This window comes from Lissotriton vulgaris, chromosome 12 (genome assembly GCF_964263255.1).
Source record: "Lissotriton vulgaris chromosome 12, aLisVul1.2, whole genome shotgun sequence".
NCBI classification, from domain to species: domain Eukaryota; kingdom Metazoa; phylum Chordata; class Amphibia; order Caudata; family Salamandridae; genus Lissotriton; species Lissotriton vulgaris.
Genome location: NC_141700.1, coordinates 641,923,892 through 642,068,070, shown reverse-complemented (window position 1 = coordinate 642,068,070; position 144,179 = coordinate 641,923,892). Strand labels below are relative to the sequence as shown.

At 44.1% G+C, this 144,179-nt stretch overlaps 1 protein-coding gene across 1 annotated transcript; it reads right to left on the bottom strand.

The window, feature by feature from the left end:
- Positions 1-39,450: 39,450 nt before the first annotated feature.
- APRT (adenine phosphoribosyltransferase) lies at positions 39,451-99,611 on the bottom strand. Its single transcript, XM_086945807.1, has 6 exons — positions 99,240-99,611; positions 61,388-61,497; positions 56,190-56,293; positions 52,217-52,350; positions 44,262-44,340; positions 39,451-40,147 (listed from the first exon to the last, which is right to left on the bottom strand). The coding sequence occupies exons 2-6, from the start codon at positions 61,477-61,479 to the stop codon at positions 40,005-40,007; spliced, it is 552 nt and encodes a 183-aa protein (XP_086801933.1). The 5' UTR covers positions 61,480-61,497; positions 99,240-99,611; the 3' UTR covers positions 39,451-40,004.
- Between the last annotated feature and the right edge of the window lie 44,568 nt (positions 99,612-144,179).

Genomic DNA, 144,179 nt, shown 5'->3' with positions numbered 1-144,179 from the left:
TTTGAGCAAAACATTGAATATCTATACTCATTCCTGGCCACCAGTACTCTGATTGTAATTCTTTCAGAGAGGCTCTGATTGTTTGGTGTCTCAGACCCAACCCCATGTGTGCCTCCAGTAAGAGGAAGCCCCTCCTGCTCCTGTTTGGAATTACTCTGTCCCCCACTCCAGGGATTCGAGCAAAAGGAACGGAGTTTGCATCGATTATGTATGCATAATTGAGTGGATAGTTTACGGGTAGTGCTGCACAGTCGCCTTTTATGGTCGTTTTTACTGCCAGCATGGTTTCCCCGTCTATGTACTTATCTGTACGCTTTTTTGTGGCTACGGAAGCCGGTTTAGTTGCTTCCGCTATGGCTGTATTAGCCAATGAATTCCCTGCAACGTGAACGCCATCACGTTGAAGACTCTGTGCGTGAATCACGTGAGTCTTTTGTAGTTCTTTGTGTAAAAGAGCTACCTCGTTCCAGAGCAATTTATGCTTTATTGTGGCACCTGTGTCATCTTTGTAGTCGTTTTCGATCCAACTCTGCAGTTTATTGTTGTAAGAGTTGACGCAAAAATGAGAATCGCACACTATAAGTGTGGGGAATTCGCGTTCTGCATTTTCGAGCGCCATCTTTAAACATCTGATTTCAGTTCTTTGAACCGAACAGTACTTTACTGATTCAGTTTTTGTTATTTTCGGTTTGATTTTACCACACAGCCAACGACATTTAATAATCGCACATGCTGCATCGTAGGATTTTCTCTCTACGTTGAAATGCTGTACAAAGCTATCTGTATAGATTATACAGGCATATTGTGGGAGAGGCAGAATTTCGATTGGCAGAGGATATTCTTCTTCATATTCTAAATCATTCAGTTCTTCAAATTGCGGGGCGAAATAGTATTTCACGTCTTCCACTCCTAGAGAATCTATGCACTGTATCCATTTCGGATCCAGTGACACTGTAGGCAGGTTTACTGGGCTGAATAGCGCCTCGAAGGCGGATTCCGCTGTAAGGATATTAATCCGTTTGCCGTGTGCTAGTTCTCGTTCATTTGCTAATGCGATTTGCACTGCGTTCACAGTTCTTTCTGTGCGACTGAATGTTTTTTCTGCTTGTGTGTACAAGTGGGATTTAATTGAAATAGGTACCTTTTCTCCCTCATTAGAGGTCAGGTACGTGAATCCGCATCTTCCTGGGATGACTCGGATTACAAGATCGATCGTGTTGTCACGTGTATCTAATTTTGTTTTTGCTAACATGTCTGTTTGCAGTGATCTCAAAATTTCTGTGTGTTTTTGAGTCCAATTGATTTGTTTTAAATCAGGTTTAATTAGTTCGTAGAGAGGTTTAACCCTTTCTGCATAATTTAGTATGTAAGTTCTTCCGAAATTCAGAAAACCTAGTATTGATTGTAAATTCTTCAGCGTTTTTGGAGCTTGGAGTACAGCGCACTTCTCTAAGAAGTTGTCCGCTAGGCTTTTCCCTTCACTTGATAATTCGTACCCTAAGAACAGTACTGTCAGATGGGCAATTCGGGACTTTTTAAAGTTGAATTTGTAACCCTCTGCTGCGAACCCAAGTATAATGGTGTTCACTCTTTTCAAGTGAGTATCCAAGTCGTCGTCTGTGAGATAAATATCATCTACGTAAGATAATGCTTCATCATCATAGATTTGTAGTAACTCTGTTACCCTAGCTGAGAATAGTCCTGGGCTGTTCTTGAACCCCTGTGGGAGTCGACAGAATTTTCTGTGACCCAAATGCGGAGAAAGCGGTCAAATATCTGCTTTCTGGTGCAATGTTTTGACAAAAGAAACCATTAGAAATGTCTAATGTCGTTTTATATTTTTTCCTAACTATGTTATTCATTAGGGCTGCACTATGCGAGTTTTGTACTGCAAAAGTTTTGCAACATGTATTAAGGTGTCTGTAGTCCAAAACTAGACGATATGAATTGTCTGGCTTGGAGACAGGAAACAAAGGATTGTTCATTTGAGAGGTGCATGTTTCAATCACCCCCTGGTACTCAAGTTGATCTAAGATCTCCCTGACTTGTTTTTTAGCTTCTTGCTTTATGGGATACTGCCGTTGGGCAGTTGGTTCACTTTTTAGTTGGATTTTGTGAGGAGGAGAATCCTCATCCCATCCTACATGATTTTTATATAATGCAGGTGCCTGGGCTACTGCCCATTTCCTTGCATATGTATATTTTTTATGAATCGGAATGTGATTCGAGAAGGCAGGCATAATCACTTCTTCGCCACGAGGGCACTCCCTGACAAACTCTGGGGGCCAATCTTTTTCAGCTAACAGAATATCATAGCCTTTTGAGAGCTTATCCCAAAATAGACCCTTAATTTTCCTAGTCTTATCACCCTCTATACGCAATGTTATTTCGTATATTTTATGGGGCTCGCTAAGTCTGGCGTCAGCAGTTTCAACCTGAATGAATTCATTCGTGTCCACTGTCTCCAGATGACTCATCAAGATCTTGCGCGCTATACTGATCTCTGCTGCACTGTCCAACATTGTCAATGCCCACTCCCCGTTTTTCAACTGTGTCCTCAGTATTCTCGGCATGGTTGATTACTCTAATACTGGCTACCTTCTTTTTCTGAAATTGAGATTTCTTATTTTGAGCAGGTTCCTTGTCTTTGGACTTGGTGTGCTCTCCTGGGTCTGACCGTCCTCTTCTTTCCGAATTCTGTGGAGAAGATCGAGAGGGACGTGTATCAATACTTTGATATCTATCAGGTTTTTTTATATTATCCCTATTTCTAAGGTTATATCTTTTTCTCAGAGGGCTCCCGTTGGGGAGACTGGCGTTCTCGAGTCGGAGTTCTCTCCCTCCGTCGAGGAGACCTTCCTCTGGACTGGAAAACTTTTTCCTTGGGAGTGGATTGTTTATTTCCATCCCAGCTCTTTTTAGGAGTGTTTAAATTATTTTTAATAAATAATTTTTCAGGATTTTCAAGCAGTTGGGGCTTAACTGGTTTCCCACCCAAGCTGTCTCTACCTAATTCTTCATAGCACTTTTCTATGATTTTTGCAAGCTCAACAGGATCTTTTATATCTGTTTCCCTCAACTTCTGGCGGATCGCCACAGATGCTGCTTCTCCCTTTATGTTGGCTAATAATATAGCCGTGACCTGCTTGAAGTCTTTCAGTAATTTCATACCTAGATTTAAAGCGGGCTCTGGACCGAATTCATTTTGAATCTGTTTTAGCACTTCTGGTATTACCGCCATAGACGGAACACCGTGTGTTTTTGTGTAAATGGAAGCAAAGACTGTACCCCAAGTGTCGCAGTCCTCCACGTGTGGTGCGATTCCCATAGGAAGGCAGATGGTCAAGATTCTGTGTTTCTCTATAGGGGTAGTATCAGGAAATACTGCCTCTATTTGAGTGATTTTCTGGGCTAACCAGAAAGGAATTTGTTCCCGTTTTGCGGGTGTTTTACCAAGACATGACTGTATGTTCTGTGGTGTAATTTTATTTGTGTTCCCCTGGTGAGGGGTCAGCTGGTGTGAATTAACAGCTGGCTGGACTGTTGCAGTCCGCATTACATATTGGACTAATTGCCTATGTATTTTTATTAATGTGTTTAGCTGTGCTAACAGCTCTTCCTTAGACATTCTTGCAATGTCAGGATGTGGTGTGTAGCTGGCTAGAACCGGCCACGTGGCTCCTGGTCTACCTAGTGGACCGAGCCTGGTTATGTGATCATTGTGTTTTAGGGCGCCATTAAACCAGAGCAGGTGCTCTTGAAATTTAAGTGGGATTTCAATCTCCTCGAAAGGAGCGTACTCTCCCGGAGGTTCCTCTATTTTGTAATAGTGAAACTCTTTTGTTCTAGCGTTTACCGCTGGAAAGTTTATCCATGAATAGAATACCTCTGTCTGCCGATACTCGTGAGCCTCTATCACGAAAATTACTGTACCACCTTGTGGTGTCAGTCCGTTCTCTATAAGTTTTAAAGTTATAGATCTTCTTAAGTGGACCGGGATGATAATAGCATCCGGGTCTGCCTGTTCGGGACCTTGCTGAGTCGCATCTACTGCGGCCCCAGTGGTTCCGTTATTTTCTCCTGGCATTGTTAAAATGCAAGGTTTGCAGAGTAGGTCTCCAAGGAGACAAAGATTAGATGCACAATATTTTGGAACACTGTATCCTTCAACGTTGAATAAACCAGAGCTTTACATAGGAATCTCTTCCTACTAAGGTCGGGCGGATTTTAACCTTTCACCCACTCCAGACGTCTATTGGAGTATTTACGGGAGAAAGGGGTCTGTGAAATATGCACGACTGAGTTACTCTATAAGTCTTGCGTTAGTTTATCGCCTTACCAAACGTTGGGCGCCATGTAGTGTAGTTCCTAGTTTCCCACTAGGCCCTGCGCATTGGAATAACATAAACAGTAGTATCGACGTGGAACTGCGGATATTCCAGGCCTCCACTGACTATGCTAAACTTAATTGGGTTGTGTTACCAACTAGCTCAGAGGTCACTGGAAACTTTCTTCTCTGCATAGGAAGTGATCAGCTTCCTTGGCACAGACAAGAAGGGATTCAGTTTTCCAACAACCGTGCAACATGACAACTTTGCTCCTCAGATCAAGAGTCGATCTCTAGGGTCGTGTGAAACAATAGACATGTATTTCACTCAGTCAGTCTAGTGCAGTTTATTTTCACGAGATGTAGAGAATAGAGAGACGGGCGTTAGTCAATAAAGGGTTAACATTTATTGAACAGTCTTTCTTCTCGTACAAGAGAAATGTATTGCCACAATTGCAATAATTGTTATTATAAAAAGTACGTACAGTAAGATAAGTATTGCGAAATAGAACTGTAAAAGCATTGATATGGTTTCTTAGCCATACAATGGTTTAAAAGTAATAAAACATATATACAGTCATATATACATTTGGCTAACGTACTCAACTGGTGCTTCTAACTAAGCCTACCCCAGTGTGCCTGACCTAAGCCTAACACGTGAGAAGGGGAGTAAGTAAGTAGCTTTAAGTTAAGTTGGTTTTGCCAAGGTTTGTTTCAAGAATTCTCGTCTAAGGGTTTAGTCAACACCATACCTCTGAATAGAATGATGGAGGATTGGTATCTCCTTCAGGGGTCTCTCTCGATATCCCAGTCACCTGCGAGGGTAAACCGGAAGCGCCGGGACTGGATTTCTCTGCACGAGAAATGCAGCGGCTTCTCTCAGCGCGTCGAGGAAGGAGGGGTGACAGCGTCCGCGGGCTGCTGGAATCTGCTGGATGTCTTCGCAGAGGACGGCTGCTCGGCTCCTCAAGCGTACTGCACCATAGTTCGCGCTGTAGCGGCGATAATGGTAATCAGCAGCTTCACCACCACAGGATAGCAGGCTGCAGCGACAGAGTGCTAGATTTACCAACACGGGGTCGTGCAGGCAGCTGGCTTCAGTAGCTCGTACAACAGGCATTGCTTAAGGCAACGTTGGTAATATTTATACCTGACAGGTGCCGGGTTTGACGCAAGTTTGCTGGACATAAGACGTCAATTAAAGATGTCACTAGGAAGTGACAGTTATCAGTTGCTCATTAGAGTTCCATTACTAATCAAAACATAGCAAGCGGGGATTTCCAGGTTTGCTAAGTTTTTATCTTGTTGAAGAACTCGGAGTGTTATCTAGGAATATCAGATAGTGACTGCTGCTCTGTCATTGCACTAATTGGTCGCAAAGGAAGTAGCAGAGAGTCATGCTGGAATGTGGCTCTGTTCGTGTGAGGCCAGAGATGACTTTTCAGAAAATCGCACTCGAACGGTTATGCCAATATAGGGAACAAACGGATTTATAGCCGAATAGGGGCATAAGGTCACAGTATCGATCAGGAACCTAAATAAACACGCAACAGTTGAAGAGCTTTCTGTGAGTCCCAGTCCTAATTTCGGGGGGGCTTAAGTCTCCAGCCTTTACTCCTCCCTCTTCATCATCTGCGTTAACTACGCAAGTTGCCCATGCTATGTCCCCTACCATTCCTTTGGCCCCTCCAGAAAGATTTCAAGGAGATCCTCACAAGGCTCAAATCTTTTTGACACAGTGTTCCCTGCATTTCCTTTGTAAGCCCATTTTATTTAAGGAGGATCAGTCTAAAGTGGTGTTTGTGCTGTCCTATCTTAGTGGTGACGCTGCTGCGTGGTCCATGCCTCTGGTCTCCTCTAATGATCCGGTGTTGTATAAATTTGAAGATTTCAAGGCAGAGTTTCTCCAAATCTTTGATCGTCGCACAATCTCTCAGACTACAGATAACGAGTTATTGGACCTGAAACAGGGTAACAGAGAACTTGTGGCGTATCTGGCACAGTACAATAAGTTAATTGTTGAAACCAATTGGCCTGCAGCGAAGAGAGCGGCAGTTTTTTACAGAGGCTTAAGGGATGAGTTGAAGGATGGTTTGTCTCAAATTCCTAGAAGACCAACTGATGTCTCTGAATTAATTGACTTAGTCCTTCAATTTGATCAAAGGCAAGCGGAACGTCGAAGTGAGAAACGAAGGGACGTTAAACCCCTCCCACCACGATTTGATAGAGTACGTTCTGAGTCACTTAAGAACAGTGAAGTTAATACTAGTGAGGAACCCATGCAGATCGGCGCTGTTCGTGGCCCTCTGTCTCAGGAGGAGAGAGAAAAGCGACGTTTAGGGAAATTATGCATGTATTGTGGTCAGTCAGGCCATTTTGTCAAAGAATGCCCAAAGAAACCAAAGACCAATTCGTGGGTAAAAGACAAGCTCCACCAGTAGACGGAGTTGCACTGGTGGGAGCAGCCCCGGAGACAACTCCCAAGACTCAGCTACTTGCAAATGAATGGCAGGCAGTGGCTCCACATTTGATCTTGTCATGTACAGTTTGGTTCGGTAAAGGTCGGAAGGAAAAGGTGTCTGTGATGTTGGATTCCGGAGCAACTAGAAACTTTTGTGACCTACAGTTTGCTAAAATGGTGGGGATCCAGTTTGAAAAGAAACTGAAGCCAGAACCGGTGCGAGCAGTGGATGGTACTGAGTTATAATCCGGTCCAATAGTTTTTGATACTGGGGTCATTACAGTCATTGGTCCAGAAGAACATAGGAGTTTTATCAGTTTTAACCTAATCGATGCTCCGCAGTTCCAAATGATTTTGGGGCTGCCTTGGCTCACTGAGCATAACCCAAAGATCGATTGGGCCAAACGTACTGTTGAGATGACTTCAAAATTTTGTACTGAGCACTGTTTTCATGCACCTTCGGATCTTCCTCTGACGTCTATGTCTTCCAATTTGGCAAATCAAATGCCTATGATCTGTGCTGTGGAAGTTCCGGAGATTCCAGAAGTCTATCTCGATTTAAAGGAGGTCTTCAACGAAAAAGAAGCAAAAAGATTACCTCCTCATCGGGAATATGATTGCTGCATTGAGTTGGAGCCCGGAGCTACTTTACCGTGTAGTCGCATTTATGCGATATCTGAACCAGAGAACCAACATCTTAAAGAATACATTGAGCAGAATTTAGAGAGTGGTTTCATTCGACCCTCTCAGTCGCCAGTATCTTCCCCCCTCTTTTTTTATTCCAAAAAAGGACAGAACCCTGAGAACTTGCATAGACTATCGCGCTTTAAACCTGGTCACCAAGAAGAACCGCTATCCGTTGTCTCTCATTTCTGAGCTCCTTGATCAAGTTAAGAGTGTGAGTATTTACACAAAATTGGATTTGAGGGGAGCGTATCATTTGGTGCGAATGGCAGAGGGTGAGGAATGGAAGACGGCGTTTCGCACACGACTGGGTCTGTTCGAGTATCAAGTCATGCCTTTTGGTTTATGCAACGCTCCAGCCGCATTCCAGCACTTTGTAAATGACATCTTACGGGAGTTTTTGGATCTCATTCCCTCTTGCGCTACAGACGTTAGTTTATCGTCTGTGTGCGCGTCATTTATCAGCTCCGAATTTAGTCCTGAGTTTCTGCGCAGCTTACCTCTCCTCATTCAAGTACCAGGTAGGACGAAACCTTCATTCTGAGGCACTTGTCTGCTAGAGGGCGGTAAGAATTAAGTTCTACTTTGTGCCTGGTCCAGTATCCTGTGAATATACTCGAGACAATACAGTCAGTGGAAATACTAAGGCACTCCGTATTTGCTTCAGTTTTCAGTAAACGTCTGTGGCAGAGAATAGACTGCGTTTGTGATATATATATATATATATATATATATATATATATACATTCCTGAGCAAGAGACTCATTTTCAGTGTTTGGTCAAGCAGCATCGTTCTACACCCTACCTGAGTCTAGAAGACATCAAGTATAGTAGTGTATTATTTGATATGCATATTAGTTATACAATATTATACCACCTGTAATTCTTCAGCAGTTTTGGATATTCCTCGAACTGTGTAAAATTCGACTGCTTTTCTGGATACAGTTATTCCTTCCTGGAATTCAAAATCTTTAGACAATATTACAGAGAGGGGCAAATGTCCACACACATTCAGGTACCTGATATATGATAAATAAATAGAGAGTTGGGTGAATTGAGCCAGAGTGGAGTGGGGAACAGTAGTAATGTTTTGCTTACTTTTACAGGAGATGATCTCCCTGAAAGAAGAGTAGTTGAAGAAAACTTGTGTGGCAGTCTCTCTTTGTTATCCACTTCCTCTTTCCCTTTCATTCCTGGGCTTAGAGTTCTCTGGGTCCAGGGGTGTGGGGGAGTTGGGAAATTCTCATCTAGCGAGAACCTTCTAGCCGCCTGCTCCCACGGAATTCAGGTACGCTCTCTGACACTGTGACTTTTCATAACCTTGTCTAAGGCCATTTAGCGGATACAGCATGTAAATTTAAGTCTATATCAAAACCCAAAAATAACAAAAGGAGGGAGTGAAGAGGTTTTTAGATAGAATCTACCTCCTGTACACGTATTTATAAACAATGTGATTCTACCCTATATTCTATTTGTTTTGTTTTTTCGTGATGCAAAATTTGGTGAGTGTTGCTGATCCCAGAAATGTCAAGGAAAAGCACTAAGTGTTTTTAAAATACCCCCCACCCACTAAGAATCCCATAGTGTCATGCTTCATCATAGGGGTCTTCCCGTCTCTCTAAGGGGTGTGGCATGCTTCGACCTACGAAATACGCAGGAGCACTTGATTTTATGAAAATAGGCTATGTGTGGTGTGGGTAGTGAGAGTGGTAGGGTCTGTGAAAGATACATAAAATTAAAAAATTCCCTGGCTAGTGGAAAAAACTAATATTATTCACTTCCCTAGCTGGGAATATTAAAAACGGGGATTATGTAGGGGGTTGAGTATTACGACCTACTGGGTCGACATGTTTCGTAAGCAGTCCCGACTGCTTTACTCATCAGGACCTAATATGATCCCTACTGCACTCAAAAACAATATATATTTTTTTTATATGTAATATGTCTATCTTCCAAAATAACAGACTGCAAAAATATGCTAGTCTGGTATAGGGGGTCGAATTGGCCCCTTAATAGTAAAAATAACCAATTTGGTATCTGAAATGAGAAAAACACAAAATAAACAACCTGTCTGGTTGTCTTTACAACACATCACCATAACGTGGACTAACGTTTGTTTAGTAGAGATTTTGTGATATATTGTTCTCATTGGGCAATGCACTGTTACCCTTTCATTCCTTGCGAAAGTTCTACCTAATCTCAGGTGACTTCGCAATTGTTCCTTGGAACTTTTACACTTAGACTAGACAATACATTAACAAAACCATCACATGAATCACATACACACATACATGAATTTTCACACTATGCGGTATTTTGGTATTGATGGTGATTGACATATCCTGAAATGTAGAAAATGCGAGACAAAGGCTGTTATTAAATTACAAATGGAAACATATATAATGCCACTAGAGAGGAATACATACACTATTTGTAATGGTGATCAGGCCCCATGAGCTTCAACCGAAGGGGAGGATTCCTCAATTATAGTCACTGTTGGTAAAACGAGAGATCGGGTAAAGAATTAAATGATCTCTCCGTGAAGTATTAAGTATAAGTTAAATGGAGTCAGAGAGCCAGGATTTAAAGACTTGGCTCAAGTCTTACTTACATGAAACAGGATATTCCCTCTCGTGTAAATACCTCCATGCTGCTCCGTGGGTTGCTGAGGGAGAGTTTGGACTTGGTATTTATCTCGTGTTTAATTGAAGAAAAAGCCGCGAGCCGGCTTATGTGAATGCACTAGAGCGTACGCTGTTGCTAAAATGGCTGCTTACTTTGTGGAAAATCGGAAGTAAGAACATGGTCCACTTCCTGTGTCTGAGTATTCCATTCGAGCTATCTATGCCATGTACTAATAAGCGGTGAAAAATAGCAACTTCTTTGTTTGTAATGGAAAGTGAGAACAATTGTTATCCCGTAGCTCTGAGAAAATCGAAATAATGAACGAGTTTGTCTACGCCAGCTGCGCGTTGGCGTGCCGGTTTTGGTAAAGACTAGAGCGTATACGTGATCTCAAAATGGCCGCTCTAATTGTGCTGAAAGTTGTGCTCAGAAAGCCCTACTTCTTGTATGCGGTAAGCCGCTTGTCAGAACTCTTCAGATGAGCGAAAATAGCCCGCACTGCACATTTTACCAATGTTTCAGAAAACATTTGGGTTTCCTTAGTAAATCATCCATTAAAAAAATGTGAATTCTTCAAAACTCTGCAGATGCTCACCCCCCCCACGCCCCCCCCAAAAAAAGGGGGATATTTGTACCTGATTGTAAAAAGCAGGGTGCTATTAAAGTGTGAATGTATCTCGGATTCCGTCTTAATTTTAGGCTAATATACTTCTGGATACTTGATTCCAAAAGGTGTATGGTCAGATTCTTTAACAAGGGAATTTTTTTAAGAGGTTCGTAGTAGATAGATGTATAGGGAAGATAGCGAGCCCATTCCTTGATTACTTGGTACTTGCAGGTTTTGGCCCATAGTTCCCAGATGTTAGTCCGGGACTTGCGTCATGTAGGGATCCACAGATCTTGATACCTCATTTGTTTTGGCAAAATGGTGACAACAGGATGGTGACTCTGGTTATCTATGATACTATATCTTTGCAGACCTCGTAGCATCATATGTGTGGGTTATAGTTATAATTGACCCCATGGGATTTAATTGTTCAGACCTTTTTAATTTGTCTTCAGACGGAATACCCATCTCTGCTCTTTTTCAAATAGATACCTCTCATTGGGGACCTGTTTGATTAAAGTCCAAGACAGTGGTTTTCAACCTGCGGCTCCCTTGACATAATTGGCCTTTGGCCGCGGCTCCCACCATGTCCATTTTTTAGGTGGGGTGATGTAAGCCTGCCCACAGGCACTGGAATGTACAGTGATAAAGAAGGAGATGTAATAAATGAGAAAATGTTATGTCACCTACCTACATTTGGTATGGAGGCTTACTGGTGTTGTGGGCAAACACATACCATTGACATGAATTGTAAGGTAAACTAATGTGTAATCGGGGGAAGAAAAGATAAGTAAAATGAAAAAAAATCAGCCCAGTCGTTTCTGCAGTGCTGATCTCAGGGTAATTATTCTGAGCTAATTGCGTGGCATCAGTGGAGACTTGCAGCTTTCTTCAGTAAACCTTTCAGTGCGCGAGTCAAGGTTAGAAGACCTACTCACTCTTTCCTTTACTGCTGAGGTCTCTGTGTAGCTCAAGGTTTTGTCTCTACTAGTACTTTTTAGGTTTTTTTTTTTTTTTAGGAAGATGGCAATCTATTTTCGCTTACACAGCACAGTTCTGTCCAACTAAGGAAATGTTGTGTCCAAATTTGCAAAATTATTTATTTTAACCTGTGGTTTCTGTTTCATTACCAGCAGCAGGGAATCTATGCCAATGTTGCTGGGTAAAACCTGACGTTTCTTTTCGGGGCATTACACAATATTCCTGGATATGTTGTCAATACAAGTTTTAAAAGCATAGTAGTGCTGCCTAATGCCAAAGAGTACCCAATTTCCCTCATACCCCGCATATTTTTTGCTCATTTTGTTTAAACACTGAAAGCACTGTAATGGTAAACCCACGGTGACTACTACCTCGTTCAGGATGCCCAACAAACCTCCTGACTGACCTATAACAACCTTCTTTACCATGAGCTGCAGTAGTAGGGTAATGGTATTAGAACTGAGCGTGGTTAGATAAGAGGCATACTATTGCTACTTAGAGCTTTCCTATTCATTTCCTCCGCAGGTAGCTCAGTGGGTAAATTGGACTGCAGCAGGAGAGGTTTGTGTTCTCACTTAATTAACATGCAGCCAGTTGCACGTAATGCTCAAGACATCACTGCATACACCTGCCGTTCAATTCAAATAAAGCACTGTATGTGTATAACAGTGGCACCGGGCTGTAATAAACAAAATTCAATTATAATAGCCACAGGCCGTCATGCAATACTTTTTTAGCTACTCCAAAATTACATTGAAAAACCCATGTGCTTAGAGAAGCCCATTTCAATGGATGTCTGGGTGTTTTCAAGCATGCGTGTGCCACTGCATTGCTGTGCTTCTTTTTACAGTACACACAGCATGGTGAACATTTTGAATAAATAGAGCATAAGCAGTTTGGATTTTTAACTTTGAAAAATAAGGAAAGCCAACTGAGAATATGGTATTTTCAGTGGCAGGAAAGCATACAACGCACATAGCACAGTTGACCAGAAATCTCAAACACCCATCCAAAACTCCAGAAACACTTGCAGCTGATCGTAATTTGACTCCTTCGCTTCATATGATCATGTTTACCCGATTTTCAAATTACAACAGTGGCCGACGGCAGAAATAACACTTGCTCTGCATCACTGTCCTGATTTGCCTGGCCCCGCCTAAGCCCACACGCTTTTTGTCACACATCACACCTCATTTAAACCAATCCACACGCTGACCAGTGCGGCTTCCGTAACTCCCCCACCTGGCATTCACACAGTTTACACGGGGCCTGCAAATGCACATTACAAAAAAGGTAAGTGCATGACTCTATAATGGGGCTAAAGTATGAAAAAGAATGAATCGCAGGGAAAACAAATGCAAGGCAGTCTGCATTACCAATGAAAGAAAAGCGTTAGGTTAGTTAACCGCATCATTGCTGCAGCAATTCCGGTGCTGTGCTGCAATTTTAAAAATCCCACGTTATGTGACAAGGTCAACTCGTCACACGCACAGCGCAGGTAACGCCCATGACTAGCTGACCTTGTCACACGCATCGAAGGGGTTAAAGTGACAGTACTAGAGAAGAACCTTTCCCACATTCCCAAGAAGTGCCTGGCGCCTCTGGTGACTTCTGATGGCGCACCGAGGTGCCGCGGCGCATAGTTTGGGAACTACTGGTCCAAGAGATGTCATCAGGGGTATGCCCTTTTTCCAAAGAGTGAGATGTCATTTTGGTGGTGCTTTTCTTGCATTTGATATTGCTTTTATGTTCCCCTCTTCTTGTTTTCCCTGTTCGTGTTGTCATGCCAACATATTTTCTCTGTTCCCATTTGGTGCCATTGTGGAAAGTTATTTCTTTGCTTTTTCTTGTGAGATGGCAAACCTTGCATTTCCCGCAAGGGTGGTGTCCTTGTATGTTTGCTATTGCTGATGATTGGCCAGACGGTTCATGTCTGGGTGCCGAATTCTCAGTCATCTCCAGATGATGGACATAGAGACCAGCTATGCTGGGAGCAAAAGTGCTACCCATGCTTCTGGAGATACAGGGTATTGTCATATTCAAAGAAATTCTCTTTCAGTGCAAGGTTGCAGCATTCCATTATAACATTTCTGGGTGTTTGGTATTCCCAGTCAGTGTTGAAAAAAACATCTTCAATGATATCCAAAGTTTCATTGTGGGGGAGACTGGTATACAGGCTCTCAACATCACAACTAATCAAAAGTTGGTGTTGAGGGTCAAATGAGAGATGTTCTAATAGTACCAAGACGTCTTTTGTGTCTCTTAGATAGGTGGATTTTTTTTGCACCATTGGTCTTAGGTATGCAGCCGCAAATTTAGAGACTGGCTCTAGAATGGATCCTATTCCGGACACAATCGGCCTGGAGGGTTTTCCAGACTTTTTTTTTGTTTTAATAGTATATAGGTAAGGTGTTATGGGGGCATCCTGGATCAAAAAATCACCTTCTTTTTTAGTCATCCATCCATGAGCAATAGCTTCTTCCACCATGCTCATTATTCTTATTTTGTCAGTGCAGGAGTCACCTACATTCACAGTCATATTGGTCAGCCAATGACTAGCGCCCCTCCTTTATCTGCGGTTTTATTACCAGTTTGGGGTTGTTGCTTAGTTCTCGTATTGCTTTTCTTTATTCATTTGTAATATTTTGAAACACATGTTTGTTATGGGGATCAAGGTCCTCAAGGTCCTTCCTAACTGCCTTCTCAAAAGTGAGCAGTTCTATGGGAAGGGTTCAATCTAGAGGTGTAAACTTGGACTTTGGGTTAAGACCAGTGTCCCCTTACTGTTTCTCGTTTTTTTCTTTGTCTTGGAAAAAAGACCTGTAATTTCAGTCTCCTCACGATTTCATGTACTTCTTTGCATAGTAGAAATGTGTCCATGTTGCATGTTGGCACGTAACCCAGTCCTTTCTCCAAAACTGAGATCTGGGCAGGTGAGAGATTCTCATCAGTCAGGTTCACTACCAAGTTCATTTTCTGCTTGTTGATGCCCTGGTCATGCTCCTGGTGGATACCCTAGTTTGTTCTTCTTCTCTTGGTGTCCAGTGAACATTGTACCCTCCCCGGTTCCTGCCTTTGTTTCTTCCTTGGCGTGATCCTAAAAAATTGGTCTGGTCATAATAGGGGTACTCTTGAGGGGAATAGGCCCAGGGTGGATATGACCCTTGGGGATGTTGGAACGGAGGTGGCCCACAATGCTGTGGAGGATACATTGGTGGTCCTTGAAAATTACCCCATCCTCTGGGTCCCTGATGGTATGGGCGTCTATTATTGCTCCATACTTCCTGGTATCTCGGGCTTCTGCCCCGGCTAGAGCCTGAACTATTGGATCATGTGTCAGAGGAATCATCATCTGTTGTTTCTTCTCGGTTGGTTCTGTAATCATCCTTGGTGTATGGATATACTTCGTCATGACTGAACCTGCTGGTGTCCTTTTTTAGTTTGTTGTATTTACTTTGTTTCAATGTGGCTTCAAAGACATTTAATGTTTTATTCAGTTCAAGGTGTTTTTTCATGGTGCTCGGTGAGTCGTACTTCTATTGCCTGGATTACTACTTTCAATTCCTGTGCTAATCTGCTTGCTGTTTTTATTATTAGCACAATCCAGTCTCTCGTGCAATGCCACGATATTTGTGACCAATCTTTTTTGAAGCTGTATCGCGTTGGAAGATATATGGTTCATTTGGAACTCTCAATCCTTGTGGTGCTGAGTTTGCTTTCAGATATTCTGACATCAGTAAGCCATGTAGGGCAGGTTTTATTTGAGTGCGTCTAAGTTCTTCAATTTCATCCCAGTCATTGTTACTGACAGAAGGTTCCGCTGTATTTAGTCCTTCAAAAGTGCTTAGTGAGGACATAATATTCTCTATTTCTTCTTTAGTGAAGGTCAATCCTGTGTTCTCTGCCATTGTGTATGTGTATGATGTATTTGTTTGTCTACCTTAAAGTGATAGGTGTTATTTATCTAAAGAATGAAGTTAATTAGGAGGGACTCCCACAGCTGCGCACTGTCAATAATATCAAAAATAACAACACTCCCTCCTTTAAGGTAGACAAACAAATACAACATACACAATGGCAGAGAACACAGGATTGACCTGCACTGAAGAAGAAATAGAGAATATTATGTCATTACTAGGCACTAAGCACACAAGACCTAGAAAGAATAAACCGTCAGGCCAATCATCAGCCATGGCAAACATACAAGGACACCACCCTTGCGGGAAATGCAAGGTTTGCCATCTCACAAGAAAAAGAAATAACTTTTCACAATGGCACCAAATGGGAACAGAGAAAATTCACTACGTGCAATAGCAACAACGTGGTATACCTAATCACCTGCCCGTGCCTACTAGAATATGTCAGCATGACAACACGAACAGTGAAAACAAGAATAGGGGAACATAAAAGCACTATCAAATGCAAGAAAAGCACCACCAAAATGGCATCTCATTTTTTGGAAAAAGGCTATACCCCTGATGACATCTCTTGGACTGTAATCGAACAGGTCCCCAACGAGAGGTACCTATTTGAAAAAGAGCAGAGATGGGTATTCCATCTTAAGACAAATGAAAAAGGTCTGACCGATGAAATTCCATGGGGTCAATTATAACTATAACCCACACATATGATGCTACGAGGTCTGCAAAGATATAGGATCATAGATAACCAGTCACCATCCTGCTGTCACCATTTTGCCAAAACAAATGAGGTGTCAAGATCTGTGGATCCCTACATGACGCAAGTCCCGGACTAACATCTGGGAACAATGGGGCCAAAACCTGCAAGTACCAAGTAATCAAAGAATGGGCTTGCTATCTTCCCTATACATCTATCTACAACAAACCTATTAAACAAATCCCCTTGTTAAAGAATTTGACCATATACCTTTTGGAATCAAGTATCCAGAAGTGTATTAGCCTAAAATTAAGACAGAATCTGAGAAACATTTAGACTTTATTAGCACCCTGCTTTTTACAATCGTGTACAAGTAACCCCCTTTCAACAAAAAAAAATTGGAGTGAGCATCTGCAGAGTTTTGAAGAATTCACATTTTCTTATGGATAATTTACTTAGGAAACCCGAATGTTTTCTAAAACATTGGTAAAATGTGCAGTGCAGGCTATTTTCGTTCATATGAAATGTTCTGACGAGCGGCTTACCGCATACAGGAAGTAGGGCTTTCTGAGCACAACTTTCAGCACAATTAGAGCAGCCATTTTGAGATCACGTATAAGCTCTAGTCTTTAACAAAACCAGCACGCCAACGCGCAACTGGCACAGACAAACTCCTTCATTATTTCGATTTTCCCAGAGCCACGAGATAACTATTGTTCTCACTTTCCATTACAAACAAAGAAGTTGCTATTTTTCACCGCTTGTTTATACATGGCATAGATAACTCGTATGGCGTACTCGGACACAGGAAGTGGAGCATGTTCTCACTTCCGATTTTGCACAAAGCAGCCATTTTAGCAACAGCGTACGCTCTAGTGCATTCACATAAGCCGGCTCGTGACTTTTTCTTCAATTAAACACAAGATAAATACCAAGTCCAAACTCTCCCTCTGCAAGCCACAGAGCAGCACAGAGGTATTCACAGGAGAGGGAATATACGGTTTCATGTAAGTAAGACTTGAGCCAAGTCTTTAAATCCCGGCTCTCTAACTCCATTTAACTTATACTTAATACTTCACGGAGAGATCATTTAATTCTTTACCCGATCTCTCGTTTTACCAACAGTGACTATAATTGAGGAAGCCTCCCCTTCGGTGGAAGCTCATAGGGCCTGATCACCATTCCAAATAGTGTATGTATTCCTCTCTAGTGGCATTATATATGTTTCCATTTGTAATTTAATAACAGCCTCTGTTTCGCATTTTCTACATTTCAGGATATGTCAGTCACCATCAATACCACAATACCGCATTGTGTGATAACTCATGTATGTGTGTTTGTCAGTCACCATCAATACCGCAATACTGCATAGTGTGAGAATTCATGTATGTGTGTATGTGATTCATGTGGTGGTTTTGTTAATGTATTGTCTACTCTAAGTGTAAAAGTTCCAAGGAACAATTGCGAAGTCACCTGAGATTAGGTAGAACTTTCACAAGGAATTAAAGGGCAACAGTGCATTGCCCAATGAGAAAAATATATCACAAAATCTCTACTAAACAAAAGTTAGTCCACGATATGGTAATGTGTTGTAAAGACAATCAGGCAGGTTGTTTATTTTGTGTTTTTCTCATTTCAGATACCAAATTGGTTATTTTTACTATTAAGTGGCCAATTCGACCCCCTATAAACAGACTAGCCTATTTTTGCAGTCTGTTATTTTGGAAGATAGGCAGATTACATATAAAAACATATATATTGTTTTTGAGTGCAGTAGGGATCATATTAGGGCCTGATGAGTAAAGCAGTGGGGACTGCTAACGAAACATGTCAACCAGGTAGGGCATAATTCACATCCCCTACATAATCCCTTTTTTAAAATTTCCAGCTAGGGAAGTGAATAAAATTTGTTTTTTTCCCACTAGCCAGGGAATTTTTAAATTTTTCATATCTTTCAGACACCCTACCACTCTCACGACCCACTCCACACATAGCCTATTTTCATAAAATCAAGTGCTCCCACGTATTTCGTAGGTCGAAGCACGTCCCGCCCCGTAGAGGGACGGGAAGACCCCTATGATGAAGCATGACACTATGGGATACTAAGTGTGTGAGCGGTATTTTAAAAACACTTAGTGGTTTTCCTTGACAGTTCCGGGTTCAGCAACACTCACCAAATTTTGCATCATGAAAAAAAAAAACATAAATAGAATATAGGGTAGAATCATATTGTTTAGAAATAAATCAAAACCCATCCTGTAAAAAGCCTCCATAACCTTAAATATTTGCTCCGGTACATTACTCGTGGGAGAAAACAAAACTTCTCTCTATAAACCTGACCATTTATGGACTTAGAGGAAATTTGAACTCAAACAATATCACTTGAGGAAATAAGTCTGTTTGTAAATATTATAAAACTATTTTTTTATATATACTGACGGTTCAGAAAGCTTTCATCCTAATAAATAAAGAAAAGGTCTGAAATAATAGAAATGTTGAACGATTAGCCTGGGATGTAATTCATAATTGAAGGCCTGGTGTCTGCCAAGTCCAAAATCCTTTGTTTATATGGAGAGGACGAAGGAAAAGGCTTAGCTACAGGTTTCAAAACACTTTTATCAATTTTTGGAAAATAATTCAAGGATAATTTCTGATCTTGCAACACTCCTGAATAACCCCTAGTGAGATGAGAAATAAGTTTCTTTACCTGCACACTCCTCTGGCATGATAACTAGTTGGTCTATCTTCTCAGTTTGACAGACAACTCACTGCTTCTTGGAATGTAATTTTCATTGCTTTTTTTCTTTTTTATTCTCCCTAAATTTATATTCCCTTTTGGTTTTTGGTTGTTGAGTTCCCTTCTTTGCATCCATTCTTATATGTCAAGGAGAACTTTGAGTCAGAGATTTCAATTATCTGAGAATTGCTTTCCTTCCCCCAACAAAATACTTCCACTCGCTCATTCACTGGATCCTTAGTCTTTTAAATCAAATCCAACACAGTTTCCTTTAGGGGAACGTGGCTTTCAGCCTGGTCCTGTTTATCATTTCTGCTAAGCACCGAGTAAAAATGCCCCCAACCAAATGTATTTTTGGGACTTGCGTGCTCCGCCATCCAACGTGAGAGCCTTCAGAAAAAGTGCGATTGATTTGCTCCTGAACCTGGTGTTATTTCTTAATTTTAAAATTGAGGATACAAATGAATGCATGAATGCATGCATCATTGCAGAAATAGGGACCTCAGAAATATGAGGCTGAGAAATACTTTCACATACATCTACTGTATGCAAAAAGAGCTCTACGTTCCATTTTGGAGGCATACTTTAAAAATAATTGCCCCGTAGTCTCTGTATATCCCTACATAAGAATAGCAAATTTCTCATTCAAACATCTGACCAACGAGTCCCGGGGTCCCTAATAGATGCAAACTTTAAACGAATGTTCAAAACGGGAAATGTGTCTGACACAATTGTTCAGTTTGCCAGAAAATTAAAACTAAAACTGATAATTGTTTTAATGACCTAATATAAAGCCACATGTATTTCTGTGGGCACCTATGGGGCGGGCGTGTGGGGAATGCCAATTCTACCCGCCTACAAATGGTAGAAAAAGATTTCTTTGTAGGTTATTATCAGTCCGAACAAGCACCTCAAAATGTATTACAAATTCTGGGGTAAATTTGCTGTATATTGAGGAAAATAATCAAATTAGCCCAACTTTTACTTTGGGTAAAAATCTGGAGCTCATCTTTTACCAATTTCTCCTCTCAGATTGTATGGCCCTAGATTCCGGCCACAATATTCCTTGGCTTGCATACATCAGGAAATCTTTTACACACTTGGGGGGTACCACCATTTTTTACTCCCCTGACAAGATCAATGGTAAATGGCAACAGTGAGTTACCACAAGGAGATTGCCCTTCCGGTCAGATCTGGATCTTATTAGGAATGGGTACCTAATTCAGAGCATAGTTTTTACTTAACTCGTTTTAGGTTAAAACTTCTTCATTTTTTGGTACCTTAACCTTTACAGGGTAGTTGGTTTGCATCCTCACCGTGTTGTCTATGTAACAAGATCAGCAAGTAATCCTGTTTACATTCCATGTTCTTTTGTAGCTTTTATTCTGGTTGTAGAAAAAAAATGATGTCCTATTGTATGCTCTTTTGGCTAGCAATCGGCGAAATAGAGTCTTATATCTCTACAGTTTTTATCGTCTGAACTTGTTTACCACTCTATCATTAGTTTAATTTGTGCTTCCATTAGGATCAGGAAAGATGTGTTCTAATTGATCCATGATTGATTGATTCATTTTCTGTATTGTTTATTTTAATATATCTTGAAAGAATTACGTACTGTGCCTTTCTTAAGTGTTTATTTCTTAGCAGTTGTAATCTTTTTTTATTTGGTATTTTGTAATGCATTGCATTTTTTGTCCCCCTAGAAATCGCTCTAGTATGGAGATGCTTTGTGCGTTTTTTCGTTTTAATGTACCCTGATAAAGTCAGGTTTTAATCACATCACTTAAATTCATTTGTATTAGCATACTACAATGTGTTTTTTACGGACATCTGCACATTGCTTGTCTTTTATTTTTGAAGTCTTGTTATTGTGTACCATTTATGTTTTTTTTAAAAACTGAAATAAAGTTGTAGTTGACTTGAGTCGACTAAGGTGTATAAGTCATGAAATAAATACAAAAAAATGTTAGGGAACCTGTTACCCGGGTTATATGCCTCTTAACGTTTTCCTGAGGGTTAGTTATATTCAAAATCTGTCTTTCCAGCAAAGAAGACCTCAGACAGTGAACAGTTCCAGAAACAGGAATTGAAGAGTGGGTAGGTGAAGATGTAGCACCCATTTTGGATTTACTTATCCTAGTACCTCCAGTTGATCCCTCCAGGGAAGGAAAGTAATCCAGGATGCTTCGGTTTTTACAGTGTAAATCACGTTGGTTATTTGTTAATGCCTGCTCCTTAAAACCTACCTGGATTATTAGCTGTCAAGATCTTATAAATGACCTTTCGACTGCCAAGTTCCTTTTTTAAATATACACATCTGAGGGAGGAAAACAGAAAACAACCATGTAGCAATTATAAGTCCAAAGCAAATGCTATATTGTGCTCGAAGTTCTTCTCTGGGGTGGCCCCTCTCCCAGGGATGCTTTTTAAGTACATAAACCCCAAACATGCAACCAACCGATATGCATAAATGAATGTCAATGTGCCCTACGAAATTAACTCCTGTCTGCCCAGAGTAGTAGAAGTAGTAATATAGGCCGACTAAAAGGCTGGCTGGAAGGGCAAAGTTAGGCAAGCACAGGCTGAAGACCCACCACTTATAGGGCACAAACACTCCCAATACTCATAAATCAGGGGTCTACAACCTTGTCAGTAAGAAGAGCTACTTATGTTTCCTGAACCACCTTAACCGACTATTTTCAGTGTTTTAAACATCAAACAAGATTATATTAGTGATTGCCTTATGTAAGAGGCCTGGGCGGAGTAACTCAGTGAGGTGACAAAAAAAAATCCTGCCGCGCTATTGCCCGCAGCTCTCGACATTCGGCATATGCATGGGTTGAATCCCGCTGCATTTGTGTAAATAGCCTTGAGAAAGCCCCGGCGCAATTCGCCATTAGGGGGCGAAACACGTGTCGGCTGTCCATGTCTCACAATACAACAATAAAGATGTCACACCGCAACTCAAAGTAGTCGTGTCTTCTATATGAAAATCTGAAAGAACGGGTATTTATCCCAAAAAGCACAATACTGACTTTCAAGGAGTACACACTCTCCCCTTCTCAAACTCTCTAATGCATTACGTACAACTGCCCGGGCCAACCAAGTGCAATGGCAAGAATACTTGACATTAGTAGAGGCTAAGTTGTCCACAGCCCACCCGACTCCGTCATAGATTACCCTCCTCCTGCCAAACACTTCTGCTAGACCATACTCTTAAACACATGCAAGCAAAGCACATCCATATGGCGCGTATGGCTATGCCCTGAGTGTTCCGGGCTGGGCTGTGAGTGTAGTCAGGCGTGGTTCCCCTCTTACCTCATCCCCTCCACCTCCCCCTACATCCACCCATGTACATATGAGGTTGCATACGCTACTCACCAGTGCCTGAAATTAAGCACGAGCTGGACAGACGAGATCGAACATATTTGTATAGCTAGCACTTTAGTTGTTGTGTATTGTAATTAAAAATTAAAATTTATTTTTATTTTCCTGCAAAACCAAAGGCGTATAATTTCATCACTGCATTATCATTGAAAGTGTCATACCGGACACCCTGCCTACGCTAATCACGCTATTGTTATTGTAATGCAACACATAAGATTACTGCCACAAGAAAATCACTTGTATAACTTGTTGAGAATCAATAAAGAATGTTTAAAAAAAAAAGGTATAGGGACTTGTTTATTTATATTGCCACAACATCAGAGCCTGTGACTGAAAGCAATGTGAACATGCCTTTATTTTAAAATTGCATTACACAGTATGAAATATGCTGCTGCAAAATGTAGTGATTAACGTAAAACAAGTGATTTAAAAATAAACACAGGAACTTTAAAAATAACTTACAAAATAAGTTATCATACTGTATCTATTACAAGTTTCCATTTAAAGGACACATGCATGAACTCCACTGACATCGCCTTTAGATTACCTCTCAAAAAGAATAAATATTTGTCACTATGAAGCTTCAAGTGATTCCATCAATTAAAGTTAGTACTGGTTCCAAAGAAGTCTTTATATTTGGTGCATGCTTTTACATTTCTTTAAGGTAGTGGGCGCCCGATGAAAAGGAATGTTTCTTAGCTCTCTGTCCCTCTCTCTGCTTCACAGCACAGGAACCCACTGCCCCCACCCCTTCCCAACTATAAACAAACATTTGCAATGCAATAGGTCGCGCATTTATGCGAGTTTAAGTTATTGGCATTGTAAATGACAAAACCTTTTATTTATGTTTTAAAAACCAAAATATGAATAAAAGACATTGTCATTTACAATACCATTAGCTCAAACTCGCATAAATGCGAGACCTATTGCATTGCAAATGCTTGTTTTTTTTTTAAAGTCCATTAAAAAGCAAGCATATGTCTGGCCATGTGATAATGCAGGTAAAGAAAGGCATGCCCACAGCCTATATGCATGCGTTAGCACATTCTGGTCTGAGATATGAATATATAGGCAGGACTCGAGTCGGGGTACCACGCGGGTGGATGGCGTCCCCCCACTTATTTTACCGGATGCTCGATGCCTGGGCAAATGGAGACAAACATTCACTCTTTGGCCTCTCTGGGGCGAGATCGGAGCTCATTCAGGACGCTGCGCACGTGCTGGCTTCTCTGATGCAATCGCATCTAAGGGATGGGCGAGGGGAGGCAATGAGTCTGATGGTGCAAGCCACCCTTCGTGACGTCACTTCCTGTTGCGACGTCAGCATCCCCCCACCTCTGTTTTTTAGGACTCGTGCCCTCTATATCGGTCCCTAGTTTGACACACGAATAATAGCACAAAGTAAAAGCATTAAAAACAAGCTGTATGGTGCGGGAGAGCTCCAAAAGGTGCACATTTTTGCGGCAGTGAGGGGGGGGGGCGCAGGAGGAGGGGGGGTGGGAGGGAGTTTCACGCAAACTCCAATTTGTTTGCGGCATCCGCTTCTGCACAAATTGAAAGAGAAGGTCCCTTTTGCAGTCTGCTAGGAGACTGGGGGAGCGAGGAAGCTGCTGAATGCAAGTCACCCCAGCCAGTGCAGCAGTACGAGTGACAAAGGTCCGAGGCAGACTTACCTCCGATCACAGGCCGCAGCTGCACTTGTGAAAGGCAAGCGCAAAAGAAGCCTCTTAGAAAATACTTCAGGTGAGATTAGATAGGTTGCTCATCTTTAACATTATACTCTCGTGAATAATTTGAATCTGAATATGGGGTATATACTTTTGTTCTATTTACCTTACAGGATTGGTGATAATTATGCACTGATGCCTTAGAGCGTTGAAATATTCTTTTGTTACTGACTTAATGATACAAGTGAGCAGGATAACAAGTCTTTGGACAGTATTTAAAACCCTAATATGGGTGGTATATTGACTTTTTGTTTATATTGTAGGATGCTTTTGGATTAATTAATATTACTGACAAGCTTCGGGGATTTTTGTTGTTAATAATTACCGTGCTGGCTGAAGAACTCAGGTGAGCAGCATACAACTAGAAGGTTATTTAGTTTAATATACAATTCTTATTTTAAATATAGTTCTCTTTAGTGATTTTGGTTAATTTGGATTTTAGCTTGAGTGCCATGTAGAGCCGTATATTATTCATGTTGGGTTGCGGGCAAACCGTGCAATACTTTGTGTTTATTTAGAACGTTATTGGCATATATAGTCATCTGAATGACAGCACCAAGGATGTCAATTCTTGAAGAGGAATGCTTATTTTTAGTTTGATGTCTAGTTGGTGTAGGCAAGACTTTTTGTAATTTGTATCTCCCTTACAGTGGTTAGTGCTACATTATCTCAGGACGCTTAATACTGGGAACTTTGGAATTTTTGTTCATGAGGTGAAATATATTTTCATTCCGTACATTTCATATCTTGGTGGAGTTGTGCACTATGGTGAATCTCAATTCTTGGTGACTTGCTGTAAATTCTTGTACGATTATCTTGACACCTTTTCGGTGATGTTCTGGACTCACTTTTTCTATTCCTTTAATTAGCTCAATCTGATCCATAAATTATTTGTATCATATTGATATGTATATTGTTTCTTTTGGGTTGCAGGCCTGATGAAGTCAATTGGCACAGATTAGTGCATGACAAAACTCGTGTTGGCTGCTTTTGTACAATGAGGATGAAATTGGCTTTACTTTTGGAACTGCTGACATTTGATTGGAAATAAAATACATTGGATGTTTACATTGTTGGATCATTTGTACAAGAATAAATTGGAGGAATCTAGATCATGGACAATACAAAGGACTGATAGGTGAAGCAAGATACTCTTTTGAATCTACGAACTGTGATAGACATTGTCTTTCTTGGCTGTATCTATTTTGAAATAATTTGCTTTCAAAGTTTACTACAATTAATATTATTATTTATTTCAGATAGTGCTCAGGGAGGAATTGTTTGTTTATTAGTTGAATACCGACTACGTGGGTGCTGTGGAGTTGTCTGGTAGCCAACCTCTTTTCCACCCTTTTTGAAGCACGAAAGTACATGTGAAATTGTTACTATACCTTGACTTACGGTAGTGCGCCCTTTCTAAGCCTGGTTACCAGGGGTGTTTGTTTAGAAAATACTTCACATGCTTTCAATCCAAAGCACACAAAAAGGCGTGGCTCTATATTTCTGAACTAACCAACACTGTTCAGCAGCTCAGCACGGCGGAGTAGTCTCCAGGCTCTCTGCAAGTGAGTGGCCCGCAGACATGAGGAGGCAGCAGCCACAACACAGAGGGGTGATCGGCTAGGCTAGTGGTTCCGAAACTGTGCGCCGCAGCACCCCGGTGTGCCGTCATGAGTAGCCAGGGGCGCCACGCTCACATTAGGAAAATCAAGCTTATTGCAGCTGATTTCTTTAACGAGCTCTGTGGAGCCTGCTTTTTTACACTAAAATGAATGCAGGTGATAATGGGTGTAAAACGGAGGTTGGGAAGAAGATCTGCATGACATTTGATTATCATTAATTATTAATCAAATGCCATGCCAATCTTCTGCCCAACCTCCGTTTTACACCTGTATCACCTGCATTATTTTTAGAGTAAAAAAAGCATGATCCACGGAGCTCGTTAAAGACTCAGAAAGCGGGCATGATGCACCGCCGCCCCACCCACCCCCCACCAGATCCTACCAGCTTACAGATGCACATTTGGCTCCCCTAGCATTTATTGGAAATGACCTGGTAGAAGAAGTTTTGGATGTTATGGTTGAGCAGCACGTATTGTAATCCTATTCTAACATGTTTGTTACTTGACATATTGTGCCAAATATTTTTCAGACTCAGCTTGTGCGAGGCTGTTAGAGCCCACTCTTGACTCCCCTCTAGCTCAGCCCTCCCTGTTAATTTGTTGTCTCACTCTCCTCTACTCTGAAGACACACTGTCATCTGAATGCAGCCTCAGGTCTGAGAACCCACTGACCTCTGCCTGAGGACTCCTCGATATTCATTATATTTCCACGAGGCTCTGCTGCTTCAGCTCTGAGGACACACTGTCCTCTTTTTAACTGCAGCCTCAAGTCTGAGGCCTCCTCTCCACATGTCTTGCTTCCACAAGGCCCTGCTGCCTCAACTCTGAGATCCCACTGACCTTTGTCTGTGGCCTCCTCGGTACTTGTCATACTCCCACAAAGCCCTGAGTCTCAATTTTGAGGACACACTGTCCTCTGTTTGACTGCTAACTCAGGTCTGAGAAGACACTGACCTCTGTCTGAGGCCAACTGAGGCCTACTCGGAGCATGTCATGCTTCCATGTGGCCCTGCTGCCTCATCATTGAGGACATGCTGTCCTCGGTCTCGTGCACCTAAAGAGCTTCAAATGGTTGCCTCAGAACACCAGACGGACCTTCATACAATCACTCATCACCAGCACGCTGGACCACTGCAGCACTCTGTGCCGGAATCTCTAAAAAACTCCTTCACAGACTCCAGACCATCCATAACACTGCTGCAAGACTCAAACTCAACTTCCCACGCCACACCCACATCACACTGCACTGCACCTCAAGAAGCTTCACTGGCTCCCTATTTACAAAGACAGCCAATTCAAACATTTTACAAACACATACAAACACATTAACAGAATATGTATTGTTTCTCAATTAACAAGTTTTTATTAAACAACTGTTATATTTTTGTTTTGTTACACATATGATTATAATACCTTCATTCTTCGTTGCATCCCAATTAATTTACAAAAAACAACAGGAATTACTACAGAGGTCGAGCTTACATCCCCTCCCACCCGCTCACCGGTAAGAAAATGGTGGGGAGCCACAGCCAACTGCCAATTAGGTCAAGGGAGCCACATGTCAAAAAAGTTTGAACCACTTGGCTAGGCGTTAATAGACGCCAGCAGCATGACAGGGTGCTCAAAATGTGAAAAGAGTGGGCCGTTGAGAGCGAGAGGGTGGCAGCAACATGGAAGAGAAGGGCAGAAAAACAGATCTTCGCCTGGTGGCACCACACACGGAGCTCAACACTTCGCCTCAGCAGGAAAAGAACTGAACATTTTATCAACACATTTTTAAAGCCTTCGTATGCAGACTGCTAGCCAATCACGGATTTTGAATCCTGCTTTTCCTAATTCGTATCATCTGTTCATATTCAGAATCCAAAGGCTACTAAACCAGTATTTGTATTTCAAGAGGCAGCTTATTTTTACAGAAAGATTTAAATAGACTCATTCTGAACGGCAGCCACAGAAAAAGAAAAAGGTACTACACTACAGTGTTACATTTATTGAAACTTTCAAACGCAGATATTTCAGTAATCGAGAAGGAAAGTAAAACTCAATTTTGCACCACTCTTCCTACGCACAGGGACCCCCAAAACCTTGTCTGAAAAGAATACTTTCTCTGTTCCGAAACAGGTGCCTGTGTGGCTTAAACATGTCTATTGTCACTTCCAGTGACCCTTCCTGCCTGGGATCCAGATGCAAGCCAGCAGGAGCAAGGGATCCCTCTCACCCCAGCCTGAGAGAGGAGACTGCATCCGATGCTGGGAGGAGAGTCCCAGGGCAACACTTACATAACAAATTGTCACATTCCATTTGCGTCACACACTCGCCTCACTGCCTCTTCTCTAAGCCCTGTGCAAGCTCCCAAGGCATGAATATCCCACATCAAACACAGAAGGAAGATGTTACACAAAACCGAGGCAGCCAGCAGAGAAGCGAATCCGCGCAGGAAGTTAACAAGGTATTAATCGCGCAATAACTACACTCCACGCTGTTACTTGAAGCGTAAAAGGCCATTTTATTAGGACACGGTTGCAATCATTTAAACTTTCTTAACAGTACATACCTGCAAGAAAATACTTTTCCCATCCCATACCGACACATTCTCCGTTCAGCCTTCTCAAAACCATCTCACCTGTTTGACTCTTCCCCATTCACTCAGTGACCTCCTTCCTCTCGCCATTCTCACCTTCCCTTGCCCTTCAAGCATCCACTGTGGACTTTCCTTCATTGCCTCCCGCGCCCCGCTATCAGTCACCCGTGTACCGTTCTACCCCCACGAGTGGTGGATCTGCCTGTATGTGACTCACCACCCCTCCAAAGTACCGTAACGTCGCTACTCTGCAACCTGCCCTAAACTGGCACGCTAAGACCGATCCAATCCCAAGCCCTCCACGTAACCTGTAGGGTGGGTGGGTGGGTGGGTGGACAAACTTTTTCCCTCTAATCCCCCCGGTTGTGCTAAGGTGTCCGGAAGAGTCCGGATCCTTCTCTCCAGACACCTTATATGCGTTCCTAACCCGCACCCCTTCCCCAATCATCTAAACCCTCCCACACCTTGTCCTTCCGGCCATTGCGAGAATAGCCCCGGGGGAAGACTGGTCTGCGACCTTCACTTTCCAAGGGGGCCGTCATTGCGCAATAACTACACTCCACACTGTTACTTGAAGTGTAAAAAGCCATTTTATTAGGACAAGGTTGCAATCATTTAAACTTGATTAACAATACATAACTGCAAGAAAACCCTTTTTCCATCCCATACCGACACATTCTCTGTTCAACCATCTCACCTGTTTGAATCTTCCCCATTTACTCCGTGACCTCCTTCCTCTCCCCATTCTCACCTTCACTTGCCCTCCAAATCCTCTGTTGACTTTCCTTCATTGCCTCCTGCGCCCCGCTATCAGTCACTCGTGTACCGTTCTCCCCCCGAGGGGTGGATCCACCCATATGTGACTCACCACCCCTCCAAAGTACCGCCAACCAGGGAACCCCTGTAGGGCGGTTCCCTGCCCCACCCCCCGTTCCTGGGCACCTTTCGTCTCCAGTCAGCCGACCCTGCATCACCCTGTGGACGACCAATCCTCCACCTAAACTGGTGTCCTGTGGAAAAATACTGTTGATGGGACCGCCGGTGATCGCGAAATGGGCCTACCCTATGCAGGGCCACTAGCTTCTCCAGTTCCTGTGCACTGAACGCTTCCCCACCCTGCGGTTCCCAGTGAACGACCATCCACCACCTAACATGTCCAGGCCAAACCTCGTCCATAAAATTTGCGCCCCCATCGCAGTGAATGACCATCCACCACCTGTACCTGCCTTCCGTGGAACCAGTAACATTGTCGTTCCAATCCTTGTCCGTGCAAGGTGCCCCCCCCATCACGGTGAACGACCATTCCCCACCTACCTGTGACCCATGTACATAAAGAACATCCTGGCCCTTCCTCATTCATAAAAGGTGCTCCCTTTGTGAAAAAAACACCTGTTGTCCCTTGAAAACAATCTCATCACCAGCAGGCCATTACCTGGCAATGCCGCTCAATAGCACCCGCTCCACCGTCTGCAATGCACAATTCATTGACGGGACAAGAATTGCCCCCACATTCCAGTTCGGTGCAACAAATCCCCTTCCATGTCTCATGGTGTAAAGCCAAACCAGACATATCCCAAAATACTCTAGCCTCCCACCGGTATCCACATATTGTGGCAACTTCTTGTTTCCTGTGACCTATTGTCAGCCGCACTAGCCACCGTCCGTTCCCCCCCCCCCCATTTCCACTCAACTGTGCACGGATGACCATCCACCACCTGTACCCGCATCCTGTGTAACAAGTAACATTGTCAGGCCAATTCCTGTCCGTGAAAAGTACCCCTCCATCGAGGTGAAGGACCATCCATCACCGAAACCTGCGACCCTTGTAAATAAAGAACATCCGGGCCAACCCTTGTCCGTTAGAGGCGTCCCCTTTATAAACAATACCACCTGTTTCTCCTCAAATCAGTCATTACCAGCGGGCCATTACCTGGCAAGTCCGTTCGCTAGCAACCCTCTCCCCATATCCGCAAGGTTTCAGTCATTCCCTTGACCAAAAGTGCCCCACATACCATTTCAATGATCCAAAACCCCTTCCTTGTCCCAATAATGTAGAGTCAAACCAGACATATCCCAGAATACTCATTTCCCCCGCATGGACCCTCATATCGTGGCAACTTCTTGGTTGAACCAAATCCCCTTAAATGTCCCAATAGTGCAGAGCCAAACCAACATATCCCAGAATCCTCTTTTCCCCCGGATGTATCCTCCTATCGTGGCAACGTCTTGTTCGAACCAGATCCCCTGCAATGTCCCAATAGTGCAGAGCCAAACCAGACATCTCCCAGCATACTCTTTTCTCCCACATGTATGTTCTATCATGGCAACTCTGTGTTCCTTGTGACACAACGTCCGCTGTACTGGCCAAAACTTCCCCCTCCATTTTTATTCAACTGCTTCCCCCATCCTTTCACAGCCCGATGACTGTGTTCCCCGCCCGGTGGCGTCCGTACACCTGTTAGTTCTCCTCATGTGCCGTCCAATGCCCGGGTAACTGGCCCCCCATCCAGGCGACTGCCACGGAACCAGATCTGCCTCATTCCCTGTAGTAGAAAAAAGAATGATTAGTCCTGCATGAAGTACACCCCCATTCCCTCAGTCCTTTCCTTGCGACCCTGCTCATTATGACCCCATGCTCCAATGCACCCGCCTACGCTTTGCCCGCACCATTGTGTCCCGTCACCAGGGTTCCTTCCCCAAAACACTCCAATCCTACCTGGCCTCCAGAAAAAATTACCACCACCCCTGCGCCTTCAAAAAACATCCTCGAACCGTCCTCGCCCGCTGCACAGGATCCCGTTGAGTACACCCACGTTGCAGCCGACAAACAAACATCCTCCTTTGCCACATTCCAGGCCACTGTGCACTTCGTCTCAATGTACCACCCCATACCCAGTCTCCCCGGTCCAAATCCCCCCCTCCCCGCCCCCAACTAACCAACCAGAAACTGGTACGAACCAGAAAAGCCAGATAATTTTTGAGAGCACCAGCCCCCTTCCACTCATCCGCCGAAACGGACATAAAAGCCTGAACCAATGCCGATCCTCCTATGGTACTGCTCCCCAGGTTGCGGAACGCCCTTCCCATTGACCAAGGAGGCAATCCCTCCTTCTCCTGCTTCACCAATGACCGCAAAAACACGCTCCGCACACAATACGTTAACTACCAAGTCAACCAACTTCTGCGTCAGCCTCCCCATGGACTCCTCTCTCGCTTTGGCCCTCAAGGATGCATCAAAGAGAACCCAATGCCTGCCCCGCCCCCAGGCAAGTCCTTTCTCCCATGTCAAATAAACTTGACCAAGTACACCGGTACAGTGGCCGATCAACCAGACCATCCACCAGACATTGCCTCGTTCCCCCGTAACCAGTCATCCCTCGTCGTAGTTCCCCGATTGCCGATCACTGCCTCTCTCACCCCTCATGAACCCATCGTCACCCCCCCAACCCACAACTAAGAACCTCCCAGTTCCAGGTTGTAGCACCGGCTTCCTACACCTATACACGATTACCTCGCCCACGGAAAATCTATGATGTCACTCATATACACTCAATTTGTCAGAGAGGCTAAGCTATGAGTAGACGCCCCTACCGTCAGCTGCACCCGTGGCATATCCACAGGGCAATTGCCCAACAGTGGAGACAGATGTCCGCTTTCATGTCAACTTGCACCCCTGCGACACTCCCCTTCAGCCCGCCGACCACACGTTTTGGCCCATTGGTTGCACCTCTTTGCATGTGGTACCACATTGTCCATCTGGACCCATCCCCATCAATTCGCCAGGCTCCCAGTTCCCCCGCAGCATGACACCACTGCACCTGCCTCCGTACCAAATCCCGCACAGCCCAGGGTGAGGTCCCTTCTACCCATGCCCCTTGCCTTAGTGAGTTACCTGAGAGTCCGTCCGGGACCTCCACATCCTAAGCGGCGCTGCTGCACCCTTCTGCTTCTTGTCCATCGTTCTGTTCGAGGCTGTACAGGCCTCCTGGAAAACTAAAACAATCTGGTTACCTCCACTTTCCCCCAATACCCAAAAATCCCATTCAGCCGCATTCGTCCACTCATCGATCAACCAATAAGTCCATCCCGTCACATCACGCCACACACCCTGTTCAGCATCTTCTCATCATACAACCGCCTGACACCAATTTATCAATCACTGCGTAGTGTGCGCTGCGCGATCCCTTGTTGGAGGGAAGGCCGCCTCAGACCCCCTACTGCTTCTGGCCAGCCCCCTTTGGCCGTCATGCGCCCCACTAGCGACACCCGTTCTGCCGGTAACAGTTACCGGTCCTGGTTCCCCTCCCCCCAGGCCGCTCCAGCCTGGAGGGTCCCAAGCACCACCGTGCCTCATGCCGGGCTGGCAGTCCCTCACCCCTACCCATGGGGGCCGTGCACAAGCTGGGGCCCCCACCTCCCCCAACCCCCACCAAGCCGAACCGGCTGTGGGGGGTGGAGGGTTTGTCGCACCTCCGCCTGCTGTACACCCTTCATAGAGGGCCCCCTACCTTCGCAGAAACATTCCCAGGACCTGGCCCAACTTCGCCCTCTCAAGCATAGTCAGCCCCAAATATAGGTGGACCAGCATTTTAAAGCCAAAACCGCAGCATTTCACGAAAAGAAAAGAACTATGGTTTTTAGGTCTCGCTGAGCCAACGCGCATCCGTTGCTCTGCAAGAGTTAAGTAAGGGGCTTTCAAAAGTGCTCCCAAAGGCTGCAGGCGGATGAGATACAGTGCATGTGCGTCGGGCGTGCGCACCATTTGTCAGCCTGCAGCCTTTGGGAGCACTTTTTTTTCTGTTACTTTAGTTTGTTTGTTTTTACCCCTTTTGGCCATTCTCCTTTTATTTTTCTCTTTCTGTTAATCATAGACTTCTATGGACTTTCTTTTTCCTTTGTATTAAATATTTCCATTGTGTCCCATTCCCGGTCCGTCTTTCTGTTCCCTCCAACCTCTCCCCTATCCTTTGCTTCCCCATTTTTATTTCATTACTTCTCTTTTCCTTTCAGTTTTTCTCCGATTGTCACCTCCATGCTTGTCTTTTATTTCCCTTTTCTCTGAATCCCTCTGTATTGATAGGCCAGTCTGTCACCGTTTTATTTATGCCATCTCACACTCTCTCCATGCCCGTCACTCCTATTTACACTGCCTCCTGCCCATGCTTTACTTTCTTCCCCACAGCCCATCCTTCGGACGTGAAGTCTCCGACCAGCTTATTCCTGCCCTCGATTTCCCGCCCAAATTTTCTCCTTATCCCTGTACCGGGCATCAAACTAGTCTGTGTCAGACACCAGGGCCCAGTGGGCCCCCAGCTTTATATTTGCTGGCTTGGAGCTGCTTCTCCGCCCCTTCTCTCAGTTCTTTCTAGAAGATGGGCTTTTGCTCTCCGTGAAGCTGGTATTACAACTCGTTGGGTAAATGCACCTGTTGCACAAATATCGTCAATTTGTAGTTCACGTTTTCTAATCTCAGGAGGTCAGATTTAGCCTTCTAGCCATAAGGGGATGGGGAATGTGAAATGAGTACCTCAAATATAGGTAGCAATGTCACCCAAATTACTAAGACCCAGGATTTTGAAAAAAAACCACCCGGAGACCTTTATTACTCAGCTCTGCCAGTGTGCTTTTCCCTTTTATAACCCCGTTATTCCCTGCCCTGTTACCTGTCTTTGAGTTGACCTTTTGCTCTCTCCTCTTTTCCTCTTGCTGATTTCTTTCATATTATTTACCCCCTTCCTTTAGTACCTCTTAAATTGTTTTTACGACTTTCTTCCCTCTCTACAAACACATTTCCTCTTTTCCTTTGTTTTTCCTCTTCTTCTCCGCCCTCATTTCTACATCATTATTTTTTCTTTCTATTTATTCTTCTTTCCTTTCACCTTCTTTCTCCCCTTCCTTCCATAGTTTATTTTTTACTTTCACGTTTCCTTCACTGAGGGGAGCCTGCGGAATCTGCGCCGATAATGACCTGTATTCTTTCAGGTAGCGCGAACTTGAGCCCAAGGTATTGGAACGCTTTACAAAAGCATCTGTTGCATTACAGACAGATTTTAGGCACGGAGAGATTAAGTGATTTGCCCAGAATCACAGGATGCTTCAGCTTCCCGCCAGACTCGAACCTGGTCCCCTAGCTTCAGGGTCTGCCGCTCTAGCCATTAAGCCACATGATGACCGCGTTAAGCTGTTTGGCACTGAACATGCAAACTTATCTATCCATCCATAGCCCTCACTCCCTCTATCGCCCTCACTCCCTCTATCGCCCTCACTCAATCTATCTATCTATCTATCGCCCTCACTCAATCTATTTATCTATTGCCCTCACTCAATCTATCTATCTATCTATCTCCCTCACTCACTCTATCATCTATCTCCCTCACTCAATCTATCTATCTATCTCTCTCCCTCACTCAATCTATCTATCTATATCCCATCACAACCCTGCCCCTATCCCCAAGATGGTCACTAAACTGCACGACCCCACAACAATACCCTAAACCCTAAAACACTACCCTACACCAACACCACAACACTACCCTAAATTACTACACTAACACCACAACACTACCCTAAAACCTAACACTAACCCAGCACAACACTGCCCCTACCCCATTCCTGTCCCTACGCCCTAACACTACTCTTCAAGACCCCAGCCACTACCCTAAACACAAATAAACTACTGTGCGCTACACAAACACAACTACAATTCCCTTAAACCAAAAAGACCTCCCCTGCAGGACCCTCTCCCTACCCTAAACCCTTAAATACTACACAACTCCTCATACCTCTCTCTCCTCGGTTCCCGTGTTCTCCGGCTTCCTGCGTCGTCAGTGTTGCACGTTGTTGTGATGAAACAGAAGTGCGTCAGTTTCCACACAATGTGGATACCCTTTACTTCACAAGTGTTACAACACATGCGCTGTATCAACTTGCGTAATAAAGGCTATGCGTTGTAACATTGCATGCGTTGTAACGCTTGCGAAGTAATGGTATGCGTGTAAAAGCTTTGTACTAATGGATGTTTACCGGTGAAAGAAGAAGAGGAGGAGATGGCCTGCTTCTCAGGGTCAAAGTGATCATTAGGGCAGCAGGTGTAGTTGCACTGGGGCACAGGGGTGTAAGAGGCTCACAACATTCCAATTATGGAGAGTAATTCTTTTGATCAATTCTGTTCGATGCATTTGCTCTGCGAGGTGTCACTTTCGGTGTGGATTCTGAGCTACAGAAAAGCATACTTGAAATTCTCATAATTCCCACTCCCTGCGATCAGCCATCCCTCCCTCATTTTAAAATTTCTGGGGGGCGGGGGTGGTCAACTTCAAAATGTTTTGCTCAAGGGAGGCAGAGTGCAAAAAAGATTGAAGACCTCTGCTGTAAAGATATCTGAAACCAGATTGGGCAGTATCAAGAGGCCTTTATACCAAAATAAGGCTCATTTAGATAGAACGAAAGAGTAATTTAACTGAATAGGATATCTGAAACTATCCGTTGCAGACAAGCTTGATTTCAGCATCTTCTAAGGCAGTGATATACACGCCTCCTCCCTTATTCATGGAATCAATTTGCATGATAATATTTAGCCTGCTGACACTTGAATAAAGCCATGACCCAGAAAGGCAAAGAATATAGTCTAATGTACCTTTCAGGGTGTTAGACCTGGTATCATTGGCGCGAGCCTCCCTTCCACTTTTTACTGATTGCCTCCTTAGTTTTTAGATGCTTTGCTGGTTAGATGCTTTGGGCACCGTGCCACTGCTATTCAGTGCCACAATGCAAGTGCTGCCTATGTTAAATTGATGTATTGATTAGTGTCTCCATGATTGGGTTATTTGATTTACTTTTCAGACCCTAGTACAGTGCACCATGTGTGCCCAGAACTTGTAAATCAAACGCTGCTGGTGGGCTTGCAGCACTGGTTGTGCCACCCACAGTAGCAACATGTAAATTGTGTCTCAGGCCTGCCATTGCAGAGCCTGTGGGCAGTCTAGGATTGCCATGTCGACTTGGCAAGTGTACCCACTTGCCATTCTCTACACCTTCCCTTATCTTCATATCAGACACCCCTAAGGTAGGCCCAAGGGCAGTACATTGTAAGTATAAGATAAGCCATGCCCTGGTGTGTGTAGCATGTCCTAATAGTGAATTACAGCTATTTTCGTTCCACTATTGCAAGGCTACCTGTTCCCCATAGGCCAGAATGGGCAGTTTGATTACTACATCTTATAATCCTAAGTGACTCAGGGAACATGGTGGAAATTCGAATTTAGTATGCCTGAACTCCGAATGATTAAATACATCTTTTAGTGAAGTTGGTTTTAACATTCTGGGTTTGAAAATACCACTTTTAGAAAGTAGGTATTTTCTTGCCTAACTTTCAAACCTGCCTCTGCTAGGTTGTGTATTCCTTGTCTGGAGTTTAAGTGACAGGGGCTGGGGGATTCCAGGAGACAGGGTGAGTCAGCGCAGGGCTGAATAGAGAGATCTGCATGCAGATGGGAGGGAGGATTTGTACCTGGGACCTGAGACCTGAATAGGGCTGTGCCTTCCCTCCACAATGCTGGCTCCACCTCCTGTGGTGTGTCTGATGTCACTGGATTACATTGTGAAAGGAGTCTTGTCAACAAAGTGCTCCAGGACGAACCAGAACTGGTTTGGACTATGCAGAGGCCTCTCTGCCTTCAGAGAACAAAGGATTTTGCAGTAAAAATATGGGGACCCAGTCCCCAAGACTTTAGATCACTTCTGGGAACAAGACAAACCTTTTGCCAAGGAGAAGAACCAAGGAAGCTGCAGGAGTTTGGACTGCCCCTCTGCCAGTGTGCTGTTTGCTGTGTTGGCCTGCAGTGGTTTCTTTATTGCCAAGGAAAGGAGAAGGAACTTTCAAAGAACGTCATCATCTTGCAGAATATTACTCCAAGGGCTTGAACTTGTTTGCGCCTCCTGCTGAAGACTCAGGGACAAAAGACTTCACCAATAGCTCCCCTCTAATTTCCTGGCTGGGAATTCTATTTGCAGAAACCTGTGTGTCGCTGGGAGCTGGAAGCGCGACGCATCGAGAAGAAGTGTGTCGCATTCGCAGCTGTTGCTGTCGCATTGCTGGAAAAGTGTGTCGCCGCCGCAGAGGTTGCTGCCGTATCTCCAGAGAAGCATGCCTTCGTCAAAGCTGTTACCCGACGCATCACCGGAGAAGCGTGTCGCCGCAGCAAGGTCAGTCCCATCACCTGAGAAGCATGTTGCAGGGCCTGTTGTGGCTCCAAAGCTAGAGTTCGCCGCACGGCCGCCAGGCGTGCACGCATCGTCTTCACATCATCGCATTAAGGGCGCTATCTTATCGCACCAGATCGTCGCATTGAGGCGCCATCTTGTTGCATCGCAACCTGAACACATCACGAGAATCTACGCATCACCTCCTCTCCGATAATGAACCAGACGCATCCCCCTACTCTGCGCAAGCATTGAGGTGCGACGCATAGTCTCCCCCGAAGCAAGGAACCGACGCATCTCCCTTCCTGCGAACCTTTTTTTTGTGTTGCATTATGCACCCAGGTCATTTTGTGAGAACTTTGTTGCATTCATCATCAACTTGGATTAAGTTACTTCTACCATCTTCAAGTCTATTTTTAGTACAGTATTGAGGATTTTTGTTGTTTGTGGTCTTGTGTTAAGACTAAAGAATACTTCTTTTTATAAAACCTGTGTTGTGTCCATCTGTAGTGTTTTCACTGTATTACTGTGTGTATTCACAAATGCTTAACACACTGCCTCTGAGATAAGCCTGTCTGCTCGTGCCAAGCTACCAAGGGGGTGAGCAGGGGTTATCCATTAGTGTAATCCCCTTTCCCGGACTTCGAAGCAAGGATCCCTATTTGGTCAAAGGTGTATACCATTGCCAACTAGAGACCCCTAGTTCTAGCACAGGATATTAAGATTATGAAAGCAGTTCAGAACTGTTACAATGTTCCTAATTGTATTAATAGGACTCCTCAACTGTTTACTTTTAACTCTCAATGGTTCTGCCGGTTTTCTTGTTATCCTTCCTTGTATGGTATGTTATCTCCAGAAAAAAGTACACTGTCATCTGGGCTGAACGGACCCTGTACGCTGATGATTCTTTGGGGAGGATTACTTTAACAGCTTCCATGACAGGGGGAACCTCATATTACTTACATTTTGGGAGAGCGTGGACAGACGCAGTGAATGAGGCAGCTCAACGTACCTCAAGGGTATGGCTCCATGAAGGAGTTTCAGTTTGGGTGCTCACTTTCAAGTTGTTCCCTCATATCCTTCCCCATATTTCTGTTACTCATTTAGACATAGGCCGTCTTTCCGCCCCACATCCTGCGGATTCACACTCGGACCCAGCCAACCCCCAGATCACTTTCTTCCTCGGGTCATTACTCTTCCATTAGGAACTGGTCTAGATGTCAGAATATTGTGCAATGCAGCAGAAAGTAGTGGCTCATGCATGGGCAAGTGGTCAACCAGAAGTGGGGACCAACAAGAACTGTCCTTGGGGTGGTGGTTGGGAGAGGAAGCAAACAACAGTTTGGGTTAGTGGCTCTAGGAAGGGTTCTAAGATAAGATGGCTTCTATGGGCAGGCTGGGGTACTGCAATAGTGTGGGAGTTCAAAGGGAGGGTCGAGAATGAGCTGTAATTCTCACATCAAGCTGGGGCCTGGCTAGTGGGGTTTCTGGTTGGGCAGCCCAAGAGTATAACCATACAGAGGAGAAAGAAAGGTAACATTTGAGAAGTCTATACAGGTAATTCATGCAGGCAGCTGAGTTGACTGGTTCATCTTTGACCGACAGCCCAGCTACAGCTACCTGAGGCAAGGCATCAGAGTTTTGCGATACATCTATAGAAAGAAATTGTCCAGGTCCAAATCTTTAGTACATTAGATTTGCAATCCACAATCAGATTTATAACATCATTTTACCCACATGTGGTCTTAAGAAACACCCAAATTAAGCATACAACATATCACCACACGCATTCTTCCTCCCTGATGTCCTTAGTTTCTCCTTTCACACAGACATAACTAGAAACTGGGCCCCACCAACTATGTAGAACTGAAAAATGTAAACATCCTAAATGGGATAAGAACAAAGACTTACTAAAGAAGGCCATTTTATTTAGGAAGAACACATGATTTAAAACTATACAGTACTAGCTGGCGTAAGAGTAGCAAATTTGCTCCTTTTTTGTTCGTTTTGTCTATACACTTCCCGTTCAGGAAAGCGCAAGAATTGTCCACTTTGGTTTAATACTGATTGAATATGTAATCAGAGGAGAAGTATAGGACATTCTCTTGGAAGAAAATTATGCTTCTGCAAACAAAGGATACAAAAACACAGGCAAGAAGAGGCCTGCTTACATTGTGGCACTCGTTTCTAATCACTTGTGAGCAGTGCCCATGTGATCCAGGGCTTTCTTTTTTTAGAGCTGTGATAGGTTTGCATGCACTTGTTGAATAGCTATACAAGGAAACATTTAGATTATGTGGTGAATCTGAGATTATGAGTATGGATTCATGCGTACAGAGGTCAATAGCGAATCCTCTAGGACCACAACTCCATCTCCAATGAAGCAGCAACACCCTTGGTGTGAGTGCACAAAAACAAAAGGCAAATGACTCGATCCAGAAGTTGGCCCTAATCATACTGCAGCAAGGAAAAAAGTGGGACAGATTTCAGTTTCTCTGCCCCCCGGAGGCTAGTCAACTCTATCAGAACCAAGCACTCAAGAATTTCAGCCTCTCGTTTCTTCATGAGCTGACAAGCTGCCCACAAGGTACCTACAAAGAAACAGAGACTTGAATAAGTAGGGTGCAAGGAGACAAAATATAAACAGAGCATGGGCACTTTACCACAGAGGAGAGTGGAAAAGCCTCATAGAAACAAACCATGGAAAGCAGAAAAAAAGCAGCTATTATCATTCCAAAGAGCTCTTCTATAACTTATCCGACTAAACGAGGTGCATGAGAAACTGAAATCAGGCTTGCAGCACAAATCTTCCAGTTTTTCAACAGCTAAGCATGGCTGGCCAACCACCACATTAGCTCTCTTGTAGGTATTTCTAGTTATATAGCCCAGGAGTTGCAAATTACGGGGAGAAGAATTGCGAGACAAGATTGTGGTGATTCTTATAATTGAACTATACAATTACATTTCACACATTTACAATTGCAATTCACCCATGTACATTTTTAGGAAAGGGGGGGGGGGTCTGATTTACCTAGAACCACAGGATTAAAAATCAAATTCTAACACTTCAGGATTCAAATCCAAGGCTAGAGGTTCCAAAAATCAGTGTCTTAACCACTAGACCTGGGCGCCTCTTCTAGTTATCTTCATCTCCGATGAAATGTGCGAGAAGACTCAGAAGAAAACTACACACTTGTTCAAGATTGTGGGTACAAGAATGGATGGTGCCAAAGAAAGCAGTGGAGTGGCACATAACACTTTTCCTAGATGTGGTCGGATGTAGGTATACAGAGGTAATTAGGAAACACCAAAACTGTTAGGCAGGGTCCAGGAAAACCAGAGTGACCCAATAGGTAAATATTGGCATTTCTCAGATTCTTATTACCTTGGGCCGTGGGGGGAAATACAGCACTATCAAACTCACAAATAAGTATGGAATCTCAACAGAAAATCATCTGGTATATTATGCGGTGTGACTTCCTGATCACGACGGTCACCTCATAGGCTAAAAACGAAGCGATTTTACATTAGAATTGATTTTGATCTTCACGAAATCTGCCTTCTGCGTGGTCACCCCAAATTTTTCACTTTTTGCTGGATCCCATATTTTTTCTGGCTTTAAACTGTCCCCTTTACCCCTGCTAGCAAGTAGTGAAGTGCTTGTGCCCCCCTTTAAAAGGACCATTTAATTGGAATATTAATTGACATATTTAACTTGCCGTAGTGATCAAAGAGGGGGAGAAGAAAAATCCGTGATCCCACCAAGTTCCTTGGCTTCAGTTACTGTTAATCAAAAGGGGGAGGGGGGATCACTTGTCCTGTGTAACCTGGGTACAGTTCTAACTAGAATGACCCTTGTTTAAAAGACCCTCATACACGTGCAATCATGGTGGTATGGGCGGTGTATCTTGATTCTCCGCCTTCGTTTACACGTCTGTGCAGAATCACGGGGTCAGTTGGTATGCACCCTCCACCCGGAGGAGAACACCCTAGGTTAAAACAGTAGTGATCAGTGATTTTTGGTGAGGTGACAGTGCTCTACTTAAAAGCCATCCAATCTTGCCGGAAAAGAGATAATTTTATTAGTCGGGATTGAATTGGCAATGGAGGATACGGTTGAATACGTGTAAGAAGAATTATTAGGATTCATACATATTCAATCCTCCTGTGTACAAAGATGGTCGACATGTTTCAGCCTTTGTCGCCCCAAGGGTCGGTGCGGCTTTCTTCAGGACCAGGTGAGTTCGGTGAAGGAGGTGGCTTAGGCCTACTCTCTATTGTCGGTCGAAAATGGACCTTCCATTGGTTTTTTTGTAACTTTCCTCGGGTACCCAGAGGCTTGAAAGAGGGGCTCCTTGTAGCTCCACTCGAAAAACCTGCAGCTTGTGCTGTCTCTGCCTCTCGCGGTCCCAGCATAGGCTAAAAACTAAGCGATTTTACATTAGAATTGATTTTGATCTTCACGAAATCTGCCTTCTGCGTGGTCACCCCAAATTTTTCACTTTTTGCTGGATCCCATATTTTTTCTGGCTTTAAACTCTGTCCCCTTTACCCCTGCTAGCAAGTAGTGAAGTGCTTGTGCCCCCCTTTAAAAGGACCATTTAATTGGAATATTAATTGACATATTTAACTTGCCTACAAGTCCCTAGTATATGGTACAAAGAATACCCGGGACCTTGATGTTAAAGGCCATCAGAGCACTGCAGCACCTCTGATGGCATTTAACATCAAGGCCCCGGGTATTCTTTGTACCATATACTACAGACTTGTAGGCAAGTTAAATATGTCAATATTTGGCACCTATTGGGCCATATAGTGGCAGTGCAAACATGGCTTGAGGCCTACTCTGTGTAGCCCGATTGTGGCACTGTAAAAACTGCAATTCAACCTGTCAAAATAAACCATTTTGACAAGTCAAAACCTCCTTTTTAAATATTAATCAGTCCCCAGTACATATGCCTTGTAGTCCACAAGGCAAAATATTTAAAAGTACGACATGTAGAAATTAAATGTTAATGTCTCATTACAGTGACTAGTATCCGAAAGCTATTTTTCACGGTGGCAGGCCAAACTACCTTATGGCAAAAAAACAGAGTAGGACTTCCAATCCTAAAACTGTATCTCAGGAATGCGGCTCGCTTGTAGAATAATTAAACAACTATTTTAAATAAATATTAAAATCCAATTCAATGGTGAAGTTGGATTTAAAAAATATATTAGGCAAAAATAACTTTTGGAAAGTTGATTGAAGTTCCTGGAGGTTAATTTCCATTTGCTCTGCAGTGCCTCCCAGTCAGTGGTTAGCATTTGTATAGGTGTGAAACACTTCCCAGAAGCAAATAGACCGACCTGAGTGGACAGAGAGGACTCCTCTGAACCTTACCAAATATGTAACTTGGGTTTCTGGGCATCCATTTTGACACTACAGTGTTAAGTCCTGCTGCAGTGTCAAATCCTGTTTTTCTGGGTTGCTGTGTGTACATATAACACCAGTGGCGCACTTCAAAGGTGAAGAACAGGATGCCAAGACAATTCTTGTGCATCCGCCGACTGGTTGTTGGAGGACCTGGCCTTTGTCCTACCAGACATTTGTTTCTCTGAGATTAGTGTGGGTACAGTGGCTTCTTTAAACTGGATTTCAGTGTTAGATGATGGAAAACACAAAGATTACCATAGCACACTCCCCACACCCCCCAGAGGTCAAGTTTAGAATGGGTGACAACTTGTGCTATCTTGAAAATGCCCAAAGTGGGTAGGGTTGGCCCTGGGCACATTTACTTCATTGGTTAGAATGTGCCCAGGAGTCATTCCCCCCACTCAATAGTGCCAGACATGAATGTTGCACTTCTGGGCAGCCCCTTCAGAACACTTACTGGATTTTCGGGAGAACAGAAAGGGAGTGTACCTGCTGTGTGTGACCTGAGAAGAGCCCTGAAGGACTGGATTCTCCCTTTTGTACCCAAAACAAATAAATGGACTTCAAGCATCATAAGGCTGACCACCTATTCAAGCTACACCGATACAATAAGCTACAAGAGTCATTTCCCTCAACTGCCCAACTTGACGAGTGGCAACTGGACCTAGAATAAATACTGCTTTCGGCTTCTGCCCAACACCCTGAGAGTCTCTAAATGCCTCCAGTAAGGTTGGGGGGCGGGGGGCTTTAGAAGTGTACTACTGTGGTGGAAAGTCAGAGGGTATATTCTTTGACCAAGACAAATTTAGTTGGTGTATTCAACTTGCCTTCCATCACAGTCAGCTTAAACTGTGCCAAGCTCCCATTCTACCTCAACCATTTACTTATCATTAACAAGTTATCCCTCGTGGCGCTTACTACTTAAAACGTTAAAAAAATTCCCCAACCTCAATTACCCTTATTGGATTCTTATCATTTAAGTTTATTAATTTAAGAGTTTTATTATTTTGCCTGTATTGTTGCTTTGGTCCAGCGTAAATACTTTACACATTACCCCAAGTTAAGCCTATTTTCACTATTCCATAGCTACCAAGGTGTTTAGCTTGCGCTAATTTCGTAACTTTGAGAGGTCATCCTTACAAGGGTTGTGATTATTTCTTAAAGTGGGTAGCCACTCATCCCAAATAATAATCTAATTTCTTGGTGTGCGTTTACAGATTACCACCACAGTTGTTTCATGGAATTCATCCACAGCCAGTTTATTCCCAACTAACCAGACCTTAACTTACCTCCAGTGGCAAGCAGGTCATCAATAATAATAACTTTCTGTCCGGCATCTACTGCATCCGTCTGGATTTCTAATTCAGCCTGCAACAATAAAAATTAGGCATTTCAGCATTTAACAGTTTTGCTATTAACCACAAAGTACTTTTTCCAGGAGAGACTCCAATTGAGCCTCTAATGTATCAATATGATCTTGAGATTCACAGGTATACTCTCTCCTTTACCAAAAACCAAATTAGATTTACTTACATCAAGCCAACAAAAAAAAAGGATTGGCAAATAAAAGGTTTCTTTCCTGTAACAATGGTCTACCTCTTATTACAATTTTAGATTCCAAAGCGCAACATCATTCCAGTTGGACTAGAGAAGCATCTTCTATACATCAATACAGTAGTTTTGGGCATCATAAGCAGATTCAGTGTGATTCACACGAACGCCAACCGTAGCACATAGAACTTAGGCACAACATTTAGACAGTATTTTCCACATCATCTTCATGCACTCTGTTATTGGGAGCATAAGTAACCTTGGGATCGCCCATCTTGTTCAAGGTGCAGGGTGGGTGCCATGTGACAATAGTCTCAAGCTGCAAACAGATTGTTAAAGTTAAGTAACCTTTTCCTTTAGCACTTTGAAGCTACTCTAGATCCACATGCTGTGCATAGATTGTAAAGAAGTGTTTCACACCTTATGGGGGCACAAGTGAAGAGGGAGTAGTGTCAAACTGATTCTTCAATTTTGCCTGCCCATTGTAGCCACTTGCCTTTTCTGATCATCAAAACAATTAAGACAGGAAAGAAGCAGTAGTTTAGCAGCTACAGAGAAGATAAGACAGTTTCACCTGTAAGAGGGTTACCTGGCTTCTATTTACATTAAATGGCAAACTTCGATTGGTGGCAGAAGTGCAGTTAGAAAACAGATCAAAGCCTGTTCAATCTCCATGTATGAAGGGGTAAATAGTGGAGGGCCAGGTGCAGCACCCTGCCTTGCTGCTGGGACGGCAAGTTCTCCCAGAGATGAAGCAGAATTGGAGGGCAGATTTCCAGGATCAGCAGTTCGAACACCAGACCCTCCTGACTTAATCTGAGCCGGCCAGAATCAGTTGTGCTAGGTGCTGCCAGACTTTCTTCTGAAACTGTGGGATCAGCATCAAAGAGGGAAACGCAAACAAGAGGCCGGAGCCTCACCGAAGGTGGAACATCTTTCCTATAAAACACAGGAGGAGAAACCACCATAGTGCCAAAAAGATAATGACAATGAGTATTTTCAAAAGTAGCAAACAGGTCTACCCTGAGCCACCACCAGGTGCAGAACCCACTTGTGACTGGCACAATGTTGCCAGCTGAGATTGTCTGCACCGATGTTAAAGGATCCCTCCAGATGACTGACCTTCTGGAAACTCTTGGGAAGAGTCTGCCATCGCCAAAGCCTCAAGACAGATGGCACAAGACCCCACTCCGTCCTGCCTGTTGTAAGACAATGTGACAATAGTGTGGTCTATCAGCACCTGGATTGACCTAGCCTTGTTGGACAGCAGAATGGCCTAGAGAGCCAGTCGAATGGCACCCACCGTCAGGAGACTTTGGTGACAAAATTGTTCCATCCCAGACCAACAGCCACCAATATCCACATCATCCAGGGGACCTCATCCAGCTGATGGATGACGTAATCATCTCTACTGTAGGCTCTGAAGGTGGAAAAGAAAATGGCATGCTGCACGGTAGACTGGTGCAGGTCATCCACCAATAAACGTCCTGAGAAGTCCATTGGAAAAGTACATTCTATCAGAAAGACTTCCCCATGGCTGAGCCCCGGCAGGAGAATTTTCCATTAAGGGGCCCACCTATGCCAGAGGGTGCGAGTCACCAGTAGAATGCATGCTACCTACACCCACGCACCCTCCGAACCATCAAGGCTGGAACAGAGAAGCTCCCGTCTAAAACACTGGGATTTCCCTGGCTTGTTGCTGGGCGAGAGGGTCTTCAAGACAGCAGTGTCCAGAATGACTCAATAAATGCAAACATCTAATGGGCTAAAGAGATTTGAGCTCATTAACAGAGATCCCCAGCGTACCGAGCAATGATACAGAGGTCTGTTGGTGATCTGAAAAAAGGTGCAGCAAGCCTGTCTTCAGCTGCGAGTCATAGAGAAGTTCAATACAAAGAAGACTTACAACTGCTCCTTTTCTGGTCCTGCCTCAAGAATATGGAATGCACTGCCCCCAGAAATTAGGACAAATCCCTCCTATGCATTCTTCAAAATGAAGTAAGCAGTCTTCTGGTTAATGGTCTCCTCCACTTGGAATACTTAATTACTAGTGATTCTTTATCAATATGCTTGTACCACTAGTCCTCTGCTCACCAAATGGGTGATTGAACTGGTATCAATGTCATCGCTTCTTTTGACAGAATCAAGACAAAATTCTCGGATGTCTGAGAGTAAAACCGGGGGAACATGAGAGGTGCATCCAGAAATGGAAGGACCTAAACAATTTGATTATTTTGAAGTGTCCATTATTCAATGTGAAGAAGAGTCACTAAGGCAGGCAGCTGACCACCAGTCTCAAGACTGCACAGCAAACTAAAATGTTTTTTCAATGGTGCCTGGTGAGGAGGCAGTCTCCGACACTTTTCTGTGAACTATTAAGACTGGCCGAAGTTCTGGGAACAATAGGGGTAAAGATGAACAAAGGATTAAGAATGTACTGGAGTAGGCACAATCCATCGCATGGCTCCTAATCCCTGTTCGTAGTATGCATCCCAGCTGTACTGTGAAATATGCATACTACCATGGACAATGCTTTTCTAGCTGATCTATTTGTAGAAAGAAAAACTAAAAATTACACCAACTTTTCAATCAAAGAGTACACGGCAATGGTTCACCTAAAAAACATAAAAGAATGCTAAATAAAGGGAATTTAGATTGACCAGACACTAAAGACCCAAAATGATTGATCTTGAAATGAAAACCGAAATCTGTGCCTGTTGCTTAGTGCTAGAATCATCAGGGTGGAATTAATTTCCTAAAGAAAGCGCCAACCAGTTTCCAAATGCCTACATTTTGTCTTTAGATTGGAGTTCTCGCTTCCTGGTTTTAATTTAAATTTCAGTGGCACGCCTGTGGGAGTGAGGCCTCTAGAAGCCTTAATAATGGTCATTCTGGATTTGTCCCACTTCTGATGCTCTGCAACCACCACTGCTTAATTTTCCTCAAAATAATTCTTCCTACCGGCTAATGTTCACTCCTCTATGTCTGCACCTACTTTTTAACTTCGCACTTAAAGCCAATGCTTAAATCATCATGCGCGGTTAGTAAAGTTCCGTTGAGAAACATATAAATTATGGGGAGAGGAGTTGGCCTAATGGCTAGGGCGGTCGACCACAAATCTGGGGAACTGGGTTAGAGTCTCTGCAATGACACTGAACATTCTGCGATTTTGGGCAAATAATTTAATCTCCCTGTTCCAAACAACAACAAAAGAAAATGTGTCCTCATGTAATGCAACTGGTGCTATGTAAAGTGCTCTGATACCGGATTCAGGTCTAGTTTGCGCTATATAAAACTGTAAAATTAAATAAATGATACAAATCAACACTAATTTGAAGAAGGCGCGTAATGACTCAATGTCTTGAGCAGGTGGGAGAACAATAGGAAAGAAAGATACAAGCTGCTTGATTTGATGTTATTAGTAATTACCAGTGGAACAAAAACACTCTTCGAGCACTAACAATGAACATAAAAGACTCCATGATAGAATGGTGATCTATAGTTATCTTCAACAAGTGAAAAACATTCCTTATTTAGATTTTAAGAAAGGCAAAAGTGAGAAATGAATAGTCACAACCTTCAAGTCACCCAGTGCCCCTCACAATCCTACACAGACTTGCATAAGTGGTTACAAAAAAAAGAAAAGTACACAAAGTCTAAATTAAAAAGTACCCCAAATTAAGAGCAACAAGAAAGTTAACAAAAATACAACTTCCATAACAGTAGATGTTAGAGGTAGGTTGGCAGAATGCACAAGGTTATGAACGAAAAATAACTATACAGAGTTCACTAGACACATTTTTCAATATTAGACATTTAGGGACTCGTTTTTTCTGTAGGTTTTGAGTGGTCGACTATTAAAAGGTTTATTGAACTCCCTGTTTTTGGAAGAAGGTGGTTATAAACTGGAGCATTTGTTTTAATTGCATTTATAGTTATTCAATTTCCCAAGCATATCTATAAGAAATATTATACTGCATAATTGAGAGGGCATACGAGTAAGTCATGACGAGGCAGCCTATTATGGCACAGGACCAGCTAAAAATCAATTTGGAAAATAGATATAGCAGGGAAAAGGTGAACACAAGCTCCGGAGTACATAAAAATAACTGACCCTCAAGTCTGTATGCAAGGAATACAATGGTTTTCTTCTGAAGCATATCTATTTTTTTTTTAAACAAACTTTATTCATTTTCTTCATTCAGCATAGCTACAACATTCAGGTGACCTTATAGACCACAATATATGCTCGCGAATCAACAGTCAATTGTGCCCGTATCAAAACATAACCCTGTATCATAGTTGCACATCCAGCTCGTCACCCTCCAATGAGAGGACAACAGTCCAGCAATTCGCGAGCCGTCCCTTGCCCGACCTGTACCATTGCCCGAGGGACTAAATCGAGTGACCCCTAGAAGAAGTAAGCACTGCCGACATTTGGTCATCCCAACAGATAACAGAGAACGTAAACCCCCTCCCTCCTCAACCCCCACCCCTTCCCCTAACCCTCTCCCGGAAACCCCACCTCCCACCAGACATGTCGCTCTCTCCCTAACAGCGTACTTAGTGCACAGTATCTATTCCTCTCAGTTCGGTGGAATCCATGTGGCAGTGGTCCGTGTTCCACCTATGTGTATGCACCTATACTATCCATCTCCCCACCTATCATCCCACCCTGTGGTCTACGGTGGCGTTCACGTGTAAAAAAGGGTGACCCCCACTCCCGGAAGGCTCAGTCATCAGTCGGGTTTTTGAGAAGATCCACCATCGCCACCCAGGCTCTCGCCGTGTCCCATACTCTGTCATTGTCAGTTCTCTGAGCTAGCTGGAGTCGGAGTGTCCCCTCACACTCCGCCCATTTTATAAATTCTCGCAACCAGTGTGTCACGCTGGGGGCCCGAGATTGCCTTCCAATGGCTAGTGATTTCTCGTTTGATTAGAACTAACCCCAGGTCAAGGAACTTACTGGTGGTTTTGTTGCGGGCAGTGTGAGGGAACCAGTGGAGCAGGTACACCCCTGGAGTGAGCTTCAGCTCCCTTTCGGTCACCTCTGTCAGCTTGGAGAGGACCTCTCCCCAGTACTCATGGAGCAAAGGACAGTCCCAAAACATGTGCATAAATGCTGTGTCTTCCAGTCTGCAGCGCGGGCAGGCCGTGTGGGAGCCGAAGAACACATTGATTTTGTGAGGAGTGAGGTACGCCAAATGAAATACATAGAAATGTATAAACTGGAATCTCGCATTTCGAGAGCATTTCCATGCCCGTTCCTGTAGCATCTCCCAGGGTCTCGCCTCTATAGGTGTTCCCAGGTCAGTCTCCCATTTAATGCTCAGTTCCTCTAAAGGAGCCCTTATGCTCTGTGTCAGCCTCCTGTGTAGACATGTAACCGCCTTTATTTTATCCACGGAGGTGACCACGTATTGAGAAGGGAGGAAGATCTGTGGTTCCTCCATCCCTTACCTCCGTCACTGCCGCATGTAGGAGGAAGTCTTGAGGGGGCAGTTCGTGTCGTTCCATAAGATCCAGGAATGGTAAGTGTACCATCTTCGTATAGGTCCCCAATGGAGGAGATCCCCCAGCTCCCCCAGTCCTGCAGTCATTGCCAGTCTCCTCCGTGAGGTAACTTCACAGAACCACATCGGAATCTCAGGCGCATACGCAGGGCTCATTTTATTGCGCTGCAGAGCCCTATTCCAACACTACCGCAGCACCCAGAGATCTTTGGGCACCTGCCTTTCGCGCACCGGGAGCCGGAGCAGTATCCGAATCAAGTGACGAAGCCCCGGGTCCCTACCTCTCTGATCCAAGTCATCTCTTAATTTCCCCGCCATCCGCCGTGCGAACCATTGGAACTGGGCCGCATGATAGTAAGCCTCAAAATCAGGCACTGAAAAAAACCCTGGTCTTGCCTGGGTCGCATCATAGTGTTCAACGCCACTCTACGCCTCCCTGTCCCCCATAGAAATCCAGAAACCATTGAATTTAGTTGGGCAAAGCACTTCCCAGGGACCCATAACGGCAGGGTAACAAAGTAATAAAGTAAGCGGGGCAAGATTATCATTTTTAGTAACGCCACTCGCCCCGCGACCGACAGAGGTAGCGACCCCCAGAAGCCAAGATTGCTCTTGGTAGTTTGCAGGGCCCGCCCTATATTACCCTCACATAAGTCAGCAGGCTTGTGATAGATCTAATGCATATCTATTGATTGGCTCCATGTAACGAGCGAATCAGTCAGCTTTTGTTTTTCAGCGAAACTATTTTTCATTCGGGGTGTATGTCGCTTTTACCATTAGATCTAAAAATCGCAACTAGTTAAGCACGAATGGCCAAAAAGTCAGGGCCGGATGAAGGTGTTGCACATGCATTGAGCTGCTTGTCAACTTTGCCCATATCGGAGATGTACTACACCTAATACTGTGCTGGACCTTCTTTAAAGCACTAAATTGAATTTTTATCCAATGTTTTTCATGGTTGTGTGTGTGCTGTATTTCAATACATATAAATAATCTGATCAAAAAATTAGTCACAGATAAGAAAATCATGGAGGAAATGATCACTTACTAAAACAAATACTGCATAATATTTTCTAAACTACGGTCTCTTTCTAGATGTGATATTGTAACAAAGATATACCAATGAACAATTGAAAAACAAGAAGGCACATATTTTGAACAATAAAAACATTTCAGAGGTCAAAACACTTTAAGGACTGAACACCTATGATCGGTTAACAATGCTTTTCATGGATCTCTCCCCTATCAACAATTACCATTTTCATCACAGCTAGCCAAGCAAATTAAAAAGGATTTTATGATGCGATTTTATGATGTGATGTTACAGGCATATAACTGTCTTGTTCTTACTCATACAACAGAAAAGACCTACAACTGGGGCATTAGGAAAGAGCGTGTCATTTAAGCTCATATTCAGAAGTAAAAACCTCAAATAGTCTGCAAATAACCTTTGCTTTACTGCTTCTTATGCTGCAACATTTGTTGCTCTATACCCTGTAAGGTTTTAATTTTACGTAGTTTGCTCAGCTAATTTCTTTAGAACATAGACATAAATCTAAGTGCTCCCTTCAATGCCTCTGCCTGTTCCAGCTTTGTTAAAGGTTAATCCGCGTCCAGCATTGTCCAGAATGCTCCATCGAGAATGGCTAGACAAAAAAATAACATAACTTCTGTGCAACAAAAATCAATGTAGTTTTCTTTCCTCCATTTCCAAGTTCTTCTTGTACATGCTGTCCTTTGATATTTTTTTTAACATGCCTTCATGAAGAATAGAGTGGGTAAAGGCATCTATTCAGGGTGTGATTCATACCTACATGGGAGGGGGGGTAGGGTTGATGTTTCACTCTTTTCGATAACATACGCAGTGTGTGCTCGTGACGGAACGGTTCCGTCATGAGCCTCGGGTGGGCTGTGTTGGTGACGGAACGGTTCCGTCACGGCCCGCTCGCCGCGCCTGTGCAGCACGAATTCCACGCCTGCGCTGACGTTCTACAGAGCGGGCGGGGCCGTGGCGGAGCGGTTCCGTCATTAGTACGGGAGCGCCGCGCGGCCCCGCCTCCCCCTTAGCGCTGCAGCGGAATAGCCGCCGCAGCTAAGGGGTTAAAGCTTGAAAAAGCCCCAAGTGGAGAGCACGAAAAACTACAAAATTGCAGTTAAGTAAAGGATGATCCCAGACGTACCTTTCCATACTCAAGAGAGTAGGACACACTCTCTGTGGGACCCGGCAGCTTACCCTTTTTTCTTATCAAAACAAACCCAATGCCAAGTCTTTGGGCTAGAACCGGGCCGAACAAGAAACCTCTGGAGTCCAGACCTGCAGGAAATGGAAAAAGGTTAGTAGCTGGCAAGTTAATAAACCCAAGTACCAGACCAGTATAAAAGGGAAGTTTTGCTTCCAGGGGATTAGCTTAGAAGGGAATCATCACTCCTAGTATAGGAAATAATGATCCCCTTCACTGAATGGGTAAGAGCCCCGTAAAAAGAGAAATGGATAAAATGGCGCACAGCTTAAAGAAAAAAGAGAAAGAAGATAAAATAGATGGATGCACGGTACTAATACAAAAAGGAATCTACAATATTAATCCCAAACAATTTGTTTGAATTACAACTATTGAGAAGAGTTTGAACATTTGTTACTTTTGTTTTTATTGTGAAAAGATTATTTCTACTCCAACAACTTAATTTCTTCTATTTTTACTTTTCTCTGGTTCTCGTCTTTATACTTACATTCCCCGTTTTCCATTTGCTCTAGATACAAACCCTATTGCCTTGTATTCCCACGAACATGCCAACACCAGTCTTTTACCATCTGTTTTCTGTTCCCTCACTTCCCCTCCTCAACAAAATTCAATCTAATTGTCTCAAAATAAATGCAACACAAACCAATTTTTAAAATAATTTCACTAGATACCATTAACAATTTTTACTGTCGGCGGGCATCCATTACCTGCCTCTGCATATCTAAAGAGGAACCACAATAAAACGAGAATGGCATGCAACTTGGCATGCAACTTCGCATGCAAACTATCAGGGAGTCCATGTCCTTTTTGGACCAATGATTTGAACTAGAGTCTGAAGGCAGTTTGATTCCCAGCGCGTCTAAAGGAAAGAAAGCGTATGCATACTTAGCCACTTTGCAGAGCTCTTCAGTTAGTTCACCTGCAATACAGATGCAGCAATGGTATGAATCTTTCACAACTTTTAATAAGTGTAGAATCCATTTTAACATCTCTACGGACATATTGCCCCATCTACCTGGGGTATAACCCAACTCCCTTATTCACAGGTGGCTTCCTCCGGTCTTCTCCATTTTTCTGATCCACACCGGCCCTGGCTCCATTGTCCATTTGCCCTCAACATTCTTCACTTGACCAATCGCTTTAGTCACACAATTCCCCGTACAATCATCTAGCAGCATGAACCTGGTGCAGACTCACATGATGCACAGAGATTTTGTTTTAATTAACTTAAGAGGTGCCCGTCCACATGTCTCTTCTAACGTCGACGTAAATAAAATAATGTTGATTGAAAGTATGCGTGGAGTAGCTGTAACTCCAACTTCCACAGCACACTGCAGACACTAGGGGTCTACTAGCTAGAATAACACATGCTTCCTGCCACAGTAATATTGCTTATTCTAGTACAGAACACTCCCAATTCGGATATGGCTATGCACACCTCTATGAGAAGTTAAACACCACCAAGCTCCAAAGACTTGGAAAGCAGCAGAAACAGTCAATAAATGCAGGTTAGGTTGTTCGCATTTATATAGCGGACATTCCGACTTTGGGCCTTGCAATGCTACTGGTAATACTGTGACTTTCCAACTGATTCGGAGATTACCATATCTTAGTCTGGTCTGAATCAATTTGTGACGATGCATTATGGGTGCTGTGTACTGTTCTTATTCAGAATTAGGTGGTTGTTGCCTTTTTTCTTTTACAGTGGGTGTATGATTTTGGTATTGATGGTTAGGGCTGTAAAGCTTTGCTACTTGCTAGCCCGCCTTTGACTAGACTGGACAGATCAACTGCCTGAAGGAAAGCAGGTGGATGCATGAAGGTAAGTGTTTTTGGGTACCACATAGTGAACTTATTTGGCTTAGCTGGGTCTTGTAACATGCATTTTACAATTTTGCTCTAGTGCGCATCATGTCAGATGTTAGTCGGTGTTACTGGTGAGGAACAAGATCAGTTCGGCCCAGGGTGTTCCAGTAAAATAGTATATCTCGATTAGGAATCTGCCAAATAAAACAACTGGCAAGCAGATAATAACTAAACATCCTTTGCACTTTTTCATTATCTCACAATTTCGAGCCAACACCGCAGTCCACCCATCACTGTGCAGCTTAGCTTGCACAGAAGAATGAAAGCCTAGTTCTACACTGCCCAAAAGTGTTATATCAGGGTGCCCAGCAACAAAAACCTCTTTCGTGCAAACATTATGGGCTCCACCGACCTCCTTTTGAGTAGATTTGTGCACCCGTTGTGCCACAATAACTGCTGTTGTACGATTTCTATTCAGGTGGCAGTGGGAAGGATTAATTAACGTGTAAAGGAAAGACTATCACTTCACACTACTTTTCATCAGAATTTCTTGCACCAAGAAATATCTGAAACAAATATTCAGAGTTCAGTTTCTTTCAAAACCGGACCTGGGCAACAGCTGGATAATTTCAATGAAGGAGAGCAGCTCCACCGATAGGTATGAACCTCATACTTATACTTATGAACCTCATACTTATGAACCTCATACTTATGAACCTCATACTTATGAACCTTGTCAATTTTTACAGTGAAAGTCCCACATTTTTTTAGAACTTGAATGAAAGATGTTGCTCAAAATGAATTATGAGGGGCATACATAATTTTGTAGAACACAAAGCACTACTGTAAAGTGAAATATCTATGCATCAATCCCAGATTAAATTCTCACATTTTTATTAGGCCTTGGCAGTAAATTCTGTTCGCTCGTGAAATTTGGGTAATTTTGCTTTACTCCAAGAACGTGGAATTGGCAAAAATTCCACAAACCGCCGCTTAGCGGAATTTTTTGCTTTTTCGCGCATTCAAAATGCGTGTTGCGAGATATTTCTCCCTGAGCATGCAAACAGCGTTCGTGGACAAGAAAAAAGCATTGTGAACAGGCGGAACAAGCGATTCCATATGTTCGCTGAACTTTTGCGTGCTCGCAGAGATTTTTTACCATTTCGCTCAGCTTTTCGTAGCGCGAGTACGCGAATTCCGACCACCTCTAATTTTTATCTCCTGAATGGGTTCAGTAAGTCCAAGGCTACTAACTTTCCCAAAAATCATAACAATAATGCCTCAACTTAGAAAATGTTGTGTAGTTCTCAACTGTGTCAAGGCATTTATATAGTGCTTTCCTAGCCTGAAACAGGCCTGGAATCAATTTCTGGGTGGTGAAATAAGTCGCTGCCCAGTTTGTTGTGGATAGATGGTGCAGCTTGTGTTTTCTCTGGCATGCTCTAAATTGGTAGTGCGTTTTGTATGATGTTTGAAGGTGTTCGCAAATAATGTTGCTGCAATCTACTAGCTAAGATTGCCCATGGAATGAAGGCGAGATGTAGGAGAGTCTCTTTCACATATAATTAGCATCTTATATCATTAGCGATGGAAGCTATACCTTGGATTGTGTCTGAAGAGTAGGAGTAGGCTTGTAGCCTCATCTAAAGGAAGGTTCAATGAGAGTGGGAAGCTCAAGAATATTAACCAGGGAGTGGTGATGAGCAGCCAAATGAGTGACCAGATTCCATCCAAGGTTGGAAAGGTTTTAGAGGGTCACTCACGAGTGGGCAAAGTACTAACTTTGCAAAAGAGTATGAAGAGGATAGGTTTCGGGGAGTAGGAGCGAAAGATCAGACAATGCTTTAATGATACCATTAGCCATGGTTTAAAAAAAATACAGCAAAGCCTTGTTGCTTGAACTACATAACTTGTCCCATCAGTTTGGTTTACTTCCACGTTGAAACACAGGAGCCAGTGTGTGCCCTACTTGAGTTACTCAAGACTCTACCATGGTTCCACCTAGATAAATAGCAGGAGGGAAGTCATTTTCTGTTCAATCCGGGTCCTCTGTACTGATCACGCAGACTCAACAGCAATTCCTACACAGTAAGACTCAATATCTTACCTGCAATCACATCAACCTGCGGAAAACATTTTCTCACATGTGCCTCGATCAGATCCATTGCAGTGCGGAAGGCAGATGGGTCTTTCAGCAAGGGGGTGATGTCTCTAGAAAAAAACCACACATACATTTTGGAATGAGAAAACAGTAAGCAGCACCTGGGACTTGAAAACAACAAATTACTTCTCAGCGTTTGCAGGTCAAGCTTTCCTCTAATGTGCTTTAAGTTTTCTTAATGAATCTTCAGAGTTTGGTAATTTCTCTGCAGACTTTGGTTCAACTTCTCGAAGGGACTTCAGAAGCAAAAAATAAACTTCCTTCTTCTGAGGTGAACGATGTTCCAAAGTTGGTATCGGCAACGCCTCTCTTGCGATCAACGCTGGAGGAATCAACAAGTTTTCAGAAATTCAGGACGTAAACAGGTATAGTTTTCAAGAACAATCCAACTAGTTAAATCGTTTTCCATGACAAGTCTCTTGACAGAGGAGCAGGCATGGGAGTGCAGAAATAGACAGAGGGAGAAAACAGAGCCTTATGTTTTAAATGCAACATCTCACATTAGCCATGGAATGTTACATTCATCTAATAAAAAAAAACAGTGAGCCCCAATTGCTCAGGGAAGGGGGCAAATATAGATAATCCTTTGTAAGTGAGATAAAAAAATTGAAGAGCTACCGAATCACGTTAGTGGATGCAGCCATGAAATTCTGCCCAGTTGACTGCAACAAATTCAGGACTGGGTTGAAACTGTAAATTTCCAGCTCACACGTCAAGGTCCACCACTAGCAGCCTGTGTTCTTGGTTAATGTCTACCCCAAATATAAACCTGCAACAGAGTAAATTCAAGTGCCCAAATATATTTATCTCAAAAGAGACCGCCATAAGATCATTTTACATTCCCATCAATTTTGCTTCAAGTAGCAATACAACAAAATGAGGCCCATGTAATAAAACCTAAAGTACCTAGTAGATTGTTCTATGGAGAGATTTTCCCCAGGTATAAAGACACAATGTAAATACCAACTATAAGCTTCATTACTTTGATGCACAGCCACCTATGGTGTCTAGGCTCAGCCCGCCAATGTATCTTCATTTTATTTTTACGATACACTTCTTTCAAAAACAGCCATAGACTTACCTCACCACTATTTCATCTGACCTACTTCGGCTCGTCGCTGCAGACGAAATAGCAAGTTTTTTTGTTGTTTAAAAAAAAAAAATTTTTTTTACTTATCCTGCACAATATATCGCTTGTCCCTGTGTCTCACCCATCTAGCATTCCCTCGTTACACTCTGGTCTTGCCCTATTAAGTTTATGCATTGTTCCTTCAGAGTGAGAAATCAAGGGAAATGGTAACTTCAATAACTCAAGTCCAGCACTCTCAGTCACTGCAAATTACTTTATGTTCCTTCCTTCTCACTAATGTGAGGCAGGCTGGTTAGGGAATCACTTCCTAGTCATCTGCCCATACCAACCTCCTCAGTTTTACAAGAATCTTCTTCTGCACCAGGAGACCCCTTCATTGCTCATGCCTCAAAAAGAGAGATGTCTAGAAGGACACTCAGGTTATGAAACTGGTATTTAAGTTGGGCATCCACATCAGTCTTTCGCTCTCCTTTACTGGGATCCTCAGAGGTGGCACTTAGGTTCTCAAGTTTTATGTTCTACTTCTGACCCCCCCCCCCTTCCACAACAAATAGATGCTACGTTGTGATCACAACATGTCTGTAGCCTATATATCGGTTTCATTTCCTGCATTCTGTCTTTATGCTTTTCTATATTCCTTTCAAACTCCGATGAGCCAAAAGGCTCTGTTCATCACTACCATCGATTCCTTCTTGCTTTAGATGACAACGTGTTCTCCTCATCGCTGATGAGGAAACTTTTTCCCTCTATAGTATTCTCTCCAGTTGGGGGGGGGGGGGTACCTTTGCAACTCTGCCAGCTTTTCTTGCCAATTCCTCCATCCATGCACTATCACATCTGGCTATTTCTAGTGATCCAGTTTGTTAACTTGCTGGAACAATAATACTTAAGGGTCAGGACTACTATTGTCCGGGCCTATTGGAATATATCTGTGAAAAGATTTTCTCCCTGATGCTCTGCAGTACAAAATGCGGTCTGCTCCCATTTCCTCAATGTCCACTTATTTGTCTACCTTAAGGCACATATTACTCTTCTCTATGTCCAATATATAAAGCTAACTCATAATGAATGTCTTTAGGAACAGCTCACTGACAAAGGCATGGAGGCTGCAGAGATGGCCAAACTATACAACATTGCAGATGGCTGGAACTAACAACTGTTTTATGTCTCAGTACTTTCAGCATGTCAGACAACTTATGTTGCGCATCGTGCACTGCGCATGAGCCATGTAGAGAGCAAACAGTAATCAGTATAACAAAGCACTATTCTTGAAGAATTATCCCCGCCAAAAGCAATGACGATCCCAAACGTGTACAGACTAAGGAAAGATTATAGCATTTCAGAAGACCTCTTTTGGACACATTCTAGAGGCAAAATGCATCGCTTTAGACAGAATATTATAATAATGTATTTTATGCAGTGTTTTTAATACATCAGTTTTAAAGATTTTATAGTCTCACAAAGCAGCTCAATGTCACTGATTCTATAAAGCACAAAACAACCTACGTCTTCCTGTATACCACAAAAATATGCTGAACACCTTGACCGCGGCATGAATTCCGCTGCGGTGCTGGGGAATTAATGAGTGGGCGGGGTTCGGACGGACCCCGGTCGTCTTCCGCACACGTGGAGTGGTGTGGCCCACTGGTTAGAGGCGGCAGACCCGGGAGCAGAGGACGGCCCGGGACCAGGGTTCAATTCCCGACGCGGCAGGGTCGTGGACCAGGGTCAGCGGACTCGATAATTCTCACCTCGGTGCCTACTCTAACCAGGGATCACACTCGGCAACTCTGGGCATTAGCTTGCCTCATCTCTACAACGGCCCCCCACATACGCCGGGGATGCCTGGTTTCACCTTGGAGATACCCAGTAGGGACCATCTCACAGGGAAAGCCAGGATGGGTTCCCCAGCGGTCTATTGCGCAGAGATACTCCTTCGGGAGTCGATTCTAGCGAGTTAGAAACCCACAATTAATAATTAATTAATTGTAACGTCGGACGGCATGGAACGGGTTAAAAAAGTAAACAAACAAAAACGTTGCTATAATTTTTTGTCTTGGGTGGTGGACCACAGAAACTAGTTAAATCGTTATTATTGATATAAAATATTTTTATATGAGGTGTGAGCATTTGGTGATTTTTTATGAATTTTAAATTGCATGCATTTTAGTAATATCTTATACATATTTGTAATTTAGTATTAAGTGAAATAAAAAATATTAACGATTTACATTAAAAAATTGCAACTTTTTTCAGGGTATTAAAGCATATTTACGTGATACATAGGAAGGATATTATCAAACACAAAGAAAAATTATATACGAGTTTTGTCACAAAGGGGAAAACTTCTTTTGTTTTGTGGGGAAAAAAACCCTGTTCCCTTGGTCAGTGAGGGGTTGCTCCTTGTTGGAAGTTTTTAAATTATATTGAGCTCCAGAGGGATGAAAGAAACAGTTGTCAATGACAAATTTTAAACCTACGAGCAGCAGGTTACAATCAGATATCAACTGCTAATGGTGAAGTAAGGCAAAAGACTGCATGTAAGAAGAGCACTTTGGGGACACTACCCATTCTCAAAGGGAAAAGCAACTTGAAGAAAAACAGACTGGTAACACTGAACCTTACAGGGCAGATTCCTTTAGACATGCATGGCTGTTATGAACTGCCCAGAAAGATTCAACTGGCTGATAACAATAAGGTATGCCGGCATCTGAACCGTTAACCAAATACAGGCAGATGCATCAAAGAAAATACCGTGAGCAAACGGGCAGATTCTCAGCATCTGGCCGCTTGGTCCCGGTATTTTTGCATTTGGGATGCATCATCCCAAATGCAGAAATCGCAATTTAAGGAATCTCTAAATAGCGATTCCTTAAATTGCTCTTGCATTTAAGGAATCTCAAAATGAGATTCCTTAAATGCAATGCATGAAACCCAAAAAAATAGTGATTTCGCTAATAGGGGGAGCAAATTACCATGAAGTTGAACTTCGTGGTAATTTGCTAAAACTTTGAAAAATGCACTTTTGTGCATTTTTCAAAGTTACATTTTGCGCACACACATGCCCTTAGGGCATGTGTGTGTGTAACATCTGTGCACAGGTCCATTTCAGGGGTGCAACAGGGTGTCCTTTGGACACCCTGGCACCCTTGAAATAGCGGAACATTAGCGATTCGGTAATAGCTAATCGCTAATAAGGAATGGCTTTCCCATTCATTCCTCCTATGGGCCTTTAGGCCCATAGGAATGAATGGGAAAGCCATTCCTTATTAGCGATTAGCTATTACCGAATCGCTAATAAGGAATCTGTAGGAATCGCTAATAACATTGCGATTCCTACATGCATCCTGTTTTGCGAGTCTTTAATAGCGATTCCTTAAAATTCGCTATTAAGGACTCGCAAAACATAACTTTGATGCATCTGCCAGATAGCCTTCTCATTCACATTAGTAAGGTTCTAAATATTTATAACATCAACTAAGAGAATTTTCTGTGTGAGAATCAAAATACTATTTGAACTGAGATTGTAAAAGAAAACAACGAGTCTATACAAGCTGACCGACTGGGACATTTCAACTGGAAGTGTGTGTGAGATGGTGAGTGAGAATATATATCAGGTACCGTTGAGTAAATTAGGAACGGAGGTGAAAGTATATGGCTTCGAACCTGCAGGTGTGGCAAGAAAGAGCTTATTGCAATTTCTGCTTAGGTGCCCCAAATATAACGTCTTATGAAAAAAATGGTTTAAGTGTCCTTTGGAAGGTTCACAATGAAAAACAAGAAATGAGGCAAGGATACTTATTCTAATTGCAGAAAATTTGGAATCAAACCGTAAGATTGCCAAAAAAGTCAAGGGCTTCTATAGAAGGAAGATGGTGCATAAAATAAAGATGTAAACGTTAGAAGATACTTGGACATATATTTAAATTAATGGAATAGTAAAATTAGGTTTTTGAAATACAACTGTGCATGTGAGAAATAATGCAAAATCTGGGTAAAGTATGTTATTGCTATTTCTACTACAAACCACACCTGCCCCAACCCGATCTCTCACCGAAAGTTGATTCCAGGTGATGGGAAATCCGGGAAGGCCCTCACCTGCTGCCGAACACGCTCCAGTTTCTGCTCTTCACTTTCTGCACTCATGGCTGACTTTTCTTTAGCCTTGAAAGTAGAAATGTGAAACACACTGTAAGCAATTAATTTCATTTATTGGCTGGCTTATTTATAAAATTGGCAACATCCTGTAGTCTTAATTGCACTTGAAACAAGCATTTACAATGCAATGGTTTCGCCTTTGGAAAAGTTAGAGCTATTGGCATTGTAAATGACAAAATTTGTATTTATGTGTTGGTTTTGAAAACAGATAAATAAATGGCATTGTCATTTACATTGCCATTAGCTTAATCTCTCGTAAATGTGAGACCTATTGTACCCTACGGACGAGCTCAGCAGACAGCAATTACTACCACACACACACACACCCAGAGCCAGCCACACACACACCCAGAGCCACACACACACACACCCAGAGCCACACACACACACACACCCAGACCCACCCACACCCAGAGCCACACACACACACAGACCCAGAGCCACACACACACACACACACCCAGAGCCACACTCACACACACACCCAGAGCCACACACACACACCCACCCAGAGCCACACACACACACCCACCCAGAGCCACACACACACACCCAGAGCCACACACACACACACCCAGAGCCACACACACACACACCCAGAGCCACACACACACACCCAGAGTCACACACACATACACATACACCCAGAGCCACACACACACCCAGAGCCACACACACCCAGAGCCACAGGGATTCCTCGTCAGACTGCTCCTGCAGACGTGTTACTCCTGGTAAACCAAACAGTGTCGCAATTCATACAGAGGACATGTTCCCTATTAGCACTGATCAATTGAGGTAAGTGGCCAAAAAACCTATAGCCAACAGAAATAGAGTCAGAAAAATCTGGGGCAAAACAACAAATCCCATATGCTATTCATGGTAAACTAAATATGGTCACATTTCACACAGGGCAGATGCACTATTAGCACTGATCAGTAGTGGTAAAGTGGCCAAAAACCTATAACCAACAGAAAAAACGGGGTCAGACATATGGAGCAAACTAATGTGTCCTCATACCGGAGATAGAGCAGTGACATCCCCTAGACACAGCGCCTGTTTACACTATGGCAGTGGTTCCCAAACTTTTTTGACCCGTGGCTCCCTTGACCTAATTGGCAGTTCGCCGTGGCTCCCCACCATTTTTATACCCGCGCACCGGGCTGCTGCGGCGCACCCTTTGGGAACCACTGGTCTACATGAAGAATCAAGCCTAGACCTGATGAAGGATTCAGAGAGTAGCCATCACTGTCATTAAACTTTATTTGCAATCACAATGATCTTATAAAGTACATCTCAATGCATACATAGAGTAGTATAAAGCACTTCCACTGAAAGTATCCAGGCTAGAGAAAGGCTCACAGAGCTCTGTGGCGTTAAAAGAAGTTTACGTGGGGTGGTCTCTGATCATGGACGTCCGCAGAAATGTTTCCGGGGTGGGGGGGAACATTTTTATCTTCATCACCAACCCCCTTGCACCCTTCTCCCCTCTGCCTTGTACCCTTCTCCCCTCTGCCTTGCACCCTTCTCCCCTCTGCCTTGCACCCTTCTCCTCTCTGCCTTGCACCCTTCTCCTCTCTGCCTTGCACCCTTCTCCTCTCTGCCTTGCACCCTTCTCCTCTCTGCCTTGCACCCTTCTTTTCTCTAGCTTGCACCCTTCTCCACTCTGCCTTGCACCCTTCTCCACTCTGCCTTGCACCCTTCTCCACTCTGCCTTGCACCCTTCTCCACTCTGCCTTGCACCCTTCTCCACTCTGCCTTGCACCCTTCTCCACTCTGCCTTGCACCCTTCTCCACTCTGCCTTGCACCCTTCTCCACTCTGCCTTGCACCCTTCTCCACTCTGCCTTGCACCCTTCTCCACTCTGCCTTGCACCCTTCTCCACTCTGCCTTGCACCCTTCTCCACTCTGCCTTGCACCCTTCTCCACTCTGCCTTGCACCCTTCTCCACTCTGCCTTGCACCCTTCTCCACTCTGCCTTGCACCCTTCTCCACTCTGCCTTGCACCCTTCTCCACTCTGCCTTGCACCCTTCTCCCCTCTGCCTTGCACCCTTCTCCCCTCTGCCTTGCACCCTTCTCCCCTCTGCCTTGCACCCTTCTCCCCTCTGCCTTGCACCCTTCTCCCCTCTGCCTTGCACCCTTCTCCCCTCTGGATTGCACCCTTCTCCCCTCTGGATTGCACACTTCTCCACTCTGGATTGCACACTTCTGCCCTCTGCCTTGCACCCTTCTGCCCTCTGCCTTGCACCCTTCTGCCCTCTGTCTTGCTCTCTTCTCCCCTCTACTGTGCACACTTCTCCACTCTGCCTTGCACACTTCTCCACTCTGCCTTGCACACTTCTCCACTCTGCCTTGCACACTTCTCCACTCTGCCTTGCACACTTCTCCACTCTGCCTTGCACACTTCTCCACTCTGCCTTGCACACTTCTCCACTCTGCCTTGCACACTTCTCCACTCTGCCTTGCACACTTCTCCACTCTGCCTTGCACACTTCTCCACTCTGCCTTGCACACTTCTCCACTCTGCCTTGCACACTTCTCCACTCTGCCTTGCACACTTCTCCACTCTGCCTTGCACCCTTCTGCACTCTGCCTTGCACCCTTCTGCACTCTGCCTTGCACCCTTCTGCACTCTGCCTTGCACCCTTCTGCACTCTGCCTTGCACCCTTCTGCACTCTGCCTTGCACCCTTCTGCACTCTGCCTTGCACCCTTCTGCACTCTGCCTTGCACCCTTCTGCACTCTGCCTTGCACCCTTCTGCACTCTGCCTTGCACCCTTCTGCACTCTGCCTTGCACCCTTCTGCACTCTGCCTTGCACCCTTCTGCACTCTGCCTTGCACCCTTCTGCACTCTGCCTTGCACCCTTCTGCACTCTGCCTTGCACCCTTCTGCACTCTGCCTTGCACCCTTCTGCACTCTGCCTTGCACCCTTCTGCACTCTGCCTTGCACCCTTCTGCACTCTGCCTTGCACCCTTCTGCACTCTGCCTTGCACCCTTCTGCACTCTGCCTTGCACCCTTCTGCACTCTGCCTTGCACCCTTCTGCACTCTGCCTTGCACCCTTCTGCACTCTGCCTTGCACCCTTCTGCACTCTGCCTTGCACCCTTCTGCACTCTGCCTTGCACCCTTCTGCACTCTGCCTTGCACCCTTCTGCACTCTGCCTTGCACCCTTCTGCCCTCTGCCTTGCACCCTTCTGCCCTCTGCCTTGCACCCTTCCCCCCTCTGTCTTGCTCCCTTCTCCCCCTCCCTGTTGCACTCTTCTCCCCTCTACTGTGCACCCTTCTCCCCTCCGCCTTGCACCCTTCTCCCCTCTGCCTTGCACCCTTCTCCCCTCTGCCTTGCACCCTTCTCCCCTCTGCCTTGCACCCTTCTCCCCTCTGCCTTGCACCCTTCTCCCCCTCCCCGTTGTAACGCAACTGGTGCTAATGTAAAGCGCTCTGATGCCTTCTGGTGGAGTTTGCGGAGACTACTCTGGCATCTTGGAAGATAGCCACTAGTCATTTTCAATGCTTATTCAAATGCCATCTGTTTGTTTGCCTCCAATTCGGAGCTTCTATGGGTGGGAATACACAGCGTCTTGAGGTGGTTAACAGCGTAAGTTTGCTTCTTGGAAATACATTCACTTACAATCCAGGTATACTGCACATACATACTGATGGGCTTTGTAGAATCGGCACATGATTCTTCATTGCCTCATCGCTTCATCCCCCTGAGCTGGACAGCGATGGGCATATCAGACCCACCACAAGCTTGTGTGTCCTCTACATCTGACCAGCCATCCGTGGTCAGTTTGTTCTTGTCTATCGCAATGATGGCACCTGAATCTGGTGTGGACGGGAACCGTAGGAATTGCTGCACCACCACTTCATAGGACATTGAACTATCACTGAATGTGATCAATTTGCTGAGTAACTGGTATCTTGCTGCACAAGCCATACCGCGTCGTACACATGCCTTTTTTGCTTCAGTCACAGCTGGAGATTCACTAAGACCAAAAATAGGTAGCTGATAAAGATTTTTGAGCAAGGTTACATTGAAAGACCTTTGAACTGGACTTGTTGATTGTGTGCCATCCAGGCCGTACACGGAGGCGACATGCAGATTGCAGCAGCACGGGATAGGAACTGCATCTGGCCTTTTCTTTTTACCACCCCTGTCTGTTGTGCTGCATTGCTGCCTTTCATGTAAAGTTTCCTCATACATACTCTATTGTGCGTGTGTATGGGGTAGAGCAGTGTCACTTCACCACGAAGGAAGCAGATTGCCCACCCGCCACTGTTTTAGTGTGTTTATTTTTAGTTTTTCATCTTGTAGTGTCCCCCCTCCCACCCCCCGTTTACACCCTCTTGTTTTCTACTAAGGGCCTTTGCCTTCTGTTCCCACCATGTGTGTACTTTACCCCACGTGTTTGCACCAGAAAAGATTTTTGCACACCACCATGTTACCTTCTCCCACGGGTTGTGTGCCCTTGCCAGTTAGGATGACCACCTGACTCCAAGTCATTATTCGCACACCATCCAGTTCTGACTTTGTAAACAATCACCAGATAAGAGCGAGAAAAAAAGACCGGGAGATGCGTGCCCTGGGGCAATGTCTGGCATGTGTGAAAATTAAAGGCTTTCTCCATCAAGCACTCATTGAGATGCAGAGTGCGAGGATCGCGTGACCTGGCAGCACAAAGTAGGGGGAGGAATTGCGCCGCGGCGCCCCTGGCTTCTAATCACGGCGCACCAGGGCGCCGCGGCGCACACTTTGGGAACCACGGCACTATGGCACCAACGTCACATGAGCAGCTCCGCTAAGCTATGCCCGCCATTGTTTCTCACCCCATTGGTGTGCCGCAGACTTTGCTGGTGTAGTGCATGGCTAATGCAGTGTGCCCCCACCTCAGACCCTACCCACCTTCCCCCACAACCATGGCCAACACCCGCATGACTGCAACACCCCTGACAACAATATTCCGAACACCATACCACTGGAAAATCACATTGAAATAATCAACCCCTACCGTACGGGCCACAGCCTCTGTGCAACACTCTTCTCCATCCCTGTGCCCCCATGGGCAGGAAAACACCAGGCACATTTTCCTGGTGCTCCCAATTCATTAGTCGCCCATCACTTACCCACAACACCTCCTCAGCTCTACTGACCAAGAGACCCCCAGATTTCTTGGGCATCCAGGATCTCCCCCTCCCCTCCCCAATGAACCACAGTCCAGCTGCTGGGTGAATATTTCAACTTGCATGAAGACTGCTGACTTAGACTCTTCTCCTGAGGTTACCATGCCTTGTCCATGCACACATTTCCAAGAATTAATCACAATGAATTGCAAAGCATTTACCTTAAAGTGCAGGCAATTCATCCAAAAAAATTAAGTCACCAGTATTCATACTGGAACCACTTTGCAAAGAAATTACTTTCACTTTAATTTTAAATATATGGAATTTCTGCACAGCAGCCCAGCAGAGCGCACGAGGAGACTCCTGAACCAAAATCAAGTCGGAGGGCCTTGCACCTTTTAATCCGCCCGCCACCTCCATTAAATCTATACTATTTCGTTTGCATTAAAAACCACAGAGTCCCTGGTCGACAGCAGAATAAAAACAGTTTGCCATACAAAACAATGTGGTGGACGTCACTCTGCTTCTTCACTGAAGTACAGTCGAAAAGAGGTGATGGAAATAGAAACTGGAGAAGCAAATGTGCAGAGCAAATAAGGATCCTCGCGTCCACAGTGATCACAAAACAACTGTTAGATAATGTATGCAATAGCGTACAGACTAAACAAACCCCCAAATAAGTTGGCGTTGACCGTAGGCCAAGGTAAAATTTACCTTGGATGAACCCATTTCTTCTGTACTTGTGCTAAAAATATATCCAATGGTAATCGTCATAACCACAAAGTTAAGCAGCACACACACAGGGGGAGCTTTGGTACAGTAAAACAAATAAAATGTGCCTTTGCTGCAAAGAGACAACACATCATTATAGTAATAGACGCAAACTGTGCCCTTCACAGAATTCGCTTAAGTGATTACTAAATGTCATTTTGAAACTACCCAACACCGATCGCTGCTCCAAGGCTTCTCTGTCTGATTTACTTTTATCTAAGTGTTAGCCGTTTTTGTAAATCGCTGAAACCACTAGTTGATAAGAGTGCCAGGAAATGGGTAATAACAAAACAGAGACAAAGAACCGTGCAGTTTCATCCGAACTGTACAATGGGAGGGTTGAAGATGGAGAAGGCACAGAAGAGATGCCCAGCATACGTCACTATGTCTCAATTGGAGTGAAAGTCTTTAAAGGCGCGCCCCCCCCAGCCAATCTCCAGGACCTGACTAGCTAACAGGTATCTAAAGGCATGGGGAAAGAGTCTTGGTGCCTTGCTCAGAAAAATCACCGCAGCGTTAACTCCCACCAATACAGTGCAGATATCCCCATCCAAAACCCACAGAAACGGTCACCTGAAGCTTAGGGTCAAACAGAGAAGTGCACGTCATGCAAGCTCAAAAGGGGCATCCCTGGCGTGAAGCAGGAATCGCAGATGACCAAACTCTTCAAAATTTTGCATATTTATATAGCGTGAACTCGAGCCAAAAGCACTGGAGCGCCGCACCGGAGCACCACATCAACACATTCGGGCACGGGGTGACCAAGTAACCGCCACAGCATCACACCTCGACAGGCCCAGCTTGCATAGGGGGCTAAGCAAAAGAGGTGCGCGGGCTGAAAGCGCACCGGCAAGAATACCTCTCCTGACTCGCCAAACATGAAAGAAATTGGAATTCTCCACAATCACACACCAAACCCCCCCCCCCACGCACAGCCGATCGCACCAATCCTCGACAGACCTAGTTAGCAGAGGAGGCCAAGGAAACAAGCACCTTAGGGCACACGGACAGCGGGAGGGGGGCGGGAACGGGCACACGGACAGCGGGAGGGTGGGGCGGGAACGGACAGCGGGACATCGCGCAACCAACCCCTGAAAACGACACTTCCAAAATGGCGAAAACAAAGCTTTAAAAAAAAAAAAAAAGCAAAATAAACCACCGCCCACCGCCGCATGACGATGGCAAAGGGGCGGGATGAGTAAAAAATCGCGGGAACGCCCACAAATCTGCTCCGGCAATGACAGACGTCTGTTCCAATGGCTAGCCTCCATTTATGGAGCTAGCCAATGGAACGGAGAGGCGGAACAAAGCCACACAGTGTAAGACATAAGGTTTCACCTGCGCGAAAGGCTGCTTGCGCAGCTTTCGACATGCGAAACCTAATAAAAATGAAGCAATTATTAGAAAAGAAAAAAAAGCAATGGCAAAGCCAGTAAGTTGCGACTTTTCAACCTACTGAGTATGCCAATATTTTGTTGACAACATGCAGCACGGGCAAAAAATCATAATATATATATATATATATATATATATATATATATATATATATATATATATATATATATATATATTTTTTTTTTCAATCCTGGCTTGGCGTAGAAAAGAACAGGCACCGACTCCGTGGATGAAGATCAAATGTTTTTATTCACCAATATAGACGATCAGATGCGTTTCGGCGGACAAGTCCGCCTTGTTCACTACATCTGCTTGCACCATGTTAGTGAGTCTCATTTATACTAGTGCATATTTGACATGTGGTAGAACCACCATGTGACATAGGTAACCATGTGACTAAACATAGAAAAGTTGGTTGCGCTCAAAAAATGCAAGTCATAGTGAATAGTAAAGCAAAATTATTTCAAAACAACGTAAATACATCTTTACAATTGATAGATAATGCTTGTGTATACAGGTTGCAGATATTTGCGATTTGTAGCTGTTTAATTTCTAAAAAGTAAACGTGTGTAACATTAATGGCTGCTGCATGTTACGTGCTGGTTTAGACATGGAAGAGTTCCTTTTCGGCGTGTATACGTTTACAGCTGCTCTGCAGTCTGTAACCTCGTGGAGCCTGATCAGGACATATCGAGTATGCATCGCATCCCTGTCTGAGTATGTTTACCAAGTAAGTGCAAGGCGGGCTAATGTAGAGGCATGCATATCATGATATAGTCGGTAAATTCACGATGTGGAAAAGTTGTTAGGCGGGCAAGGCTCTATTCGGGATAAAAAGCGTAGTGTTAACGCAAGTAATTTATGTCGATGAAATGTGATGGGCCTACTGAATCTGGCTATTGCGCGTTCGCTGGGCATCCGTGTACTCAAGTGAGTTCGGAGCCAAGATAGGTTTCACAGTTCCTCAAGTGAGACCTGATGGCTGGGATAGAACGCATGTGCGTGAGAGTGAACGGGGTAGCCAGAAGGGGGCAAGGGGTCCCGCCCATGTGGGCATTGGACGCGTGTCTCGTTGGAGAAGTGCCTGGTTGCCTCAAGTCTAAATCTCCCTGTGACTATTCTAGTGCCGAATGTCATGTAAGGGAGCAGCTGTTAGTCGTTTAAGAAGAAACCCCCATTTGGAATTGGCTTGCAAAGTTGTTTGGAGCTCGTGGTTGTTCTGATAATTAGTGATTGTGTGTGTGTGTGAAGAAAGGTGGAAAAGAAATAAATTAAATTAAAATAAAAAAAATTAAAAGTGCACTAAGTGATTAAAAAGGATCAAGTCCTGGATGGTGAAACTAGATGTTCTCAGTAGAAAGGGTAGGTTTCAGAAAACGTGGGACGGGATGTCGTTGCAGTAATCTGAATGCCGCATCATAGGTGTACACTCAGTGCTTCCTCAGCATTGAGACCAAATGGGATCTTACTGTTGAGCTCTATGATGTATTTAGACTAGAGTAGTCTCAGTTTTTGTTGTCCGTTCCCTCCCCTGGGGTTTGGTGCTACACTGCCCAATACAAAGTAGGTGAGTTCTTCAGTTTTTCCGCTGTGGTGGGCATTAATATGGCGAGCCACAGGATATGCTGGCTCGTCTTTGTTGACAGCTCTGAGGTGTTGCAAGATCCTCACATGAGCTGGGTGTATAGTGCTCCCCACATAGATTAAGTCACAGGAGCATTTGAGAACATACACCGCAAAGTCTGTTTTGCACGTGTAGTGTTGTCTGATTTTGAAGGGGGATTTTCTGAAAGGAAACTTGACTGTTTTAGTGTTGGCCCCATGTTGGCAGGCTTTGCACTTGGTGCACTTGTAGAAACCCGGTTGGGAATGCAACCAGATCTTCTTGTTTGGAGCAGATGGTGCGTAATTGACCAATTCTTGGCTCATTGAAGTTGCTCTCCTAAAGGTAAGCTGGGGTAGTTTGGCACAACTCTGGCCTATGACTGTCATTTTTAATCAGTGGCCAGTGCCTGTACAGGATTTTCCTAATGTTCTCATGGTGTATTTTGTATCATGTGATCAGTCTAGGCGTTGTGTTTGTGTTGGTTGTTTTAGTATCATTCGCTGCTTTGGGCTTTTTTGGGAGCAAAACCGACCTGTCCAGGCGGTCGCTCTTTTGTCTCGCTCTGTTCAAGGTGTTTTGGCTGTAGCCTCTTTCCTCGAGTCTGGCACAGAGGCGGTCTGTACTTGAAGTGAGGTCTTTCTGTAAACTGCAATTTCTCTTCATCCTTATGCATTCAGCATACGGAATACTCTCTTTAAGGCTTGTGGGATGAAAGCTTGATGAGTGCAAAATGGTGTTCCCTGCAGTTTCTTTTCTATGGGTGCGAGTATGTATCTTGTCTCCCTCATGAAAAACCAAGGTCTAGAAAAGTGATTTTCTTTGCTGGCCATACATGTGAATTTAAGATTCAGGTTGTTATTGTTTGTCCCTGGAGAATTGGAGGGCGCGTTCTTCCATGCCCCCCCATAGGATGAAAATATCATCTATGTAGCGCCTGTACAAAACCATGTTGTTGGTGATTACGTGATGGTATTGGGACATGAGTACTTGCTCCTCCCACCAGCCCATATGCAAATTAGCATAGCTGGGGGCGAAGCAAGTACCCATGGCCGTCCCTTGTATTTGTTTGTACAGGAGCTTGTTGTATGTAAAGGTGTTGTTCTCCAGGCACCATTCTGCCATGTGTAACAGCATCAGAGTGTGTTGAAAAAGGGTTATGTTTCTGTTACCAAGAAAGTGCTGCATTGCTTTCAAGCCGTCTGTGTCTGATGCTTGTATATAAGCTTTGGACATCTAAGGTAACAAAGTTAAAATCCTGTTCCCAAGCAAGATCATATATACAATTCAAAAAGTCCCCAGTGTCCTGAAGGTAAGCTGGCAAAGTTCTCACTATCAGTTGGAGGAAATAGTCAATGTATTTACTAGGGTTCTCAAAGAGACTTCCAATAGCAGAGATTATTGGTCTTCCTGGTGGGCAGCTTGGGTTTTTGTGAATTTTAGGGATAAGATACAACTGTGGGGTGATTGGATAATCATTTTTTAGAAATTCCAGTTCTTGTTTTTGAGATAAGGCCTTTCCCCTTCCAGCTGTAGAGACAGGTGTGGTATCTCTCCTTGAGGTTATAGATGTTTGGGCTGCTGGTTCTGATATAGCATTCTTTATCTTGTAATTGGAGCATAGCCTCTTTCTCGTACATATCAAACGGCCACAGCACTAAATTACCTCCCTTGTCCGCGCTGCGGACTACTATGTCAGGTCTTTGTTTCAGCTCTTCCATTAGTTTGTCATATTTTTTCCTTTGGTTGTTGGTATTTTTGTTGAAGTCATTGCTGCTCGACAGAGCCAATTCTTTGAGGTCATTGATCACTTTATCCGCAAACATGTCAATGTTATCTCTAGGCATAGGAGGATAGAACGTGGATTTTGGTTTGAACTGGCTTTTTTCCGTGGCGTGAATTTGGATGTTTGACAGTGCCCCTGTTTGGGTGTTTGTTAGGCTCCCATCTTCCAAGTTCATTTCCAGTTCCGTGATGTCCTTCAATGCCTCGAAGTCTGCAACCCTCATGGGGTGTGGGGTTGCATTTGGTTCTGATGAGAACACGCTGTCTTGAGTTTTGTCTTTTTGTGATGAAAAGTGTTTTTGTATTTTGAGTTTGCGTGTAAACTGATAAAGATCAATTCTTGTTTCAGCATAGTTAAAATTAGTTTCTTTGCAAAAGGAAAGTCCCAGTGTTAGAGTTTTTCCTTCATCGTTTGTTAGCTCCATGGTTGAAAGATTTATAACTGTGTTGGTGGTTGGTGTGTCTGTGTTCATCGTCTCCTGTTGAGTCTGTATGTGTTTTTTGTTCTTTGTACCATGTCTACCCCAGCGTCTGTTTTTCCTCCTTCTGTTGGTTGATTGGTTTGGATGTTTGTACTTTGATCTCCCCTTCGCGTTCTGGGTCTTAGGCTCATTAGTCACTCCATCCTTAAAAAAGCGAACTCATCCACTGGTGTTGGGAAGGTCTTTTTTTGGATTAGCATTGGTTCCTGCCTCTGGATCCGACTCTGCTCCTGAGCTTACTTCTGATTCGCTCAGCACTAGAGGGCAGGGAGGGGTTCCGCCGGTGGTGGAGAGTTGCTGTCTTCGTATGTTTTCAAATTTCCTTGCAATGGTGTAGATTCTGCCTTGCAGATAGTCATTTCTGTCCCTCTGGGATTTTTCTGCTTTCCTGATCTTGATGGTACTTTCAAGTTTCTGTACTCTGGTTTTTATATCTTCTAGTCCCTTTTTGACCAGTTCTTGGTTAGGTACTTTTGCCTGCTCTTCCATGGCGTAGTTGATTTTCAAGAGTAGTTTCTCTCTGTCAGAAGTGGCATATTTCACCAGGATGCGCAACATATTGTGTGATGATTCCGCACTGTTATCTGCCCAGTCTTGCAGCATGGCTGGGTCAGGGTCCTCGTATGTGGGCGCCACCAATACTCTTAGGCCTCTGGGTACTCGCCCTTGATCACATGACGCCCCACGGCTATTACACTGCCTTTTTAAAGTACAAGTGCATTTGAAAAAATTATTGGACATAGAAGAAATTTCTTGTGGTTACTAATGTTAAAAGCATAAATGCTCAACCCCATGTTGTCCAACAGTGGTATCACATCATATTTACAATAATATGATAAAAACAGTTTATAGCTGTCTCCCTCGGCGCAAAAGCTCAACCGAGCGTCCGCCTCCCCTTCCGGGGTACCACACAGGTGCCCGCAGTCGCTTCCAACTTTTTTCTGGCTTGCAGGGGGCTCCGTTGTTTCCGTTCATGAAAATTCGCTGCTTGGTGCCCCGGGGGTCACCGCCAACTCAAACCACGAGCCCGTGGCGAAGTAAGCAGCTGTCCAGAGCAAGACTTGCCAATAGCAGAGCCTACTTTGAGGAGGGGGTCCACGAGCAGGTGGAAGTCAACCTGACAAAATTCTACATCCAAACTCGAACACCACATCAGCTTTAAGTTGCCAAAAGACGCGCGCAGACCCAATTTTCGTGCAGGTATTATTTTATTGTGCCAATTCTGCCATGTCGCGTGTCGGGTGATCCCGCCCTTGATCACGACACCCCACGGCTATTACACCGCCTTTATAAAGTACAAGTGCATTTGAAAAAATTCATGGACATATAAGAAATTTCTTGTGGTTACTAATGTTAAAAGTATAAATGCTCAACCCCATGTTGTTCAACAGTGGGATCTTATCACATATTTACAATAATGTGATAAAAACTGTGTATATATATATATATATATATATATATATATATATATATATATATATATATATATATATATATATATATATATATATATATATATAAAACGCTCCAACTCCTCCTCGTTTATATAGATAGATGATGCATACATGTGAATTAATATGTATGAGTCATGGTGCAATCGTAGTTCAGTATGACTACGCATACAGCATGACGCTGCCGCTATTTTGTTTATTTTATTTACAATTCAAAAAAGGAGGATGCCACTTGGAGCAGCAAATAAAAAAAATGAATTAAATCCTGGGTGAAAGTGAGTCTCAAAAACTGAGAAGCCCAACAGGAAATGGCAGCTGCTGTCCCCCGTACCCTCTATTTATGAACCGCGTACCACCACACAAGAGGCCTTGGAATTTGACTCATCGACTGTGCTGAACGCTCACAGGTTCAGGAAATGTTCTCCCCAGTGCACAAGGCACACAGAACAGACAAAAATAGCACACACCAAGCCTTCCTAAAAAGGTCAAAATATGCCTTTCACCGACGGAAAAAAGGGCAGAATATACGGAGAATAATACTGGGGACAGCTTGGAGCTAATCCAACCGTCTAACCGACTATATAAGTGAACATATCTGCATAACTGGTTGACACTTCGTGGATCAGCGTTCCGCCCGAGTTGTGGTGCAAGCATCACAGTTCTATGCCTTTGCTAGGACCACCTAGAAAATTGCATCTAACTCATGGTTGTGGAACAGGAACCATTTCTGGACTAGTGCACAATGAGGCTAGAGTCACAGTTTTGAATCTGGTGCTGCATTACAGAAACAATCAATGCAACTATATACTAGAACCATCTAGATACTTCTCATGACCAACGCCCTAGGCAAAGCTGGCTCAGTAGTCATCGCTGCATTAATTAACTACACTACATAGATACAACTCCTAGTCTCCTACTTTGGTTTAGAAACCTCTGCTACACATATGTAATAGATGCCCCTGAAGCATTGCTACCAATTCTAGATGTAGATTTATATAGCGCAACAAATGCCCAACGGTGTCAAGGCTCTATATTGTGCGGGTGGCAAGCCAAGGGGTATTTTTGGTACCGGCACTTGCTGGCGACCGGGGGAAGCTGTCAGCTTCCCTGACTGCCTTCTTTCTTTATTAGCCTGCTGCCTGCTTGTCTCTTAATCAGTAGAAAGACTATCTACTAAGTTGATTACTTGTCTCAATAAGCATAGAATTCTCTCTTCCTAAATAGTTCAACATCCTACTCTTTCACCTAGACCTCACTGTTCAACTTCTCAGCTTCAACCGATGAGAGCTTTGAATGCCTGACATTTGATTACCATGTCATAGAGCGACTTCCCTTATGCAAAATTTTGCATCCTTGCTGTGTGATGCAGTATCTTTTTGGGTAGACGTAAAGTTTGCATCTAGGGCAGTCTGGATAAAACAAATCATGTGCCTTGGTTAATATACATTTTAATACTCTATTTGTAGTATGCTATTCACAATGTGCCTAAAATTCTGTATTCAGAAATTAGACATACCAATTTTAGATAAGAAATGGATTAGCCTTTAAAATGTTGTCATGTGATACACAGAACAAATGCCCAGTTTCTGAAATTCTCTAAACTTCCTTTATTGTACACAACATAGTGCCCATCTATCTTTAGTTAATAACCTGTGCGACTTCAATTGAGTACCTAGTTACTCTACAATTCAAGCACAAAAAACACGTAAATGTAATGGACAACTGAAGTTTGAAATGAAAGGCAACTAATTCAAACACTGGTCTAATCCCTACAAATAGAAAGCAAGTGACCAACTGGACAGATGCATGATGGTTTAAGCAGTGGTATAACTGCACTAATTACTTGGATTCCTATTAACACCTTCACAAATGATAAAACATGCTGACCTGGTAGTGTCTGAGGTGATTCCCAACATTAAGCTCTTTGCCAGGAAATAACCCACCAAAGGTTGTAGGGTTATGCAGACATATACCTCATCCTTTTGTTCTTCAGTTCATAGTGAATGTTCAGGTTGAAACAACTTGCACTCAGTTGGTGATCTTTGAACTCTATGCTGGAGACAAAGCAGTTCTTTTCTGCTCATGTTGATACCATCCTCCATCTCCAGTTGCTGGTTCCTCCTCCACACATTAGCTATCTTCAAGTGATGTCATCAAATAAGGATCACAATAAGATACACACACCCGTCATGAAGTGGTCAGTTCTCAGCAGTGTTACAGCATCATGTTTGAGGAGAACAATGGTTCATGGTTGGCCTTACTACGTCCAAAGTAACAGCCACAGAGGGGCGGTGTATAATCAATTTAGAATAGACATTTAATCATAAAGGGAGCAAGATTGTAGGGGAACATGTAGGGTTTATTTTTAAATGGTAAGCATAGGTATCTCAAGATATTGTCAGGTGCTCACATAAGTGAAAAGGTGTGTATTGTGACAAAGTGAAAGCGAACTAAGAAACATAACGTAATATTTACAACAAAAAGGAACTCCACATGAATATGTACAATGCAAAGGGGTTCCTGGTGAGGGGGGAGGGGTCGACGAGCATCATGGCCATATGACTCGCTCGCACATAGTGTTCTTTCTCCCTTTAGTTTTGAAGCGACCAGTCTGGACCTCAGAGGTGTTCCTGGATCAAAGATGAATTTATACAGTGACAATGTTGGAACAGAGAGTGAGAAACACCTCAAGGATTCGCTGAAGCACTGTTTAGGACCAAGAAGACGAGGCGTTATTTTTCAGCTTGGTTAAAAAGATAGGTCTAACTATTCACACCTGGAAACAGACTACTGACCTACTTTTTTGACTTCGAGCTGCACATTTTTCAGTTAGCTGGTGGAACCCGAGACTTTTTCTTCATATGCAGTAACTAAGCATTAGAGTTCGGCAAATATAATAATTCTGGAGAAGCATTGAACTCTCATCACTATTTGTTGTCAGTCCTCGTCGTGTAGCAAGCAATTGCTGCAAAGACCTGAGAGCTGGCGGATACCATTGCAAAGGCCGGATCTCCTGCCAAGCTTAACGACAAACCAACAAGAGAGCACAACACCAGCATGACGAAGAGAAGACCAGCACTCTCTGAAGTATTAGGGGATCTAGGGCAAGCTGTGTCATTGGTACAGTCCACTGCGTGCCCAGCCCCTGAGGGCAAATTAAGTGGGTGGGCAATATTAAAAATTATGAAAGGGTAAGCACATGTGCAACGGGGTTCAGATCGGCTGTGAAATCCGGTCTGCAACACAGTTTGTGGTTTAATCTGCAAGATACACGTCAGCAAAAGAAACCGACCTGGAAAATCTAACTTCAAAGCTAATAAAAAGTTGGTGCAAACTCAAAGGTCCGCATATTCTGCTGCATACTGATGAAACAGGTGGCACAGCACTTCTGTTGCGTGTTTATCTAGGTTCCTGATCGATACTGTGACCTTATGCCCCTATTCGGCTATAAATCCATTTATTCCCTATATTGGCATAACCGTTCAAGTGCGATTTTCTGAAAAGTCATCTCTGGCCTCACACGAACAGAGCCACATTCCAGCATAGTTCCCTCTGCCACTTCCTTTGCGACCAATTAGTGCAATGACAGAGCAGTAGTCACTATCTGATATTCCTAGATAACACTCCGAGTTCTTCAACAAGATAAAAACTCAGCAAACCTGGAAATCCCCGCTTGCTATGTTTTGATTAGTAATGGAACTCTAATGAGCAACTGATAACTATCACTTCCTAGTGACATCTTTAATTGACGTCTTATGTCCAGCAAACTTGCGTCAAACCCGGCACCTGTCAGGTATAAATATTACCAACGTTGCCTTAAGCAATGCCTGTTGTACGAGCTACTGAAGCCAGCTGCCTGCACGACCCCGTGTTGGTAAATCTAGCACTCTGTCGCTGCAGCCTGCTATCCTGTGGTGGTGAAGCTGCTGATACCATTATCGCCGCTAAAGCGCGAACTATGGTGCAGTACGCTTAAGGAACTGAACAGCCGTCCTCTGCGAAGACATCCAGCAGATTCCAGCTGCCCGCGGACGCTGTCCCCCCTCCTTCCTCGACGCGCTGAAGAGAAGCCGCTGCCTTTCTCGTGGAGAGAAATCCAGTCCCGGCGCTTCCGGTTTACCCTCGCGGGTGACTGGGATATCGAGAGACCCCTGAAGGAGATACCAATCCTCCATCATTCTATTCAGAGGTATGGTGTTGACTAAACCCTTAGACGAGAATTCTTGAAACAAACCTTGGCAAAACCAACTTAACTTAAAGCTACTTACTTACTCCCCTTTCACGTGTTAGGCTTAGGTCAGGCACACTGGGGTAGGCTTAGTTAGAAGCACCAGTTGAGTATGTTAGCCTAATGTATATATGACTGTATATATGTTTTATTACTTTTAAACCATTGTATGGCTAAGAAACCATATCAATGCTTTTACAGTTCTATTTCGCAATACTTATCTTACTGTACGTACTTTTTATAATAACAATTATTGCAATTGTGGCAATACATTTCTCTTGTACGAGAAGAAAGACTGTTCAATAAATGTTAACCCTTTATTGACAAACGCCCGTCTCTCTATTCTCTACATCTCGTGAAAGTAAACTGCACTAGACTGACTGAGTGAAATACATGTCTATTGTTTCACACGACCCTAGAGATTGACTCTTGATCTGAGGAGCAAAGTTGTCATGTTGCACGGTTGTTGGAAAGCTGAATCCCTTCTTGTCTGTGCCAAGGAAGCTGATCACTTCCTATGCAGAGAAGAAAGTTTCCAGTGACCTCTGAGCTAGTTGGTAACACAACCCAATTAAGTTTAGCATAGTCAGTGGAGGCTTGGAATATCTGCAGTTCCACGTCGATACTACTGTTTATGTTATTCCAATGCGCAGGGCCTAGTGGGAAACTAGGAACTACACTACATGGCGCCCAAACGTTTGGTAAGGCGATAAACTAACGCAAGACTTGTAGAGTAACTCAGTCGTGCATATTTCACACCCCTTTCTCCCGTAAATACTCCAATAGACGTCTGGAGTGGGTGAAAGGTTAAAATCCGCCCGACCTCAGTAGGAAGAGATTCCTATGTAAAGCTCTGGTTTATTCAACGTTGAAGGATACAGTGTTCCAAAATATTGTGCACCTAATCTTTGTCTCCTTGGAGACCTACTCTGCAAACCTCGCATTTTTACAATGCCAGAAAACGGAACCTCTGGGGCCGCAGTAGATGCGACTCAGCAAGGTCCCGAATACACAGACCCGGATGCTATAATCATCCCGGTCCAATTAAGAAAATCTAAAACTTCAAAACTTATAGTAAACGGACTGACACCTCAGGGTGGTACAGTAATTTTCATGATAGAGGCTCACGAGTATCAGCAGACAGAGGTATTCTATTCATGGATAAACTTTCCAGCGGTAAATGCTATAACAAAAGAGTTTCACTATTACAAAATAGAGAAACCTCCGGAAGAGTACGCTCCTTTCGAGGAGATTGAAATTCCACTTAAATTTCAAGAGCACCTGCTCTGGTTTAATGGCGCCCTAAAACACAATGATCACATTACCAGGCTCGGTCCACTAGGTAGACCAGGAGCAACGTGGCCGGTTCTAGCCAGCTACACACCACATCCTGACATTGCAAAAATGTCTAAGGAAGAGCTGTTAGTACAGCTAAACACATTAATAAATATACATAGGCAATTAGTCCAATATGTAATGCGGACTGCAACAGTCCAGCCAGCTGTTAATACACCACAGCTGACCCCTCATCAGGGGAACACTAATAAAATTACACCACAGAACATACAGTCATGTCTTGGTAAAACACCCGTAAAACGGGAACAAATTCCTTTCTGGTTAGCCCAGAAAATCACTCAAATAGAGGCAGTATTTCCTGATACTACCCCTATTGAGAAACACAGAATCTTGACCATCTGCCTTCCTATGGGAATCGCACCACACGTGGAGGACTGCGACACTTGGGGTACAGTCTTTGCTTCCATTTACACAAAAACACACGGTGTTCCGTCTATGGCGGTAATACCAGAAGTGCTAAAACAGATTCAAAATGAATTCGGTCCAGAGCCCGCTTTAAATCTAGGTATGAAATTACTGAAAGACTTCAAGCAGGTCACGGCTATATTATTAGCCAACATAAAAGGAGAAGCGGCATCTGTGGCGATCCGCCAGAAGTTGAGGGAAACAGATATAAAAGATCCTGTTGAGCTTGCAAAAATCATAGAAAAGTGCTATGAAGAATTAGGTAGAGACAGCTTGGGTGGAAAACCGGTAAAGCCCCAACTGCTCGAAAATCCTGAAAAATTATTTATTAAAAATAATTTAAACACTCCTAAAAAGAGCTGGGATGGAAATAAACAATCCACTCCCAAGGAAAAAGTTTTCCAGTCCAGAGGAAGGTCTCCTCGACGGAGGGAAAGAACTCCGACTCGAGAACGCCAGTCTCCCCAGAGGGAGCCCTCTGAGAAAAGATATAACCTTAGAAATAGGGATAATCTGAAAAAACCTGACAGATATCAAAGTATTGATACACGTCCCTCTCGATCTTTTCCACAGAATTCGGAAAGAAGAGGACGGTCAGAACCAGGAGAGCACACCAAGTCCAAAGACAAGGAACCTGCTCAGAGTAAAAAAATCTCAATTTCAGAAAAAGAAGGTAGCCAGTATTAGAGTAATCAACCATGCCGAGAATACTGAGGACACAGTTGAAAAACGGGGAGTGGGCATTGACAATGTTGGACAGTGCAGCAGAAATCAGTATAGCGCGCAAGATCTTGATGAGTCATCTGGAGACAGTGGACACGAATGAATACATTCAAGTTGAAACTGCCGACGCCAGACTTAGCGAGCCCCATAAAATATACGAAATAACATTGCGTATGGAGGGTGATAAGACTAGGAAAATTAAGGGTCTATTTTGGGATAAGCTCTCAAAAGGCTATGATATTCTGTTAGCTGAAAAAGATTGGCCCCCAGAGTTTGTCAGGGAGTGCCCTCGTGGCGAAGAAGTGATTATGCCCGCCTTCTCGAATCACATACCGATTCACAAAAAATACACATATGCAAGGAAATGGGCAGTGGCCCAGGCACCTGCATTATATAAAAATCATGTAGGATGGGATGAGGATTCACCTCCTCACAAAATCCAACTAAAAAGTGAACCAACTGCCCAACAGCAGTATCCCATAAAGCAAGAAGCTAAAAAACATGTCAGGGAGATCTTAGATCAACTTGAGTACCAGGGGTGATTGAAACATGCACCTCTCAAATGAACAATCCTTTGTTTCCTGTCTCCAAGCCAGACAATTCATATTGTCTAGTTTTGGACTACAGACATCTTAATACATGTTGCAAAACTTTTGCAGTACAAAACTCGCATAGTGCAGCCCTAATGAATAACATAGTTAGGAAAAAATATAAAACGACATTAGACATTTCTAATGGTTTCTTTTGTCAAAACATTGCACCAGAAAACAGATATTTGACCGCTTTCTCCGCATTTGGGTCACAGAAAAAATTCTGTCGACTCCCACAGGGGTTCAAGAACAGCCCAGGACTATTCTCAGCTAGGGTAACAGAGTTACTACAAATCTATGATGATGAAGCATTGTCTTACGTAGATGATATTTATCTCACAGACGACGACTTGGATACTCACTTGAAAAGAGTGAACACCATTATACTTGGGTTCGCAGCAGAGGGTTACAAATTCAACTTTAAAAAGTTTTGAATTGCCCATCTGACAGTACTATTTTTAGGGTACGAATTATCAAGTGAAGGGAAAAGTCTAGCGGACAACTTCTTAGAGAAGTGCGCTGTACTCCAAGCTCCAAAAACGCTGAAGAATTTACAATCCATACTAGGTTTTCTGAATTTCGGAAGAACTTACATTCTAAATTACGCAGAGAGGGTTAAACCTCTCTATGAACTAATTAAACCTGATTTTAAACAAATCAATTGGACTCAAAAACACACAGAAATTTTGAGATCACTGCAAACAGACATGTTAGCAAAAACAAAATTAGATACACGTGACAACACACGCGATCTTGTAATCCGAGTCATCCCAGGAAGATGCGGATTCACGTACCTAACCTCTAATGAGGGAGAAAAGGTACCAATTTCAATTAAATCTCACTTGTACACACAAGCAGAAAAAACATTCAGTCACACAGAAAGAACTGTGAAAGCAGTGCAAATCGCATTAGCAAATGAAAGAGAACTAGCACACGGCAAACGGATTAATATCCTTACAGCAGAATCCGCCTTCGAGGCGCTATTCAGCCCAGTAAACCTGCCTACAGTGTCACTGGATCCGAAATGGATACAGTGTATAGATTCTCTAGGAGCGGAAGACGTGAAATACTATTTCGCCCCACAATTTGAAGAACTGAATGATTTAGAGTATGAAGAAGAATATCCTCTGCCAATCGAAATTCTGCCTCTCCCACAATACGCCTGTATAATCTATACAGATAGCTTTGTACAGCATTTCAACGTAGAGAGAAAATCCTACGATGCAGCATGTGCGATCATTAAAGGTCGTTGGCTGTGCGGTAAATTCAGACCGAAAGTAACAAAAACTGAATCTGTAAGAAACTGTTCGGTTCAAAGAACTGAAATCAGATCTTTAAAGATGGCGCTCGAAAATGCAGAACGTGAATTCCCGACACTTATAGTGTGCGATTCTCATTTTTGCGTCAACTCTTACAACAATAAACTGCAGAGTTGGATCAAAAACGACTACAAAGATGACACAGGTGCCACAATAAAGCATAAATTGCTCTGGAACGAGGTAGCTCTTTTACACAAAGAACTACAAAAGACTCACGTGATTCACGCACAGAGTCTTCAACGTGATGGCGTTCACGTTGCAGGGAATTCATTGGCTAATACAGCCAAAGTGGAAGCAACTAAACCGGCTTCCGTAGCCACAAAAAAGCGTACAGATAAATACATAGACGGGGAAACCATGCTGGCAGTAAAAACGACCGTAAAAGGCGACTGTGCAGCACTACCCGTAAACTATTCACTCAATTATGCATAAATAATCGATGCAAACTCCGTTCCTTTTGCTCGAATCCCTGGAGTGGGGGACAGAGTAATTCCAAACAGGAGCAGGAGGGGCTTCCTCTAACTGGAAGCACACATGGGGTTGGGTCTGAGACACCAAACAATCAAAGCCTCTCTGAAAGAATTACAATCAGAGTACTGGTGGCCAGGAATGAGTATAGATATTCAATGTTTTGCTCAAAATTGTGAAGACTGCAACAGAGATCGCAGAAATGAACAGGCCAGTGTAGTTTCAGGATCCCTTCTAGACAGCATAAGGCGGTCTATCTGCGCAATCAAAGAAGAGAAGCGCGTCCCAGTGTACACCATTAAGACGAAAAGCACTTAAAAAATGAGGCCTCCAGCGCTCGGCTGACGCTAGAACGGTTATAAAAGATTTGCGAGTCAATATCGGCACATACGCAATTACCACGTTCCATTCTGACCAGGGTCCTGCTTTCAGCTCTCGAGCTTATAGGGAGGCCATGGCCAGCATGGGAATTGGGTTGCGGTATTCTTGTCCGTCGCACCCCGAAGGGAATAGTGTGGTAGAAAGAAAAAAACGTGACATAAAGCAATCTATAACAGCGAAGGTATTAGGTTCAGGCGCTGGGTGGGTCAAACATTTAATAAGTGTCCAAACTAGTCTTAATAACATGCCAAGAAATTCTCTAAAAGGTTTCAGCCCATACGAACTATTGTTCGGAATTAGAATGCGAGTTCAGGACCTCGATAGTCAGATGTCAGTGGTACAAGAAGAAACAACGCACTTTGATGTAAAAGATCGTTTGGCTGTTTTACAGGAACTGAATGAAACAAGAAAATCATTAAGCAACATAAAGTTAAAGCAACAGCCAAGTACCACTGACGAGGCACCACCCGCAACAGCCCCAGCAAGGCCTTTCTGGATTCCAAAGATTGGGAATCTAGTCAGAGAAAAGATAGCGGTTAAGAAGGAATTTGGGCCTTCTTACAGAAAAGCAGTACCTGTCTTAGCAGTCACCGGAACAAGATCAGTTGTGCTACCGCCCCTTGCTGGTAAAAAGGAGAACAGAGTCGTGTCTATCGATCTGGTAAAACCACAAGCATGTGGCCTATAATCAACAGTAGGCCCAGTGGACTCCCAAGAGTCTGTGTACAGCCTATAAGGTCATCTATGGTAAGGCTCCGGCCTATATCAAGGAGCGCCTACAACTGTACTGCCCGACGAGATCACTTCGGTCCTCGGACTTGCAGTTGTTGACTTGCTCTCGGTACAGGCTAGTGACGAAGGGAGGCAGAGCCTTCTCGGTATTGGTTCCCCAGCTGTGGAACAACTTGCCTGGAGGGCTACGTGAGGAAGGAAACCTCTTAAAATTTCGAAAGAGTCTGAAAACGCTACTGTTCAGGAGAAGCCTGAGCATGGCTTAATCCAATGCGATCTTTTGTTCTGACCTTGTTGTGTTATTGTCCTATTCCATCTTTCCGGGCGCTTAGAGGCCTGCAGGTGATTAGGCGCGGTATAAAATTAAAATAACAATAACAATAACAACAACAGAATACCCAAACTTGCAACAATCCAAGAGGTTCAAACGGAGAGACTAATCACATTCGATCAGCCTGCAGTGCACAATGAAGGACTATGCAATAATGCCATGGAACTCGTGCCTCTTGAAACACAGATTGAAACAGTTCGTCAAGAAACACCAGTCTACAATGATGTGGCATCAGAAAGTGCTACCGAGAGACAGATTGAAAGAACAATCCCATCAATTGACAGAACTGCCTCTGGTTATTTCATCAACTTCGACAACTTCTCTGAAGATTTAAATGACCCCGAAGTGATGCCAGAAACAAAAAAGTCTTTTAAAGAAAAAGCAACGGAACTCTTTCATCAACTGAAGGAAATCTACCTAATCTCCCCTTGGCTAGAGTTCTGGTTCGGTCTAGGTGTATTTTTCCTCCTGCTTTGGCTCATCATGGTACTTTGTTTGGGTAAATTCATTGAAGGAAAATATATTACAATGGACACAGCAAGTCAGAACATCAACCTAGTCCTGAAACCACACAGATCATCCCACGTGAAGAAAAGAGAACTGTCAACAGTAAATGTCACAGCAATTCCAATACCTGGTGGGGTAGTATGGGAGAAAACAGACTATGAGATCTATGGTCCGGTCGAAATCCTGAAGTATCCTCATCAACTAAAGGTTTCCTTAAGTGACTTTGTGACACCAAGTACATTCTCTGATGATTGGGACTTTAACAGTATTAATGACATGATGTCTGATTTAGTAATGTCAGCTAGATTCACAGATCATGATTATTTACAAGGTTCATCTAGTTATGAGCAGTTATTCTGTTACACCCACTATGGGGATCATTACTTGCATAAATCTGCACAGCCTAGAAATGTTTTTATGTATAATCAATGGGAACATTGTTCTACACCACCTAAAAGCAGTTCTAAAGCATTTTTTGAGAAATTCAAATACTTCTCAGGGTTTAACACCAGTGATGCAGAAACGTTTTATTATAAACGGTTAGATAAAACAGGAATGAAAACAATGCTGACAAATTCTAAATTGATATATTCAGAAGCATTTTATGACAAAATGATGACATTTGGTTTTGATTATTGGAAAAATAATATTGAAACGAAAACAATTTGGGGTACAAAAGATGGGCAGGTGCAAGGCATTGAAGCACCGTTTAGAACCTGCATGATACCTGAACAAATGTTATTTTTAAATGACACAATACACCAAACATCTTGTCTTGGCCTAGCTAAGATTAAAGACCTTAAAACACCGTCTATACCAAAGCCGATACCTGAAAATGCAACCGCTGATATTGAGTTAGACGTGTCACAAATTTTACATTTCAACAGAACACATCCAGATTGGAAAAAGTGGTTAATCTGGCCTACAGACACAAATAATTGTCAAGATAGATTCCTGAATAAAACACAGGGGTTAAAAATGACCAGATTAGACCCTAGATACTCCCAGAGAAAACATCCAGGGATTATAACAACATACAGTGTAGGGAAACTCTGCCTAGAATGGCTAACTTCGTCCACACTGGCTGAAATTAAGCAACACTTGTCTTTACTAAAAGATGGTGCTGATTTGCGCTATTTCATTCTTGGACCACGCAAACAGCGTCAAAAGCGTTTCATAGCGACCAGTATCTATGCTGCTTACAACGAGGCTTGGAAAGTAAAGCAAATTGAAACTGCTGAAAAAATACGAGAAATTGATCGTATTAATTTGGAGAAATCACTTTCTGTGGTAGACAATAGGTTAACGACTCTGTCTTCCAGAATATATTCGTTGGACAATATTGTATCCTCTGCCTTTGATGTGATAGACAGAGATTTGCTGATGTTACAACATGGCCAATCTCAATTACGCTCTATTATAGAATTAGGCTGGACGCTGCAAAATCTTCGTTCAGGCTATGTGCCTTGGCGTTTAATCAACACAACGTCATTATTTTCCAGTTTTAACCTTACTGATAAGCAGATCAGTTTGGCACAGAAAGGAGTAGACTATACAATCCTGAGCATCGAAAAACTCGAGAGATTACCATTGACAATGTCAGAGAGTCCTGTCATTGAATGGATAATACACGGAATTATAACAATTCCGATAACAACTTTCCGATTTAAAAAGTGCCTTGAGTACATACCTGCTGGCCAGTATGAACAATTGGGTAAAGGATATGTAAAATCCGAATGGAAATTACCATACACTCATTCTTGCTATAGTGACAGTGACAAAAATGTATTTCTTAGTGGTGAAAATTGTAAACATTCACTAAGCGGTATACTTTTGTGTCAGGGTATTAATTTACACGGAGCATGTGATGGAAATTCAAACAACCTTTCATGCCACCAGCTAGTCACACCTGCAACTCAGATAGAGCCCTTCTTTATGCAACTCGCAAACGGGAGTTACATTCTTAGAACGGATCACAGATGTTGTGGCCTGACGCCAGGGAAAAGTTATCTAGTACAAGTTAAGTCCATGGTCAAATGTTGTATGCAAGCATTGTTCCCGAGCGGGCCTCCAGACATAGTGACTCCCCTCTGGCCTCGTCTGAATCTCTATTCTATACGAATTGATACATTAAGCAAAATGAAATCTGTACTTTTACAGACAACCGTGCCTATAACGTCATCTAAAGAGACGTATGATCTTCTAGTCGCAAGGACGGCTACTGAGGTTCATGACCTTTTATCAACAAATTGCCCCGTGCATTTCGTAGAAATGTTCAGCCAACTCCTTAACATGTCTAGTGTAACAAGCATCCCAGGCATATTTAAGACAGTCTTTACGGGACTGCTAACACCCTTCGAGGCAATTTTGGGAATCTTTCCTAATTTTGTGCACTCCATTTTTGGCGGCATACCATTATTTTTGGGACTCGTCGCAGGGATTCTATTTTTGACCCTCCTGCTACGTTATGGCAAGCCTCGGCTCAGACATAGCTCCCATGGGAATGGAAGAGACAATCCTAGCAATGCGCTACCGGGACAGGATAACTAACGTCCTCGGATTGGCCAGGCTGAGAGATCTAAACATGACCTGGTTCCTTTCATTCAGACCGATATGGCAAAATTGCATTTTACCTGTGCTACGGTGTATGCTTTGCGGCGATGAATGCGTGTTGGACATCTGTCTTTCACTTCCATCAGCAGTACCAATGGACGTCGATACTTTGCTCAGTCCAATAACGGCTCACGCATTGTGTTGTCCCCAGCGGCTACCAATCCTGATGACGGCATTCGTGGAGACTCCTGTACTACAGCCAAGTGGTAACAGTGGAGCGAGTGACAAAAGCAACATCATCCAGGTACAACGTTCTGTGAGCATTGCTGGTCCTGCCTTCGATGACAGCAATCATTCTCACAAATGCCAAGTTACAGCGCTATCTAATTTGGTTGAACTATCACCTGAATTTGTAGACCAATTCTTTGAGAGCCTGTCTGATACGATGTTCTCACCCATAGAGAAACAATAACTTTGAGAAGCTTTCCGACACACAGCGTTCCCATGAACTCTGAATTCGGCCTTCAGTTTTGATCAACAAAAACTGCCAAGAGCTTTGGAAATCTATTTTTCCCCGTTCAAGCAATAACTTTTTGATTTGGACAATTTTTTTAAATATTGACCTTTTTGGCACGAACAATTCTTTGCTTAACGTAAAAACTATTCTTAGAGAACAGAAGCTTCACACTTCTATTTCTAAGCACATCTAGAGACATAACAATATTACACCAGCCTCTAGCACACATGTTATTACAATGCATTTTTATGTGATGATTTATCTCGCTTTTCTTCTGTCAGAGATACTTCATGTGTAATTCTTTTTGCATAATCGTTCATTGATTTCATATGCAATAATTTTTTGAATGATTTCTATGCTTTAAAAAAACGTACAGTACCTAAATTCATGTATTACAAGTACGCCTATTTCGAATGCATTTATGTATTTTGGGGTGGGCAATGTTACACATGCGTCTAATTGCTTTAGTTTTAGTAATTTTGATGGACATTAACCCGTGGAGTGGGTGTTGCGTGTTTATCTAGGTTCCTGATCGATACTGTGACCTTATGCCCCTATTCGGCTATAAATCCATTTATTCCCTATATTGGCATAACCGTTCAAGTGCGATTTTCTGAAAAGTCATCTCTGGCCTCACACGAACAGAGCCACATTCCAGCATAGTTCCCTCTGCCACTTCCTTTGCGACCAATTAGTGCAATGACAGAGCAGTAGTCACTATCTGATATTCCTAGATAACACTCCGAGTTCTTCAACAAGATAAAAACTCAGCAAACCTGGAAATCCCCGCTTGCTATGTTTTGATTAGTAATGGAACTCTAATGAGCAACTGATAACTATCACTTCCTAGTGACATCTTTAATTGACGTCTTATGTCCAGCAAACTTGCGTCAAACCCGGCACCTGTCAGGTATAAATATTACCAACGTTGCCTTAAGCAATGCCTGTTGTACGAGCTACTGAAGCCAGCTGCCTGCACGACCCCGTGTTGGTAAATCTAGCACTCTGTCGCTGCAGCCTGCTATCCTGTGGTGGTGAAGCTGCTGATACCATTATCGCCGCTAAAGCGCGAACTATGGTGCAGTACGCTTAAGGAGCTGAACAGCCGTCCTCTGCGAAGACATCCAGCAGATTCCAGCTGCCCGCGGACGCTGTCCCCCCTCCTTCCTCGACGCGCTGAAGAGAAGCCGCTGCCTTTCTCGTGCAGAGAAATCCAGTCCCGGCGCTTCCGGTTTACCCTCGCGGGTGACTGGGATATCGAGAGACCCCTGAAGGAGATACCAATCCTCCATCATTCTATTCAGAGGTATGATGTTGACTAAACCCTTAGACGAGAATTCTTGAAACAAACCTTGGCAAAACCAACTTAACTTAAAGCTACTTACTTACTCCCCTTTCACGTGTTAGGCATAGGTCAGGCACACTGGGGTAGGCTTAGTTAGAAGCACCAGTTGAGTATGTTAGCCTAATGTATATATGACTGTATATATGTTTTATTACTTTTAAACCATTGTATGGCTAAGAAACCATATCAATGCTTTTACAGTTCTATTTCGCAATACTTATCTTACTGTACGTACTTTTTATAATAACAATTATTGCAATTGTGGCAATACATTTCTCTTGTACGAGAAGAAAGACTGTTCAATAAATGTTAACCCTTTATTGACAAACGCCCGTCTCTCTATTCTCTACATCTCGTGAAAGTAAACTGAACTAGACTGACTGAGTGAAATACATGTCTATTGTTTCACACGACCCTAGAGATTGACTCTTGATCTGAGGAGCAAAGTTGTCATGTTGCACGGTTGTTGGAAAGCTGAATCCCTTCTTGTCTGTGCCAAGGAAGCTGATCACTTCCTATGCAGAGAAGAAAGTTTCCAGTGACCTCTGAGCTAGTTGGTAACACAACCCAATTAAGTTTAGCATAGTCAGTGGAGGCCTGGAATATCTGCAGTTCCACGTCGATACTACTGTTTATGTTATTCCAAAGCGCAGGGCCTAGTGGGAAACTAGGTACTACACTACACTTCAAAGGCATGACATTCAGAATCAAGACTGAGGCAGAGATCAACAGTCCTCCTTGGCAAGGCATAACTGAATATGCAGAAGGATCTACAGCCTGGGGTTCTCACGCGGTTTTGGTGGCCAAAATCCAGTCAGGAGTTTAAATATACGTATGTGTACACAGTGACAGCCCTATCAATATACAGAAAGAGAAAAGCACTGCAAACTATTTGAACTATGGTAATTACGTTGTATTTGGACAAATAAACAAAGAACACAAGTCCTCATTTATGGAGGCACGCAAGGCTCTCGGTCACATGGGCTTTGTGCTGAAAAGGACAAGTCACTTTTGCAAACAATCCATGAATTTCTAGAACACACTTTCTCAAGAGATGGAATACGGCCTCAACCTGATCAGGTGAAAGCTCTAAACCCAGCACCTGGTCCCGACAAGGTCACTGCTTTCAGGTTATATCTTGGGCTGATCAGCTACTGCTCAAGATACATTCAGAATTTTGCCCTAGAAAGAGAGACAACACGCTTTTCGTTTGTTGGTTATGGAAAGTGTTACACTTTTCTCAACTATTATCGACCCTTAGGGCAATATTCTGCTACTCAAACTCCAGCATTTGGAGAGGTAGGCTCTAAGACTACAGCATTATTTCAAGATCACACATAAGCCTGGAAAGGAAGAGACTCCTGTTGACTTATTTTCTTGCTTCCCACTGGTCATCTGTGGCTGCACGTCTTCCATCGCAGAGGTATAAATCAGATACCATCAGTCTCCTCACCTTGCTATGGACAAGGCAGACAGACATCATTAACCCATCACAGGAAGACGCCCACACTTCAACTGAGTTGGAGCTGGTTCACATTTAAATAGGGAGAGACCAACAGAACACACAGACTACATTACAACTGCAGCCTCAAACCTGCCTGTCTGTCAAATTTGTCAATTATAGATGCCACGTCTGTTGTGAGGGAGTCATATCTGAAGATCAATGGAAAGAATCAATGAAAAAGGACACTGTTTTGCCACAGGTTATTGAATATGCTGTTAACGTTTGGCCACCTATTCGAAATTTAGATCGGTCATCATAGAGCTATATACAGGTAGCGGATGAACGGAGTATTGAAGGGGAAATGCTAGTAGGGCATGATGTATTAGTATCACCTTTTAATTTTAGAGAGAAATTAGTGAATTTGGTTTATTGGGGACATCCTGGAACCATGGCCACTAAGACTCTTAAGAAAACATTACTGGTGGCCAGGAATGGATTCAGAGGTGCATGAGAGTATTGACAACTGTGTGAGGTCAGATAAACATTGGAAAACCTCAAAGGAAGAAATTCATCTAGTTAGTATTGCAGATGGTCCTTAGTTAAAATGGATTATGGATTTTGCAGGACATTCTCAAGCCCTTAGAGAAGATACCCATTATTTGTTAGCACAGACAGATTACTACTATAAGTGGATACACTGCGTTGAGTACGAGCATCACCTCTGAAGCCGTCGTTGACTTTCTACTGAGAATTTTTGCTGTTGAAGGTGTTCCACACATTATAGTGCCAGATAATGCCACTCAGTTAACGTCATTGAAAATTGTGGATTTTTTTGGACAGGAATGGTATAAACCAAGAAAATACAACTTCGTATAGTGCTTCCTCTAACAGCTTGGTGGAAATAGTAAACAGGTACTTAAAGGAACGTATGCGGAAGGCATTGGCGTCTAATTTAATGTATCACATGTTACTGGGTTTTCACTTTTCTGTTTTTGATGAGAGGGAGAGATGGGTGTACGTTGTCGACACCAAACTTTGAAAATTGTAGAAAGTCTAATAAAATAACAGAAATTAAAGATTATGAATTAAAGGTAAAGGATAGAAAAATAAAAAAAAATGCAAGGACAAAATTGACTATGACAGTGTAGAGAGAACAAACAGCAAACAATTTTCTGCAGGTGATTGGGTCTTCGTTAGAAAACCTACGAAAGTGTAAAAAGGGGATTAGGTATATTCCCTGCCAAAACAGATTATAAAAGTGTCTGTCAGTGCAGCTTTGTTGAAAAAAATAAAAGGTTGGTGAAATAAAAGTGCTCTTGCGCTGCTTAAACTGAGACAGGAAACGCTGTTTGACAACAAGAGTACAGAAGATGGTGGGGTTAATGTACATCATTTTGGAAATGTTCCTGTTGAACAAAGATTTCATGATGTGGAAAGTTTATCGGGTCAACAATAAAACAGTACAACTGTAAATAAAGAGTTTGACGAAACTGAAAGTAGTACACATGATTCGTATGATCAAAAACAAAGTGTTGAAGATTCACAAAAATAGTATTGTAACATCACTGTTAGAGAAAGAAGGAAAATAGTAATTCCTGCAAAACTTTGTGACTATATTGTATATTGAGGAAAAGCTACGTTTTGATGAATGTTGTATTTACTTATTACCATTAGTGATTTGAGAGAGTTTAGAACGTTATTTTTTGTGTAAAGAAAAGTAGGTGTTGCATGGGTAAGTACATGCAGCAAGTACATTGGATATGTGTATGATATGTCGTAAGGGTTTGGAACGTCAGACCTGCATTAAACGGGTAATTTTAGGGTGATTATAAGATAAGATTGTGTGATGGCTTGATTCCCCTCAAAGGGGGAATTGATGGAGCGTGGATGTTATCTGACGTCTACGCTTATCAATTCTCACCAGTAAAGATAATTTCGACAAATAATACGTGATGAAGATGTGTTAACTGGCTAAGTCAAAAAATTGTGAGAATGCACGTTGCATCGTAAAAGCATGCAGTGTGTTCTAAAATGATGAAACGAAAATGTAAACAAAGAGAAACAAGGAGAACTACACAAACATATATATGTGCTGGAGAAAATAAAAATATATAGTTTAGATCGAGAGTTTTGTTACAATATACTCTTAAATGTGCATAGATCATGAAATTATATAGTTAATGAACAACTTGCAATGCAAAATTGCTTAATTTAGGGGAAAATCGACAGTGCAATCCTTAAGTTCTCTAACGTTAATACAATAACATGTATTTGAGAGTGTACCATTAACAAAGATAACGTACAAATAATGCCTATAGAAATTTTTATTTAGTAGTACCTAATATTGATGTGTAGTTCCTGAAGAGAAAAGCTATAATTTAAATAACCCCTTCCATGCGGGGGAGGGACGGGGCGGTGGTGGTGGTGGGGGGGTGGGGAGAGCGTGGCGCCGCGGTGCTCATGACGGGACCAGCTCGTCATGAATCACGGTGGAGCTGTGCTCATGACGAGCTGGTCTCGTCACATTCCCGCCCACTGATTAATTCACCCGCACAGGCAGGGAATCAATTGTGCGTGGGCGGGGCGGAGCCGTTATGACGAGCCCAGCTCGTCATGGGTACAGCTCCGTTGTGACCCATGACGAACTGGGCTCGTCATGAGCACCAAAGAGGATAATGGAGAAAGTCAAAATGTATTAGTAAATGAGTGATTAGTGAAAATATTGAACAGTAGTGGTTCAGCTAATTTTTCATGTAGGCCTCAAATGCTTTCTGTTTCCCTACCTCAATGTAAAATCATGTGAGACAGTCACCTAAGCCCTATGAGAACTTTCTGTGAAGTTTCTTTTCTGTATGGATCGCTAAGAAGCATATTTGATAGAAATATAACAAAATTGTTGCAAACCCAGGGAAAGGCGCCTGTGAACAGACAGACTGTAAGCAAAGTAAGGTACCACCCATTTCCGTGAAAGTGACCAAATGGTAATACAATTGAACTTAATGAATCCTAATGGCATATAGAAAAATGATTACTTTATTCTTCCGGATGTGTGCGATTCACTGATCACCCCACTGTGAATGACCAATGAGAACCCCAATGACTGATGGAATTGATACTTTTAACAGTGTACACTAGGAACATTTTGAGATATAATTGCCCCATCGGAGGAGTCAAAGCTGGCTGTCATTTTCATTTCTAGCCTGTCGTGCTGTTGGACATACATTTGATCTCTATTGAACTTTCTATGCTTATCACCTACCTTGGGTGATATAGACTTTAATGAACTGAACTATAACTAACTGCGACCTCGAATTCTGTACTGTGCAGGCTGGTAAAGTGGTGTAGGAAAATAACCTTTTGGCTTAAAGGTTATCTGACTCCTACTGGGACACGCTGCGTTACAGCCTAGACTTGACCAGAGCTAGCTGGGACAAACTTGAAATGATGAACTCTACTTTGGTTTGTATGATTAATGATTGAACCTCTAGATTTATCCTGTTTTCTCCCTTTTTAGGTCTCACCTAGCTATTGCTTAAGCAATCGCTATGCGAGAGATATAGAGGGGCACCAGAAAATCCTGCCAAGAGGGCTTTGAAATGCGGATTATGGCCAGTGCATGTGCGCCGGGCATGCGCTTGCCATTTGCTCCCCCCCCCCCCCATCCGATTTGAAAGGAAGCCGCTCGCACACCACCATCTGTCTGAGCCTCTGCATCAGACTTCAAAGGAATGCGCTCCCGCTTCCCCGCCACAGCAATGCAGAGAGCTTGTTTTTCCTGAATGCACCACAGCTCAGTAATTGCCAGGTTGAGCTTTAACATTCCCAGAGAACAGATACGCAGCATAGGCACTGCTTAGTCTTCATTTTCAAGGGTCTTTATTTATAATTTCTGAATGCCATAGGTATAGTGCTTTGAGTGAGGTGAATTCATATGTCAGAAAAGGATTTTCTATTCGCCATCTGGCGTTGTATCTCCTGGATTCCTTGCCAGATCTTTTTTGAGGCATCAGGCATATTTAACTTATTACCATCATCCGCAATACATTCTTTCCACAAGAATTTTCAAATTTGATGTCAGAGGACTTGCTTCTTTTTCCCATCTCTTTCCTCTCTGGCCCTTGACTTGCCATTATTTTCGTGCTTTCTCCTGCGCACCCCTACGGTGTACTTTGGGCTTTTCTGGCCAGCAATGTGATCCAGGGACTTCTTTTCCTGATTGTTATGCCATTGGATGCGCAATTTGCAATAAACACCGAATTACAAAACGAGAATTGGTATAATGCAATAGAGAAACCTAAGAAATAAGAAATCGACCTTGGTAATAAAAGTACGTAGTAAATACGGATTTTTACTTTTGAAAATTGCAATTCAGAGTTTATTGCAATTACCAATTCTCAAACAATTGTTTGCTCATTTCTCCCCAAATGCCTTGTTTTTAAACTTGTTTTGGTGAGATTCTGCGCCAGGGAAGGCTCAGTGACTCAGCCTCCTGCTGTCATTTCTTCATGTTTTCTGTTCTGGCTGAGGCCCGACATTTCTTCCACTGACTTGACGGGGTCTGCTTGCCTGCTTGTAGACTAGTGGGTGCGTTTTCGAGCACAGCACTACCCATCCTATAGTTTAGAAATTGTCACTTCCTGTGCGCACCTAGTAAATATAGTGGAACTTGTTGGTTGTTGAGTGTAATTATTTTTGGGTTGGCTTAGCTAGTGCTGCTTTTACAGTGCGGGTTACAGCTGCTTTTATAGAGCTTAATTTGTAACGGGATAGGTGCCGGGGCTCTGATTATGTGGCAGCTTTTATTGAAATATGTTTCTGTTAGCCTGCCTAAGAAACAGCACAGAAATCATATTATTCAGGAGGACATGTTGTTTAGAGGGAAAAAGCTGAGACTTTTAGCACTCGTGTTTATTTTACTTTGAAAGGAGCTACAGACACTTTCACCATTTCTGGCCTAAAAGAGTTTCTTAGACGGCCTTTGGAATCCGTGCATGTCCTTTCCAGGCCATACCAGCCTTTTTTACCCGCATATAAGCCTTATCATATGGCCCAGCCAGCTGCAGTTCCTTGCGTTTTTTTGTCTGTGTGTTAATGTGCATAAAAACGTTAGACAATAAACACTGCGTGTATATTATTTTTAAAAGCAACTTATCACCCAATGCACGTGCACACAGCCAGCTGACGTTCCTTGCTGTTTGTGGCTTAGCTGCAGCTGCTTCGCGCAGTGCTGGTTACTTACAGCCGCTTTTCCAGTGCTTAATTTGTGACAAAAGAGGTGCCCGGGCTATTATTAGGCGGCAGCTTTTAAAAAATATTTTTTTGTGTCAGCCTGCCCAAGAAAGCTCACAGAAATCGTACAATTGGGGATTGCATGTGGTTTAAAGACAAACCGTTCGAAAATCTGCACTTGCATTTATATTATTTTTAAAGGAAACTTAACACAAAATGCAAATGTGCCCAGACAGCGTGTAATTTTTTTTTTTAACAAAATCCAGAGATAATTTTGAAACGCGTGTCTGTAGGCAACTTTGTAACACTACACGTTTGGTTTTTACACTGCGCTCAACGCAACATACACTCCAAATACCACTCAGTGCCACATAATAACACCCCACATAATTACACTCTACTGAAAGCAACACACACTCCACACAATACCACTCAGTGCACTCAATGCAACATACACTCCAAACAATACCACTCAGTGCCACATAATTACACGCCACACAATTACACTCTACTGAAAGCAACACACACTCCACACAATACCACATAATTACAGTGCACTCAATGCAACATACACTCCAAACAATACCACTCTGTGCCACATAATCATATGCTACATAATTACACTGCGCTCAACGCAACATACACTCCAAATACCACTCAGTGCCACATAATTACACGCCACATAATTACACGCCACATAATTAAACTCTTCTCAATCCAACATAAATAGACTGTCTAGCTATCTATCTCCCTCACTCTATATGTCTATCTATCGCACTCACTCTATCTGTTGCCCTAACTCTATCTATCGCACCACCACAACATCACTATGCGCTACCACAGCATCACTGAACGCCACAGCATCACTCGTCGCCACCACATCACTCAGCGCAACCACAGCATCAATCTGTGCAACCATTCAACAACTGGTTCAAATATGCTCTCTCAATGTTTAAAGCTTGATTACAAATGTCACAAAAAGATGTTAATATTTCACTTCTGTTCTTGGATTTTCGTCACAATAAAATACACTGAACATAATCTTCACAAAAGTTAAAGCTATTGCCATTATAAATTACAATAACTTTTATTTAAGTATTAATTATTTTAAAAAATTAAAAGCCATTGTTATTTGTAATATCAATACATCTAAGTCACGTAAATACAACACATATTGCATTACAAATGCTATATGTGTCACATTTGCGAAAGTTGAAACTATTAGCATTGTAAATGACAAAGGTATTAAAGTAGCTATTTTCAAAACCAACACAGAAATCAAAAAATTGTCATTTACAATACCAATAGCTCAAACTTTCCTAATGCGAGACCTATTGCAGTGCAAATGCTTGTTAATATCTTCCAGCTGTCAAATAATAATCTGTACTGTGTTATGTGAGGCTATCTGAAATAGAAGTATTGCCATAAATCAGATTTTAAATGCATTTCCTTGACCTGTCTATGCAATACGAGGCATTAGACAAATGTTTTCCATTAATTTTCTCTATCGATTCTGTCTCATTCTTTTAGTCATATTTCTTATTTCAACCCATTTATACAGGTTGCTGAGAAAGGTAAACTAGATTAGAGATAATTATTTTATTCAAAGTCCTCATAGAATAAGTATTCTGTCCCTGGCAGCTCAACAAAAAGATCCATCCAAGGTTTATAATGAATCGATTATTGCTCAAGTTTTTGGGGATTGAGGATCATGTGATGAAATGGGCCCTGTGACTCAAATGTTGTTGTAACCGTAAAGTCAAATTTAACATGCTTTGTGCAGCATACCGATCTTGCTGTTGATGAGAATACTTAGCTTTCCTTGCCACCGTCTTGTGGGCTTAATGAATACTGGAGAATCAAGTTTCGCTTGTTGGAGACTTCATGTGTCCACACCGCAAATCCCGATACTACAAGCTAGAACAGGAAGTATAAAGACGAGCAGGAAAGAGCAGAGCAAAATACAGCTGCGTGCATGTCAACTCATCTTCATTTGACAGATGTCACTCGTTTCTGTAACGTACACCATAACTTTCTATAATATACAAGGCAATATGTCGTCATACATTTTCCTTAGGCTACCTTAGTTGCTGGCCAACCTTCACCGTCATCCCTAAAATATTCTTTCTCCAATCACTGTAATCGAAGCACCCTGTACATCGACTGGCCTCCCTCGCTCTATCGATAGACAACGAGAGAGGGAACTGGTTGACGTGTGCAGATGCATGCCACCAACCTTTATCCCTGAGAGTGAAATGGCCGTAAGGAGCTGCACTTCACTCCGATATCCTCCATTCTTTCAGGAGCTGATGTTCATACCAAAGAGCATGTTGCTTGAAGATGGCTACCTGCGCTCAGCAGATGTCCTTGAACCTTTCAGCAGAGCGGACTGCAAAACACGTTTATTTTACGGATACAGTTCCTTACCGAACGACACATTTATGGAGTTAACATTCTAGTTTCAATTACAGCACTCCATTGGCAGTGGGCACGACACAAATGTCATAATTGTAAAAACTACCAACAAATGACATTAATTTACCCATCTCAATATATTTATTGGGATAAAAGTAAAGTGACGCCGAATAGACAAAAGCAACAAAAAAGGCAAATAGACATGAATGTGCCCTTCGGCCTAGAGCACAATAAAACAGTTGCGCGTGTGCCTCATAGTTACAATGGCCACAGACCCCAAGCATTCATGCACGAGCTGTGCTGGGTACGCATGAGGTATCCGCGGCTGCCAAGCAGCCTCGTGTCATGAGCACCTCCTCAACCAGGCAGTATCTCTGGCTACAGACTACTGTAGTCTGGGACTTGTAGTTTGAGTGTTTTCGAAGCACGCGGCACCATGAATTCCACCATACCACGCAGAAGATAAAAAGTGAGATGTGGTCAATAGGGTGTTGCGGGACTGAGGGTCCACTTAGCAGCGGAAAAGCCGGTGTAGAGCTCAGTTCAAGGGAGGGACAGGCAGAGAGGGGCTGTCAGTCTCTGAAGTCACACTTACCGCCCCAGCAGCGCCGGACTGGAATCAGGCTGGTTGAGGCAGAAGGAGAGGACACAGGTCGATGCAGAGCCCTTTGCTCTCCACGCGCATATGTTCCACAGACCGCTGCAGCTTGAATATGGGCGGTTCCGGAAGCACAGTGCTCGAGGCGGTCGGAACCAATGGGGAAGATGCACTGATAAGGCTGGGTGGCGCTCGGCTGGGGCAGGCGCTGAGTGCGTCCTCGTTCTCCCGGGGCACCTGGTTGTTTATAGCCTCAGTCCCATAACCAGCGTAGTCGCCCCCTTATTTAGTCACTGACAAATCACGAGTGAAAGGAGGCCGCAGACACGGACGTGCAGTAGGCATATTTACACCTTTGTACCAGGCAGTGCAGTATCCTACTCCGCCCCCCAAAATAAACAAAACCACCACCCTTCTAAGGCAACGCTGTCCCCGCACGGAAATATTTATTTATTTATGTATTTATTTATTTATGAGTTTTAATACAGCTCGAACTTTACCCGAGAACCAGTTACATTACTTAAGGACTTCAGAGTTCATGAATAACATAAAATATATACAAAACAAATACACTCTAAACCAGTGGTCTTCAAACTTTTTGATGTCGAGACCCCCTTGTCAAACCTTTTTAGATGTAAGGACCCCCTCTGACAACATTTTCTAGAAACTGGTTCTCCTCATCATCAGCATCTATCGACAACCATAAATGCTCCTGTTAGACCTGGCATTCTTTGGCACGTTTCCCGTGCAAGTTGCTGCCTAGCACCAACGTAGCAAGATTGATTTTGTACGGGAAGAGGCACCTTCCTTCACCAAAACAATCCTGAGGGGGCGTTTTCCTATTTCTATGTGAGCTGCAGAATGCAGAACACATGGAAAGATGAAAAACAAGCATTTGCAATGCAATAGGTCTCGCATTATGAAATTCTATTTCAGGACAGGAGGCTCCGATTATGCTTATTCTCATTTCTTTAATTGAAATGCTCAGCAGCCAATAACAAGTAAAAAAACACAATACCCATGAACACTTGGGAATAACCATAGAGTCTGTCATATAAAAGGCCATGTAGAACGTCGCACTTCCTCTTTCTTTGCTGCTCCGCAGCCAGTTAAGTGCATTTCTCTTACCTACTTGTGTAATTGATGTTTTCTGTGACTTTCTAATTAGCGCTTTGCTCGCGCTTGGTGCCGCGCTTTGTACCGCGTTACTGTGCTCCATTTGCTTCCTTTGCATACTTGCGGCGTTGCGCGGCTGGGAGCGTGTGTCACCTCCCTTTGGGTCCGGGCACCTTGTGCCCGTGTCCTGTATTCGTGGAGTGGGAGTTGGGGTTGTTGTGGACTCGCGCTGTTGCGCGAGCTCCCCTCCTTCATTCTGAGGCAGCTGGTGTCCGCGCATGCGCGGTAGCAGTTTCCGGCGCTCCGTGTCTCTCACAGTAACCAGAGCTTATGACAAGACGTCCCTTGTGACTGCATACGCCCACAGCCTCAGAATTAACCCCTGTTTGACGCCGGTTGCTGGAAAAGGCTTCAGGCTGAATAATTTGGCATAGGCTCTGCCTAGAGTGCTTTTTTCTTCGACAGCAAGCCCTCCCTCCACCTTTTAATTATTTTTTGAGGCAGTTTTCTGCTTTTCATTGGCTTGCTGTGGGGTTTTTGTCACTCCCCCTGACTTTTGCGTTTGGCAAATATTGATTCTGTCATCTTGTGGGCATATTTGCACTGTTGGTGTACAATGAGTGAATACTATTATGATGATGACTGTGACTATGACGAAGAGGCCTCTGAGTCTCTTGAGCAGGATTTGGTGGAAGCCCTTGATAAACGTGTGCAGCACTCCATGAATAAGGTGCTGGTTCGCGCCATAACTCCTCTGAAGAGGCATTTGGCTCAGTATGCTCAACAACAGGGTTGGGTTCTTACTTCGCGTAAGTCCACTTCCCCAAATAATCCTCATGCTTCTGATTTTCAAAAGTTGGCCAAATCTCTATCTACGGCCAGTCCAAGTCTGCGCAACCTGCGGCGGACAGTGATGATCAGCTTTCCTCGTCCTCCTCTGACCATGTACCGCCACCCCCGAAGAAGAAGAAATGCAAGGAGCATTTTGTGGATGCCCCCTCTCATCCCCCTGTCCTGACCTTTGAACCCTCAGACATTATTCACCCCAATTCCCCCGCTTGGCTCCCCTCACCGGCGGTGGCTGAATATGTACAACAACATATCCGTCAGCCTTTTGAGAAGGAGGTCCGCGCACGCCTCCGTTCAGAATGCCCAAGATCAGATCTGGCGGACAACCTGGCAGATACACCAGAGGTGTATCCCACCATGGTGACTTACCTTCGTAAGTTTGCTAAGGATCCTAAAAAGGGTCTGGACCGTTCCTGGCGTTTTTGTCAAGACGAGGTACTTGATCTGCTGGGCCCACTCACGAAGATTTTGGACCTCGACTTCGTTGCCAAGGAGTCCTCTGCGATGGTGGATCCAGATGAACTTATTGAGTGGGCTCAGAGGGCGATTTGCCAGCTTGGCAACGCCAACTGCGCTCTCTCTAGCGAGAGACGGCGTTCCATACTCCTTAAGCTCAATCCTAAATTAGCGGAACTTTCCACTTCGGAATCTGGTCCGGCTGCTCATGGCTTGCTTTTTGGCCAACCGTTTTTGAAACAACTAACGCAATTTGTCAGCACCTTCAGTGGTTTGGACAAAGCTCAGGCCTCGCTTCGGCGGGCTTTCCGTCTGGTTTTCGGCAAGGCCGGACAAAATAGGGGACGCTCGGTCGGCCGTGGTTCCCAACAACCCAACCAGAGAGGGTTTCAATCCCATAGAGGAGGGAATCAGGATTCCAACTACTCCCAGAAGTCCAATTTCTACCCCTCCAGGAAAGGCCAAGGACAGCACAAGAAAGGACGTTCCGGTGGAACCTCCGGTGGATATCATGGTTCCGCAACTTCAGGTGAGCCTAATTCCTGCTTGCAGTGTGGTTCTGGGGGGCAGAATACGTTTTTTTCCTACACAATTGGCGGTTGATCTCCAACGATACTTGGGTGCTGGAGACGGTCCAAGGGTACAAGATGGAGTTTTACCAGCCCCAGCATCAATCCCACCCTCCCTCTCCTCTTTGTTTCTCCCAAAGGGATCAGGAGTTCATTTCCGAAGAGCTAAAGTCACTTCTCTTGAAGGGGCGATTATTCCAACCATGCGTCACCCAAAAGGGTTCGTCAGCACCGTTTTTCTCGTGGAGAAAAAGGGAGGGGGCTCCAGGTTAGTGCTCAATCTAAAGGAGTTCAACGGAGGAGTGGTTTACAGACACTTCAAGATGGAGGGGATCCATCTGTTGCGGGATCTTTTACGGGAGAAGGATTGGATGGTTCGTCTCGATCTCAAGGACGCTTACTTGTCCATTCCCATCTACCATCCGCATCGCCGCTTCCTCCAGTTCCACTGACAGGGGACTTGGTACCAGTATCAGGTTCTCCCGTTCGGCCTCTCGTCGGCACCTTGGTGCTTCACGAAGCTGTTGAGGCCGTTCGTGTAGTCTCTTCGCAGTCGGGGTGTTCGTTTAATCATTTACCTGGACGACATCCTCCTTCTGGCGGATTGTCCGCTCACACTGATGTCTCATCTGGAATGGTCCATAGACCTCTTACAGTCCCTGGGTTTTCTGGTGAACGTTCAGAAGTCTGTGTTGCATCCGACTCAGGTGATAGACTTTTTGGGTTTCCGGGTCAACTCTCTTACATGTCAACTTCTGTTACCCAATCAGAAGAATCGGTATATAAAGAGAGAATTGACTTCAGTTATTGCAAGACCGACTGTGTCATTGAGATCGTTAGCACGAGTTGTCGGTCTTTTGGCTTCTTCCCTTCAGGCGATCTTCCCGGCCCCTCTGCATTACAGGGCTTTGCAGCGCCTCAAAATTCGCCATCTCCAAAACGGCCTCCGGTATTCGGATCAAATTCCTCTCTCGGAGGAGGCGAGGTCGGAGGTGCAATGGTGGCTGGATCATATGGAGGCTTGGAATGGTCGAGCCCTATTCGGCTCCTCGCCTGTGGTAGTGATCGAATCGGATGCCAGCCGTTGGGGCTGGGGGGCCCAGTGCGGTCCACTCTCGACGGGGGGTCGGTAGTCTCCCCAGGAACTCTCCCTCCATATCAACTGTCTGGAGGTCTTGGCGGGCTCCTTTGCGATTCGTTGCCTGTCTCCCCTTCGGTCCAACTGCTGTATACTCCTCCGCATGGACAACATATCAGCAGTCCGTTATATCAACAAACTGGGGGGAACTCGGTCGAAGTTACTGGTGGAGATTGCCAAGGATTTTTGGCACTTTTGTCTGCAACAGAAGATCACTGTTATTGCAGAATATCTCCCCGGCCACAACAATCTCATTGGGGATTGGAACTCGAGATATCTGAGGGAATTCAGCGATTGGAGACTCCATCCCCGGGTGTTCCGTCGCATTCTCCGGTCTTGGGGGCAATGTCAAATAGATCTGTTTGCTTCGCGCCTCAACACCCAACTCCCGCTGTTCTTCAGCTGAAGGCCGGATCCAGAAGCCCTAGCCACGGATGCCTTTCTCCAACCATGGCCGGCGTCTCTGTGTTATGCCTTTCCCCCGTTCATGATGATTCCCAGGGTTCTGGCTTACACGAAGCGCTACCAAGCAGAGCTGATCTTGATTGCTCCCTTGTGGAGAGCTCAACCGTGGTTCCCGGTTCTCCTGGAGATGGTTTGTGCGATGCAGTTGCTTCTTCCTCAGAAGTGGAATCTCCTGCTAGATCCTCTTCGGAATTCGCATCCCCTGATTCTGTCAGGCGCTCACTTCTGCTACTGGTGTGGTGGATTTCGGGGACCGCTGGTCGGTCCCGGGCCTTTCTGCAGACGCTTCCAGATTCATTAGTGATGCCTGGTCTCCTGGTACCCACAAACGCTACAGGGGCTCTTGGCGGCGTTGGTGTGACTGGTGTGTTCAACGGAAAGTTGATCCAACATCAGCAAATGTTTCTGTAATGGTTAACTTTTTGGCCTTGCTTGCCTCATCTGGCTTGGCGTATCGCACGGTGAACAATTTCCGTTCCGCTATTTCTGCGGGCCACCTCCATGTGGATGGTAAACCGGTGGGTGAACATCCTTTGGTTGCTAAGTTGCTCAAAGGTATCCGCCTTGCGAATCCTCCGCATCCTAAGTATGTCTCTTTATGGGACGTGTCGGTTGTGTTGCGTTTTCTGGATGCCTGGCCGGTTAATTCTCTGTTAACCCGTAAACAGCTGTCAGCCAAACTGACTATGTTGTTGTGTCTGGTTTCCTGCAAGCGGGTGTCTGATGTCCGTGCTTTAGATCTGGCCGGGCGCAGCTTTACTCCTGAGGGAGTCTCATTTTGCCTTTCTCGGCGTACCAAGACCAATACTGAGTACATTTCTTATCCGTCTTTCCCCACTCGTCCCAACCTTTGTGTCGTCCGATGTCTCAAGGATTACGAAGTAAGTACTTCTTCTTTTCGTTCTGATATGCGGGGCCAGTTGTTGATTGCTTTGCAGAAACCTTTTCGCCCCGTTACCCCTGCTACTTTGGCTCGGTGGGTACGTTGGCTCATGGCAGAAGCTGGAATTGATGTGTCTGTGTTTGGAGCACATCCTGCTCGAGGGGCTATGGCTTCTAAAGCTTTCTCGATGGGTGTCACTTTGTGTGATATTATGAAGGCCGCGGATTGGTCCTCTGGTTCTGTTTTTAAAACCTTTTACTTTAAGCCTATTGATAATGTTGCTTCTGTTGTGGTGGATCAGCTTTAAACAAGCATAATCGGAGCCTCCTGTCCTGAAATAGAATTCAAAATTTGCAAACATACGTGACAAGAATTTTCAATTCTATTAAGGACAAGGAGGCGAGGATTATCCCACCCATTATTGTATGCATTATTGTTACTGTACACATATTCAAAAGTTTCTTACTGTTGAAATGATGCTTTTGCCTTGTTTTTTCTACCCTCCCTTCTTTTATGAACATGTTCCACGGAATGTGTATTACGGCTCTGTGCCTCTTTTCAGGCTCTGACCCCAAGTGATGGCTCTTCTTTACGATCTGGATTCTCCTGCCTGCTCTTCTGAGGATTGTAGTTCCTGTCTTCCTCTGGCATTGATTTTTGGACTTTCCTTGACAGTCCTGGTTTGGAGATGGTGTTGTTTTCCGTGATTGACTTTCCATGTTTTTCTGGTTACTTGCACAAACATTTTCTCACCAAAGAAAGAGGAAGTGCGACGTTCTACATGGCCTTTTATATGACAGACTCTATGGTTATTCCCAAGTGTTCATGGGTAGTGTGTTTTTTTACTTGTTATTGGCTGCTGAGCATTTCAATTAAAGAAATGAGAATAAGCATAATCCTCGCCTCCTTGTCCTTAATAGAATAGAAAATTCTTGTCACGTATGTTTGCAAATTTTGAAGTTTGAGCTATTGGTCTTGTAAATGACAATTTTTTTATTTATGTGTTGTTTTTGAAAATAGCTAAATTAATAGCTTTGTCATTTACAATGCCAATAGTTATAACTTTCACAAATGTGACACCTATAGCATTCGTAATGCAACATGTTTTGTATTTACATGACTTAGATGTATTGATATTACAAATAACAATGGCTTTTAATTTTTTAAAATAATTAATACTTAAATAAAAGTGATTGTAATTTATAATGGCAATAGCTTAAACTTCTGTAAATAACTTTTGTGAAGCTTATGTTCAGTGTATTTTATTGTGACGAAAATCCAAGAACAGAAGTGAAATATTAACATCTTTTTGTGACATTTGTAATAAAGTTTGAAACATTGAGAGAACATATTTGAACCAGTGATGCTGTGGTTGCGCTGAGCGATGCAGTGGTTGCGCTGAGCGATGCTGAGGTTGCGCTGAACGATGCTGTAGTTACGCTGAGCGATGCTGTGGTTGCGCTAAGCGATGCTGTGGTTGCGCTGAGCGATGCTGTGGTTGCGCTGAGCGATGCTGTGGTTGCGCTGAGCGATGCTGTGGTTGTGCTGAGCGATGCTGTGGTTGTGCTGAGCGATGCTGTGGTGGTGCTGAGTGGTGCTGTGGTGGTGTTGAGTGATAATGTGGTGGTGCTGAGTGTGGTGGTGCTGAGTGGTGCTGAGTGGTGCTGAATGATGCTGTGGTGGTGCTGTGGTGGTGCTGAGTGATAATGTGGTGGTGCTGAGTGATAATGTGGTGGTGCTGAGTGATAATGTGGTGGTGCTGAGTGGTGCTGTGGTGGTGCTGAGTGGTGCTGTGGTGGTGCAGAGGGGTGCTGTGGTGGTGCAGAGTGGTGCTGTGGTGGTGTAGAGTGGTGCTGTGGTGGTGCAGAGTGGTGCTGTGGTGGTGCAGAGTGGTGTTGTGGTGGTGCAGAGTGGTGCTGTGGTGATGTTGAGTGATGTTGTGGTGGTGCTGAGTGGTGCTGTGGTGGTTCTGTGGTGCTGCTGAGTGATAATGTGGTGGTGCTGAGTGATAATGTGGTGGTGCTGGGGTTGCGCTGAGTGATGCTGTGGTTATGATGAGGGATGCTGTGGTTGCGCTAAGTGGTGCTATGGTGGTGCTGAGTGGTGCTGTGGTGGTGCAGAGTGGTGCTGTGGTGGTGCTGAGTGATACTGTGGTGGTGCTGAGTGATAATAATGTGGTGGTGCTGAGTGATAATGTGGTGGTGCTGAGTGATAATGTGGTGGTGCTGTGGTGGTGCTGAGTGATGATGTGGTTGCGCTGAGTGGTGCTGAATGATGCTGTGGTGGTGCTGAGTGGTGCTGCTGAGTGATGTGGTGGTGCTGTGGTGGTGCTGGGTGGGGGTGCTGTGGTGGTGCTGAGTGGTGCTGTGGTGGTGCTGAGTGATAATGTGGTGGTGCTGAGTGATAATGTGGTGGTGCTGAGTGGTGCTGTGGTGCTGCTGAGTGTTGCTGCTGAGTGATGTTGTGGTGGTGCTGAGTGGTGCTGCTGAGTGATGTGGTGGTGCTGTGGTGGTGCTGGGTGGGGGTGCTGTGGTGGTGCTGAGTGGTGCTGTGGTGGTGCTGAGTGATAATGTGGTGGTGCTGAGTGATAATGTGGTGGTGCTGAGTGGTGCTGTGGTGCTGCTGAGTGTTGCTGCTGAGTGATGTTGTGGTGGTGCTGAGTGGTGCTGTGGTGCTGCTGAGTGTTGCTGCTGAGTGATGTTGTGGTGGTGCTGAGTGGTGCTGTGGTGGTGCTGTGGTGGTGCTGAGTGGTGCTGAGTGATAATGTGGTGGTGCTGAGTGATAATGTCGTGGTGATGAGTGATAATGTGGTGGTGCTGAATGATGATGTGGTGGCGCTGAGTGATGCTGGGGTGGCGCTGAGTGATGCTGGGGTGGCGCTGAGTGATGCTGGGGTGATGCAGAGGGCAGAAAGGCACAAAAACGAGTCTAACAGAGGGCAGAAGGGCAGAAAAACAAGGGACAAACGAGTCTAACAGAGGGCAGAAGGGCACAAAACCCAAGTCTAACAGGGGGCAGAAAGGCACAAAAAACGAGTCTAACAGAGGGCATAAGGGCAGAAAAACATGGGAAACTAGGGAGCTTAGTTGTACCTTTAGAAAGGAAGCGAGGTCCTATGAGAGACCTAACTAGTACAAGAGGACTTGTATTTCCTGAAGACAGAAGCCTATTACCGGAGAGGACGATAGCTATGAGAATGAAGTTGATACCTTGATCTAAGGTTAGTAAAGAGTCACAATTGTTATCAAATCGAAAGCACAATGTCTGAAGAGGAAGAAGGCGGAACACATAAATATGCTAATTATCGTGCCAAAACGATTAATAATACATCAGAACAACAAGGTGTAATAAGAGATCAATATGAAAATAATAAATGATTCTACGATAATGGGCGTGCTGGAGGCGGCATTCCGCTTGTGAGCGATGTCAAGGGGGTAGATATGAGCAAGGTGGCAGTTGCAAGGTAAAGGTAGCAAAACTGACCATAGCAAATGATGATTCGATAAGATAGGCATCCCCGAGTGGGATGCGTGGAAAATCTATGCGTTCTGAATGAGCGGCGTGCAGTAGCTCAGTCGGCTGCATATACGAAAACTCTGGGCCGGAAGACAAATGCCAGTAACAGACGGTTGCCGTAAACTGACATGACAGGGTCACGATAAAGACCCGATCGATATGAGTCAGCGGATACAACTGATTTAGCCTAGTAGATCCAGTATGGTGAAAATAAAGACCAATTACTGGGGTTAAAAATAACAGACTATGTCGAGGGACAAAAAGGAAAAAGAATATAGATGTGCAAAAAATATTTAGATAAATTCTACGAGCTCATGGCAGGAAATGGGTCATGACCTGGGCCAAGGGAGAAAAAGCAGAAAAAAAGTGTGTTGAAGACAGCAGAGATTAAATTAACATTGAGGGTGAGAGCACAAGTTGACCCAAGAAAGAGGCATAATGTGGAAGCAGTCCGAGTATTTGTCAACCCCTGCATTCAATAGTGCCTGTGTCAGGTTGCTAAGGAAAATGCTTTGCTCCTGCAATTGTTAATAGGAAATTAGAGCAAATTAAAATATCACCAAGAGAAGCTAATCTGATTCCATTGTTGAAATGTCACTACAACATGTTTGCCCCAACACATCCGAAAAATCAACGAATTAAACGCAAGAGAAAATTTATCAAAACGCAGAGCCACCAATTTGCTTCAACCAGAGGCACCACTTATTTGAACAATCACATGCAAACCCTAGTTAAGAAAGTGAAAGAGGCATGTCCATGAAAGTTAACGAAATATTTAACACCGCACGATCTTAAAATAAAAGGTCCCATTAGCATGTTGTTGTTACAGCAGAACATAAAATAAATTGAAGTTTACCTCTTTTAATCATGGGTAAACATGTAATATTTAAAATGTATAACCCTCGGTGTAGCATACATTTGAAGAATCTATGTCTAGGGGTTATCGTGACGAAGGTAGATCCAGGAGGCCTGCATTCCGATTGCAGCGTCTCTACCGCACCACATTCTGTGAACCTGTGCAAGTCAATGTATTAAAGACTTTCGGTTCTCTGATCTGCCAAACAGAAATCCATGTGGAACGACCAAACCAATCGCCTGAAATGATACAAAATCACCCGTATACAGACAAATTAAACGCCTGCTAAATTTAGGCATAGTCAAGAAACTGAAGAGGGTCAATATGGGAAAGTTCGCTGAAAGACATATATTTGATGGATTGCCCGAAAAAGTACCTATTCACAGATGAAATCAACTTGTAGCAAGTGAAAAGCAAAATACGTTCACATTGTTTGACAGGGTATAGCTTAGCAAAGTATTACAACTTGCAGAAATGTTTAACTAAAACCAAGAAATATAATGTCTTACGCTGTAATGTATAGCTGTGGTGTCCTGAAAACATCTACAGGGATGCAAGGTTCTGGGTAATATAATGTTGCCCCCTTAAACGGCAAAATAAAACAGGTTTTGACGGACAGCGCTAAGATTTGCAACGACATAGCCACAGTGATGTTTTCCCAACATTGCAGTGGCATGACAATACGATACTTCTAGAGGAAATCCTGGCTAAACTAATCCAGATGCTGGTAAAATATTTTAGATTTTTGGAAATGCTTTGATCTGAACAGGGATACTTAGAAAATGCCATTCTTTCCGCATCAATTGACAAGACATTTATAGCAATGCACATTACCAAAAAAAGACAACTCACACGTAATTCCTAAGAATCTATGGAGTTACTGCCACGTAATAAACATAAGTCTCTTTCAGATGGAACAACAATTTCACACAAAAGTGAAGAAAATACACAAAACAGGTATCACGCGTGTTTACACCCTCTCGGCACCATCGTGAACTCGTCCATGTTATGGAACCTTTTACTCCCGCCTTTCATACATCAAACAAGATGAACGTATTCGCGGAAATTATTACATAATAGAAACAAATGGTAAAACTGTGGATCTGCATTTAATGGAACAAAACCACACGAGACGTGGCGTGAAATAATCTCTCAATAATATTGGAATCCCCAAGACCGCGCAATCACTGCAGATGCGCATGTTACTGTTCCTCAACGCAGTAATCGGTTATATTTCATGAACAGTGTCGTAAATTATGTTGAACGTGGGGGTAAGACAACAAAGCAGTTGTGACTCGAGCAATACAAAATGCTCGATGTGCAACATGTAATTAGCTTTCTATTTATTGTGACTCACTTTTTTGACGGCTTTTCTCCTAAATGTAACTTGGAGTGACCTCTAATGAACTGCCACCGCCTGGCTCACAATTTGATAAGTTTCCATTCTCCAGGTTAACGAAGCGTGGCAGAGACGTAAGAAGTGAGCCGCGCAACCAAAGCATCTCATAACCTGCACGTCAAACGAGAAACACAGGACTAAGATTTAAGGACACAAACCTCCCATTAAAATGTAGTGGCGCCTCAAAGCATTTCCTGTAACCAATCTGTAAAGACAACCAAACTATCATGGAATGACACTTCAAAAAAACAGGAATTCATTCAAACAATAACAGAACGCCTACACAAGCCAACAGCAAAGGTGTGTGCAGAACAAATAGCGGATTTTACCAAGAAATGGTTGTTTTTTTTTTTTACTTAGTGGAGGATAAACGTTGTTAACGTCCACGCGTGAACCTCGAGAAGCAAAGACAAGTTATGGCTTTCTCGGTTACATCATGCAGCGGGCTGGTACAGCCAAGAATGTGAGCCAAACTTGATTTAACGTTAACGCCGGGGGATCTCGCTCTTCCCCGCACAATCACTTGAAAAAAAATAACCTCAACTGGATAAAAAAAGTTAGTTGAGCACACAGCACCACACGCAGTTTTAGGACGGTGTCAGTTTTCAGAAGCGCTTGCATTCCTTGATAAAGGCATTAATAATAAACTGTCTTTTTGTTCAGAAATAGTTTTGGAGCGGCTAGCAGCAATCGCCTGCGTAACTATAAAGAAAAATAGTTCATAGAGCTGCAAGTGCGCAAGCTATATGGATTAACGCACCGTATGCCCAAAATAATCAGGATATTTAAAATGGGAGGAAAGTACCCATGTTACTATTTAAAAAAACTGTTTTACCTTCGATGCTGGCGACTAGCACCTTTCGTACCGAATGTTACAGACAATAATTAGAAAAGTTACTAGCATGATTGTAGTTATTTTAACACTTATTGAAACATATGTAGAATTGTACATATAAACAAGCTCTTGGCTTTGCTGTGGGGAGGGGAGAAGGGGGGAGGAGAAACGCGAGACACGGCCTGGCAGCCGTGAAAGTGAAAGTACGGCCGGCCGGCCGGCCGTGAATAATTAGGGGAGGAGAAATGCCTGAGGCAGAGCGCACAGCTTCAGATGCCTGTGGGAGGGAGGCTGGTAGCTTTGAAGTGTACGCGCTTTTTTCACGGGCACTGCATGCAATCGCCGATGGTTAAGCTCTGGTTAAGCCCCAATATCTCTCGCATGTTTAATGCGCAATCGCATTGACAGGCTCGACCTAATGAGGAGAAATGAAAACATTTCTCCTCGTTACGCTTCTGCTGGAGAGGCATCAGTTTTTGGAGCTGCCCCGGGTTTACGTGAATTTGTAAATAGGGAGGCAGCCTCAATATCCATAGGCTAAGCGTGGGAACCCCACCTAAAGCCCATGGAACACCTCCTTGATCAGACCGCCCAGGATATTGCGGCATAGATTTGAAAATTTAGCGCCACAAAAATTAAAGTTTAGCGGCCCAAAAATTGAAATTTTGGGGCATTATTGCGGCACTTTATTATTTTTTTTTCCCAAAAACCTTTATTGCACCTTTAAGTTTACACAGCTATAGGCCTACAACCCGTGGGGCTGGCCGCCATCACAATACGGCAATCATCATGCAGTAATATCAGACTGGAGTCAAATGTTACTCTTTTATAATCCTTATTACTACATCAATTAAAAGGTACTGTATAATCATTATTCTGCTAATCAGTACATGTTCTTGGTTTTCTCTTTTTTGCAAAAAACCAACAACAAAACACAAGAAGCTTAAGGAATCACATTGCGGTCTTTCATTTTTGGTTGTTGGTCGCATTGACTGAGTAACGATGCATCCCCCCGTGTCAAATCAACCTAACTCCTTCCTAAACTACGCTAAGTCGTGGTAGTGTGAGTGCTCAGGTTCTCTCGGTCGCGGCACCCTTGGTATCTCCCCTGACATATCTCTGTGGTCCACACTCTAATGCCGTGGTCTATCCCGTGTTTGTGGCCACCCTTCCCTGTGGGATCTGTGAAGTCTACTAATCCTCCTCCCCTTCCTCATCCGACATAGCTTGATCGTCTTCCGGCAAGGGATCACAGATCTCCCCTCTGTACATGTTCCACTTGGTCCAGATTTTGTTCCATTTCCCCGGGCAGGCTCGGTTAGAGTACACCGCCCTTTCTGTCACCATTACTCTGTCCATGTTTAGGCACCATTGTGTTTTTGTTGGCACTTCCGCCGCTCCCCAGCGCTGTGCGATATCTCGCTTGGCTACTATCATGCCCAACGTGACCCATAGCTGACCATGTCTGGACAAATCATTAGCTTCCCACACATTTAAGAGGCACCTCCGTGGTTCAGGGAGTAGAGAGATCTCTAGTGTCTGTGATATTGTTCGCAATATTTGTTTCCAATACTCCTGGATACGGGGGCAGTCCCATATAGTGTGAAAGAACGTGCCCTCCTCCCCACACCCACGTAGGCAGTAAGGGTGTTGTGCTCTGTTAATGCGGTGTAATGTAGTCCTAGTGTAGTATACCCTATGTAAAACTTTTAGTTGTACGAGTCTCAATCTTGTGGAGATACCTACTTCCTTAGGCGATGCCATCGCCTCATTCCATTCGTGTTCGTCCATCTCATGGGTGTCACCCTCCCATTTCTCCTTCAATGGAGTCATTGGGTCCGGTAAGTTGTAGAGCAGTTTACGGTATGTGAGCGACGTCGCACCTCTATCATGAAATCTGTGAGAAGGCGGTCTTCAAGCGGGGACGATTCCGGCACCTCAATTTCAGGGGGTATGGCAGCGAGCAACGCATGTCGTATCTGAATATATCTGTATAACTCCCTCTCTCCCAAGTCGTATAGCTCTCTCAGTCTGTCAAAAGGCACCACACCTCCCCTTTCCCATAGATCCCCCACTGTAGATATCCCTATAGCATCCCAGTGTGAGAAGCCTCTGCTGTTTCTCATGTTACCCAGGGCTCGTGAGTCCCATAGTGGTGTAAGCTTGGTTATTCTCCCCTTCCATCCTAGTGTCGCTGTCGCTGTATGCCACAGCATCACGGTTAGTCTGGTGGGTCCTTCCAATTTACGCATTTTACGTTGATCGTACAACGGAGCCAGTAGGCTATTCGTGCCTAGCTGTGCTCTATCTGCTTGAAATGCTGGATCATTTTGCGGAGTGTGTATCCATTGGTTGATGGGTTTCAGTTGTGCCGCCCAATAATACAATTTCAGATTTGGCAGCGCGATTCCGCCATCGTACCAACCCCTGTGTAGTATGGATTGCGCAATGCGTGCCGGTAGGTTCCCCCACAGAAGATTTGACACCAATGCCGCTACTTTCTTAAAGAAACTCAGAGCCACCGGATACAGAGTATTTTCAAGTATATATAGAAATCGGGGCAAGGACATCATTTTATATAGCACTGCCTTCCCCAGTAGCGGCAGAGGCAGCCCCGCCCAAAACTTGACATCCTGTTTAAGTCGTTCCTTGGGAGGCCCCAGATCTTTGTCCATAAAATCCGTTGGGTCCCTTGTAACATGGATACCCAAGTATTTAAAGGAAGATCCAGCTGCCTTTAGAGGGCATTCTATACTTAGCGCCGGGATCGGACCCTTCAGGACATACATCTCCGATTTGTTCCAGTTTAACGTGTATCCCGATATTTTACCATGGCTGTCACAGAGATTCAAGAGTGCCGGCACCCCGTGCTCCAGGTCTGTTAGGTATACCAGCATGTCATCTGCATAGAGGGAAAGCCGGTCCTCCCAGCCCTCCGCCCAGCGTATTCCCGTCAGTAGCGGTGTGGTTCTAATTAAAGTGGCTAGTGGCTCTAATGAAATTGGAAACAGCAATGGCGAGAGGGGGCATCCCTGACGAGTGCTTCTCCCCAGAGGGAATGGTCGCGAGATATGGCCGTTTGCTACCACATGCGCAATCAGGTCAGCGTATAATAATCTAATCCATGCAATAAATTTGGAGCCGAATCCCAGTCGAGTCAGAACTTCAAACAAGTAGTTCCACTCTACAAGGTCAAAGGCCATTTTGGCGTCCAGGGCCAATATTACTGCTTGAGTAGAGATCGATTCCGCCTTAGCCAGCACTCCGTGTAATCTGCGCAGATTTAGCGCTGTGTTCCTATGTGGCATAAATCCAGATTGGTCCAGATGTATGAGGGTGGGCAGATGAGGCAGAAGTCGGGTCGCCAGGAGCTTGGCAAGGATTTTGACTTCTGCATTAAGTAGCGAGATAGGGCGATATGAGGAGCATTCCTCCGGTGGTTTCCCCGGCTTGGGGATTGCTACTATATTGGCCAGTCTCTGATCTGGTGGAAGTATTCTCTTCTCTAAACACTCCTTGTACATCGCTAGTAGGTGTTTGCCTAGTCTCTCCGGCGTCGATTGATACCATTCTATAGGTATGCCATTTGGTCCAAGCGCCTTGCCCGGGTGTAGAGCATTAATAGCCAATTGGATCTCTTCTGTGGATATATCTGCATCTAGCTCTGCAGCCGCTTCCGAGGGAAGTGTCTGGACCTCAATCTGCTCTAACGCCGCTCTGGCCATTTCAGGTGTCACTACTCGCTCAGGGGTGTATACCTCTTCGAAGTGGGCCGCGAGCGTCTCGACTATTTGTTCCGGGTTTGTGTGCATCTCCCCCAGTCCGTTCCTCACCTGTTGTATACCTCTAGAACTACCTCCCCTCTTATCGAGCCATGCCAGCATCTTACCCGCCTTGTCTCCTACTTCATAAATCCTATTCTGTGTGTCCGTTATTTGTCCCTTAACCTGAGTCCGCACATGATCCGTGTAAAGTTGCTGTTGGAGGTGAAGTGCGTGGGACGTGGCCGGAGTGGGGTGCGTTTCATGCGCTGTTGACAATTCCCGTAATGTTAATTCCAATCTGGTTAGTTCCTGGGCTTTCTCCCTTTTGTAACCTGTAATTGAGTTTATGGCTTGACCCCTAAATACCGTCTTATATGCCTCCCAGACAACCTCTGAGGAGCGTACTGAGTCTACATTCTCAGCAAAATACTGTGTCGTCACCTGTTTAAGAGCCTTGCGGACTTGGGGGATCTTAAGGTACATAGCGTGTATGGGGTATATTCGTTTGCGTGACTGCTCCTGGGTGGATATCGTTAGGGTGATCGGGGAGTGGTCTGATATTCCCCTTGGGTAAATTTCTATGGTGTCTATGTGTTGGATACCATTGCCTAGGGCCAAGAAGTGGTCTATTCTCGACATGCTGCCGTGCACAGCGGAGTGGAAGGTGTATTGCTTAGCCTGGGGGTGTATATGCCTCCATATGTCGATGAGACCCATAGCTGTCAAAAAACGCTGGAAGCGAGAGGGCCCCCCAGCGGGAGCCACCGTCGGGAACCTATCTAGTTGTGTGTCTACAATGGCATTGAAGTCTCCCCCAAGAACAACATCCCCCTCAGGAAGAGTCAGCAAGAAGTCAGCTAGTTTCGGGAGCTGCACCGAGTGGAGCGCTGGGGGAATGTATATAGAAACCAAATTAAGGAGCCTACCCTCCCACTGTCCCTGCAGGGCAGCGAAGCACCCCTGACCGTCAGTCTTAGTGTTCAGTGGAATGAAATTTGAGGATTTCTGAATTAGGATGCCTGTCCCCCGAGATCCTGACGTAAATTCCGAATGGACTATCATTTTGTAACCTCTCCTATCCATGGCCTTGGATGCCCCCCGTTAAATGTGTCTCTTGTAGTAGTGCTATGGCGGGTTTCAGCCTTTTCAGTGCGGTCAATACCAGTGCACGCTTTACCTTGTCTCCCAGCCCTCTCACATTCCATGTCAGTATTCGCAGGGAAGAGCCCCGCGAAAGTGGTTCAACCCCTTACGTTCTGAGTGTCGGGTCGTCTGCCATATATGGTTATGTGGACATTTGTGCGTCTAACATGATTCGTATCACGAATGTTATCTCTCCACCTGTTCATCAGACTGCATAGATTCATAATGTAGGAGCTAGACCTTCTGTGTATGTACCAAACTTTTGTTAAACCGCCCGAATGCATAACATTATTCCTCGACCATACATGTGTATTCCGAACAATACCAAAACAATCCCTCCCCTCGCCCCCCCTCCCTGCGCCCCTGCTTAACGGACTTCCAACTGCCCGCCTCCCCAACTGAGCCGAGTGCTTAACCCATCCCAAAACCAGAGTACTTGCGTGTAGGGGGAGAGTGTCTCCCCGAGCAGGCGGCATCCCTGCTCACATCCGGGGCCAACGAGGCCAGCGTCCATCTGCAACAGTAAAATACTAGTTCCAGTCACAATAGACAGCGTTCATTCTTGTTCCTTCTGTTCGGGGTCATTCTTCTCCGTCAGCCTCCGTGAGTTCAAGTGTCGGGGATCTTCCCGCTCCTCCTCTGCCTGATGTTTGTGACCCTGTCCGGCTGCCGTCTCGGTGCCCGTGATTCGGTCTGTGAGTTGTTCGTGGCTGGCCCGTAGTGCGCCAACCCTCAAGCCAGTCCCTGGCCGCATCGGGGGAGTCGAAGAACCAGACCATTTTATCAGCTACTACTCGGAGCCGGGCCAGGAAGAGCATTGAATAAGGCAATTCTTTTTCTCTTAGCGTCTTTTTTACCTCAAGAAAAGTTCTCCTTCTCCGTGAGACTTCCGCTGTGTAGTCTGGGAAAAATGACACCCTGGAGTTCTGAATCTGGATGGCTGGTGCCACTCTAGCCGCTTGTAAAATAGCGTCCCGATCTCTAAAGTTAAAGAGTCTCGCTAGTATCGGCCTCGGCGAGCCTCCTGGCTTCGGCTTCCCCCCTGGCACCCTATGGGCCCTTTCTACAGAGAAGAAATGTGAGAGTCCTTTGGGCTGGAGCTGATTTTTGATCATATCCTCCACGTAGAGGTCCATAGCTCCTGTAGTTTCAGACTCCGGCACACCTAAAATTCTGACATTGTTCCTCCGAGAGCGCCCCTCCTGATCATCCAGCTTTTCTCTAAGTGTTTTGTTGTCCGCTTGCAATTTACCCATTTCTATTTGTAACTCAGATACATCTTCAACTAAGGATTTGGTCACTACTTCAACTTGTTTTACTCTTTCGTTCATCTTCTGGAGGTCTGCGCGTATCAAGGTAACTTCAGTCGCCGTCGCCCCCACCGTCTCCTGTACCTGAGCCAATGCCGCCAGAACATCGTCCAATGTGGCTTTCTTTGACCCTTCGGCGTCTGCCATTTTCCCCGCGGGCTTGCGTTGTTCCTGGGTGGGTGTCTGTTTGTCGTAGGCGAATTTGTCGAGTTTGGCTTGTGTGGAGCTGTGCCTGGGGCCTCTGTTCGCCATGCTGTACAATCCGTGATTGTTCTATTCACCAACAGGGGAGTGCTGTCTGATCAGGGAAAGGACTCCACTCGTGTCTCCTGGGTGGTATATGCGTTTCAGTCGCGACAGCCCCACTTTATGAAGTGACACAGGCCTTTCCAATTGTGGGCTTGTCTGCTGGTTCGTCCACCGTGGGCGGTGCGGGTTCGGGCAGGGTCCTCTGCAAATCGTCTGCAGCCGGGGTATTTCTTCTGCCCCCCTTCTGCACCCCTGTTTGCTGCCCCCGAGTAGCGTCTCGGCGCAATAAGCCTTCTGACCATATGAAGGTCTATAGTTTAATGTCCGTGTCCATGAGCACACACAGTGCCTGCGCCTATTGCCGCCCAGTGTGTCTGTGTCTTGCAGGCCCGGAGCATACCCACTTAGATCCGCTTTTAAGCCTTTCACGCTGCCAGGTGCTGCCTCTTCTCCTGTAGTGGGGGTGGGGGGGGAATCCCTCGCGGTCCACCGGCTCGGTATTCGGCGCGCCTTGCTGATGGTACGGCCCGGCGGTCTGCGGGGATCGCGGATCGCCCCTCTCACCCTTGGTGCCCTCCTCCCAGTCGCGTCACCTCAGGTGTATCTGCCCAGGGGTCCGGCGCTTGCCTGTTCGTGTTGCTGTATTCGGAACTGATCCGCCGTCCAAGATGGCGGTTCCACCCTCGAGTCGCAGTGTCTTCCGTGAAGTCTTGCCCTCTGTTTTCGTGGCCGCGCCCGATATGCCGACCCTCTGCAAGCCCGTCTATTTGTTTTGGAGGCTTTTCAGGTCTTTCCGATGTTCCGGTCGGAGGTCCGACACTTCCGGCAAGTGTCACCCGCCGATGCTTCACTTCCGCCCGGGTTCAGTCTGCCGGCCACTCCGCTGCACTGAGGAGGACAGTAGGCCCCTCCTCTCACCTCGCCGTTACTCCGACTGCCGGGCCGCCGCTGCCCCGAAACTGCTCCGTTGGGTGTCGCACGGTCACCAGACCCAGTCCGCCCCGACTGGATGATGAGTTTATCGGATATTACCTCCGGATTAATGCGGGATGCCGCCTTATAGTGGGAGCCTCTCTAAGGTGCTGCCGCCATCGGTGGCTGCTAGCCACGCCCCCCCTTGGCACTTTATTTTAATTGTAATCAATCCTTTCCAGCCTTAAATCATTTAAACGGTTTTAGCTTCCAATTTGAAATAGACATGTTTAAAGTGTGTTAGAGTGTTTGTTTGCCTTATTCTCCTTTGTGGTGACATTCTGGATCATAGGTTAAGCCAAGCACAATAGCCCAGGGTTGCTAGTCCTCCTGTTTTCTGTGGCACTGTGCTGACTTGCGGCTAGTGGTTCCAAGCCCCAAAGGGAAAGAGGTGGCCTGTGGCCGCTTGGTCATGTAGAGCATGTCTGCAGACTCCTCAGAGGGAAGCCTGGCTTTGGACCTGGGTGACTGGGGGTGTAAGTGGTGTAAGTGGTGCAGATGGAAAGGACCCTTGACTTGGAAATGAAGGTCTGGGCTATGGACGACTGGAACATGCAGAGCACATTTAAATGCCCCTCAGATGGCAGCCTGGCATCGGGTGAGTGATTGATGGTGGAAGTGGGACAGATGGAAGGGACCTTTGACTTGGGAATTAAGGGCCTATCAATGTCTGGTGCATGCAGAACATGTCTACAGACTCCTCTGAGCATGTCTAGAGACTCCTTGGATGGCAGCCTGGCAAAGGGCATGGTCTGTTGATCGTGGCAGTAGGGGGTAGGTGGTACTATCACTGGAAGGAAAGAGCAAAAACAACAGTTGATGGACAGAATGCAGAACAATGTCATACATTCACCCCAGTACAGAGATCTGGGGTTAAATCCATAGTTGTTTTGCTCACCATGCCATTCCAGTTTGAAACCAGCCATATGCAACTCAGTCTTGACCCTGTGCCCCATGGGAACAGTCCAGACAGAACTGCCAATCTAGGTCCTCCCTGGACTGGAAACAAGCATCATAGGACTGGTTTCGGGCTTTCAGCCCGCATCAGCCAGGATAGCTTGATTCCAGTGGCATGGAGAGCACGGGACTCACGTCTGAGCATACCCGTCCCACTCGGGGTGACAAATGCAAAAACAACAGTTTATGGAGCGAATGCAGAACAATGCCATACATTCACCCCAGTACAGAATTCTGGGCCTAAATCCATCGTTTTTGTGCTCACCAGGCCCTTCCAGTTTGAACCCAGCCATATGCACCTTGTCAAGTCAAGTCAAGTCAATAGATTTATATAGCGCGCTACATACCCAGAGGGTCTCAAGGCGCTTGAAGAAGGGTGGGGAATTACTTGTCGAATATCCACGTTTTAAGTTGCTTTCTGAATGCTAGGTGGTTCTGAGTAAGGCGAAGGTGAGTGGGAAGTGAGTTCCAGGTTTTAGCTGCCAGGTAGGAGAAGGATCTACCTCCCATGGTGGTTTTGTTGATGCGAGGTACAGTGGCAAGGGCTTGGTTGGAGGATCGTAGCTGGCGGGAGGGGGTGTAGAAGGACAGTCGTGTGTTGAGGCATTCGGGTCCGATTTCGTAGAGTGCTTTGTGTGCGTGGGTTAGGAGGCAGAAAGTAATTCTCTTATTGACGGGGAGCCAGTGGAGGTTTTTCAGGTGATCAGAGATGTGTTCTTTACGCGGGATGTCTAATATGAGCCTGGCTGAAGCGTTCTGGATGCGTTGGAGTTTTTTCTGGAGTTTTGCGGTGGTACCGGCGTAGAGGGTGTTTCCGTAGTCCAGGCGGCTCGTGACCAGTGCGTGGGTGACCGTTTTTCTAGTTTCGGTGGGGATCCAGCGAAATGTTTTTTTGAGCATGCGAAGAATGTTGAAGCAAGATGAAGAAACGGCGTTGACTTGTCTGTTCATCGAGAGTGAGGAATCCAGGATGACGCCCAGGTTCCGTGCGTGGTCCGTCGGGATGGGTGCTTTTCCAAGGGCCTCTGGCCACCAAGAGTCATCCCAGGCGGAGGGGGAGGGGCCTAGGATGAGGACTTCTGTTTTGTCTGAGTTCAGTTTCAGACGGCTGTGCTTCATCCATTCGGCTACTTCTTTCATTCCTTCGTGCAGGTTGGTTTTGGCAGTGTTAGGGTCTCTGGTGAGTGATAGGATCAGTTGAGTGTCATCGGCGTAGGAGATGATGTTGAGGTTGTGTTGGCGTGCGATGACCGCGAGGGGGCTCATGTATACGTTGAAGAGGGTGGGGCTGAGTGAAGATCCTTGTGGTACGCCGCAGATGACTTCAGTGGCCTCTGACTTGAATGGTGGAAGTCGGACTCTCTGGGTTCTTCCGGTGAGGAACGAGGTGATCCATTCCAGTGCTTTTCCTTGGATTCCGACGTTTTGAGGCGCTGTAAAAGGGTGCTGTGACAGACTGTGTCGAAGGCTGCGGAGAGGTCGAGGAGGATGAGGGCGACTGTGTCTCCATTGTCCAGTAGAGTTCGAATGTCGTCTGTTGCTGCGATGAGGGCGGTTTCAGTGCTGTGTTTGGCTCGGAAGCCGGACTGTGAGGAGTCGAGGTATTTGTTGGTTTCGAGGAAGGCGGCGAGCTGGTTGTTGACCGCTTTCTCGATGACTTTGGCCGGGAATGGAAGGAGTGAGATAGGGCGGTAGTTTTTGAGTTTGGCGGGGTCAGCTGTGGGTTTCTTCAGGAGGGCGCTGAGTTCGGCATGTTTCCAGCTTTCCGGGAAGGTTGCGGAGTTGAGGGAGCAGTTGATGACGTCTCGGAGGTGCGGTGCTATAATGGAGTCTGCTTTGTTAAAGATGTGGTGAGGGCATGGGTCTGTGGGGGATCCTGAGTGGATAGAGTTCATCAGACGGATGGTGTCCTCAGTGGAGATTGGGTTCCAGTCATTGAGGATGTTCAAGTGGGGAGGGGGTCCTGCAGAGGGTTGGGTGGGTTGGTCTTCGGGTCGGTTACCGAAGCTGTTGTGGATGTCTGCAATTTTGTTGTGGAAGAATGAGGCTAGGGAGTCGCAGAAGGCTTGAGAGGGGGTGATGTCGTTGGAGTTGGCTGAGGGGTTGGTAAATTCCTTGACGATGTTGAATAATTCCTTGCTGTTGTGGGCGTTGCTATCTAATCGGTCCTTGAAAGCGGCTTTCTTGGCATTCCGGATCAGTTGGTGGTGTATGCGGGTGGCGTTTTTGAAGGCGTCCTTGGTGCTGGTGTTTGGGTCTTTTTTCCAGGCCTTCTCAAGGGAGCGACAGAGTTTCTTGGATTTCTTAAGATCATCGTTGAACCAGGAGGCCTTCTTGCTGCCTAGTTTGATTTGTCGTTTTTTCAGTGGTGCTAGGATGTCGGCGCTGTTGGATAACCATTGGGTGAGGTTAGTGGCTGCTTGGTCGGGGTTTGAGGAGTGGGCGGGGGGGTTTTGAAGAAGCGATGAGGAGATCTGGTCGATGGTGATTTTGTTCCAGTTTCTTCACAGAGTGGGATGGGGGTGGTTGTTGGATGTGGACTTGTTGTAGGTAAAGTGAACGCAGCTGTGGTCAGTCCAGAGGAGAGCTGTGGTGTGGCTGAAGGAGATATGTTTGCTGGAGGTGAAGATAGGGTCGAGTGTGTGACCTGCGATGTGGGTGGGGGTAGTGACAAGTTGTTTAAGTCCGAGGTTGGCGAGGTTGTCCAAAAGGGTGGTGGTGTTGCGGTCGTTGTTCTTTTCAAGGTGAAAGTTGAGGTCTCCCAAAAGGATGTAATCCTCGGAGGGGAGCGCGTGTGGAGTGATGAAGTCCGTGATGTCTTCACTAAATTGTGCGCGGGGTCCTGGTGGCCTGTAGAGGAGGGTGCCTCTGAGTGTGGTCTTGGGGTCGATGTGGATCTGGAAGTGAAGGTGTTCAGTGTTGGCGAGATTGACGTCTGAGCTGGTTGAGATGCGGATGGATTTCTTATGGACGATAGCGATGCCTCCTCCTGTTTGACCGGTACGGTCCTTGCGAATGATCTTATAGCTTTCCGGAATGGCAATGTTGATGTCTGGGGCTGATGTGGCGTTCATCCATGTTTCTGTTAGGAAGGCGACGTCCGGGGAGATGGTGTCTAGTAGATTCCAGAGGTCGATGTGTGTTTTACTGGAAGGGAAGGGCACTTGACTTGTAATTGCATTGATATAGTGCTTACTACCCTGACAAGGCATCAAGGTGCTTTTCGATGAGTACACGCTATTCACAACCCAAAAAGGATTAGTGGTGAATTAGTATCAGGAAATACTATAGAATTTGAGCTGTGGACGTGTGAGTCTGTTAGTTGGTTTGAAAAGGATAGTGGAGGAATAGAAGAGGGAATGGTCTAAAAAGTGTGTATTTGGAGATCATAACATTAGGAGGTTTGGGATGCATAAAGAAGAGATGGAGGGCAAGAGTCTAGAAGTGGATTAGGGAGAAAGAGGGGGTATCGCATGAGTCTAGGAGGGATACATGAGGGAAGGGTGTAGAAAGGCTTGTATTAATGGAATTATGTGTATAGCAGAACTTAAAAATAAGCTCAGCACAACACAGTACCAGGAGAGCTTGAAATACATTCGTTTTATTTTTGTGAAAGACAAAGGTACGCTCCTAACAACTTTTACCCATGTAACTCATCTTGCAAATGTGCCATCCTTAACTGGTCATATTTTGCCTCTACAAACTCCCTCAACAAGAGCAAATTTGCGGCAAATAAGCATCATGCCCCTAAATATTACATGGCATCCTGTAAATATGTGCAGGAATCACAGTTCTAATTTAAAAATGGGACGCCCAAAAACAAACACAATAGAACGTCCAAAAAGATTGGCAGCCACCTTTGGAAAAAGTCTAATAACCCTATTGAACAGGATTAATATTACAATTTGAGCAAATGTTACCCTTGTAACAGCTACTTACAAACTGCTAATTTATCTCACACAACCCAGCACATCAACAGAATAAATAGAACAATGGCAAGCAAAAGAATGGAACCACCGTAGTCAACCTTAAATTGTGGCAAAATTACAATTACTGTGCTGGTCTGTACACGATTGAAGTGGCCATGCACTCGCACAAATCAGAAACGCAAACACTGTTCTGGGAAATGCAAACTTTTAAAATTCCAAAATAAAAAGATAGTTTTCCAGGCCGATAAGTCCTACGCAGGAAAGAGATAAACCACTTTCACTGGAAATATTGTTTATTTGACTAAAGCCTTGCTTGCTCCTTACTAAAATCACGAAATACAACTCTCCCTCTTCTGCCCCAAAATCTCCCACCTAAACGTGTACCCATCCATCCTTCAGTCCCACAGCTTCATCTCTAGTCGACCTACAGCTCTCAGCTAAAATGACTCGTAAAGTTACTAATGAATTTTAGTGCTAGCTTTAGGTCTGCCCATATCAACCAATTGAAACTCCGTTGTATTATCGACCTTGGAAGGATGAAAGAGTGAGTTAGAAGAGCTCACAGTAGAATCTTGCCACATACAGACCTGTTTTTCTTGTACTGGCTGAACCTGCGACCTGCTCAGCCCCAATATACACATCAGATGTCAAGATCAAGGTCAGGCTGCCTCGATCTTAGAGGACGCAGTTCCGACTATCTCCGTTTTACACATTTATAGGGATGTTTGTGCCGCTTTTGAGTACATGTTTTGCGTGCAGAAGAGAAGCTTTCTTGCATGCCATGGTTTGGATTGTTGGTGTAATGCATTTATTTTAGCTATGCTGGCTGTGTGGTATTTTTAACAGCTATTATGGTATGTCAGGAGAAAGATGGACGTCCCAAAGTGTAGAAATACTGACAGATTACTGGAGCACGAGGATCTCATTGAAACCGGAATGAGTGGAGTTACAAGCGATTCTCGCTTTGCACAGAAGGGAGATCCGCCTGCCTTTCATTCAGGCAAGCACCTGATAACAATCTCAATTAGCGAGACCTGTCTTTTTGCAGGGACAAGTAAAGCTGGGGAATCTGGACCCCCTTCCTAGAACTCCACGACCCCCCTGGGGGTCGCGCCCCACGTCTGCTCTAAACTCACATAAGAATGGTAGTAAGTACATAGTCTACTACCAGGCGCGCAACACCCATTGGAATCAACGGGCTTCAGCCGCCCCCGTCGTGAGTGGCAGCCCAGGCTCAGACAGCTCCCGGGCACGCACACAGCCGCACCCGAGCACTTCACCGGTCTTTAAAAGACCTTGTGCATATTAATGAGGCTTTGTTGTTGTTTTACCCCTTCCAAGAGCCCCTGCCGCTCCACTCAGCCTATTGCTTAAAGTTTCAGCCCCGACACTTTTTCTTAGCCCCCCCCGAAATGTCGCTATAGTTGCGCCTCTGTCTACTACCGATGCTAACGGTTAGAGTCACATATATACAAGTTGCAAATTCACTCAAGATTACATTTTAGGAAGAGTTGAAGCAATTAGGGTTGGACAAATATATATCTTACATATTTACAGAGCATGATCTTGTGGTGCATGTTCAGCCAGGCCTCCAGAGTGCTGTTGCATTCGCGGGCGGAGATCTAGGGCCTGGAGGTATCCTTGAGCTGTGATGTCCAGATGTCCCCCGCTCCCATTTCCCAGTTGTGTCAATAACTCCAATTTGAAAAAAGTAAAAAAATTGATGAAAGAAATTTCGGATCTCAAACAGGAAATCTCTCAAGACAACGTTCTAAAAATTGGTAAGGAAGCCCTGTAACGATTAGAGAAAACTATCAAAGAATGTGGGACCAATACACAAGCCAAGAAATTTGATAAACTCTCTAAGGATATCAGGTTTTATGATAAGAAACAGACTTATTCATATTTGCAGGAGGATTACTTCAGAAAAGACCCACAAGGCCGCTTCGCCGTCAGAGGCAGGGGAGGGTATAGAGGCTGATGAAGATTCACCACTTTCTCTGAATCCACAGGCCCACAGGAAGTGAGGGAGAAGAAACAGGTACCAACTATGGCTACCAACATCCGGATAGCTGGTACTCCCTCCAATCTGGACCTGCTTCTTCTTCTTTAGAGGATGCCCAATTGCGACCCCCCAGAGGGAGGAATACAAATTGGAACAGGGGGCGGACACGAGGCCCGCCCCAACATATCCAAAGCTCGGACAGAGGGAGACAACGGGGACAAAACCAGGCACAGAAACAGGTCAGGTTTCCGGAGGAACAACACAGCGAAATCCAAACGAGGCAACGAGTGTACAAATGGTATTCCACCAAAGAGATCAGATTATCAATCTATCCTCGCATGAACTGACCCAGGATGAGACACTGATCCTCAACAAAGGTCTATCATTCATACCGACAATGCATCCCAGTAAGTTCACCGTCCAAACAGAACTACATTGCTTCTTCAGGAAGGTGCGTTTGAGGTACCATTTTAGGAACTCGACGCCCATGCCTAAACCGTCACACACAGGACTATGTGTTGCATCGTCCTTTACCCCTCCTCCCAGATGGTAACTCATTGAATCCTGACTTATGAGAGTATGGTCTTACGTGAGGCTATGAAGATCAGCTCATCCAGAAAGTATGTGAAACTTAACGTGACGACTGCAGAACAATTGGTGCTAGATGGCTTGAAAAACAACCATTCCAAAGTGATTAAATCCGCTGATAAGGGTGGGGCAGTTGTGGTTCAGAATGTGGATGATTACAAAAGAGAAATCTACTCCCAACTGGATGACGGGGTGAGCTATGCAAAACTGAGGAGCAACCCAACAAAAAAGATCAGCACTATTATCCTGAAAACCACTGAGAAGGGAAAGGAGTTGGGATTTTTGTCTGATTTGGAGTATCAATACCTTAATCAAAAACAACCACGTCTACCGACTGTGTATACCCTAACAAAGGTCCACAAGAACATGGAGCAACACCCTGGCCGACCTCTTGTTTCTGGCTGCGGTTCGGTCCTCGAACCACTCTGCAAATATGTGGACTTTTTTCTTAAACCTTTTGCAGAAATGAATGTATCCTACCTCCGTGACACCATGCAGGTGATCAATTTGGTGGATGGAATGCCTTTTGAGCCTGGATACCAAATCCTGGTCACAATGGACATCGTATCTCTGTATACGATCATCCCCCAACAACATGCACTTGAGGTTATGGAAAGAGCCTTGGTTAAAAGACCACGACCGACATTTGTGCCCACAAAATTCATCTGGCAATTGTTAGAGATAGCAATGACACAGAATTTCTTCTATTTCCAAGGGGACCACTATGTACAGACCTGGAAAGACACATTGGGGGCTAGCTTTGCTCCAGTCTTGGCAATTCTGTACATGGATGACTACGAGGAGCAGTTCATCTACAATGATTATAACCCTTACAAACATCAGGTTACCTACTGGAAGCGATATATAGACGACGTTTTCCTGATATGGACCGGAGACTAATCGGACCTCCATTTGTTCTTTGGTTGGCTGAACGAAAAGTCTGCTGACATTAAGTTTACCATCCACATGGACAGAGAGAGCGTTGATTTCCTGGACATATCAATAAAAGCTGCAAACAACTGTCTGTATACTACATTATACAGGAAACCAGCAGAAAGGAACACATTGCTACGCTATGGCAGCCACCACCCAAGGGGACTACGTGATAATTTCCCCTCAGGGTAATTCCTCAGGATCAGGAGGAATTGCACATTAGAAAAAGACTTCTTCATGGAATCAGACGATCTCATAAAACGTTTGGTGGAACGTGGTTACCCTAAATGGATGGTGAAACGTGCCAGAAAAAGAGCGTGGCACAACCCTAGGGAGTCACTCTTAACCCCAAAAGAACGTTCAAATGAAACGTTGGGCAGGTTGATCTGCGTAACTACGTTTAAGACAAGAAGCAATGAAATCAGGCACATCATTAACAAGCATTGGCTGGTGGTGGCAGATGATCTGCAAATGACTAAGCCCCCTATGCATTCCTTCAAAAAGGGTAAAAACATCAAGGATCAGGTAGTGTGGTCATTCTTGGAACGTCCTTCCACACACGCCATTCAATCTCTGTGGCAACTACCCTCAATAGTTGGTCACTACAAGTGTGGGAGCTGCAAAGCTTGCTGTTTAACTACTGAAACTAAACAGTTCAATTACAAGGAGTGCTCAATCAACCTTAAAACACATACCAATTGCAACGCGCTCAATGTAATCTATGCAATACTGTGCCCCAGTGACAAGATATATGTAGGTCAAACTATGCAGAAGGTCAAGGCCTGCATACTGCAACATTGCAGCAGGATACGATGCAAGACACCAGGGGCACCACTTGTTGAACATTTCCAAACCTTTGGACACTGTCCTGAATCTCTAAAGTGGGTGGTCATTGAGGAAATCAAACTAGGAATAAAAGGTGGTGAATTGAACTCCATTCTGAACATCCATGAATGCAAACGTATGTACCGTTAAAATGCAGTTCATGTTGATTTGAACGAAATGGAAGCAACGTATGCCCAACTACCTACTCTAAACAACGACTAAGGCTTACAACCCCCCTTTGAGCACATGCCAATATGAATCCTCGAGCAACACCATACGCGGGGCCATTACGTTTTAGATCTTACTTACTACACGAGTACCAATATCTGATATCACTAATACAAACGTTTTGAAATGTTTCCCCATTTCGTTTTCTCTAGGTAACACACATAATCTTTGATATATGTTTGTAACATTTTGGCACTATTCCTGCGCATTTGGTCACGCTGGCCCATTCTGTAAAATTGTACATGTCAATAATATGTATTACTAATTTTGCTCACTCCATTTCCATGAAGTATTTTTTGTCCCTCCCATATATGTCACGTATTAAATATGCACAATATCTTTGAGCACCTTTGCCATCTTACAAAAGTATGTCTATCACACTAAGGCTTGGAGCCTCCCCGGCCTAGTAACTGACATTAGCGGGCACATGCATCATTCGTTTTTGCATTCGCAAACAGTGCGATTCGCAGAAATCAGACGTTTGCGAATGCAAAATTGAATTTTGGGATGCATCAATGTTAAAGTCCAAATCACAAATTTAGGAATCGCAATAGTGTTTGCGATTTCTAAATGAAATCGCAAAAAATAAGGAATCGCAATTTCAATACAAGAAAGTGCATGCATGAAAAATCGCAATTTGCGATTTTCTTAGAAATCTCAAATTCCAATTCTTATTTTTAGAAGAGGTCTGAGCTGGTGGTATTTTTTTTCTAACAGTGAATCAGGTGAAAGTGATTAGAAAGGCATATAAGGGGAACACCAATACATCTTACATACCTTCACTATGGCTGCAGTCATTGTAGTTGCACGTAGGATGAGGTTGAGAGCTGCTGCTAGGAGGAGAATCATGATTAGTGAAAGAATTTTTAGATTGCACATAACTTTATTAGGGCAGACAGAGCCAGAGATATATGATAAGTATAGGCTCAATGGTGATTCTATTTTAGAGTTGATTGCAGACTTGGACCCAATTTTGCAGAAGCAGACAAGTAGGACCCAAGCCATTCCTACTCATGTTCAGGTACTTTGTTCGCTCCCCCTTCTTGCCTCGGGGTCTTTCCAGGGTGTCATAGCCATTGCTGGTGGGGTCTCCCAGAGTTCACTGTCTAGGTTTTTAAATAATTTTCTAGATGCTATGTTGCAAAGGATAAGGCATTACATTAGTTTCCCTACAACTGCGCAGGAATTGCTTCAAACCAAGTTAGACTTCTAAAACTTGGCACATTTCCCACATGTCATAGGCTGCATAGATGGCACACATATTCCTATTTGTCCTCCTTCTGACAATGAGTACATTTTCCGCAATCGGAAATGTTACCATTCTCTCAGCATTCAAGCTATATGTAACTCCAAAACTATTATCACTGATCTAGTTGCTAGCTTCCCTGGAAGTGCCCATGATTCCTACATTTTTAGACACAGTGATATTCATGGTAGACTGCTGGCTGGAGAATTTGGTGATGGTTATTTGCTTGGTAAGTGATTTTTAAGGAAATAAATTTAAGTAGTGAAATAATTCTTTGCATTAACACTAATAGCTTGTATTCCACCTTTTCATGTACTGTAGGTGATAGTGCTTATGGTGTCAGATCATTCATACTCACACCCTATCTGACTCCTACTACTCGCAAAGAGCAACAGTACAACCATGCCCATATTTCAACACGCAATGTCATTGAAAGAACTTTTGGAGTAATGAAATCTAGATTTCGCATACTACATGAAATAGGAGGTGCCTTACAATATCGCCCTGAAGTTTGCTGTAAGATTGTTGCAACATCTGCCATGCTGCACAACGTAGCAACTAAGAGAGGACTTGAATTGGATTTTGAGGATGTCTTGCAAAACAATGACAACCAACCCCAACAACCCCAAGCCAGAATACATGGACCAGACGCTGCAGAGGGAAGGAGAAGGAGGGCAGAGATCACACAACATTACTTTTAACACAGGTATGACACTTACAATGCTGATATTTTGGTGACATGTTCTGTTTATTAAGGTTAATTTGAAATGAATTGAAAAAAAAATTAGACATCATAATGGCTCTTGGATAAAGTAAAGTTACATGTATTGAGTTATTGTAAACTTTTGAAAAGCATAAATCTTATGATGACAAATGTATCATATCACTTTTGGAAACATGCTATTTCCTTCTACCTCTCACCCTAAGGCTTTACTTGTGACATTGTCAGTGCCCTTGGTCATGCTGGTTCCTTTGCCACTTTTCCTATTGCTGTGGCGTTCCACAACTTGACTACTACTCCCTTGCTCTGCTATTTCTGCCCCACCATAACTGACCTCCCCTTCCACAGGCATTTCACTATTTCTCACAACTTGCATGTTATTTGTTAAAGTAATGAGTGAGGACATTCCTCTGGAAACATCATCACAGCACTTTGTCAGGCCCTTCTGCCTGGCAACTGCATTCTTGATAAGCTGTGCTCATGCACATTATATTCATTGCCCTACTACATGATTGCATAGAGATGAATGACCGGTTTGACCTTTTTGACTGTAATAAATATTGTGCCTGCATTGTTGCACACATGGAATTCATGGAAGCTGCTATTCGGTCCAGTTTTTGAGAGGACACCATATGTGCATTGTCCATGAGTGCAGATGTTTGTGATAAACTTCTACTAATGGCACTAAAATCAACACTCATGTTACTCTTTTTTTTTTTTAATGACCCTAATGTCTTTTCCTTGCAGACGCTGAATTTTTAAAAGCTTCAATTCTACCACACTGGCACTGGTGTCATCATCATTATTTGCTCTGTCCTGCGCCTAAAAAATTGCTGCAGTCTATGACGTCTGCCAAGCTGTCTTTGCGGAGGAGCAGGGTTTTGTGGAGTATTTTGGACTTGAACAATATCATTTTGTGGTACATCGCTGTCTGACTCTGGAAGTTGACGTACTCTGTGACGTGGATTACTTCTCTGGACTGTTGGTGAGGGTGCTTCAGAATGATTTTCAACAGAATTAAGCAAATCCTCAGTAAAAGACTCAGCAAACTCTATGAAATGTGTGTCCAGGTCTGCATCTATGGTTAAAAGAGTGCAACATTTTGGTTACTATGTGTGAAATGTACTTTATGTTGCATTAAATAAAGTACTCCATTTGTATATTCAATACATGTTTACAGCCTACTTTGGTTGCCTATTACTACATTTATTTCTTTCTGTTTTAAAAAAACACAATTAACAAATGTTTTCTGCATATGTCAAGAAGAAACTACAAGTACCATGATGCATTGCAGCTACTATGAAAATGAGTATTGCACACACATCCATAGGTAAAACATTGAAGCAGATGGTGAAACAAACCAACATCACTTATGATGTAGTTTGGAATGGCCAGCAGAGGCAAACATTACATCTAAAAACACAGAAATCATCTTTACCTTGAGAAGTTCCTGGTAGCTCTGATGTGTCAATGTCTATTAATCCAATCACCGCTTCTGTGAAAAGGGTTCCTTCAACAAGGTCCTCAAGGGGTGTATTTGGCTTGTCTTTGGGAGGTCCTCCACCAGTCCTTCTGGCAGTCTTAATGCGGGTCGCAATTTTTTCTTTTGCGCGACTGCGCAGATCATACCATCTTTTCTGCAGGTTGGTGATGTCTCTGTGTGCTACGCCTACTGCATTAACTTTGGCTTGTATTGCCAGCCAAAGTTTTCTTTTCACCCCTTCAGGCACCTTAAGGGACTGTTTGCCAAAAAACTGATCCTGTCTCGCTGTGACCTCTTCTATTAGAATCTCTAACTCCTGGTCACTAAATTTCACTTTTCTTTTCCTTGCATGCTGCTCTTCAGACACGTTTTCTGGATCCATTACTTCAGAAGAAAACAAAGGCTCCTCCACTACCAACAGGCACAGCTCCAACTGCCAGAAGTCTCTCCTGCAGTTCAAATGCTGAATCAGGTGCATTTGATTGCTTCCCTAGCTTCCTGGCAGTAATTGTATTGAGATGCATCATGTGTGCGATCTCGCTAGTTGCGAATTAGCAAAAATGCGTATTCGCAAATAAGAATTCGCATTTTTATGCGATTCAGTAAAAATTGCGATTTTTACTGAATCGCATAAAAATTGCGAGAAAAATGATGCATCCCATTTTGCGATTCCTTACTTGCGATTCCCTAAATTTCGCAAATAAAGAATCGCAAAATGTACAGATGATGCATGTGGCCGTAGATGCATTATATGTATTTGGTGTTAAACTTTGTTTGTAATGGACTTTTAGGTTAGGATTATCAAGTGGTGCTCTACCTATAATGTGTGCTGCAACGTGCAGACAGAAAAATCTTTTACACTGAGAGGGATTTCTGTTATTCATCTACCCCTAGTGTTTGCGCTTATTTCATTGAACAGTTTGAATGTGGGAAGTTATGTCTCTCATATTAAACGTTTCTAATATCCCCAAAATAATCCTGCCATACTGTGCCCTAGATTTGAAAGACAGGAATTTTTCCATTACGCTGCACCAAGCAAACAAAAAAATCTCTTTACACTGAGAGGGAATCCTTGTATTCATTAAGTTCTAATGTTTGAGCACATTTTCATTGAACAGACTACATGTGGGAAGTTCCTCGGGCTGTTCGCGTTGTTAAAGCCACACAGGATGTTTCTCTTGTTTCTAAAATCAACAGAATAATCCTCCTATATTGTGTGCTGGTTCTGAAATGCAGGATTTTCTTTCTCTCCTTTGAAGACTTCTTCCCTTTCGTTAGTTAACGTAATGTGCCCCCAAATCTTTGGTCGTAAAAATCCAAGTCATGGCCTAAAACGTCAGAACGTGCACGTCCCTCGGCGGTATTTAAATTCTACAGCTGGCAAGTTCACGGTGTTAGCTGTTCACCGTTCTTGCCAGCAGCCCGAAGGTATGTCATTATTCACGGCCGGTCCGCCTCGCATGATAGGGAAACTGAGTCCGGTTTGGCTCTTAATCTTTGTTTAAGCTTTTAGCAGCTCGCTCTCTTCACCTTATTTGTTTATTCTGTTATTTAACTAAATCGCATTTGAGACACTTGAAACAGCGCTAATGGGTACTATTTGAATCATAGTTGGGAGTCTTAATAAAGCACTCTTACCCCGCAGCCCTCACCTTTAATGATACTTTGTGTTTTATTCTTCATTAGCCAGGGACACGAGCCAGATATGTGCATGTTGTATACATTTTTGGAATTAATGCTGGTCTTGATTTTAACCCAAGCACAAATCTAGTGTAATTACCATCTTATTCTTCACTAGCCTAGGAGACAGATTTTCTCCCATTTAGTAGTGGTTATACAACACTTATCCTATACCACTTTGCATATAGTTGTCCTTAAATCCTGGCTAGGCAAGTCACATGTATTATACACTAACCTATACATCACTGGTTTTGTTTATTCTTATATGCCGGTTTGTTCTGGCACGTAATAGGTTGCTCTCATACCCAGCATGCCCTGTCAAACTCAACCTCTGCCCTTTTCGAGTTCTTTAATCATCTGAGTAAGTACATTTCTTGAGCTTATATATATTGTTGACCTGTAAGTGTTACCCCTCAGTAGCCTAGGAACAAAGGTATTAGTGTCCAGTCTCCTCTCTTTTTTCACAGGAGCCTACTAGCCCAGCCTTTCTCAATTACAGTGAACAACCGTTTTTACCGATTTAATGGGTCTTGGCGGCGGGGGAACCACCCAAGTCTTCCATACCCTCCTTATATGGAAAAAAAGAGACACAGGAGCCTCCGTCTGCAGGAGGAACCAAGTTTTATTCGAATAGCCCGGGCTATGGAACAGTGTCCCAAGCTCGTCAGAGACAAGACGGAGGAGGCTGCTGCTTCACTCCGCAGCTTGCAGGCCTTATATATACATTTCCCACGTTTAGAAACCAGTTCGGATGGGGGCCTGGGGCCCGAGTCAGAATGCAGTTACGCCTTTCTTTGTTCAGGCAGAACGGTGCTGCAACAGATGGTGCAAAAGATTACGGACAGGTCTTGCAAAACAGGATATGTACGTGAGAGAACAGGCAGATCTTGAACAGCAGGATATGTGGAAGAAACAAGTTCAGGGACGGTGGTGTGACCAAGTCTTGCGAAACAGGGTGGGTGTGTGCAGGAGTTCAGTCCAAGGGTGGTGAGGCCAATTCTTTGTTCCCTTTTTCAAAATTGGCTCAACCACAAAGAGCAGGAAGGGCAGGGTGGTTGTGACAGTAGTTTCATCAGACATCAGCAGAAACGACCAGGAGGGTGGTGCAGAGGTGTTTGACACGAAATGGCAATGCAGAAATGATGGAGTCCTGACACAAAATAAATGCAGCTAAAAAAGGACTCTTTTCCTCAATAGCCTGAAGCAATATAGCTATTTCTACTGCTAAATCCCTATGACGGTTTTATGCATACATTTCTTTATTTGTACACACCACCAAATAACCATATGCTATTATCCGTAGGTGCCCACACCCCTACCCTCACCTTTATCCTGATGAAGACCCTGCCCCCAATGCATGAAATTGTCTGTTCTGTTTATGGGTCGAAACGTCAACACTTCAGTTGATATTTTTGTCAGACATATACGACAGAGAATGTTTATCTGTAACTGTTTTATGACTTGCCATTTAATGATTGGACAGTAATACTGTCAGGATAGTTTGCAATTATCTTACTGATGTATATATGTACGCACCACTTTCCTTTTCCACAATCCTTCCCATACACCTATCACCTCACTCCTTTGTGCACCTATTTCTTAAAGAATATATCCATTTAGGATTTGTTTTGTACTTTATAAATTGATTAATTCAAATACTAATGACGCAATTAAAGCACATCCTTTGTTGGAAAGACTATATGGTGGTGTCTGACTTTGATTAGATACTATTGATTAATATGCTGTACTGATTGGTCTGTTCCAATTGAGCTCCACTGGGACACAAACTTATTGTACCACTATCTACCCAGGCCCAGTGGCTTTTGGGTCACCCCATTGTTAAAACTCAACAACTCCAAGGCAGCAGTAGAGATCCCCTGGGGCCTGCAGGGTGTCGATGGGGTATGGAAGTTTGCTTCTGTGTTGCTGAAACCAGCACACAGACTGGGGGTTGAGATGGGGGACGGGGCAGCTGTGTGGGATGGTCTGCAGGGGTGTCCAAGTCAGAGGGGACAGAGGCTCACTTTTGGCACTGAGTAGGTTCCTCCATGTCAACCGCGGTAGTCTCCCTGATATCAGTCGGCTGGGCACAGCGGGGCATCCGCAGTTGACCCGGGGCCACACAGCCGAAGATCAGTGGCATTCTTCCAACACCAGATGGTGCACAGCTGTCTCCCTTGCACTGGTCAGTGGGCGTAGCACATCAGCAGACAACATAATGCACACAACCCTACTGCTGAAGTGGGTTTCACTGCCAATATGGTGATCTCATCGGTTTCCCCTATCCGTTGTTGCTGTGCGGTTCTAGCCATGTCGCATGTTCCACGATCCTGGGCACCACTGCCCACCATGGGAGGTCAAGTGATCTTCTCCCTTGACTCCCAAACATGCGGTGGCTAGATGGACGGCCTCCGCTGGTATCCACGCGGGAACGGCAATCCCCAGCCCGGGAGCTCCTTAGCTTGTTTGCTCTTACTGGCGTGGTGTGACTAACTTCCTAAAGCACTGTTCCAGCCTTCGACCGTGATATCTCAAATTGTAGCAGCTGAAGAGATGGTGGATTTCAGCCCTCAACAACAATAGAAGGGGGCTCCCCGTAGGGTTTCTTAATGATATAGGCAGGCCAAGGGGGGAAGAACAACTGTATAGAGCAAAATAGAAGGTACCCTGCCAGATATTTATAGAGGTCCTAGCTAGAGGATCCTAATTTGATAAAGTGAGGGGGTGGTTAGCCCAGAGGCTGGGGCTGCACAGGACAAAACAAAGTCAATCCAAACAGACTCAACAACATATTTTGAAAAAATACATATTTTTTTTATTTTTCTCTTCTTAAATATATTCAAAAGACATACATGTATAAATTAAATAGTCAGTGATATTTAACAAAACACATAGCAAAGATTCTTTTCAGGATTGAGATCTGCCCACACTTCAAACAAACTACCACACTCATTCACACAGGGATTTTCTAGCTACGGTAAAATCATTCAACTTTCATTCATCCATTCTTATAGTCCTGGCGTAGACAACAATAGATCTTCAATAAGTTGCCTAAAACGGGGGGTTCATCCAGGAATATGGTATTAATACGGGTCCTGATGTGATTAGAACAGATTGCCGTATTCCTGGGAAAACGTGCCGACGCGCGTTTCGGTGAGAAGCCAATATGGCCACACCTTCGTCAGGGCCAGGGTAGTATGCTGGGCTGGGGGCAGGAGTAAAAATCTGGAAGTAAAAAGTCGTGCCTTAGTTCCGCATTTTTGATGTACAAACACACAAAGACATATTTCATCATTTCATTTCCCTTGAATTACTATCACTCTAAAGAACACTTATAAAACGAGTTGATTTGATACATGCCAGGATGACATTTTTGACACTAGTAACAAAACGGAAGGTATAATTTCATGCTAATTTGTTTTTGATAGTGGGGTATGACTGTTCCGTTAAAGATAAAAGGATAGCAATATAATCTCCTCGTCTCCTCTATATTTAGAAAATGTGACGAAAAGTTACCGGCTATTCGATATCCTTGGCCGTCCGACTTATAGGACCCATTTGGTTGAGCAAGTTGACTTGTTAATCCTACAGGAGGAACCACGAGTTGATTCCTTAAACCTTGGTAAATGAATACCTTTTTCCAATGAGTACTTTATAAAGGTTAATTAATTTTGGATTGCAAGTAGTAACCTAATGTACCCCTTCATTTAGGTAATAACTGGAATTCACTCCCTCCCGAATTGGTGAAGGTGGTCCTTACATCGTAGGCGTCCCCTATAAAACAAACAGGTAACTCTGATAAAAGCAAACCATCTATTATAACATCATGTTCTAAATAGTTATAATCTGTTCTAGGCTAGATAAGACGATCTGGTTACCCTTCTGTTAGTAAAAATCCCTCCCTTTTCCTATCGACAACCTTCTTTTATTAAAAATAGAAATGAAAAGCTGTCTAGTTGATACAAGAGGTCTTAGGTGGATGAAATTGAGTGTGTGATTATATAACATATGGGTATGATGTTGTATGATGTTGCAAATTAGACTCTACTATTCATTTGGCTTAGGCTATCAGTTTGCCTTCTTTGGATTCCACGAAACAGGGAATTCCAGCTTGGGGAGTGTTTCCAGGTGGTCTGTCACTGCACAGTGTCAAAAATGTCATCCTGGCATGTATCAAATCAACTCGTTTTATAAGTGTTCTTTAGAGTGATAGTAATTCAAGGAAAATGAAATGATGAAATATGTCTTTGTGTGTTTGTACATCAAAAATGCGGAACTAAGGCACGACTTTTTACTTCCAGATTTTTACTCCTGCCCCCAGCCCAGCATACTACCCTGGCCCTGACGAAGGTGTGGCCATATTGGCTTCTCACCGAAACGCGCGTCGGCACGTTTTCCCAGGAATACGGCAATCTGTTCTAATCACATCAGGACCCGTATTAATACCATCTTCCTGGATGAACCCCCCGTTTTAGGCAACTTATTGAAGATCTATTGTTGTCTACGCCAGGACTATAAGAATGGATGAATGAAAGTTGAATGATTTTACCGTAGCTAGAAAATCCCTGTGTGAATGAGTGTGGTAGTTTGTTTGAAGTGTGGGCAGATCTCAATCCTGAAAAGAATCTTTGCTATGTGTTTTGTTAAATATCACTGACTATTTAATTTATACATGTATGTCTTTTGAATATATTTAAGAAGAGAAAAATAAAAAAAATATGTATTTTTTCAAAATATGTTGTTGAGTCTGTTTGGATTGACTTTGTTTTGTCCTGTGCAGCCCCATCCTCTGGGCTAACCACCCCCTCACTTTATCAAATTAGGATCCTCTAGCTAGGACCTCTATAAATATCTGGCAGGGTACCTTCTATTTTGCTCTATACAGGATTTCAGCCCTCAAGTCTGCACTGGGAAATAGCCCTATAACTTCCTGGTAATCCTTATTACCCCTAGTTCATTTTATGTCCCCCTTGTCTTAATCATTGCCTTGAGATATAGCAAAGCAACTGTCCTTTGATGTTTTTAAAAAAAAGATAAATCTTAAATATTGAAAGGACCAGGCCCATAAGTTCTAGATCTGTTCTAGAGTCACAATCTGATGGTTCTTTTGCGCAGCATGAAAGTGCAAAGGGGAGAACATTTATTGAACCCACAGCCAATTAGTCATTATTTCATTTGGATACATAGTAACTCACAGACAACTATATAAGGTTAGTTAATTTATTACAAAGCCAAAAATAACTGGACATAAAGACACCTCAACACAAGTGTGTAGAAATTCAAAGGAATTAGCATGAAGCCAAATCTGTGTATTCATTTCAGAAGATGTAGCATAAAGAAGACTATTAGTTCAAGAAACAAAGACATTACTTAGCCCTAACGAAATACCTTTTTCATCTGCAATACAAACATGAAAAAGAACAGATTCTACAATGCACAAGGAAATCACAGTATTAATTCTAATGCAAGACTTTTCAGGGACTTGCTTTTCATGCCTATGATCTAGGCTAGCATAAGAGAAAAATCATACAATCTGTACAAATTCAAACAAAATTAATACAAACTTTGGCTAATACATTGGCCTACGTATGAAATAACCAAATCGATAAACACATTTAATACGTAAATAGGTTTCAATTGCACAACATGCGTTCTTCATGTAATGGTTTCTGTTAGTGACATTCATTTTGATTCTTCATGTTACTTGCCAAAGGCATAAAGTACACCACCTATTTATGACAATACATTTCAAAATTCGAACACGTCCATTTCTAAGATTGCAGAATTATATGCAGGTACGTTCTACTCGTGAATATAATGCACCCCAACAATTTAAGTGCGATTTACGCTACATCGGTTCACCCCTCTGATGATGTTGAGTCATCACAAACACTTCAAATCATCCCTGCAAAGCAGATCAATCTAAACAGATGAGTAGCTAGTCTTCTTTGTCAGAACTCCTCCATTTGCTTCCAAGTCTCATGGTGACTGTCCTACAGTCTTTCCATCCTTCTCTCTCTTAAGGAGCTCTCCAACTGCCTTGCCTTATGCCACTTGTAGGCCCTTACCATTCCTACCAAGACATTGAACGATCACTATTGGTTTCAGGATGTATTCAAAGAGTCCGCTTCTAAAATTCACGAACAATATTCCAACCTTACCCAATCCTCTTCCAACCTTGTCCCAAACTCCCTCAGCTGCTAAGTCCTTTATTTCTTAATGTATGTCAGTGATGGTATTTATATATCTTCTCAGATCTTTATTTAATAAGCAATAGAAGTAAAACACTGTTGGACCTTCACCATCCAACAGACTCCACCCTCTTTCACAAGTAATACACAAGTAAGGCAGTTCTGAATCGCCATCGCTCTTATAGAAACAAACTCTCCATCTATTAGTATCAAAGACTGAGCCCTGTTAACCAACAATTTATCCACTATTGTAGCCAGTCTTCACATCTTGATGTCATTCAACACCACTCCCACACTAGGTATTATCATTCCAAATATTTCTCCCACCACCTCAGCAGCACTCAGTCTATGTTTTTCCTTGTTGCTCGGTTTCCTTTCCAAACCCTCCGGATCTTCCACATGGTATAGTTTTGGAATCACCACTGCTAGGTAACATGTACCAAACTATTTACTTGGGAGTCAAACATTCTTTCCACACACAAAATACACTCCTGGTACTATTCGAACTGATTCCTTTAAGAACATCTTCCAAGGGCCACACACAATCTCTTCCACAAAAAGCATATCATAATGACTCGCTGCCTGACATTCACTTAATTTGACTCATTGCCAATCCAAATTTATAGGACCAGAACTTCTTTTAGCCTTGTGAGCTAATTTCTCCTTGGTCCAAGCAGAATTGGTATCCTTGTTTTCAGTGCTAACAACTAATCCCCTACGCCTATCTTCTTCCTGATCTATACATGTCTTTTCTACATCTGTTAGTATGCAAGTTAAATTGTGTCTATGGAAATGAGCAGTATCCAGTGTTGGTGCAAAATAGCTTTCTATTCTTTCTATTATCTTATAGTAATCATATTTGTTCAGGTGTTTATATACAGGAATTTCTGAGATTACCACATCATAATTTGAGAAGCAGTACTCATAATGACCTTTCCCATAAAACATGCTAAGTATTAAACTACAACTAATGCTCTAAGACAAGGGTAGGTGGTGGTATCGGATACCTTCTTCTACTGAAGCAGGCAATTTTATACACACATAGCAATCTCTAACTTCCATAGTGTCTACATAGCAATTTAGCATAAGCATTCAATGTATAATCACCTTTGAACAAATCTACAAGCAAAAAGCAAATAGTTCTATCAAGCGTTTTTCCGATCCTAATGTACCCTCTTGAGGCAGAAGTAGTAGGTGTAGATGTCTCATGTACCCCCACTCCATGTACCTCATCCTTATGTGCGCATAGTATTGACTTAGTGATGACTACTGCTATTACTGTGATTAGCTCTACAATGAGTGTGCCTATAATACATTTATACCTACCATTTGAATTTCCAGACTCCATTTTCAAAATAGTTTGGATTAGAGCTCACAAGAGGATCAATATACATAGGCTTTTTTCTTCACCTCTTATTCACATGTCTCTCAGGCAACTTTTGAAATCTTGTAAAATTCTTTTAACAGTCTCTGGTTTACAGTATATACACAACTTGGAAGACCTCCCTAGCCCTTCTTTCTTCTTCCTCTAGGTGAAAATCCCTACTTTTTTCTTCTTCCACTCAGGCCTAGGTTATCTTCTGTCGAGCAATTATTTACAATTCAGAGTTCAATTTACATTCCTTATGAGATCTGAGCCAGTCTTCTCAATGACTAGTGTAGCAGTTCAGCTCTCAGTGCTGCAATCTCTTGGGGAGATTGTGGTGCTCCGAAACTTGGTAATGCCATGTCTTCTAATATCAGAGTCAGTAAGCCACTTACCCTTGGTAGAAAAGGAACAGTCAATGACAAAACTGCATTTATATTAAGTCCAGGAACTCTCATCAAAATCTCGACAACCAGTATCGAAATCTGAAACCTTGCCCTCCTCTGCATTGGAAACCAGAAAAGTCCACTTGAGAGGAATATCGTTGACAAAGCACTCAAGCTCTTCTGGATCTCATTATTCGCTCCGCACCTTGTTCATTCTCACTTAGGTCAGACTCTGAAGATTCACTGATTGGTGCAAGTTCTCTTTCCATCGCGAGTCTCAGGTTCTTTCTCTTCTGTCTCACAGGCCAAGTTTCACTAGAAGCATTTTAATTTCTTGTCTGCACACAGCCACTTGTCACACCAGCCTCTTCTATGGAGTCAGACTCTGTCACTCGCAACATTACTGTCTCCCTCAGAGTCTATGCCAGGGTCTTGTGTAGCTTGAGCCCCCTCAGATCAACCACGTTTGACTTCAGCTACTGCAGGTACCTCTTCAGCTTGGCTTGTCCCCTCCTGTGACCCATCGTCCATGGCTTAAGTTCTTCTGGGAGAGAAGCTGTTTCTTCAGAGGGCCTAAGCACTTGCCGTGTATGCGATGCGTGGACCAAGTTTGGCATTCCACCACATTTTACAGCCGTCGTAGTTACCAGTATCACTTGATATGGACCATACCAACAAGAATCAAGGCAGTTTTTCCTCAAGTGCTGTTTGATGAGGACCCAGTCCTCTGGGTTCAGGTCGTGGCAGAGATCCTTTGATGTCTTTGCAGTTGCTGCTTCAACCTGATAATACACAGAACAAACCACGTCAGCCAAACCTTTACAGTAGCAAAGGACCAAATCATCTGTGATGTTTAGTAACTACCGGCAAAAATTCTTGAAAAAGTATGTTAACCAAGTATTATTCTCTTTTATCCTTAATAATAACATTTTGGATCCATCGCAATACGGTTTCGGACATGGTCAGAGCACCGAGCTTGCACTGATCATGGCGTCTGAAGAAATCAGGTGCTCTGTAGATAAGAGAGCCATGGCTGCATTGATCCTGCTGGATCTTTCGGCAGCGTTCAATACGGTGGACCATGGCCTCTTACTTCATGGACTGCAAGAGATAGGGATTACAGGTACCGCATTATCATTATTTAAATCTTTCTTCTCGGACCGGGAACAATTTGTTGAGATGGATGGTCTCAGTTCTCAGAGCTTCCATCTTCCCTGTGGGGTTCCACAGGGGTTGTCTTTATGCCAGACTCTTTTTAATCTCTACGTAGTCCCCCCGGCCAGGCTTATCAAATCCTATGGATTTGCTTTGGTGTCATACGCTGATGACACCCAGATTATATTATCCATCTCAGATGACTCCTGAAACACAGCCCATAACTTTCATGCCTGTATGGGACAGGTGAGTCGATGGATGTCAGAGAACTCCCTTAAGCTGAACTCTAATAAGACACAGGTTCTCCTTTTTGGCAGAGATGTCTGTTTCTGGTCTTCCGACTGGTGGCCCACGGAACTAGGCCCTCTCCCCTCACCAGTCGCCAAGGCAAAAAACCTGGGCGTCATCTTTGACTCCACTTTGTCATTTTCCCACCATTTTTTTTTTTTAACATCATTTTTATTGCATCACCAATATAAATGTACAGACAATATATTCAGCAAAAAATAAAATAGCATGACATGAACCGATTCGATTGAAGACATTCGATCTTCATCCGGAGGGATCACCCCGCTCTTGACGCGGGTGGCTTCAGTTCCGTTCTGGTCCCGTACTTCTTACATTGTCTGACCGCTTTATTTTGCACATAACCCTGGAATGCTTTTGTGATTTACGCCCCTCCCCCTTCCCCAATTTCGGTACCCCAACATCCCTCCAAACCAGCTTCCCACCCACCCTCCCCCGTGGTCGCGCTGCGCTTGAGTAACCATGTATTAGTGCCCGGTGTGTTGTAGGAGGAAGCAAACAATCGCTAAGGTGTGTTCTCCTGTATAGTGTTGGGGTCTGCTCCAGCTAGTTCGCTCTCGCCTTCCTGCCCCTCATCGTCCACTTCCCTGAGCGCCTGCACCATCACCTCCCATGCAGTCGCCCTTTCCAGTGCTTTCTCGTCATTCGACCTCCAAGCCATCTGGTACCGTAGGGTACTATCACACGCTGCCCATCTCAGACACTCCCCATACCATCTTTTATACGTGGGCCCCACTCTGGACTTCCAATTTCGTGTGATCTCCCGCTTGGCCAAGATAAGCCCTAAATCTATAAATTTACTTGACATCGTATTTCTAGGTGTATGTGGGAACCAGTGAAGGATGCCAACTGCTTTAGTATACTGGATATCCCTGTCCGTCGCGCCGTTAAGGGCCCGCCCAACTTCCTGCCAATAGTCGCCTAAAGAGGGGCAATCCCACAGCATATGACATAGATCCGCCCCCGCTGTATTACATCTGGGACAAGCAGCGTCGGTCGCCCCAAAGTACTGTTGGATTTTCCCGGGCGTGAGGTATGCCCTGTGGATAACATAAAAGTGGATCAATTGGAACCTGGCATTCCTCGAGCTCTTCCGCGCCCTCCTCAGCAGTTGACCCCAGGTCGTGTCTGGTATCTCCACCTGGAGGTCCAGCTCCCACTTGGTCTTCAGGGCTGCCAAAGGTTGCAAGGCCTCCCGCTGCATCCTCGAGTACAGGCACGTGACGGCCTTAAAGGTTCCCGCCGCCATCATGGCGTACTGGCAAGCCATCGAGGTGCCTGGTTCCTGCAGCCCTTCCCCCCAGTGGGCTCGCATGGCGCCCGTGACTGCCGCGTGCAGCAGGTAGTCACCCCTCGGTAGGTCAAATCTCTCCTGCAGGTCCCGAAACGGCAGCAACACCCCATCTTCGTAGAGGTCA

Coding starts and splice junctions, on each gene's coding strand:
- APRT (XM_086945807.1), bottom strand. CDS start 61,479: ATGAGTGCAGAAAGTGAAGAGCAGAAACTGGAGCGTGTTCGGCAGCAG. Junction 56,294..61,387: donor TCACCTGGAATCAACTTTCG/GTGAGAGATCGG, acceptor GTTTTTTTCTAG/AGACATCACCCCCTTGCTGA. Junction 52,351..56,189: donor GCAGGTTGATGTGATTGCAG/GTAAGATATTGA, acceptor CATTTCCTGCAG/GTCTGGACTCCAGAGGTTTC.